At 44.8% G+C, this 112,366-nt stretch overlaps 10 protein-coding genes and 1 non-coding gene across 27 annotated transcripts; 7 read left to right on the top strand and 4 right to left on the bottom strand.

The window, feature by feature from the left end:
* The first annotated feature begins 1,924 nt into the window (after positions 1-1,924).
* Positions 1,925-34,576, top strand: myo10l1 (myosin X, like 1). Its single transcript, XM_067243252.1, has 44 exons — positions 1,925-2,044; positions 10,640-10,738; positions 18,266-18,424; positions 20,305-20,492; positions 21,133-21,267; positions 21,383-21,507; positions 21,756-21,769; positions 21,917-22,001; positions 22,234-22,340; positions 22,486-22,615; positions 22,760-22,878; positions 23,020-23,166; positions 23,346-23,446; positions 23,582-23,648; positions 23,767-23,859; positions 23,964-24,032; positions 24,145-24,227; positions 24,355-24,463; positions 24,843-24,923; positions 25,132-25,256; positions 25,403-25,523; positions 25,674-25,780; positions 25,914-26,211; positions 26,468-26,737; positions 27,007-27,591; positions 27,673-27,796; positions 27,984-28,122; positions 28,262-28,366; positions 28,633-28,728; positions 29,163-29,256; positions 29,348-29,403; positions 29,531-29,673; positions 29,917-30,111; positions 30,411-30,568; positions 30,693-30,813; positions 30,990-31,136; positions 31,655-31,805; positions 32,088-32,295; positions 32,564-32,700; positions 32,802-32,925; positions 33,107-33,463; positions 33,780-33,956; positions 34,155-34,346; positions 34,472-34,576. Exons 1-44 carry the CDS (start codon positions 2,024-2,026, stop codon positions 34,574-34,576), a joined length of 6,267 nt encoding a protein of 2,088 aa, XP_067099353.1. The 5' UTR covers positions 1,925-2,023.
* Positions 34,577-37,557: 2,981 nt separating this feature from the next.
* Positions 37,558-42,361, top strand: pttg1ipa (PTTG1 interacting protein a). The gene is made up of 7 exons (XM_067243443.1): positions 37,558-37,782; positions 38,733-38,785; positions 39,244-39,352; positions 39,457-39,559; positions 40,073-40,138; positions 41,151-41,197; positions 41,432-42,361. Exons 1-7 carry the CDS (start codon positions 37,698-37,700, stop codon positions 41,467-41,469), a joined length of 501 nt encoding a protein of 166 aa, XP_067099544.1. The 5' UTR covers positions 37,558-37,697; the 3' UTR covers positions 41,470-42,361.
* A 411-nt stretch (positions 42,362-42,772) lies between these two features.
* sumo3a (small ubiquitin like modifier 3a) lies at positions 42,773-45,765 on the top strand. Its single transcript, XM_067242851.1, has 4 exons — positions 42,773-42,909; positions 43,883-44,011; positions 44,228-44,299; positions 44,548-45,765. Exons 1-4 carry the CDS (start codon positions 42,889-42,891, stop codon positions 44,608-44,610), a joined length of 285 nt encoding a protein of 94 aa, XP_067098952.1. The 5' UTR covers positions 42,773-42,888; the 3' UTR covers positions 44,611-45,765.
* A 2,839-nt stretch (positions 45,766-48,604) lies between these two features.
* Positions 48,605-54,148, top strand: LOC136949393 (thrombospondin-type laminin G domain and EAR repeat-containing protein-like). The gene is made up of 14 exons (XM_067243665.1): positions 48,605-48,745; positions 49,593-49,816; positions 49,935-49,977; positions 50,143-50,329; positions 50,481-50,571; positions 50,867-51,023; positions 51,183-51,314; positions 51,446-51,516; positions 51,643-51,804; positions 52,171-52,390; positions 52,589-52,821; positions 53,501-53,679; positions 53,784-53,885; positions 53,995-54,148. Exons 1-14 carry the CDS (start codon positions 48,664-48,666, stop codon positions 54,146-54,148), a joined length of 2,037 nt encoding a protein of 678 aa, XP_067099766.1. The 5' UTR covers positions 48,605-48,663.
* Positions 54,149-54,999: 851 nt separating this feature from the next.
* On the top strand, positions 55,000-65,372 carry usp40 (ubiquitin specific peptidase 40). Its single transcript, XM_067243747.1, has 32 exons — positions 55,000-55,355; positions 55,501-55,568; positions 55,654-55,767; positions 55,900-56,064; positions 56,157-56,303; positions 56,629-56,772; positions 57,083-57,211; positions 57,373-57,480; positions 57,589-57,696; positions 57,906-58,082; positions 58,210-58,345; positions 58,477-58,558; positions 58,768-58,939; positions 59,027-59,111; positions 59,249-59,319; positions 59,459-59,877; positions 59,979-60,141; positions 60,406-60,466; positions 60,592-60,645; positions 60,882-60,970; positions 61,106-61,192; positions 61,305-61,341; positions 61,432-61,496; positions 61,578-61,652; positions 61,834-61,963; positions 62,055-62,137; positions 62,376-62,494; positions 62,673-62,738; positions 62,983-63,193; positions 63,456-63,551; positions 63,695-63,789; positions 63,948-65,372. The coding sequence occupies exons 1-32, from the start codon at positions 55,160-55,162 to the stop codon at positions 64,060-64,062; spliced, it is 3,867 nt and encodes a 1,288-aa protein (XP_067099848.1). The 5' UTR covers positions 55,000-55,159; the 3' UTR covers positions 64,063-65,372.
* Positions 65,373-65,809: 437 nt separating this feature from the next.
* On the bottom strand, positions 65,810-65,952 carry LOC136949657 (U4 spliceosomal RNA). The gene has a single exon (XR_010877458.1). It is a non-coding gene; the product is annotated as a U4 spliceosomal RNA (small nuclear RNA).
* A 682-nt stretch (positions 65,953-66,634) lies between these two features.
* LOC136949380 (uncharacterized) lies at positions 66,635-67,831 on the top strand. The gene has a single exon (XM_067243650.1). It carries the CDS (start codon positions 66,744-66,746, stop codon positions 67,551-67,553), a length of 810 nt encoding a protein of 269 aa, XP_067099751.1. The 5' UTR covers positions 66,635-66,743; the 3' UTR covers positions 67,554-67,831.
* Positions 67,832-68,324: 493 nt separating this feature from the next.
* Positions 68,325-69,747, top strand: fabp7a (fatty acid binding protein 7, brain, a). Its single transcript, XM_067242583.1, has 4 exons — positions 68,325-68,487; positions 68,714-68,886; positions 69,174-69,275; positions 69,432-69,747. The coding sequence occupies exons 1-4, from the start codon at positions 68,415-68,417 to the stop codon at positions 69,480-69,482; spliced, it is 399 nt and encodes a 132-aa protein (XP_067098684.1). The 5' UTR covers positions 68,325-68,414; the 3' UTR covers positions 69,483-69,747.
* Positions 69,748-71,157: 1,410 nt separating this feature from the next.
* On the bottom strand, positions 71,158-97,542 carry si:ch211-266g18.10 (axoneme-associated protein mst101(2)). 17 transcript variants are annotated; one of them, XM_067243979.1, is made up of 45 exons: positions 97,206-97,542; positions 95,417-95,593; positions 95,142-95,225; positions 94,955-95,056; positions 94,144-94,287; positions 93,371-93,514; positions 93,045-93,143; positions 92,718-92,834; positions 92,412-92,531; positions 92,093-92,134; positions 91,935-91,961; positions 88,421-88,477; positions 88,126-88,311; positions 87,710-87,802; positions 83,933-87,451; positions 82,780-82,827; positions 82,641-82,685; positions 82,503-82,556; positions 82,115-82,165; positions 81,935-81,982; positions 81,725-81,793; positions 81,437-81,484; positions 81,296-81,343; positions 80,480-80,545; positions 80,312-80,356; positions 80,179-80,223; positions 79,504-79,551; positions 79,380-79,415; positions 79,224-79,271; positions 79,053-79,100; positions 78,845-78,901; positions 78,683-78,733; positions 78,383-78,451; positions 77,448-77,504; positions 77,033-77,080; positions 76,863-76,928; positions 76,692-76,736; positions 76,480-76,524; positions 76,234-76,281; positions 76,039-76,083; positions 75,595-75,636; positions 75,156-75,200; positions 74,827-74,895; positions 74,601-74,636; positions 71,158-74,431 (listed from the first exon to the last, which is right to left on the bottom strand). In XM_067243979.1, exons 1-45 carry the CDS (start codon positions 97,225-97,227, stop codon positions 74,346-74,348), a joined length of 6,489 nt encoding a protein of 2,162 aa, XP_067100080.1. In that variant the 5' UTR covers positions 97,228-97,542; the 3' UTR covers positions 71,158-74,345. The 17 variants fall into 17 exon arrangements, with proteins under 17 accessions (XP_067100080.1, XP_067100085.1, XP_067100083.1 ...); XM_067243984.1 differs by having other exon boundaries at positions 74,842-74,895; XM_067243982.1 differs by having other exon boundaries at positions 78,683-78,727.
* A 1,188-nt stretch (positions 97,543-98,730) lies between these two features.
* Positions 98,731-100,921, bottom strand: LOC136949453 (E3 ubiquitin ligase TRAF3IP2-like). Its single transcript, XM_067243745.1, has 7 exons — positions 100,852-100,921; positions 100,435-100,655; positions 99,990-100,078; positions 99,806-99,874; positions 99,525-99,629; positions 99,324-99,398; positions 98,731-99,133 (listed from the first exon to the last, which is right to left on the bottom strand). Exons 2-7 carry the CDS (start codon positions 100,484-100,486, stop codon positions 98,963-98,965), a joined length of 561 nt encoding a protein of 186 aa, XP_067099846.1. The 5' UTR covers positions 100,487-100,655; positions 100,852-100,921; the 3' UTR covers positions 98,731-98,962.
* A 2,732-nt stretch (positions 100,922-103,653) lies between these two features.
* Positions 103,654-111,783, bottom strand: fyna (FYN proto-oncogene, Src family tyrosine kinase a). Its single transcript, XM_067242716.1, has 11 exons — positions 111,537-111,783; positions 110,457-110,553; positions 110,051-110,149; positions 109,820-109,923; positions 109,534-109,683; positions 109,065-109,229; positions 108,355-108,534; positions 107,850-107,926; positions 107,527-107,680; positions 105,512-105,643; positions 103,654-105,348 (listed from the first exon to the last, which is right to left on the bottom strand). The coding sequence occupies exons 1-11, from the start codon at positions 111,781-111,783 to the stop codon at positions 105,140-105,142; spliced, it is 1,614 nt and encodes a 537-aa protein (XP_067098817.1). The 3' UTR covers positions 103,654-105,139.
* Between the last annotated feature and the right edge of the window lie 583 nt (positions 111,784-112,366).

The raw sequence follows: 112,366 nt of genomic DNA, 5'->3' as shown, positions 1-112,366 counted from the left end.
GTACGCTCATGAATATTCCAAATGAACCTGGAGAGGGAGGTCTGAGTTACAGAGTTCTGTTTGTGTTTTCTGGATATTTTAACTGAATCCCAGATAGCAGAAGGCTACTGGGACTACTGTTGGGCATTAGTGCTTCAGTCTTGTGGCCCTTTCCAGTTTCTTTTGAGGGGGAGTTTTCAAGTCTCTGATCCTTTGTGCTTGTGTGTGTTTGTGTGTGTGTATGTCAGCCCTATCATCTTCCTACCAAGGCCCCTGAGCGACCAGAGGGGGCTTTTTAGGAATGATCACACAGAAATATTAAGTATGTGCGTGTCGTCATGCACTGAAATGAAGCAGTCAGTTGATCTTAAAGGGGATTTAGGATGATATGGTGACAGCTCCACCCACTCAGCTAATGTAGACATCATGATGTCATGATGTGAGTGTGTGTATACACAGTTCAGTGTGAATGTGTGTCAAAGGGAATGCTCCTTTCTGTATTGTTAGGAATTCTGCCCAGGCACAAAATCTATTGCATATGCAGGAATAAATTGAAGACAATAATTTCCATATTTCTTACTGTAAGGAAAAAAACGGAATCTGTAGACTCCATCTGTTCAGGTTCAATCCTTGTATAATTGTTTAGACTATTATTTTACAACTGAGACTGACTGGATCAACATGAGGTGATGATGGTTACAGTAATGATGCCCTGAAGTGTGTAACTAGATTCTGATGTCTCCCTGTAAAAGTTGACTGGTAGCGTATGTGTAGCTTTGGTGAACCATCCTGATCTTGTGAGCTCACGTTTTAATTCAATTGAGGACACATTAATTAGCTGCGTTAGCGCAGCGATTAGCCTATTTTACCAGGCCATTATGGCCATCTCAGTCATTGAATTTGACATCAAACATTTTTTTACGTAACTCGAGGAGGTTGGTGGTATGAGGGGGAGGGGGGGGGGGGGAGCTGGGTGTGACAGTTGACAGAGATGGGGGGTGGAGGGGGTGGGGGGGGGGGGGGGAGCTGGGTGTGACAGTTGACAGAGATGGGGGGTGGAGGGGGTGGCACTAAGGAGGACAGATGGGATGACACTCTCTTTCATCTGATCTGAAACCAGAGCGATGTCAGTCTCTTCTTCACCTAATGTAGATGATGTCTTCAACCACAGATGAGGGGTTGGGTTACCTGACCTCTTAGCTCGAAACAAACAACTGTATTAATGTTTGGCTGTTTATAATGCTTGTTTCTGAAGTATGTTTGATAGCTTATGGGAACCCCTTTGTCAATATCTCTTCCAAAGCAGGTTCTGGTCAATGCTTGTTGAGTTTTGAGTTTCACAAGAATGTCTTTCTCATTGTCTGTCTGCCTATCTTGTATGTTTATTTCCTCTGCTTACTAAATTTATCAGAGGAATTTGACACTGATCTCTTTATTCAGTCTGTGTGTGTATATTAGAAAGAGAGAGAGAGAGACTGGAGGAGAGAGGGATAAGGAGAGAGAGAGAAAAACTATAGGGAGGCAAGGCTTCTTCACAGTGTATGGCGCCGCCCCACCGCCCGTCCCTGTGTAGACAAGCTCATTCAGCCCCTGCATGGACCGCTAGTCGCACACACACCCACACACACACACACACACACACACACACACGCACACACCACCTCCACACACGTCTATACACATGCCCGGCGCTGCGGTGCGGGTGAACTGAATGTCGAACTGGCACCTGCAGCAATCGAGGGAATTACCGTTTTTTAGGCTATGTACCAGCTGCTGGCGTGGAATTTAACTTGTAGTATAGCCCATCACACGGACACACTAACGGAAAGAGTGTGCGTAACCTCTCCCTCTTGCTGTGCAGGAGCCTATACGGTTAGAAAGACAGGGGCTGGTGAATGGAACACATCAACGGACGGTGCTATCACCTCTGTCCCATTCCAAGAAATACGTAGACCCGGTGATTGCAGTGATTTAGCCAACCGGTGTACCGAGTGAGCGTCGGCCCATTCGCGGACTGCACGCGCGCTCGGTAGGAAAAGGGAGGATGGAGGCGTTTTTCACGGAGGTAAGCCAGATAAATGTGTGTCACCGGCTAGGGCTGGACGGTAAAACGGGATTAGGCTACCACATATTTCTAGGCTGTTGATGTTTATGCTGCACTGTTCGTGTGTTCTAACCAAATCATTTTGAATTCTCTGCACGTCTGTGTTTTTAATCACACCTTTTTGGTAGGTGCTATTAGGTGGTATGCCTGGCATGCCGAAAGCCCTCGCTTAAATAAGCATATTGCCTTGTGAAAAGTAGTCTATTAGAAAACGGTTTTAGCACCGATAGCATTTAATGGCACCATGATAACATATCGATATTTTGTTGTAGATGTGACAATAATCTGTCACCATGTCTCAGGTAGGCTGTGGGCCCACCGACATTAATATCAACACGGGCTTCCAGATTTTATGGTCTTGCATTGAAGCCTCGAGCCGTGTAGTTTAAACTGCCCTCTCTATTTATTCACACTCGGGGGAGAGTAATTGGCTAAAGGGGGCTATCGGAGTTTAAGGCTTTGGCTCTTCATAACAACTTGGATTAATCCCAATCTGGTGAGGGGGAAAGCCCTTGCTGTGTTTCTGTTATACAGGGCAGGTTAGGTTATGAGAATAGTGCGAGACCGAGCGGTAAACCCTTGCCGGTCTTCTTCGCCATTGGACGGTCGTTATTGGCTCTGAGGACGGGAAGGGGTTGGTAATATGATGGCGGGGTTTGAGGAAGGGGTGGTTCTGTGGAAGAAGAGAATGGGATGGGGGTGCATGATGAGAGCTTGTTTTGAGCGCCCCTCCATGGAAAGTGGGCAGCAGGTGAGATAAAATCAAGGGTACCGCAATGGTTGTTATCAATCGAATGCATCATCACACCCTCTCGCGCGTGTCCCTTACTGAATGATTTATGGGGCATTTACGACGTCCCGGCACGTTGCTTGCCAATACCATCCTGTCGGATTGAGAGAGGGGGAGACAGAAAGCGAGAAAAGCGTTCTTGTATTTTGGTGTTGAAATCGCGTTGTTACCGTCTCTTTAAAAATCAATAAGCTAATTTACTGCTCTCTCCCACCGCTCACATGCAGTCACCTTTCTTGACTGACCGTGAGTCTTCCCGTAAACTGGTCTGAGATAACCACACAAATTATTCCACTACATAGTGTTTTAGACGACAAGGCTTCTTGTCTCCATTCACCACTGAAAGATACAGTAGTGAAAGTGTTGCCCTCTCAAAGCCGCCTCTCTCCATTTTCTTCTTCTTTCTCCCCTCCTTCCCTCCTCCACTCCATCCATCATCTTGGGAGAGTAACTTGCAATACAGTTTTGGTCCTCCTTCCTAAACACACAAACACGCAGTGATGTCAGTGTGTGTGCGGCAAGACCTCGACCCCTATGTCATATCGCAGGTTGTCATTCTCACTAGAGGGTGTGTGTGTCTGTGTGTGCGCACCTTTCCCTAACTGTCTGTGTTATAGCGGACACTAGGACCCAGAAACCAATTTGTCCGGGTCTACCTTTTTCTGTTGGAATGGGATACCGAGGTGTGATGTGTTGAGTCATGAGGGGTACGATCTGACAGTTGCAGCGAACACCTGCATGTACATGAGTCCATGTGTGTGTGAGGGATAGAAAAGACACACGGTACCTTTGGGATACCATGGCAGCGAAGTCAGGATTGTGACAGCGCACACAGAGAGGATTCTGGTCAGAGCTAGTACAGAGATCCGTCTCCTGTGTATTGGACCCTATTCCTGTAAGGTAATTCCTTTAGGCTCTCTGCCTCTTTGAAGTATTGATCCCACCTCATTGATCCAGAAACCTCAGCGACCCCCCCCCCCCCCCCCCCCCCCCCCCCCCCCACCAAGCCTTTTTCGACCCCCAGCCGAGAGAAAGAGAGAGAGGAGGAGAGAGGGGAGGAAAACCACTCCTTTCAGGCCGAGAACCAACTGTATGAGAGCGAGGAGTAATTACAATGAAGTGGGCTGTAAATTATTACCATGACAGTTATGAGTCATGGACCGACAGACCCTCAGCTCTTCGGCACTCATTCAGGTTATTTCTTTCCCTATCCCTCTGTCATATATCCATATGTTCCTTCTTTCTAAATATTTTTATTAATATTATTCTCTTTATGTCCCCCACCCACTCACTCTCTCTCTCTCTCTCTCTCTCTCTCTCTCTCTCTCTCTCTCTCTCTCTCTCTCTCTCTCTCTCTCTCTCTCTCTCAGTCAACCCAAACATGAAATGTCAGGTGACATCACATTGTACATCACAACGTATCTTGCCCAAGTTCTATCTTTGAGAACAAGTATGTATGTGTGTATGGAAGTGTGTTTGTGTGTGTTTCTGGTAGGTTTACAGTGGCAGGTGTGACTCAGGCACAGACAGGTGTGAATATGCATGTACTGTAACAGCTTTGAACATGGATCCTTCTAGGTCAGCTGCTACTGTGTCAGCATTTTCTCTCTATTTAGTTCACGCTTACTTTCTCCATCCTTCCATCTCTTCCTCTTTCCACCCTTCTCTCTTCTCCCTCCCCCCCTCTCTCTCTCTCTCTCTCTCTCTCTCTCTCTCTCTCTCTCTCTCTCTCTCTCTGATGTCCATCCAATCCTCATCTATCTTGCTGTGCTGTCTGTATCTCTCTCCTCCATGACTTTCTCTCTCTCTGCTCTCCATCCTTCTGTCATCACTCTTATTTTTTATCTGACTCTAACCCATGTCAGATGAATCCCCCTATCACTTTTGACCTCTCCACCTCGGGATTTTAATGAATTCAAATGGGATTTAATGGCACGATAAGCCACTTCTGCAGTATGCTGCATACGTAGTGTAAAGTGTTCAGTGTGGGGCCTATAGCATGTAGTGTATAGTGTGTAGGATGTGGCCTATAGCATGTCGTATAGGCTGCTGGTTGAGCAGAGAGAGCATTCACTGGAGATGTGTGACCTATTTTCAGCAGAACCAAACACATTTGTTCTGCTCAGAAGCTGCATCAGCTCTCTCTCTCTTTCTCTCTCTCTCCCTCTCGCTCTTTCTCCTCTATCCCTTTGCTCAATCTCTCACTCCCTCTGTCCTCTATTCCCTTGCCGTCTCTCCATCTTTCCTCTATCTGTTCTCTCTCTCTTCATCCTTCTCTCCTCTAACCCCGTACAATCCCACTGTTCCTATTCTTGGTGCCTCTCCAGCTCTCTTTCGCCCCCCAACCCCCCCCCCCCCCCCTCTCTCTCTCTCTCTCTCTCTCTCGCGCTCTCTCTTTCTCTCTCTCTTTTATGCGTGGGAGCAGTTCTCTGCTTATGAATACCATTACAGCCATTTCACATCCTTATTCCTAAGAAGTTCATTCCTTCTTCCTCACAGGATGCTATCTACCACTTTACTAAACACCAATACACCTTCTCTCTAGCAGTCAGAACTTCATTTCCCAGAACCCCTCTCTCTTAACACATCAACTCCCAGCATCAACCCTCAAGCCAGGGGATGAGGGGTTAAGCACAAAGAGCCTGTTTCCATGGCACCCTGTTTCCATGACATTGCCGAGGAGTCCTGTTGCTGGGACGAGGGTGTGACTGTAGTTTAATCCAAGATGAGAGAGAATGTGATAATTAGCCAACTGTTCATGATCGACCTCTCAGAGAGGATTAGAACCAGTATGTGTTTTTTTTGTGCGTGTGCACGTGTGTGTCCATACTGCCAGGTGTTTTACACCTACAAGACAGACTAATCCCTTTCACGGACAGGTGTGACCATAGCACAGGTGACACACAGAAACACAGCGTGACCATTCCGAGCTGAAACACACACACACACAATGACCTTTCTGATATTGAACACACACACACAGATACACACACAATCACCAGCTTTCTCCTGCCCAACACCATAATCTGCTAAGAGCATCATCTTGCTGTTAGTATTATCACCTCTAATGGACAATTCTGACACAGTTTGGCCCCTCCTCCATCTGACAGGTGGGGGAGGGGGGGGGGAGGGGGGGGTGACCTGGAGCCAACAACGTCTCTTTCCACTCTGACGGTTACTGGTGGCTGCCATGTCACTGTTACAGACGATCATTACATTGCACAGCGCCGTGGTCTAGAAAAATGTACAAGCTAAGTTGAATATAATGTCATTAGGGACCCGTTAAAAGGCCAGTGCTCTCATATTCACCGCTTGAACAGCCCTATCCCAAAAACGGACGCAAAGCAAATGTGACTGCAGTGGCAACAGACATATTTCAGACGGGCTGTTGACCTCCTGAGTGTCTGTCTGACCCCAGCTAATGGAGGAGGGTTATTGTGAGAAACTCCGCCCATCAGTTACACCCACCCCTCCCCCAGGAAACGCATGCTCCCCCCCCCATCCAACCTCCTCTCATAGGTACAGCTGATGGATAGACGGACAGTAAAAGAGAGAGAGATGAGGGGCCGCGGAGATGAGGGAGGACACGGGAGGAATAGGTTGCAAAAGGTGAAAGAATTGCGGGAAACCAGAGGAAGAGAAAAGAGGAAGACCTGGAGGTCTATTTAGGTGGTTCTACTCAATAGATGTAATGGGACTGTTGGGGCGTTCAGGGAGGTTGTAAATCCCAACCCCCTCCCTCCCTACACACACACATACACACACGTGGCTTGTTCACCCTTGACTCCCCTGTCTCTGGAGTCCAGCCCCCGCCCCCACCCCCCCCCTTCCTGGTTTTCTGTTTCCTGTCTGTACTCTGACTCTGGTTCACCATTACCTTCTGTCTGATCAGCTGTTTCTGTCATCATTTATTCATGCATGATTCTCTCGTTTTACTCCCGCCATCGCCCCTCGACCCAGACCCCCAATCTCTACCCTAGCTCTCTCTCTCTCCCACCCTCTTGTTGTTCTCTCTCTCTCTCTCTCTCTCTCTCTCTCTCTCTTCTCTCTCTCTCTCTCTCTCTCTCTCTCTCTCTCTCTCTCTCTCTCTCTCTCTCTCTCTCTCTCTCTCTCTCTCTCTCTCTCTCTCTCTCTCTCTCTCTCTCTCTCTCTCTCTCTCTCTGTCTCTCTCCCTGAAAGGCTGTCAGATCTGCAAGTGCTTCTGTGATGGTGTGATTACATCATTGTCTTCTTTCCTCCCCCCCTCATTCATCATCCCTATGTCTTTCGTTCTCTATCGCTCATCTTCTTCAGCTCTCTTGTTCCCCCTCTCTCTTCCCTTCATTGCTGTCTCAGGGAGGTTACACTGAAGAGTTGACCTGCAATCAGGACACGGATATGTCATGTTTGTGTGTGTTTGTGTGTGTTAGTTGTTCGTGCCATTAATGGTATTCTCAGTCAGAGCTGAATGTCACCCTGACGTGACTTCATGCAGGAACTTCATCACGTAAGACACTATTAGTCATCGCCTCTGACTGAACCAGCTCTCCTTGACTCAGCAAGTGTGTGTGCATGTGTGTGTGTGTCTGGTTAAATTGCATGTATGCAGGGGTCGACTGTGAGTGTGTCTTTTCTGGTGCTAAGTGTGTGTGCATGTGTGGCGAGAAGTTGATCACATTTAGGCCTGCTTTGTGAGTGTTTGCTGTAGCATGAGGGGTCCTGAGAGGGAGGGGTCCTACATCAGAGGCTGTCTGCGGGGCAGTGCCTCACTCAAAGGGCACGGGGCGTCTATGTGATCGCCTGAATGGAAACATGACCCTTATAATTTACGTCTAGCACACACATTGCCATTCCCTGCTCTGAGCCGAGTGCACAGGGTCGGGTTTGTTTGCGCGTGTGTCTGTGTGTGTGTGGAGAGGCAGATGTTAGGGGCCTATACCTACACCTAATCACTGGTTGTTCAAACTATCTGCAATTTGAGTCCAGGTTGTCCAGGTAGTGCTAGCATCCTGGCCTGGTTTGGGGGAGGTCAGAGGTCAGGGGTAACGTGGTGATTGAGGTTGATTGAAAAGGAATGGAGAGTAAAGAGTGTTGGCTGTCCAGTTTGGCTCGAAGTGTGTATGTGTGTGCGTGTGTGCAAGTATACATGTTTGTGAGTGAGTGTGTGTGTGAGAGAGCAATTGAGTGTGTGTGAGTGTATGTGCGTGTGTGTGTGCGTGAGTATTTGTTTGAGTGGGGATGTGTGAGTGTGTCGTGTTGATGGATACAGGAGGGAGATGCTGCAGGGATATAGAGAGATAGAAGATAAAGTGGAAGGGAGGGCCAGGTGTGAGGTGAGTGTCAATCACTCTTCACAAGACCTGCTGAATGTGTTTGTGTGCGGGGCGGGGGGAGGGGAGGGGGGGGGCATGTTGTCATGCACAGCCGACCCTGTCTGTCTGGACTGGTAACAGACAGGGGGAGGAGTGAGAGAGGATGACGCAGTCTGGAAGGAGCAAGTGGGTTTTAAAGCTGGCAGGTCATTTACAACCCCCCCCCCCTCCCCCCAAGAGAATGCATCCCTCAGACACAGCAGATCGATCTTCAGCTGGAGAGCAATTTATCGAGAGAGGACAGAAAGAGAGATACAGAGAGGACAGGAAGAGAAAGAAATAGAGGAGGGACAGACAAAGAGAGGAGAGAGATGTGGGAGGAGACAGAGCCGGAGAGAGAGGGAGGGGGACATGGAGAGTTATGGGAGGGGGTGAGGATTGAGTGATTGATAGTGTATGCATGCTTTGTGGCAAAGGTCAGACTAGGGGTTAGGGGTGAGGCATTCAGTCATAAGTTGGGTCAAGGGTCATTGTTTAAGTAAAACAGGAAGTACTGAATAGGAAGGTCAGGAAAAACAGGAAGGTCAAGAGGTCAGTGTATTGTCATGGTGATGGCTGTGTGTGTTGGAATCTGCCAAAGAGATGTAGGGCCTGAGAGAGAGAGCTAGACAGTGAGACAGAGGGAGAGAGAGAGAGAGAGAGAGAGAGAGAGGGGGAGAGGGAGAGAGAGAGAGAGAGAGAGAGAAGAGAGAGAGAGAGAGCGAGAGGAGGATAGACTGAGAGATTTAGAGAGGCACAGTTGTGAAGAGCGGAAAAGGCAGAAAGGGAGAGAGAAAGAGAGATAAAAAGTTTGACACAGCAAGAAACTTGCTCCTTGTAGAAAAAAGTGGGATATCAACATTCAACAAGCCGTGTTCCTTATTTTTTACCCTTTGTCTCTCTTAAAAGTATGTATGTGTAGTTGCGCACCGTGTAGTGTTTGTGTGTGTGTAGGAGTGTGAGACTGTATATTTGGCACGACTGATGGTGCTAAGGGCTCTTTCTACAGGAGTCATTTAAGCATTGTTCAACCTCTTGCTCTATCCTGATTCACTCAGCTGGGACATCTGAGTGTGTGTTCTGTGTGTGTAAGTGTACGTGTGTGTCATGTGTAGTTTATGCCTGGTTAACTAGACTGAAGCAATGCTGGCTTCCTTTGTCTGCACAGTGTGTGTGTGTGTGTGTGTGTGTGTGTGTGTGTGTGTGTTAAGTGGCTGTAAGGGGTTGCCTGGGGGTGTGAGCCATCTGTTGCTAAAACAATTCTTCTCCTCTTTCTCCACCCCTCTTTCTCTGTCTTTCAGATGCAAACATCTGGTCTTGCATATAGTGCTGGTCTGCCTCCTCCTACTCACCATCCACTCCTCACCTCCACCTACCACTCCTCACCTATAACTACCACTCCTCACCCCTACCTCACCTTTACCAACCACTCCTCACCTATAACTACCACTCCTCACCCCTACCTCACCTTTACCAACCACTCATTACCTATAACTACCACTCCTCACCCCTACCTCACCTCTACCAACCACTCCTCACCCATAACTACCACTCCTCACCCCTACCTCACCTCTACCAACCACTCCTCACCCATATTTACAGCTCCTCACCTCCACCTACCACTCCTCACTCCAATCTCACTTTGACCTCATCCCTTATCATCTAAACACTTTAGTGTGTGAAGGTCAAAACTCAGTTTTGTTCTCTATGGCTGTGGAATCTTCTTACCTTAGATTCAGGATGAATTTGAGGTTCTCTCCACTTGCCTCTCCTCACCCCGCAGTGACACTCATTCCATCTCTTCCCCTCCTCCCCTCCTCCGCCCTGCCTGACAGTGCCTGGTTAGGGTCTAGAGGTCAGAGGTCACCAGCTCTGTGTGAAAGAGCTCTTTGTCTATGAGGGTCCGACCGAACAGAACACACTTCCTCTGACCCTCTGGATCTGTCTCAGTGTACACACACACACACACACAGACACACACATGCACACAGACACACACACAGACACACACACAGACACACACACATACACACACACACATGCACAGACACACACACACAGACACACACACAGACACACACAGACACGCACAAATACAAACACACACACCACACACATGCAATCACACACACTTCATGCAGACACACACACCTACACACTTCTGGGGCTGTTGCTCTGTAGTCCAGCTGTTTCGCTCTTCACTTCCCCTGAAGCACATCTGCACCGTCTGTCTGTGAACACACACATTCACACACACATCAGTGAACACAAAAAAACACATATTCCGGTCACACTTGATGAACCATTTCCCTAAGCCCCTGCTAAAACTTGTAACTGTAAACTAGAATTGGTGTTATGTTAGGGATAGATGCACTGTGAATAGTGTGTGTGTCTGTACCGCATCAACAACTCTCTCTGTGTGTGTGTGTGTTGCAGGGGACCCGTGTGTGGGTCAGGGAGAAGGAGCAGCTGGTCCCCTCGACCATCAACTCCTGTGCTGATGGAACCCTCGTCCTCACCACAGACTACGGAGAGGTAAGACACACACACACCTACTCACTCACTCACTCATTCACTCACGCAAGCACATACACACACGTACAGGCACACCTACACACTCTCTTTCACACATAAGCACACGCATACACACACAATATCAGTGGCTGGCCTTTCATAAACAATGACATGACCTATATTAGTCATAGGGAGGGGTACGTTTGTATTGTAACTGAAAGGTCTGTAAAACAACCTGTGTGTCATGCAACTGTTTCAGGACTGGGCACGGCTTGTGTGAAAGTACCCAGTTCTCATCAACGGTTGAGTTTCAACATGAAGCAGATTTTGTTTACAGGACTGGTTTGTTTAAGGTTAGAAGCTATGAGGTAAAGGGGTTTGGGTTATGGGATTGAGGGATCACGTGAGAGGTGAGAGGCTGGAGGTAAATGAGGGTTAAAGATGATGAGAGGGTTAGAGTTGATGGCTTCAAAGCACTGAAGTCTAGTCCTCTCCACCACTGCCAACTATACCTCCCTAGTGCTCCAGTTTCTTGTCCCACTTTCATCCCCTCCTCCTCCTCCTCCTCCTCCTCCTGCTCCTCCTCCTCCTCCTCCTCTTTCTCTTCCTCCTCCTCCTCTTCCTCCTCCTCCTCCTCCTCCTCTTTCTCTTCCTCCTTCTTCACCTCCTCCTGCCTATTAAATATGTAAATTCATATTTGACATACATTCTCTCGCCAGAGAGACCAGAGGAAGACTGGGTAGAGATTGGATGGATCGAGAGAGTCTCACAAACAACACAAACACAAGCACACGCACACCCTAAATCCACTCTCTCACTCAAGCCCTCGCCAGCACCGACCACAGAAATGGTATTGAATGTTGCTGTCAATCTCATTAGTAGCGTGTGCATGTGCGTAATCCGTATTTGTCTGAACACACCGACACACACGAACACAGCTTCTGACTGGGTGGATGGAATGGTCTTCTGATGGCTGTTGCGGCGTGTTTGGCACACACACGTCCGCTCCAGTTGGCAGAGTTTAGGCGGAGCTAATAATATAACGGTCTCTGCTGCACCCAATTCAGGGCTCTCTCGCACGCCCTCGCTCTGAGAGTCACTCCCAGGTGCGGATTCAAATAGTTCACATTCTCATTACCTTTACCATTCCTTAAGGATTCAAGTACAGATTTCAATTGGTGTTGAGATTCAGGTTATAGGTTTGAACAGCAACTTTTGGATGAGAGTTGCAGCTGAATCAGTTGTGGGAATTTGACCTTCCCCTATCACTCCCTCTCCTCCCCTCCTCCACCATCCCCGCTCCACCAACCCCTGCTGTTTAAGCACCAGCTCTGCTGGAGGTAGTGAATAGTTAATAGAGAACCTGCAGGGTGGGGAGGGGGTTGCACACTTACACTGTAATAAAGGATCTGAACCCTTCCCCCCCCCCCCTCCCATGCACAAGCACACACACACACAATGCTAGACTCGAGGACAGGTGTGGACTTGTTTGTGTCCCATTCAGGGGACGAGACAGCTTATCTGCAGCCTTATGATAGTGAGGAGAGTTTTGTATGTGATCCAGACCGGAGGTCAGCTGTGTTTGTACATCGACATTATCGATGGAGGATGAAGAATGCTGTGGCGGTGGGGTGGGGTGGGGGGGAATTCCTACTAGAAGAGTTACCATGGAGATGGTCCAGTGCCAGGATTTGCTTACATGATAGGCTGCTGGTGTGTCTTCACATGCATACCTACACACACACACACACACACACACACACACACACACACACACACAGAGTCATGTGACCTGGATTTCAGTAGCTGGCGTGAAAGCTGTAGTGAGAGCTCACATGAGCAGAGAGCATGCTCTAGGGACTTCTTGTTCTACATATACACACACACACACACACATCCACATGCAAAAATGCAAACTCCCAATGGCAAATATCTGCTTTGAATTCACATATTTTCATTCCATTCCATTCCACACACACACACACCCACATGCACACACACACACACACACCTGCAACTCATCAGTTAATGTGTCTCCTGTTTATTCTCCCATTGTATGTCCCAGACAGTCAGTAGGTACTGTACTGTACTACTGCAGCATGTATGTATGTATGAATGCTCTCCTAACCCACTTATCTGAGACCCCACCCCCCCCATCCTGAGTCTGACAAGGTTAGACTTAGTTACTCTGCTGCACATCACACATACGTAACGGGATTAACTCTCTCACACACAAGCACACACAAACACACATGCACACATACAGCACATACAATTCCCTCCCTCCCTCTCTCTCAGTCTCTCCCCCCCCCCCCACCCATCTCAGTGCCCGCTGGAGGGAGATGATCATGGATGTAGGATGATGACACATTAGTGCATTACAGTCTCCATCACTCTATCGACCTGGGCTGTAGTAACAGTCTACCCCCCCTCCCCCCTCCAGAACCACCTCTCTCTCTCTCTCTCTCTCTCTCTCTCTCATGAACCTCCATGTTCATGTGTTTACTGGGGTCTGTACATTCTGCTGTTGGGCCTTTTGTAAAACATGTGGATGTACTCAAACTCTAGAAAGAGGATAATGGGTGCCAACAGCTGTTGAGTAGGCTGATTCCACATGCTTTTGCTGTAAGCCTGTTGACGTATAACTGGGGGTCATTGTGTGTGTGTGTGTGTGTGTGTGGGATGGAGTGGGGGGGGAACCCTCTCAGCTGTGCGATGGCCAGCCACAGAGTATCCTGGTAGCCAGATCCAGATGCTTAGCGGTGTCATCAGATAGAAATCGAATTAGCCCTCTGTGCCGGCCTGCCTGTTTGCCAGGTTGGTGGTACATGCTGCCGGTTGCCTAAGACAGAATCAACCTCCCCCGCCCATGTCCCCCACCCTCCTGTCCCTGACCAGCAGGGGGGCCCTCCTGACTGAGTGTGGGGTTAGAGAGGCCAGGTACTGGAGATAAAGACCCTGAGCCCTGGTGAATGTAACACGGCACATCCTCCTCCTCCTCCACTCTGGAGCGAATATAGGTCACTGTGCCCACAGCTCTCTCTCTTCTTCTCTCACTCTCTTTCCTCCCTCCCTCCCTCTTTCTCTGTCCTCTCGCTCTCTGTCTCTTTTCACCCCTACTCGCTCCTCCTGTCCCTCTCTCTGCTTTTTATCTCTTTCTCTCCCTGACATGTGAAGTCAGATGAAGAGGCTGTCTCCCTTGGCTCTCCTCCTGAATCATGCAAAGAGGCTTCAGACATCAGAGAGCTTTACAGGAAAACCAGTGCATGTGTGTGTGTGTGTGTGTGCCAATGTGCCTGTGTGTATGTGTGTGTCCAAGCAGCAGTGCTACTGGCCCTCTCTACCACCCTCCGTGTCCCAGAACAGGATCTACAACCATAGAAACAAATTAGACTTACTTAACCATGCTCCACTTCACCCCCCCCTCCCTTTTCTGCTCTCTCTCTTTACCCTTCCCTCGCTAACTCTTTTTTCCCCTCCAATGCTCATCGTAAATTATTAAACATGAGCTATCCGAGTTTAGAAAGTGTGGGTTGCTGCTGCTGTGTGTGTTGGTCCGTGTGTGTGTGTTGTTCTATGTGTGTGTTGTTCTGTGTATGTGTGTGTGTGTGTTTAGTATAAGCTGAATCAACATTCACACACCAAATCCGCTCTGAAGCAACCGGAGGGCAACTGAACAGAAGGGAGGCGTTAGAGAAAACCTTTCTCTTTCCAGTTTCCTTGCCTCCCTCTAACCTGGGGTGCATCTTAATAGTTTCTGGTGACACCCTCCCCATGTCTGCTTTAGTGCAGATGAAGGAAAGAATGCGAATTCTTGCATTCTCATTGGCGTGTCAGTCATCCACCAGTGAGCATGTTGTGTATTTGTGTGTGTGCATGTGTGAGTGTGAGGCCTTATCTTTAGCTCCACTGTAATTTGGTTGGAAGGGTAAAGAGACACTTGCCTTGTGATTGAAACGGCTCTCAGTCCCAAATTACGGGGCTGGTGGCTTAGATAGAGCTGGCCATTAACTAAGTGTGTGTGTGTGTGTGTTTGAATCCCAGACAGCATGAGATAAAGATGGAGAAAGAGGGAGAGAATTTATTTGTCTAAGATTGAACTGGTAAATGTACGTCTTTGCTGGAGATGAAAAGGGAGAGTGAAGACAGTGGATATTTGGAGTGGGGGACGGGGATAGGGGAGGGGGAGGAGGAACATGAAATGTGAGAGGAAGATGTGAACGAGAGTGGGGAAGACATTAATGAGATGAAAGAGAGAAAGAGTGGAACAGTGAGCACCCAAGGAAGTTAGAAAATGAAAAAAATCTGAGAGGAGTGAGAAAGGGATTGTTTTGAGAGGAGGGGAGTGAAATTTGATCAAAGAGAAAGATGGGGACTTTCAGAGAAGAAAGAGGAGGAGGATAGAGGAACACAGATAGAGAAAGAGAGAGAGAGCGAGAGAGAAAGAGAGAGAGAGAGAGAGAGAGAGAGAGAGAGAGAGAGAGAGAGAGAGAGAGAGAGAGAGAGAGAGAGAGAGAGAGAGGGGAAATAAAGTAGAATAGAGAGAAAAGAGAGGAGCTTTAGACTAATGGACTTGAAAATAATCTGAGAGCTGCTCTCATTGTGTGTACGTGTGTATGTGTGCGCGTGTGTGTGTGACGCCCTTTACAACAACTTGCTGGTGCTTTGCTCCAGAGTGATTCCAGAGTCCTGCTGGAGACTGAGACTGTGGTCTCGTAGAAGTGGGTCTCTGGTCCAGCGCACAGCTGTGTGGGGCGTGACCAACATGCATGTTAATTATCATACTACACGGACCGGCATGTTTCTCCCACCATCAACACACACACACACAAATGCACACCACGCGCGTGTGAACGCAGACACACAGTCACACACAGTGGCATTTCTCCCACGCTCGGGGGAGAGCAAAGCGAGGTCGGAAGGATCTCCAGCACGACGGCCTCTTTTTGCATGCCTTGTTAAAGAAACATACTTGTCATTGCTTCTTGGGTGGAGAGAGGGATGTGAGACAGCAGAGAGAGGAGAGGGTGAGATACAGGATAGAGGAGAGGAGAGGAGAAGAGAAGAGAGGAGAGGGGAGGGGAGAGGGGAGAGGGGAGAGGAGAAAATCAGATACAGGATGGGGAAAGGAGTGGAGGAGCGAGAGGAGTGAGCGAGATACTGGATGTAGAGAGATTTCAAGGATAGGAGGGTTGAAAAGGAGTGATTTAGAGAGAGAGTTGAAGGAGGGAGCATTCTGACTTGATGAGATGCTTAAACATAACCTCTGGGTTAACAGCCACACGCTTTAGATAATGACCCTCCATCAACAGAAACCGTAATGTGTGTGTCATTGTGTAAGTGCGAGAGAGAGTGTGTCTGGTGACCTTCATGAAGGATACACCATAAGGAGAAGAGAGAGTTTCAAAGTAGAGGCAGAGAGGACCTCCACAAGACCTCTGTCAGTGACCTCCGTCTGAACCAGGCCTTCTGAGGATCCTGATTGGAGGGTTTATCATTGTGAAGAGGACGAGAGAATTAGGGTGGATTTAGACCAAGGGTGGGTAATGTGTTCTGGAGGATTTGGAGCGCGAGTGTGCTCTCACTGTCTCAGAGACAACAGGCTGATAGGAGAAGACATTGGATGAGAGGGAGGCTGAGAGGGAGGCTGAGATGGAGGCTGAGAGGGAGGCTGAGGTAGAGGCTGAGAGGGAGGCTGAGGTGGAGGCTGAGAGGGAGGCTGAGAGGGAGGCTGAGGTAGAGGCTGAGAGGGAGGCTGAGGTGGAGGCTGAGAGGGAGGCTGAGGTGGGGGCTGAGGAGGGGCATGAAAAGGAGACATGAACTTGGAGAGAAAGATGACTAGACAAGAGGACAGGAAGGGGAAAGAGGTAACGCGATGGGTGGAAGAGACGGAGAAAGGAGAGGAGATGGATGGGTGATGGAGGGCGCACATACTGTTCATGGGCAGTACTTGCATACTGTACACACACACATACAGATACACACACAGACACACACCTACACATGAAGTGAAACGGATTCATTTAAGAACATGACATGTCAACGCCCTCAGCCTGCCTCTCTGCCCGGCCTCACAGCCTGCCTCTCTGCCCGGCCTCACAGCCTGCCTCTCTGCCCGGCCTCACAGCCTGCCTCTCTGCCCGGCCTCACAGCCTGCCTCTCTGCCCGGCCTCACAGCCTGCCTCTCTGCCCGGCCTCACAGCCTGCCTCTCTGCCCGGCCTCACAGCCTGCCTCTCTGCCTGGCCTCACAGCCTGCCTCTCTGCCCGGCCTCACAGCCTGCCTCTCTGCCCGGCCTCACAGCCTGCCTCTCTGCCCGGCCTCACAGCCTGCCTCTCTGCCTGGCCTCACAGCCTGCCTCTCTGCCCGGCCTCACAGGCTCACACCACAGCTGCTGTAGTTACACCCACACACACACACTCTCGCACACACACACTCTTTTTCTCTCTCTGTCACACACATGTGCGTCCAGACACACAACAGATGAAGCTAGCTGTAAGACTGAGCTGACATATTAACATCCAGCTGTGCTAAAGGGGCTCAGCTTCTATTCTTAGACCACGTCACATCAATGGAGCCATCGAAGTGACCTTTACTTTGAAATAACATGACATTCATCTGCCATTAGAGATTGAAGGTTTGTAGGTGCTCATTACGCATACGGCAGGGAAACACGCCCACGACGATGGCTGCAGTGTGAGGGGTTGAGCGGAGGGATTCTAGTGTTTTCTGTGCAGTAGTTAGTACTGTTAGGTTAGAGGACTGCGTAGATATCCTCCATGTTCACCTGTTATGTGCTACCAAGTGATTCACAGAGCCGGCCGATCCCTCACTTCCTCTCTCTTCCTCTCTCTCTCGTTTCCCCCCTCTCACTCCCTCCACTGGGCTTCCCTCCGCTCTTGTCCCCTACTCTCCAGTTGCCATGGTAACGGACGACATAGGATGGCGGGCAGGGGAAAGGGAGCGAAAGGGAGATAGACAGAGATAGAGAGCGAGAACGAGAGAGAAGATGAATCCCTTATTCTATTCATGGGCATTTGCGTCATGTTGCATCACACTCACGCTCCCTCCGCTCAGAAAGGCTGACTGTCCCTCCACTCTGTACGGGCCTGATGTTCTGCATGTTGAACATGAGCTTTCTTCATCTCCTACCTGAAGCCTGTTGGCCTACATATGCTGTTTATTTTCTGCTAGTGTCCACTAGCAGCTAACCCTGCATTGTGTACGTGAACACCTGTATCTGCCAAATACGCAAACTTCTTATCCAGTGACAGGGAATGAGGCGTGTCGTTTTATAACATGCATTCTCTCTTCCTCCCTCCTCTTTCTTCATCCATCTTCTGCCCTCCCTTTTCTTTCTTTCTTTCTTTCTTTCTTTCTTTCTTCGTTCTTCCTCTCTCTTCCATCTTCCATCTTCTATGTCTTCCTCCCTTTTCGTCTCCCTCTCTTCCTCCCTCTTCTCTCTCTCATCCTCCCTCTCTCGCTGTCTCCCATCTTCCCTTTTCTCTCTATCTTCCTCCTCTCCTCCTGCCCCCCCCCCCTCCCCCAGGTGCTGTACCTGCCCCAGGCTGAGGTGAACCGGGAGCGAGTGTGTGCCATGCACCCGTCCAGCATCGATGGAGTGGAGGACATGTCGAAGCTGGCTGAGCTCCACGAAGCTGCCATCATGCACAACCTCTACCAGCGCTACCAGAAGGACAGCATCTATGTGAGTGTGTGTGTGCGCGCGTGTGTCTATATGTGTCTGCGCGTGTGTGCCCATGTGTGTGTGTTTCTACGTGTCTATGTGTGTCTGCTACTGTTAGTCACACACTACACATCTCAATCCTCTGCTTCAGAAGTTTCTTCAGGGATTGGTCTGAAATCATTGTTATGTGACAAATCTGTCACATGTGATTTGTGTCAGAGAGAATGAGGCGTCACGGCTACCTACTCTACATTTACATTTACATTTACATTTATTCATTTAGCAGACGCTTTTATCTGATTATCTGAGTAGGCTACCTACTCTAATGATGTCTGATGTCTTAGTTATCGGTTATGTCATGTCTGGCTGTGTAGGTATGTGTGTGTGTCGGGGGTATGTTTGTGTGTCTGATCCAATACCGTATAAGGCAGCCCCCTCCTCTACCCTTCTTGTAATCTCAAATCTTGAGGCTTTTAGTGGCAAACACAAATCTTATCACCTTCATCTTATGTGTGTGTATGTATGTGTGTGTGTGTGTGTGTGTGTGTATGGGAGAGAGAGATAGTGAGAATAAACCACACACCCATAAACATACACAGAGGCATTCCCACACATGCACAGACAAACGCACACACGTACGTGCACAAGTACACAAATCGTCCTCTCTTTGCAGAAGTCCTCTAAGTGAATCACATACCAGAGTTTTGATGAATGGTCGTAGTACTTTGTCTGTGTGTAACAGCAGAATGCATTACCCAGAAAACTCCATTACCTATGCTGCCCTAGGGTCCACTTTCATCCAGAATGACTCGACCCTCGATTAGGACAAGCCCAGTCTGCAGTTCTTAAATTCACTAACCCTGCTCAGAAAGTTCAGTCAGATTTACAAAGGGAAGATGTTCTGAATGGATACATTCAGCCCCAAAACTTTTAAAAGCTAATATTCATCTCTCTCTTTCATCTCTCTTTCACACTCTCTCCTCTCTCTCTCTTTCTGTAACAATAAAACTGCTGATAACAGATTGTCTGGAGGGTATAGAGTATATCATGGAATTCACATGTGATAAACAATTATACAGTATTTTACTAACTAGACTATGCAGTAGAATAGATACAAATGACTGATAAACAGACTCAAACGGAAACCCCTGGAACCCAGCAGGCTTACTGCAGAGCACAGGGAGCCAGGGACAGAGGAGGCACTGTGTGACCTAATCTAGATGATGAAATATTGTCCTTACATGGATTTCCCTTAAGCTGATCATAAGAATGTCCCCTCTGTGGCCCAGGTTTCTGTGTCAGAGAGGAGTGTGTGGGGCCGTGGTTATGTGTGTGTGTGTGTGCTTATGTGTGTGGGTTTGTGTGTGAGAAAGTGTGTGTCTGCCTGTGTGTGTGTGTGTTTGTGTCTTCTTGCCCGAGACACAATATGCACAGACGGCAGAATTTGATATGATGGGAGGATCGCTGACCTGATCTTTTTCTTTTTTCCGTTGCCATGGCGAGGGCAGTAAGCAAGGGCATTTCAAACTGAACACAACACCACGAAATCCTCTCTTCCTGGTGGATCTTTAAGAATACTTCACAATCCGGTCTTAATCCTTCATCAATCTTTTATTGGGCCAACCACTTATGTAACATCATTTGATTGGTTAATGGCATTTTGTGCAAGACTTCCTTTAGTCCATCCAGATCAATAGGAATTGGAGAAGGGAGGGAGGATGTTAAAACCATCAGTCAGCTAATATCTCCGACACCATTGTTTCCTCCTTTCCTCTAATCTCTCCCATTCTTCCTCATCCTCCCGTTTTTCACTAAGCCTGTTCGTTTCAACTCACCCACAGTGTAGACAGTGACTCAATGATGTGAATGTGTGTGTCTGCATGTGTGTGTGTGTGTTCCAGACCAACATCGGCAGCATCCTGGCAGCAGTGAACCCCTATAAGCAGATCCCAGGGCTGTACGACCCGGAGAGAGTGGAGCTCTACTCCAAACACCACCTGGGCGAGCTCCCGCCCCACATCTTTGCCATAGCCAATGAGTGCTACCGCTGCATCTGGAAACGCCACGACAGCCAGTGTGTCCTTATCAGGTGAGCTTCCCCTTGGATGAACAGGCGTTGGTTGGATCAATAGGTGATCACATAGGGGACCACTGAAAACAATGACCTCAATGGCTGAATGACTATGAGTATGAGTATATATGGTAAGATAATCATGGATTCTGCAGGGTAGCTGACGGTTGTTTTCCAGCCCTTCTCCATTAGAGAAGAGCTGTCTGTGATAGACAGACCCCTGACCAGAGATCCAATCAAGTTCAATGAAGCTTCACTTGATAACCTATTTAGACCCTGGACTTCCTCATCTATTAACCAATCACAACTCACTCTCAAGTCAGATGCCATTTAGATCAGAATATCAGACAAAGGTCATTGTGTGTAACCTTGTGTCTGTGTGTGTGTGTGCGTGTGTGCATAATTATGTGGGTGTGATTGTATCTGTGTGTGCTTACTCGTGTATGTGTGTGTGTGTACCTCTTTGTGTTTGTGTGTGTGTGGTTGTGTACCTTCGTGTGTGCTTATATATGTGTGTGTGTGTGCGTGTATGTATGTGTGTATCCTTATATGTGTGCCTGTATGTGTGTGTGTGCCTGTGTGTGTGCTTATATGTGTGCCTGTGTGTGCGTGTGTGTGTATGTGTGTGTGTGCCTGTGTGTGTGTGTGTGTGTCCCAGTGGGGAGTCAGGAGCTGGGAAGACTGAGAGTACCAAGCTGCTGCTCCAGTTCCTGTCAGTGATGAGTCAGAACTCTGCTGGGACGCCCCCTTCAGAGAAGACCACACGCGTGGAGCAGGCCATCGTACAGAGCAGGTAGACACACACACTCATACCCATACATGCACACAAACACACCGAGCGCTCTCACGTGTGCACACGCACAGGCACACACGCTCACCTCTGTACTGGTGTGGCTCTGTCTGTGCAGCCCCATCATGGAGGCGTTTGGTAACGCCAAGACCGTGTACAACAACAACTCCAGTCGCTTTGGGAAGTTCATCCAGCTGCACTTCTCTGAGAGCGGGAACATCCAGGGAGGCTGCATCATCGACTGTATCCTCCTTTATACCTCCACAGTCCTTTCATTCTCCTGTATTCCTTCACCACGCGTCTCTCTTCTCTCCTCCTCCTCTCCTCTCCTCCTCCTCCTCTCCTCCTCCTCTCCTCTCCTCCTCGTCCTCTTCTCCTCCTCTCCTCCTCCTCTCATCTCATGTTTTGAATCCCTTGAATGCACATTAAAGGGGAGGGATCTTGGGAATGCTGGATTCAATTTTATGTTTACTTGACTCTTTCTCTCTCAGATTTACTTGAAAAGGTATAATCATCATGGCTGGTGCTGAAAACATCACGTCTCAAATGAAATCAAACCCTTATTAACCATACATAAAAAGAAAAAGAAGCTAACTTTAACCACACAGTACAAAGATGTACTGAACTGATGTTCTCCTTGCATGTGTCATAGAACCGGGTGGTGAGGCAGAACCCAGGAGAAAGGAATTATCACATCTTCTACGCTCTGCTGGCTGGGTCTGTCAAGGAGCATAAGGGTGAGGAGGGTCCTGCCAGCGTTTCACACGGTTTGGTAGATGGATGAATAGATGGATGGATGAACAATGGATAAAGAATGGGCGGATAATGGATGGATGGTTAGGCAGATGGATTCATGCATGGATGGATAATGGATGGATTGGTGGTTAGATAGATGAATGGATGGATGTATTGTGTGGATTAATGAGTGAGTTTGTGCTCATGTTGTTTCCTCTCCACTTCCTGTATCAGAGCTGTACTTCCTGGGCGACCCTGCTGAGTCGTTCCACTACCTCAACCAATCAGGTTGCCTCAAGGATAAGAGCCTCGATGACAAACAACTCTTTAACAGCGTCATGGTCAGTGTGTGTGTGTGTGTGTGTGAGTGAGTGTGTGTTAGTCTCCCTTTCCAGGCATAAGCATGAGGAGAATGTATGTGCCTTGGAAGTTTCCCACCTTTCCTGTCTCCCATTCTGTGTCTCTCTCCCTCTCTCCTCTCTGCAGGAGGCGCTGAAGGTGATGGAGTTCACCGAGGAGGAGATCCGGGACATGTTCAAGCTGCTGTCTGGAGTCTTACAGATGGGCAACATGGAGTTCATGACTGCAGGAGGAGCACAGATAACCTCCAAGCAAGGTCAGTGTGTGTGTGTGCGGGTGGGTGAGAGTATTGCGTGTGTGTGTGTTTACATATGAACGTATACTGTACACATGTTGGAGTGTGTGTGTGTGTGTTCATGAATGCATATGTGTGTGTGTGACCCCTCTCTCTCTCCTCCAGTGCTCAGTAATGTCAGTGAACTGCTGGGCCTGGATTCCTTCCAGCTGTCTGAAGTCCTGACTCAGCGTTCCATGATCCTCCGAGGAGAGGAGATCTGCTCCCCTCTCACCATAGAACAGGTACACCCACACACACACACACGTGCACACGTGCACACACATTCATGCAGATGCCCTTTCATCACAACACACACTCCAACAAAACAATCACAAACACATGCTTGACACATAGTCTTGACACTATCATCTCTCCTCCAATAGGCTGTGGATTCCCGAGACTCTGTTGCCATGGCGCTATATTCCCAGTGTTTCTCCTGGATCATTCTTCGGATCAACCAGAAGATCAAAGGGAAGGACAACTTCAAATCCATCGGGATCCTCGACATATTTGGCTTTGAGAACTTTGAGGTGAGGGCCCCCTCACGTCTCAGAGACACATAGACGTGTCCATTCTTATTCAAGTACCAACACAACACAATTGTTCCCCTTAAGGGTCAAGTTACCCTCTGACACAGCATCTGGTGTACCTTTTCACATAACAATTGGAGTAAAGTCTCTCTCTCACCTGTTCCTTTTTGTCCTTTCAGGTGAATCGGTTTGAGCAGTTCAACATCAACTATGCCAACGAGAAACTGCAAGAGTACTTCAACAAGCACATATTCTCCCTGGAGCAACTGGAGTATAACAGGTACACACACACACCTACACACACACACAGACACACAGACAGAGAGAACCTGGCACCGGCAACGCGGACAGGGAGTGTGTGACACACAGACACACCAGCATAAGTTGAGTTGTGTGTGTGTGTGCATTCTCATAGGGAGGGCGTCCAGTGGGATGCTATTGACTGGATGGATAACGCAGAGTGCCTGGATCTCATAGAGAAGGTTTGAGCTCTTCTGACTTGCTAACCGGCTCCAGGTGTCATATTGGGGTCGTTATGCCCGTGACGTTGATTGGGTCATGTATGGGTGACGGTAATTCCATCATGGTTCTCTCACATAGAAACTGGGCATGTTGGCGCTGGTCAACGAGGAGAGCCGCTTCCCCAAAGGAACAGACTTCACCCTGCTGGAGAAGCTACACAGCAGGCACTCGGTGAGTGGTCGACACACGGGCCAACTTGAAGGACATGGAATAGGGTGTCCCGAAAAATGAATTGTATTCCAACCTGTGTCCTCTCTTCACTTTGTTTTGTGCAGACAAACCCTTACTACGTGAAGCCCAGACTGGCTGACCATCAGTTTGGAATCAAGCACTACGCTGGAGAGGTGACTGGACTCGTTTGTGAGCTGGAGTGTGTTGGTGTGTGTTGGTGTGTGCCTGTGCTTGTGTGTGTGTACACGTCACGTTGTCTGACGGTGAACTCCCTCGCTCTGTCAGGTTCTATATGATGTCCGAGGGATCCTGGAGAAGAACCGAGACACCTTCAGGGACGACATCCTAAACATGCTCAAGGACAGCAGGTAGGACGCAATCATCGGCCGGGTCGACTGCTTACTACATGTCTTTCTTGCTAGATCTGAAGACAATATGGATTGTCTGAGCTGTCATTCAAACCTTCAATATTCCACCTATCCACGTGCGCTCCAGGCTGGACTTCATCTACGACCTGTTTGAGAAGGTGGGCAGCAGGAACAACGAGGAGACTCTGAAGATGGGCACGGCCAGACGCAAGCCCACCGTCAGCTCGCAGTTCAGGGTAGGAGCCCAGAGACACACGCTTATCTTCTTTGAAGATGTTTTGGTTTGTATTCCTGGATATCGATAGAGGCAGTGTGAGCTAGACAGGAATGCAGGGTGGAAAGACATGCAGGAAACGACGAGAGCCGGAATCGAGCACGCACAGCCTTAAGCCACCCGAGACACACATTTCTAAGCTTCCCATGCTCTCTCGCTCTCTCGCTCTCTCTCTCTCTCTCTCTCTCTCTCTCTCTCTCTCTCTCTCTCTCTCTCTCTCTCTCTCTCTCTCTCTTTTTCCACAATGTACCCAAATATATTCTCTTGAGGATTCAAAGAGTCCTTACAATAGACAGTCTGAATGAGAGAGTGTTGGCTGATACGGTGTCTCTTTGTCTCAGGACTCTCTCCACGCTCTCATGGCTACCCTGAGTGTGTCCAACCCCTTTTTCATACGCTGCATCAAACCCAACATGGACAAGGTTAGTAGAATTAATTCAAGTCAAATCTTTATTTGCATGGCCGTTTAGTTTTTTAAGTCGCAAAAAGCTTCTTATGTGTCCTACTGTATTTGTACACACAACTTCTGTATCTCCAACTTTTACATCGTAGCCTATTCAGTGGGGCAAACGATGACTGCAAACCTTTGACATTTCACTGCAGTTCTCATTCCTTTTCTGACCTCTGTAGAATCCCAGCAAGTTTGATCCGGAAGTTGTTCTGAACCAGCTGAGGTATTCTGGGATGCTGGAGACCGTCAAGATCCGTCGGGCAGGCTTCCCTGTCCGCAGAACCTTCAAGGACTTCTTCTGTCGGTAAGTTCTGTGTGCGAGCGTGTGTTCGTTGCTTAGTGCGTGTGTGTGTTGGTGTGTGTACGTGTCTGCTTAGTGGTGGATTCACATCGATTCGTCAGTTGAACTGGTTATCGATGGACGTGTGTGTATGTCTCTCTCTGTCTCAGGTACAAGATCATTGTGAAGGGGAAGGAGAAGACAGCTGCAGGAGATGATAAGAAGAAGAGCACAGACCTGCTGGTCAAATACGACAAGACCAAGAAGGAGTGGCAGCTTGGGAAGACCAAGGTAAAGCCCCGCCCAGCACACTCCAGACGGAAACACATCCTCTCACAGTGGCCTTCAATAGATCTGCAATGATCTGTTGATGTAGTGTAGCTATACCCGTTGAGATCGATGTCATCTGACGGTCACATGACCGTTGACCTTTTCCTGCAGGTGTTCATGAAGGAGTCTCTGGAGCAATGTCTGGAGAAGGACCGGGACGAAGTGCGTCGGCAGGCAGCCATGATCATCAGAGCTCACCTGCTCACCTTCTCAGCCAGGTAAGACCTGAGGAGATAGCGGGAGTCTGTTTTTCTATGTATCTGCAGGTAAGAGATCCATGGGACCCCACTCGTTTAGGTCCCATTTCCTATTCACCTCCATTCAATCCTCTTCCACTTCTCCTGTCGACAGGAAGCACTTCAAGCGCGTGCGCGTCAGTGTCGTCACCCTCCAGAAGCACTTCCGCAGCCACCTCCTGCGCAGGCGGTTCCTGCGGAAGCGCAAAGCGGCGCTGGTGCTGCAGAAACATCGGCGGGGTCAGGTGGCTCGGACGCGGGTCCGGAAACTCCGGGAGGAGAGGAGGAAGAGGGAGGAGGCGGAGGGGAAGACGGGCGAGGAGGGGAAGAAGGACCAGGCGGAGAGAGGGGAGGGGGAGTCGGACGAGGAGATGGAGGGAGGAGCGGAGGGGAAGGAGGTCAAGGCCTCAGAGGTAAACTGTTCTTTCTCTGTGGGTCGCTCTGTTGAGCATCATAAAGGCCACACACTACTAGTCATCTTGTAGTAAAAAAAATTATGAATGAAAAAGGATGTCAAACTGTGTCATTGTTCTCTTTCATAGCCATTTGTATTCCTATTTATCTGGGGTGTCGATTGAGTTCATGTTATGACATGACATGGCAGAATGGACCCATGTGTTTTGAATTCTTTCTTCAGTCGTTGATCTCGTTTCTCTTCGACCTCCTCAGAGGGTGTCTCCTGGTGGGACCGAGGAGGAGGCCCGTCAGATGGAGGAGATCCTGAACCTGGAGCGAGAGATCGAGCGCCTGCAGAAGAAGAGAGAGGACGGCGTGTCCCAGCTGTGCGAGTCCTCCAAACAGGAGCTCCGGCTACGCAGGGACGCCGAGATCAAGCGGCTGAAGAAGGAGGCTTCACGCAAGGCCACGGAACTCATCGACCTCCTGGACTTTGGGGGCCTGGAGCCCGGCCTAGCGGCTCCCTCTGGTGCTACGGCGGAGGTGAGTGAAGTTCAGGGGGTGCCCTCTAGATGGGGCTAAAGGCATTACACTGATAAAGCTTCCTTATAAAACAACTGTAAATATGATCATGGTGTTAAATATATATTTTTTTATTTCTACAGGATGAATATATTATATATTATACATTATTTTATTCAGTAAAGTTATACATTATATATACATTATAATACTTTCTGTCTTTTGAAACTTCGGAAGAAGTTTGACCGCAACTCTAATTGAACTCCTCTGACTCTCTGTCTCCACTCTAGGCCAAACCCAAGCCCAAGCCCCAGGAGGGGGCAGCAGGAGCCACAGCAGCACCCAAAGAGGAGGAGGTGGACGAGGGCTTCCATGCGGAAGAGGAAGGGTGCATCCCCCTGCCGGACTTCCCCCCTCCGGCCGAGACGGACACCCCCCTGGACCAGGACATCTTCGCCCACCTGCCCCCTCCTCCTCCGGCCTTCGCCGAGGGGACCGTGTCGGCGGCGCCCCCTCCTCCCTTGCCCGGAGACGGCTCGGCCCCGCCTCCCCCTCCTCCCCCTCCTCCCCCGCCCCCCTGCCTGCCTGGCATGGAAGGACCAGGGGGAGAGAACCAAGAGAAGGAGGGTGACCTGGGGAGGAAGACGAGCATGGCGGAGAGCCTGGGAGACGGGGAGGAGCCCATCTACAGCATGCCGGCCGACACCGAATCCGACTACGACCAGGAGGAGGAGGAGGGCTCTGTCACCGCGGGAGACGACGGGTCCGGTACCGGGAGCAACCGTGGCAGCGCGGCCATGACGGAGGACGAGAAGTTGAGGAAGTCCACCTGCACCAACGCCAGCCTCGAGTCCTACAGAGGCAGCTCAAGCTCTGTGAGCACACGCACACACGCACACACACACACGCTAACACACACACACAGACGCACTTTAACGTCACTGTCGTTGTTGCAGTACGTGGAGAGCGACGATGAGCATGACGGCCTGCTGGACACCGACGAGGAGGTGACCAATGGGAGAGTGAGCGTGCTCAATGGGAACGGACCAGCGTACTTCCACAGCTACCTGTACATGAAGGGTATGTACACACACACACACTACAGGTATACACACACAGACACACTACAGGTGCATAGACACACACAGTTCCTCCTCAAGAGCTGTCCTACCACCTCTGGATTGGCACAGTTCTCCTGCAGGCCGTCCACACACACGCCCTTGCTACCCGTGCCTTCCCCTTCCCCACCTCTCTCCTCCCTCCCCAGCTGGTCTGATGATCCCGTGGAGGAGGCGTTGGTGTGTGTTGAAGGACGAGACCTTCATGTGGTTCCGCTCCAAACAGGAGTCGCTCAAGTCTGGCTGGCTCTACAAGAAGGGTGGCGGCCTCTCAACTCTCTCCCGCAGGTGTGTGTGTGTGTGTGTGTGTGTGTCATCAAGGAAGCTGAAACCTGAAACCTGACCCTAACCCTGTCCCGGACCCTAACTCTGCTCCTTTTTCGATCACTCATTCTCATTCTAGAATTGTCTCAACCCTACCCCACAGGAACTGGAAGATGCGCTGGTTTGTTCTGAGGGACAATAAGCTCATGTACTTTGAGAACGACAGCGAGGAGAAACTGAAGGGAACCATTGACATACGTGCGGCCAAGTAAGCCTCAGAGAGAGAGAGTGCTCGGTCCTGACGTCGTGAAGCTTCTCTCGCTCTCTCGTGCTCTCTTTCTCTCTCTCTCTCTCCATTTCCCTCTCTCTCTCCATTTCCCTCTTTCTTTGCTCTTTGTTTCCCCCTCTCTGTCTCTTTAACTCTCTCTCTCCATCTGTTTCTTTCTATGTCTTGGTCTATCCCTTGCCCTCTCTTTTTCTCCGTCCCCCCCGTCCCCCCGTCTCTCTCCCACTCTTACGATCTTGTTATTTCAGAGAGATAGTGGACAATCACGAGAAGGAGAATGCACTGAACATTGTGACAGATGAGAGGACCTATCAGGTGTTTGCCGAGTCACCAGAGGATGCCAGGTACGCAGGACCCTGTCTCACCCTCCAACCCAGGCTACCAACACCACCACTGCACTGGATTTGATTAAATGAATTGCCCACAGCCATTTGAGTTGAAGAACCGGATTAATTGAGCCAAATGGCTCTAGGCAATTCATTTCATCATATCATTTGAGTCAACTTCATTGATCAGGTTTTACAGTTTGATAGACAGAGTAAGAGTATGGAGGGACACAATGCTAACGTCTCCTCAATCTCTTTTCCTGCCTCTTCCTCCCCCACTGTCTCTGTGTCTACCCCCCTCTCTCCATCTCTGTGTCTGTCCTTCTCTCTCTCTCTCTCTCTCTCTCTCTCTCTCTCTCTCTCTCTCTCTCTCTCTCTCTCTCTCTCTCTCTCTCTCTCTCTCCCTCTCTCTCTATCTCTATGTCCATCCCTCTTTCTTCCTCCCATTCCAGTGGGTGGTTCAACGTGCTCAGTAAGGTGCATGTGTGTACCCCCGAGCAGCTCATGGATATGTCTCACGAGCAGGCCAACCCCAAGAACGCTGTGGTGAGTTCCTCCACCTGCCTGGCTCTGCTTACATCTACACTAACATGTGCTTTGTTCCATGTTTAAACATCATCTCCCTGTCCCACCTCAGGGCACGCTGGATGTGGGGCTCATAGACTCTGTGTGTGCCTCAGACAACCCTGACAGGTGAGACGGCCATTTTGAGCCTTTGCACACAAACACAAAGACTTACGGACAAACAAAGTCACACACACACAGACGCACACATCCGTACTCTTCCCAGCTGTAATCACAACCTCATGTGTCTCCGCAGGCCCAACTCGTTTGTGATCATCACAGCCAACCGGGTGATCCACTGTAACACAGACAGCCCAGAGGAGATGCACCACTGGATCAGCCTGCTGCAGAAGCCCAAGGGAGACTCCAGGATAGACGGGCAAGAGTTCCTGGTCAGGGGTGGGTAACGCACACACACACACACTGCACGCTGTCACACAATACACATTCATATACTGGGCACACACTCCGATCCGCTCAATAAGTCAGAGAGTCATTCAATCACTCACCCAACCACTCACCGACTCACAGACAGTGTTACCTTTCTTGGTATAGTTGTACTTTCTCAGGATATATAGAATAAGTAACATTCTGCTTACACCTCACCTCACCTCACCCCTCCCCTCTCCCACACACCACCAGGCTGGCTCCACAAGGAGATTAAGACGGGGGCCAAGAGCTCGTGCCTGAAGCTGAAGAAGCGCTGGTTCGTGTTAACCCACAACTCCCTGGACTACTACAAGAGCTCTGAACGCAACTCCTCCAAGATGGGAACTCTCCTCCTCAACTCCCTCTGTTCCGTCGTTCAGCCCGACGAACGGGTGCACCGGGAGACAGGTGAGAGAGGGAGGGAGGGAGGGAGGGGGAGGGAGGGAGAGAGGGAGAGAGGGGGGGGGAGGGAGGGAGGGAGGGAGGGAGAGAGGGAGAGAGGGAGAGAGGGAGAGAGGGAGGGGAGGGAGGGAGGGACTTGAGAGATTGGAGGGTTCGGGAACAGAGAATTGACAGAGGGGTAGAAAAGTAATCTTTTATAGGCTTAAAGACTCCGATCCTGCCATGAAGGATTACTGCGGAGGGTTTAGGATAGAGGGTAAAGTGTGTGGGGTGCATACTGGAATACTCTCCTCGTTGTTTTTCAGGCCACTGGAACATCATAGTGCATGGGAGAAAACACTCGTACCGCCTGAACACTAAGATGCTAAACGAGGCCATGAGGTGGACAGCTGCCATACAGGGGGTCATTGACAGCAAGACCCCCATAGAGACCCCCACCCTGCAGCTCATTCGAGACATCAAGGTGGGGCACACGCACACACGCACAGGCATGACATATGACCCTGGCTAAACAGGTGCCAAGTTTTTTGGGGTTGAAAGCATCCTATCAAAGTCTGTTGAATTCCATCCCTTGACTGTGTGTGCAGGAGAACAGTGTGAACCCAGACCTGGTGGAGCAGACCTACAGGAGGAACCCCATCCTCAGATACACCCAGCACCCTCTCCACTCTCCTCTCCTCCCCTTGCCCTACGGAGAGGTGTCCAGGCGTACGTATACACCCTACAACCTACACCCTGCCTACTACACCCTACATACATACAAACTACGGTATACTGTATACCACTGCTCGACCCGGCACCCTCTCCACCTTCCTCTCCTGTGGTCTATACGATTCTCACTACCCTGCTAGTCATGTCAGGCTGTGCTTCCCATCCCCGTGCAGTCCAGAGGGAGCAGGGCTACGCCAGCCTGCAGGACGAGGCCGTCAGGGTGTTCAACTCCCTGCAGGAGATGGAGACGCTGGCCGACACGGTGCCCATCATCCAGGGCATCCTGCAGACCTGCCAGGACCTGAGGCCTCTCCGGGGACGAGGTACGCACAGCAGCACACACACACACACGCTCGGTCAGTCTCAAACACACACACGCTCGGTCAGTCTCAAACACACACACACACGCTCTGTCAGTCTCAAACACACACACACACGCTCGGTCAGTCTCAAACACACACACACACACGCTCGGTCAGTCTCAAACACACACACACACGCTCGGTCAGTCTCAAACACACACACACACGCTCTGTCAGTCTCAAACACACACACACACGCTCGGTCAGTCTCAAACACACACGCTCGGTCAGTCTCAAACACACACACACACGCTCGGTCAGTCTCAAACACACACACACACATACACTCTGTCAGTCTCAAACAAACATACACACACACGCTCTGTCAATCTGAAGCACGCACACAAACATTCTTTCTGTTTCAAATGCTCGCACACAGATTCTGGCACAGTCTTGAATTGATGTGACTGTGTACATGTGTTAAAGAGTTTGACATCTGGAGGAAGTGACTTTGGCCTTTTTCTCTTTCTGTCTATAGGTATATTGTCAGGTGATCAAGCAGACCAATCACGTGCCTCAGCCTAACAGCCCAGCCAATCGGGCACATTGGCACCTGCTCACCTGCATGAGCTGCACCTTCTTGCCCGGCCGAGCCATCCTCAGATACCTGAGATTCCATCTAAAGAGGTGTGTGTGAGAGAATAACGGGAGAGAGTAGAGAGGGAGAGAGGGAGAGAGGGAGAGAGAGAGAGAGAGGGAGGAGAGAGAGAGAGAGAGGGAGAGAGAGGAGAGAGGAGAGAGAGAGAGGAGAGAGAGAGAGAGAGAGAGAGAGAGAGAGAGAGAGAGAGAGAGAGAGAGAGAGAGAGAGAGAGAGAGAGAGAGAGAGAGAGAGAGAGAAAAAAAGACATGTTCAGCCTGTACGTCATCATCAATGTGTGGCAATCACTTCATTACAACGTTATTGTCTAGGGTGCGAGAGCGCTTCCCGGCAACAGAGATAGAGCGCTATGCTGGCTTCATCGGGGAGTCCCTGAAGAAGACCAAATCCAGGGAGTACGTGCCCTCCCAGGAGGAAATCGCCGCCCTGCTGGTCAGACAGGAGATGAGCACCACCGTATACTGCCATGGTGGAGGCTCCTGCAAGATCTCCATCAACTCACACACCACTGCCGGAGAGGTAAACATGCAGACACATGCTCACCACACACACAAACACACAGACACTTAACCACCAGTAAACAAATACAGACACACATAAACCTCAGTAATTTATTAACAAAGAAAGAAACGTGTGTTGCTCTAGCTGGAATGTTCCAGTAAGCTTTCTGTGACAATCCCGTGATCTGGCAGTAACTCTGCTGTAATGTGTCACATTTCACATAGCATTGCTGTAACGTTCCTGTGGCCTCGCTGAAACATTGTTCCGCCGTTCTCCCTGGTTGCAGGTGGTGGAGAAGCTGATCCGAGGCCTGGCCATGGAGGAGAGCAGGAACCTATTCTCCCTGTTTGAACACAACAAGGTGACCGACCGAGCACTGGAGAGCAGGGTCATCGTGGCCGACGTCCTAGCCAAGTTCGAGAGGTAAGGGAAGTGTGTGGGAGCGTTTCTGTCTGTGTGCATATGTCTGTGTGTGTGTGTGTGCTTATGGTGTGTGTACTCACCCTATGTGTGTGTGTTTCCAGACTGGCGGGTAGTGAGGAAGAGGAGGAGGAGGGAGGGTGGAGGCTCTACTTCAAGCTCTACTGTTTCCTGGACATGGAGAGCATGCCCAAAGAGGGAGTGGAGTTTGCCTTCATGTTTGAGCAGGTGGGCTCATCAACTCACAACGAGAGCCAGTGAATGGGCTGTTGCAGTTGGCTACCAATGCATGAAAAAAAGTATTCGCATATTGCACACTAGAAATGGGGTTTAAGAATATATAAATACTTATCTCACCACGTCGCCCCATCCTCTCTCTCTCCCTGCTTTTCCTTCCTCTCTCTCTCAGGCTCACGAGTCTCTGATCAGTGGTCACTTCCCCGCGCCAGAGGAGACTTTGCAGCACCTGGCCGCTTTACGGCTGCAGTATCTCCACGGTGATGGTGCAGGCCGGGCCGGGTGGAGCCTGGGGAGCGTCTATCCAATAGGACGTCTCCGCAACCGGATCATCCACTCCACCAAGCAGGGCGCGGCCTCGGCGGGAGGAGGAGCCGGAGGGGCGGGGGAAAGGTCCAGCGGGGGGCAGGGAGCAGGTGGGGGGCAGGGAGGAGGGGCGGGGGCGGGGCAGGAGAAGCGACGCACCCCCAGCTTCCTGGACGGAACGCTGCGACGGAGCTTCAAGACGGGCTCTCTTAAGAAACAGAAAGTGAGTAGCAGACCACACACACACAAACACACACACACATGCAATCTAACAGACAGAACAGTATGGAGAGCCGCTTTGTATAATACATTACAAAATCGTCTTTGCAATAAATTGTATGACTGTAGTTCTTATACCCTCCACGTGGTGGCGCTATCCAGCTGCAGTAAATTACAACTATTACTTTGTGAATGACTCGGTCCATTAAACATTCATACTTTTACTTACAGCATGAAGAATTCTATAAGCCCAAGAGTTATTATCATGGTTGATTGATGAATTGATTGACTGCCTTGTCTTGTCTGTGTGACTCTCCCAGGTGGAGGAGGAACAGATGCTGGAGATGTGGGTGAAGGAGGAGACGTCAGCCACCCGGGCCAGCGTTCTGGAGAAGTGGACCCGTCTCCAGGGCATGCCCCAGCACCAGGCCCTGCTCAAGTACATGAGTATCGTCAAGGAGTGGCCCGGATATGGGTCAACGCTGTTCGACGTGGAGGTGAGAGGGAGGGGGGAGAGAGAGGGGGGGAAGGGGGGGGAGAGAGGGAGAGACAACTGAGACTTTTGATTGTTCAGCCTTCTTTGTGGCATCCAGTCCAGTCAACAAAGTTGCATTGAAAATGAAAAGCACCACAAATGTAGTACCAATTTAACCACTTCCCCGCCTTTTTTGAACCCCTGTCTTTCTATCGAACAGTGCAAAGAGGGAGGGTTCCCCCACGACCTGTGGCTGGGTGTGAGTGCTGATAACCTGTCTGTATACAAGAGAGGAGAGCCCAAGCCCCTGGAGACCTTCCAGTACGAACACATCACCTTCTTCGGAGCTCCCCAGCCCTGCACCTACAAAATCACTGTGGACGAGAGGGAGATGTATTTCGAGACGCCCCTGGTGAGTACACATGCTCACACACACAATGTACAAACCCATGTACTGGTACCCATGCGCTGAGCATAACGACCAGACTGCTCTGCACTAATACAAACCCCAATGTCCCGTCATGTGTGTGTGTGTAGGTGGGTGAGCTCACCAAGATCATGAAGGCCTACATCAACATGATAGTGAAGAAACGCTGCAGCATCATGTCCGTCTCCAGCGTCGCCAGTGCCTGGATCAGGTGATCGCCAGCAGCCAATAGCAGCCCTCGAATCAGCAGCACGGGGCTTGTCAGAGAGAGAGAGAGACAATGGGATGTCCAGTCCAGAGCTCTGGCTAGCTGGTTTTCACGAAGGAGACCATCTTACCCATCAGCAGATCTTCATAACGGAATCCAAAATGGAGTCTTTTCTCGTCAATAAGTGTGAAGACGGACATAGACACCAACTGTTCTTTTTTCCTGGGAACGAGGGTTAAAATGGGGGGGGTGAGTGAACAACTACGGTGGCTCTACAGACAAAAAGGGGACATATTTAATGTGGACATGCAAAAGATGTCTACTGAAAAAAAAGCATGGAAAAAAAAAACAAGCAGTATTTTTGGACACTTCTTCCTTACCTTCTAACTCTTAACAGTTTTAGTCCTGCATGTAGATGTTCAAGCACACTCACACTCTCTCTCCGTTCACTCCGGACCAAACGGACCAATGACAACAAGCACAACAACCCCACGTGACCCTTAACCCCCGCCCCTCCCGCCTGTCCCCCACCCTCCCAGAGCACTGCCAACAGAAGAAGTCCATTGCCTCTTGGTCTTCCCCTATGTCTCTCTCTATGTCCCTTGCTTGCTTTATCACTCTATCTTTATCTTGTTCTTGTTCTCTCTCTCTCCTTCTCTCGCTATCTTTCTCACTGAGTCTGGTTTCTCTTCGGGGGCCAAATGGGAAGTCGGTTCCCCTGTTCGTCAGACTGTGTGGTGATCACTTCCTGTGTGGTGGTCACTTCCTGTGTGGTTCTCACTTCCTGTGGACCAGTTGAGTCCTGTGACCTCACACATCCAACCTTACAGTACCGTAGGATGCAAACATAGCCATAGGAAGTGACTTCAAACAACTTGAACAATTTCACAGAAACCTTTTCTGATAACCGGGATGGCAGGTTTCTAAAGGGACCTTTTGGTCACAATCACCCTGAGTCTGAGCCTCTGTCTTGGGACGGCTGTCTTCTCAAGCCTGGGTATGGAAGCGTTTGTAGAGAGAGGAAGGCTCAGAGTGACCATAAACTATCCCAGGAGGGTGTGAGACTATACATTCTCCTATTTCATGACCTCTTAATACACATTGCATAATTCTATATGAACATGTAACCGACATACACATATACACACGTACACACGTACACGTATCATTTTGTATACTGCACCCATATTGTAGAAACTATAGTGCATTTGAGTGGTCACTGTAATTGTACAGTAAATAGATGCCATTTTAAAGACCATGTGAGTCCTTCTGTGTAAAGTACAGGCAAATGAACAGTCATTAACTCCTGTGTATCTAAGATGCCATTGGAACCCTCACAAGCTGTGCCATCCGCCTACTAGGTTTTCACAGAATTGAAATGTGCAGAACCGTCATGGCGACCATATTGGTTACGGCCTCTTGGAATATTGGCCCACGTGTGTCTCTCTCTCTGTATTCTTGTGACCTTTTAGCCTTGTTTTGCAATACATTCATATTGGTTGAAGCTGCAGTGTATGACCTCTGTGGGCTTCTCTATACATTCTATATCTACCTTTGGTTGATTTTTCCTTTTCAAAGACTGTAGAGTGACTGCAACAAGTACTGTGCCCAAAGGGGAGGGACTCTTGTCTGTGTATGCATACAACCTGTCTGTGGTCATGTGACTAATATATGTCCCTCTCCTCCTCCTCCTCCTCCTCCTCCCCACACACTGTCCCCCTTCTGAAGTGCTGTGTTTGGAATGCTACTGTGAGCGTGTGTATTATTGGTGTATATTGGGTTGGTGGTGGGGAGGGGGGGCGGGGATTACGAAATGAGTAAAAAAGAAAATGATTATTGAGTGTGCACATGAGCTATAAGTATATTTACATGACTAACCTTTTTACAAGAGAATGATGTTGTGATCGTGAAGGGGAGATGGGGGCTGGGTGGGAGGGAAAGTGGGGGTAAAGGGTATTTATTTCATATTGTATGTATTGAAGAGCGACAGAAAGTATTTGTGGTTTGTTGAGAAGTAAACCAACTGGAGAGTGTTGAAAATGACACGGTAATTATGGGAATTGTTGGCATGGGAGTATGGGTTGAAATATATCAATTGGTGAATGGCATCACTTGTCACTGGTCAAAGGATGCGTGTTTGAGATTGTGTGTGAATTGTGGAAAGTGGCCCTAGAGGCGGATGATGTACCTCTCAAAGGGTTCGAAGTCTGTCTACATCTGGATCACCAACTGCACTGTCTCTGAACTCGCTAGTTGGGCAGTATCAACAGACTCCCACTGAGTAAGTCATGTGTCTGCGTGTGTTTTGTCTTGAATCTCACACATTCTCACACACATGGCCCCCAGGATCCTGTCCATAGAATTAGAATGACTAGAACACTGGACATTACAGTTTCAACTAGTATGTGCACCAGTGGCTGCAACGAGATGCAACATTTGGAATGCCTGGGTAATCCATAAGCCATATTCATGTGGAAACAAGAACTGTTTTGTTCTGTTCTTCCATTCTATCTCTATAGGTCAGAGCATAGACATATATGTCTATGGGTCAGAGTCTAACGACTGCAACACAGAATTGTGAAGCTGCCCCTAGACACAGATCTCTGGTTAGTGTTTCAGGTAGTACTAATGTTAAGGTGAGCAGTTGATAAAGGTAAACTGATGCTAGGTCTGTGTTTACAGGTCGCTGTTTCAACAGGGTCCTGTTCCTGCCGCAGGCGGTCAGAGTGGGGCCTATGTGGGATTTATGTAATTATCATGATATTGTAAAACGTGCTTGTTTGGGGGGGAAAGAGAAAGAGAGAGGAATTCGTTTGTGTTTTTTTTTGTTTGTAACTGGCTTTACAAAATTATGCTTTAATAAATTATTTGAAATTGTCCTCAATTTTTGTGTTTTTAAATTGGAGACAAGAATCACTCGCACACAGACACGATCCTGCGGACTGATTTGCATAAGGGTGGAACAGGGAGCGTAAAGTCATAGATTTGCGTACACAAGGAGGATTGGGAATTTCTGGCCAATCGCTCTCATCTCAGAGAGGTAGAACAGTAAACAAAGTATTCAGCGTTTTGCGCCGTGGAAGACGAGACACGCTGTAAAGTTGGAGTACTAATTATTAATCTTAAACATGAATATGCGGAGTATTGTTCCCATTGTCCTACTTTTCTTCGGCTTGGCGACGGTATTCGCGCAGACTTCCGCACCTGGCAACGGTAGGCTAAATCTGGGATGTTATTTGATAAGTCTGTTGACACATTAGTGTATACACAATCTCGACATTATTGATCACAACCCTGAATGCCTCTTTAATTGTCAAACTAACTTAATTTAGCCTACTTAAAATAGCGGTTGCTTAGCTTTTTTCTCCTAAACACACATTACATCACATTCAATTCTTTCATAATGAATGTCATCACTGACTCACAGAGGGAAGTGTCACTGGACAACACTAGTCAAAAATAGGTTAATAGAGGAAATAATTCCTCTTTGAGTTTATAAAAACGAGATGATATTGTCTCCATGGACCATGACTTAACCTGACCTGGAGATCAAAAACTATGATATAAACTGAAGCAACATAAAACAGGCGTTATGAAAAACATGATCATTGTAAACATTAGCATGAGGGACTTTTACTACCAAGAATTATGTTTTATGTTACATGTCTAGTTCAACCAAATCTCTGTAGGCTGAGACATTAGATCCCTGGGTAACTGAAACCTCTCATAGGGAACAATGGCTCAGTCTTACTTGTTTCTCAGCCTGTCCAAGGCCTTACCAAGTTGAAGAAAGATTAACTTTGATGCTATAAACCTCACAGAGCTCAATAGCACAACTTCCATAACTCTGTAAAGTATCTAGCCGGATGTGGAGGGTGGTGAGGATTGTAAAGTTTAGTTCATGTGTGAGTGTGTTTGTGTTTCCATGGTAGACTTCTGTAGGGATTAACTGTTGTTTAGATCTTGTGATCTATTGTAGCAGGAGTAACAGAGGCTGACCTTGTCCTCTGTTCCATTGCTCCAGGGTTGTTTGTGATAAAGACTCATGATTTATTTATCAGAGATCACACATGACACATTTCATTCACTCTCATCTCTCTCTTAATTGCCCTCCACCTTGTCTCCCCTCCTCCCCCACCTCCTCTCTTTTTTCTGTCTCTCAGCATGCGAGACTAAGAATGGAACAAGCTGTGAAGAATGTCTAAGCAATGTGACGGTGAGTCTGGGATAAAGTTCTCATTTTCTGGACCAGTCACAGGGCAAGCAACACACTCTCACTGGCTAGTCTGCTCTCTGACCACATGAGGTCCTTAACTGGGCTAATCCCCTGTGAAATATGTGTGTGTGTGTGTGTGTGTGTGAGAGAGAGAGAATATGCGTACCAGCCTGTATGATTTGTTAGCACCACCCATGCCTGTTAGACTGGTTGGACTAGGAAGGAACCGAATATAGAAGCTCACCTTCTATCTAACTCTCTCATGGGCCACTGCTCATTCTCCTCCCCCCTCCCTCTCTCTTTTCTTTATCCAGGAAAGCTCTCTCATGAGTTGACCACCGACTCTGGACGAAGTCCATCTGAGTCTAGAAAAGTGATTTCTTCTCAAATCAATTGGTGTCTAAATGAAGTCCTCATTGTTAGTCTGTGTGTGTCTGTTTTACCGTGTGTCCTTATAGTGCCTGTGGTGCATTAAAACCAAGATGTGCATAACGTATCCGGTAAACACCATTCTGCCCCCCCATGCTGTCTGCCCCCTCAATGATGCCCGCTGGGGGCTGTGCTGGAGTAAGAGAACACACTACACACCACTGTACAAGCTCCTATGAATCTGATCCGGTGACAACTTGGCACTAATCTTTATTCCCTGTCATTCATTTTCGTCTATGCAGTGAACTTCCAGACACTGATCATAACCTTGTCAGTGGTAGCTGGAGTCATCATCATCGCCTTCTTGGTCTGCCTGTTCTGCTGTTGCAAGTGTGAAAACTTTGGGTAAGACAGCTGGGAAATGGCCCTGTTGCCGGCCAAACCTGTTGTGGTCCCGTGCCTTTTACTGGCTCAAATCCAGCAACATACACCACAGTGAAGATTGGATGACTGGATGATTAGTCTCCATCTAGATCTCAGTCTGACAAACAAACACATTCCTTATCTCTTTATTCTTGAACATCAAGTTCATGAGCCAGTATTGCTGCAACAGTTTTGTGTGCAATACTTCCTTGTTTGTGATGATATTTTGGGATTGTGTGTGAGGTCTTGTGATGTTGGGGGTATGTGTGTTTTAAGTGAAGTACACACTTAGAAGTTTGATCATTTCACGTTGTCCTACTACGCCTTTATATTGGTTTTGGTGTGGTCACCAAAAGTACTTTATGGTACTTCAAACAAACCCTCCATTGGTTAACCAAAATAGTTTTTTTATATATTTAAGTCCAGCTTATTTCAATTAGCTCTGAGCATAATGAACTGTCATCCAATGTGTGTGTCTGTGTTTCTTTGTTGTAGGTCAAAGAGGTTTGAAGATAAGATGGAGAGACAAGCCAACAAGACAAAGGGCAAACAGGAAGAAAGGTGAGTGGATGAACAGAGTTCTATACAACCCGCATGCCTGTGTTTGTAATTGTTGGGGTAAGTCTAATAGGGTTTGCTAGCCCATTTTTGACCAGACTAAGCCTCTTTATATGAGGGTCTAAATGCTTTAGGTCATTCCTCAGACTGGTTTGACCACAGCAAACCCATGCCTAGTTATTAATATTCTGAGGGAGTTTTGGGGAAATGTATCTATCAAGTACATGAGTACTATGTCAAGTATCAAGTACATCAAGGCCTGTTTTGAGACTAGGGGACCTGTTTAGTAAGTGTGAGATGTGTGTGTGTGTTTGGTTTGGTGTGTCAGTGCGCACACATGTAGTGATTGTGATCAGAACCCAACCTATGTCGCTTTGTCATTCCTGCTCTATATAAGTTTCCATTATGGTCCATAGTCATGACAAAATCATATTCACACACAGGGCTGGCCCTGGCCGTGGTGGAGCCCTAGGAAAGATTTTAAACTGCCCCCTTCATCCCCTTTCCTAAATCCCCCAGCTCTAAACAGTAAAACACCACTTCATTTTCTAACTGAAAACTTTTTTTTCTCTTTTGCTAGATTTTAAAGCAATATCAGTAAGAATATGAAAAGTACCAGACATAATAAATAATGGATTAATTATACATAATAATTTGGCATATTCGTCTGCACCAAAAAAGAAAAGCAACACTACTGTTGTTGCCACAAGAGGGCACCCTTCTGAAAAAAACAAACAAAAAACTTTCTCTTGCGCCCACTTAGCATTTTGCGCCCTAGGCAACACCCTATGTTGCCTATGACACGGGGCAGCCCTGACACACACATACACACGTCACAAAACGATTTACCAGCCCAAACAGGTTTGTAACCTGCGTGTGACTATTCATCTAGGCGGAAGGTTTTAGAATCATTCATTCATTTAGTAAGTGTGTGTTCTTAAATGAGCAGACAAGAAAGTATTGTTTGTGTGTGTGTCCTATTTATTTTAACCAAATTCATGTTTTTCCTATGTAGGAGAGCAGAGATGAAACAGAGACATGAGGAAATCAGAACTAAATATGGTAACACATACCCTCACATGCGCACATACACACACACCCTTACCTGCACACGCTCCAACCTCCCTCCATAACATCTTTGTCTATGGCATACACCATTAACCTTTTAAACACTACCACTTTGATCAACTGTTTCTCTTTTTCTCTCTCCCTCTCTGTTTACCCATCACTGTATTTCTCTGTGTATATCTCTCTCTATATATGTTTCTCTCTCTCTATGTCTCTCTCTCTCACTAGGTCTAAGTGGAGCAAATAAATATTCTCGATTTTCGTGAGCTGATATCTGACCTTCATATAATGAATTGGCTAATGAACACTCATGACCCCTGACCTTCACACCCCGTCCCTGGAATCCCTGACGCCAAACCCAGACCTAAGATCTGGGATCACAAAGTGACTCAAGCATTATATCAGTGTGTTGGAGGTTATTTTAAGATCTGCTGTCTACTTAAAACGTAGGTCAGTTAGTAAGTATTTTATGCTAAAAATGATCAAATAGGTTTAGAAGATTGTCTCCCCCGATGAGCTTCAAGCTTGGTGGGTATGACAGTGATATGAAGCATTTTACCTTCTGGTTTCCATTCTCACTTGTCTTTGGTTGAATCCTGTTGAGAGATTAGGATCATAAGTCAAATATCTGAGAAATTCTCCCCTCCGAAACATCAACAGGATCAAATTGTGTAATGCCAGTAATGATCAGAGCTTAAGTTGGTGACATTTATTACTGAAAATTGTTGCTTTATTTTGGTCAACTATTTATATTTTTTATTTTGGTGATTCTCATGGTTCCAAATCAAGGTTGATAATTATGTTCAGAGCTTAAATAACTAGTTCGGTTTAAGAAGTCTGACAAAGAAAGATAGATCAAATGTGCACCACACACTCAATTAACCTGTAAACTGGTCTTATACATATATATACAAGTATATCATACTTTATGATGAGTATGATGAGTTAAGAAAGTTTGTCTACAAACCAAAGCCTCATACAAGCAGGAGACTATGTTCAGAATGTTGTACTACATCAAACAGAAAGGACACTTCAATTTCTTGTTTATCATCCTCTTTGCATGGTCAAATATGTCATCTGTTAAGCAAAAATGTGTAACTTACATTTTTCCTGCTTCTGTTAATTGATCACCTATTTTATTGAAATTAAAGGACATCTCAATAAGATGTGTTTGTATGTTTCTTTTTGTATGAAGATAGCGCTTGATTCCCTCTCCTTGTTCAGAGTGTTTGAGCGTTTGTATTTTTCTATAGGTATAGTTGGTATGATGTAACAACGAGAGGATTGAAGGGCCTTTTGGTGAGTGTTCCAAAGGTTCACTCTTTTCCTGAAATGTACCTTTTCCGACTCTCAGTTAACTTAAACGCATATGACTAGTAAAAGTATGGGATCACACGCCAATCCTATTGCTTGGAAATCTTTGAAAGGAAGTCGCACGACTGCTCTTGGCTGGTGCCGTGGGTTCTCCCCTTCGCGTGCCCGAGTATTTGTATAAATGCGCGCGCCCGAGTCCGCGCTGCCGAAATTTCAAATCATGTGATACTCAGTAAACCAATGGCATTTGTGCAACAGGAGACGGAGCGCGTTCACGACGTTGGAGGAGAAGAGCCGGAGAGAGGTGGAAAGAGAAACGCATCACTTATAACAATTTATCTCGTTAATCCCGTATTTTTTTTTAAACAAAAATGTCAGAGGAAAAGCCTAAGGTAAGACGGATTGTCTATGGAAGAGTTATTCTTGATTATTGTTAAGCGGTGGCTTACACACTAACGCCAAATCGATCCTCAGATGTGCAATCTAAAATGGCCTGGATTGCACGTTTTTGTAAATCGGCGCAATGTTTGTTTCGCAAATGAATGAGAGCCAGCGTCACAAACGTATATATGTGAACCCAAGCATGTTAGAATAATTTGTTTAAAAAAAATGATGATAATGGGACATGGGAAGGATGTGGTTTTCACTTCGGTAACGGGATGGTATTTCGAAAGCATATTCACTGTTCTCGTTAGCGGGTTTTTCTTTGTGGAAGCGGGACCACGCTACGTCCGCAACGCAGGTAGCTAGCAAATGCCGCAAGAATAGCGGCGAAAATGGACTAGGGCTAGGCACACAAAGGTGACGCCATGATTTGGAAGCTCACATCCACAGCCATTCCATGTTTGTTTTCTATACTTTGACAATGGGGATATTTTCACAAATGTGATGCAGAACAGCTATTAAGATAGCAGGTTAGCACGCGTTTATTATTAGTAATATAGCATGCTATAGCCTGTGGTAATCAACTACACTACAGCTTTTTTAAACGATGCAGCATCCTCGGAGTGCGCACCCATTTAACGTTATCTAACTAGTTAGCAATCTTAGATACTTGCTCCTGTAGAAAACTATCCAGTTTGTCCGATGGTTGTACCGGCAGCAGTGCATCGCCAAGCAGCGGCAGTTTGCTTTAAAAGAAGTGGTCAACCAGCTCGCAGGGATTTTTCTTAAAACGAGGATATGATTAGTGTTGTGTGTAAATTAAGGGCAAACGATACCAATACACATGTAAACTTTAGTACAGTGCTGCTCAGTTGTCACATCCACTCTTAGGTCATATACTGCTGCTACAGGCTTGGCCTAAGTTTCAGAAATCATCTCTAATGACTGGTTAACTAACTACTTCACTGCTCTGTTCATCAGGAGGGAGTGAAGACGGAGAACGACCACATCAACTTGAAGGTTGCGGGGCAGGACGGTTCGGTGGTCCAGTTCAAAATAAAGAGACACACCCCCCTCAGCAAACTCATGAAGGCTTACTGCGAACGACAGGTGAGCTAACGAGGCGCCGCCGCCACCCCCACAGGTCGCATGCCCCAATCCCGCAGTCAACACGGTTGCAAGAAGTCCCGTTGCGAGGCTTCCGCCCTGCCACGTCAACCGTATGCCCTCACCTGCCTGCCCCTTTTTCCGTTGGTGACCGACAGACGTTGTGTGCTAGCCAGGACGATGGTGTGTTGGTTCTAACGTGCTGCACTCTTCCCCCAGGGTCTCTCAATAAGGCAGATCAGGTTCAGGTTCGATGGCCAGCCCATCAACGAGACGGACACACCTGCACAGGTACAGTCCACTAGCCTTGGAGAAGACTTCCTGTCTGTTCAACTCAGTTGGTCTCCCGCTAAACACCCACCCCTCAGTATATGTTTCTGCATGTTGCGTGAAGATGCTCCGAGAGACTTTTTTTTGTTTGTTTTTTCTGTACTTAAATCTCAAGACTTGCCTGATGTTGTTCCCCTCTGATAATATCGCTCCCTTTCCCCACCTCGTCTCTCCCCCTCTCTACCTTCATCTCTCTCCCTCTCACACAGCTTGAGATGGAGGATGAAGACACCATAGATGTGTTCCAGCAGCAGACGGGTGGGCTCTGTTAAGCTCCTCCCCCCACCTCAGTGATGGCCACATTCAGACCACACCCTCAGCCACTTCTACAGTTCCTCTCCTCCCATCTCTTCCCTCAGCTTTTTGTGTGTTATTACTTTGTTCTTGTAAAGACATCTATCGCGTTTTTTTGCCAGTTTGGGTGAGTGGGAGGGGGGGTTCTCTGTTGTTAACATACAATCTTAACCCGGCGTGAACTCTTTGTGTTTGTCTGTGGATTGCATCCAACGTTTTCCACTGGCCAATGGGGGAATTCCTTATTGATCTTGGGTCGCAATTGGGTAATGAGATCGCAAGGTTGCCCCCGGTTTGTCTGTGTATGTCCGTCTCTGTTATCAGAGACACCGTGGAGGCATGTGTCATGTCATCGACTGCCTGCCACGCTGTCCAGGGTCACCACCAGTTGTCCCCAACATGCTCTGCAAGAGAAGCAATATTGAAACCTGTTAATAGAAATGGTCCTCTTCCCCATCAATTAACTTTCCTCACCCATCACCCTTATTCTATGGCCCTGGCTTGTGTCTCGTGAATTTTAAAATCTGTTTCCGTCTTAGGTGCTTTTGTTAAAGAGCAATTTTCAGCTGTTTTTTTTCTTTTCATTTTCTCCTTTATAAAATGAGACGTATAACCCAGGAGGCGTATTGCCTTGTGTACAGAAGAAGAATCAAAATGGACGCTAGATAAAGTGATGTGGGGTCTGGACCAAAACTCCAAAGACTGAACTCTCATTTCATGTCTGTGAAGCAGGCCAAGGTCAGACCTGGACTGTCATGTTTAGGGGCGTGTCTCAATAGTCTCAGAATTGCATCCTCCTCTTGCTTTACCTCCTTATGTGCACTGAGACAAAGCACTGGCCTGCTTGGGTGACTGGTATGTGGTAGATGCCTACCAGAAACCTCACTGGTCTGATCTTTTCTCTTGGGGAGTGGAGGAGATGAGGGAAGGACACGCCTCAAGACTATTGATGTGCATGCTCAGTTTGGAGGAGGGACAGTAAAAAGGGAATCTTCCCTAATACCGGCACGGGACTTGATCATTATTATTTTCTCTTTTTTTCTGTTGAAGTGGGCCAGTGGCCAGTCCCTACAGCTTTCTTTTCAGCAAATCTGCTTCTTTTGGTTTTTACATCGGGAGGTAATTAACTTTTGGGGGGGTGGGGGGGGGCGGGGACTAGGTGGAAGTTGCCCTCATGTTTAAATATCTGTTCACGCCTCCCACAAATGTTTTTATAACAGATTGGAAGGTATGAAACTGATCTGCGGTGGAGGGGCGACTTCCAGTTCAAGCATGACATGGGGGGGGGGGGGGGGGGGAGGGGTTAGTGTTCTGTACCCACAGGTCTTGTCATGTTATTAGTTTGTTTCTCTACTGATTTGTACATTATTTGTCTTTTACTACTGTATACAATAAATATAGTTTGGTACTCAGGTTCTCTGTCCCTGTGCTTTTCCTTCAGTCTGTTTCTATTGTACACATTTCACCTCGAGTGGAATGACCTGCTCGCGTCAAGTGTCACTTGGTATTTTGCGATGATTCATCTGAATTTGTTGCCAACACCTGAAAGACCTCACACTGCTTCATTCAGACAGGTGGCGCTGTGGAACCATGGCCCTACACATCCTTTCGTCCCCATCACTGACACAACCGCTTTTTGAGTGCCGCAGATTAGGTAAATCAAGGTTCTCGTGTTTAGGCTTCTAAGCACAGCTGTGTCATGTGGATCTCCCACCTAACCACACTCAGTGTCCATCTACGATAGCTCAGCTGATGCTGAGAGATCCTGCATGTGATAGGCTTATGAGAGGATCCTATTGAGCCATGGATGGATAAAAAGGCATGATAAGCCATCTGTTGTAGTCAAAACGCGTAGAGATATCTGACCTGTCAACTTTTGGTGCTGTGAGTTTGACAACTTTTCAGATGAGCCCCAGTTGTCCCCGGAGGGAATAAAGATGGCAGCACTGATAGAGCACAGCTGATTGACGGGAGGAACGTGGAAAAGATCAGAATCAGTTTGCACAGACAAGGAATTTGCTTTGGCAGGAAGGTGCATACATTAAACATATAGGAATCTTAAAAATGTAAATATGAGATCTAACTATACTTAAGGTATATAGACTAGCAAATTGGTCCTGATGGATCGCAGCCTTCTGTCGGAGGGGAGTGACTGAAACAGAGTGTGACCAGGGTGGGAGGAGTTGGCCACAATCTTCCTTGCTCGCCTCAGGGTCCTCAAGGTGTGCAGGTCCTCGAGGGTAGGCAGATTTCAGCCAATCACCTTCTCAGCAGCGCAGATGATACGCTGCAGTCTGCTCTTGTCCTTGGCAGTGGCAGCAGCGTACCAGATGGTGATGGAAGAGGTGATGATGGACTCAATGATGGCTGTGTAGAAGTGCACCATCATAGTTAAGGACAGTCCAATTGTCTTTCAAATCGACAGTAGAACTCATTCAGGTCGTTGGCCAGGTGAGAGTCGTTAATGGAGTCTCTGGGCTTGAAGTTGTTAATCTGCCTGAGCCCTCTCCAGACAGAAGCAGAGTCGTTTGCAGAGAATTGGTGTTTTAGTCTCTCTGAGTACAGTCATTTAGCCTCCCTCACCGCCTTGCTAAACCTGTTCTTCGACTCCTTGAATTTGTCCCTGTCCCCACTCCTAAACGCGGCCTCTTTGTCCAGTCTCAGCCTTCTGAGTTTAGCTAACCAGGGGTTGTCGCTGTTGTAGCTCACCCTGGTGCGTGTTGGTATACAGCAGTCCTCACAGAAGCTGATATATGATGTCACAGCCTCTGTGAGTTCATACAGACTATTGGTAGCAGATAAGCGATATCTGAGGGAGAGTTAAAGGGGGTGGTGGGGGGGAACAGAAGGTAGCGGGTGGTGGGGTAGTCAGCCGCATTGTAAATGAGCCTGCACAGGGACACACCCAGAACAGTGTTCGGTTGTGAAGTTTGCTACTGACTGATGAAATCTCTTTTATGGTTCAGATTCCCTCAAGTGCCCTTCTCTCTCCATTGCCCTTCCCCTCTTTCCACCTCTCCTGTCTAATTCCACCCAATGGATTTCATTACATATTTAGGATGTAATATTGGAAAATCTTTTATGAAAACATGCCGGGTTGTCTTATGTTCATTGGTGCCAGATGCTAAATTCATAAAAACCTGTAAAAGACATACACACACATACACACACCTTAGCCTCGCCAACAATAAAGTAGGGATACCAGGTAGGATGGTAATAGCTTAGCTCATATCCAGCTGTGTAATGACGGGCCAGAGGTCACAGGTGCTATGACTGCTTTTAAAATTGGTCTTTGTCTCTTTTAGGTTCCTGTAATTAAAAAGGACATTTCCTTGAACCCTGATGGTTAGTGTACAGCATGAGTTCTGCTCTGTGCCAACACCCTCATAAAAACTGTCTGTCTCTCTCTTTCTCTCTTTCTCTCTTTCTCTCTTTCTCTCTTTCTCTCTTTCTCTCTCTCTCTCTCTCTCTCTCTCTCTCTCTCTCTCTCTCTCTCTCTCTCTCTCTCTCTCTCCCTCTCTCGCTCTCTCTCGCTCTCTCGTACTCTCTACCACACACATTCCCTCTCTCAGGAGGAGCTCCATCCTAGCCCCTCTGGCAGAAGGTATCAGGCCAGCTACCCCCGGAAAAGAAGGTAGAGGGAGGAATGATTGACAGGCCGCGTAGTTATTTGCATGGCTCTGGTATTTAAAGGAAGGGCGCTTCAAGAGACAACAGAGCAAACAGAATCTCCTCTGAGCACTGATGCTCTGGAACTCAGCTCAGCTTTGTTTTGGTGCAGTTCCACGGGGACACATATTCATGTAGTCAGGACCAGTCCTAGATGTTGTTTACTTAGACCTTTGTTGTACTTTGTGGTCTGGATCTTTTGCTTCTTCTGAAGGATTTTTTTCGTGGCTGGGGTCTGTCCTGTCTGAGGGCTGTTTCCCAGACACGCGTGCCGTCTGAAGGGACCCATGTTGACAGGGCGAGACATGAGGTTCAGCTGGCAGTGGGAACATACAGACTGTTAGTGATTGGAACGAGTTGATATGTCGTTTTTTACGCTACTGCTGTTGTATTTGGTCCCAAGGACCATCACCATGCACCATGGAACAAGAACACCATGCACAGGTACTCCAAATATTCAGAACTAAAGAATGCATTTCTGAACTAAAATAAAATGCATTTCTGAACTTAACTTTATTTGTTTTAGAATGTATGCACTGAATACCTGTCCATACATCACACACACCAAAATGCATAAATGATTTGAATAACATTTTCATGTGTAACATTTGGATATGCCCTCAGGGCAAAATTCCTAAGTGGATGCGTTTGTGGGTGTCATTTACTACAGTGAGTGTTGCCGTGGGCCAGATCAACAGATTCATAAAGACTCATTTGTTTTGGCTGAACGCTCAGCTGTTCTAATGTACAGATTTAGAGCTCACAACTTTACATAGAGCTTCGATCTATCTCAAGGCTTTTGCCCATGGAAAAAAACACAGTAACCGCCCCTTGTTTGAGACCCTTATCTTAATGACACACACACCCAAAAAAGACACCACCTGAGGCAGTCTCTCGTACAGTAAGGTGGTCCAGGCACACCCACATGCTTGGTGATTGGCTGATTTATTTACAGCATAATACAGGGTTAAGGAGAATGCAGATGTCTACCTAGACTACCCCACTGCCTCTCACTCTCTCTCTCTCTCCTCTCTCTCTCTCTCTCTCTCTCTCTCTCTCTCTCTCTCTCTCTCTCTCTCTCTCTCTCTCTCTCTCTCTCTCCGTCTGCCTCTCTCTCTGTCTGCCTCTCTCTCTGTCTCTCTCTCTTTGTCTGCCTCTCTCTCTCTCACTTTCTCACACTCTTCGTCTCTCTCTCTCTCTCTCTCTCTCTCTCTCTCTCTCTCTCTCTCTCTCTCTCTCTCTCTCTATCTCTCTGTCTCTCTCTCTTGTCTCTTTCCGTCTCTCTCCACAGACCAGCTCCCCTTAGACCTCTTGTCACGTGTCCTCCCAGTGGGGGCACCTGTGCCCCCGTCAGGTTTGCACATGATCCAGACGGGGGGGGTGAGGGGCCTCCGGTTTTCTCACCCTCACCCTTCCCTCAGCTTCCCTTCCTCCCAGCTCTTGATGAACTGTGACCTGTTTCCCAGAGAGTTCTCCATCGTAGTGACTCTGAAGATCACCCGCATGGCACCCAAGGTAAGGGAGTCACGGTGTGTGTTAGTGTCCAAAACACTTCTTCTCTTGTTCACGATCGCACCTGGACACAGTATATTTTGCCTTTAACTTTATCAATCTATTCCTTCCTGTCTTGCAGAAGAATGAGTACATATTTTCTGTGGTGGAGGAAAAAGACGAAGAGAATAAAAATGGCAAAGGAGACAAAGGTGAAAGAAGTGATGAAGAACAAAATCGAGGGAGTAAAGTAAAGGATAAGGACAAAGGGAGGACACAGGAGAAGGATGGCACGACCGAGGAAGATAAGAAGAGAGATCGGAGAAGAGAGAGGGTTGGGGATCGAGGGAGGCTGCTCCTGGGTCTGCGATTGTCCAGGGATCGTTTCCACTTTCTGTTTCAGGGTCATGGGGGGGTCATGGAACGCTGGGTGTTCCGGGGTGTGCGATTGGCTGATAACCGCTGGCACACACTGGTGCTGGCCGCCACTGGTCGCTATGCAAGGCTCTCAGCAGACTGTAACACACCTCTGGAACTGTGAGTTCACTGAGTCTCTCTGTCTCTCTTGCTTGTTGACCTGTTGGTTTTCTAATTGTTTATTTTTGTTGTCTTCTCTATCTCATTGTCTCTGGGAGTTTATGTGAAACACGGCAGATGTTTGAAACTGTTTTATGATTCTGTTCAGCAGTGTTCACTCCAGGTCCTTCCCCTCTGATATGAGGACTCAGGGATCAAGGTTCCACATTGGCAGCCAGGGGAGGAGAAAAGGCCTTTTCTCAGTAAGAACATTTGAATAAATGAACCCTTTCTCAATCAGAAACACCAGGCCTAAAGATGTTTAGACAATCCCAATTACACACAGTGTCAACCTCAATCATGCATGGAGAATGGATTTAATCCAAAATAATCATTTTTTTGCGGTCCCTCCCAATCGTATCAGTAGAGCTGATTGTTATGACGTTATCTCCACTCACTCGCATGCACACAAACTCACATTTCGCTCGGCCATTTTGTAGAATAAAAGGCGTCACCGTGGTAATCACGCAGGCAAACACGGCCGTGTCTCCCTCTCAGGGTCTGGTCCGACAGCTGGTTCTGGTGCCAGGTTGGGATGCCACCACTGACGTCTGCCCTTCCTCCAACCCCAGACTGGCAGAGCTGGCTGTGCCCGCTGTGCTGTTAGACCTGCCTTTCAAACAGACAGAGATCAGCCTCGCTCTTCCTAGATATGGTACCATAGAACTAATCCTGTGAATTATTGACATCTTTTGTTTCCTGTCCATAAAAAAGACAACCTATATTTATCTCGTTTTAAAACGTTGCATCTTTCTCTTTCTACCTTTCTTTCTCTCTCTCTCTCTTTCCTTGTTCTCGTTCTTCTCTCCCGCAGAGGCGGAGGTGCACGTCTCTGTGGGGCTTGAGCGTAAGTGTTCGGTGTCAGTTCGTGGTCAGCTTTGGTTCAACCCCCAGAGGAAGGGCCTCTACCTCTGTGATGGAGCCGTTTGGGTCCCTATGCTGAAAGGTAACACCTGGTCGAAAAACAGACTCTTCATTGTTTTTCACGAACCCCTATAACTGGCAAATCTGTACTTAGTGAACAGTGACTTTTACAAGTCATCATCACCTTCATGTTGATTCACCTCAACTTCTCAGAAAGCGAACGGCTGGACTACGTTGAAGAACATCAGATCCTGCCCACCAGTTCGGAAACATACGACATTGAGGTATCAATCTGAAAAATAGATGAACACATTAACCAGAGAGATGTAGGCTGGTTATTACATGTTGTGTTGAATTCTTCATGGTTATGTTATATTGTAAGCAATGATTGAACACCACGCTGTATTAAGGTGTTCCATGTGGCTGGCGTGGGTCTGATGGCAGCCATGGCGCACAGCTCCTCTGGCCTGGGCTCGGCTGTTTACCTCTGGAAACATGGTGGCTTCCAGCTGTACCAGAACATCAGCACCTACGGAGCTCTCGCCTGGAGACACTTCACCATGGGCAAGAAGGTAGGGAGTCAGGTGGCTGAGCGGTTAGGGAATCGGGCTAGTAATCAGAAGGTTGCCGGTTCGATTCCTGGCTGTGAAAAATGATGTTGTTTTCTTGGGCAAGGCACTTCACCCTACTTCCCTCGGGGAAATGTCCCAATACTTACTGTAATTCGCTCTGGATAAGAGCGTCTGCTAAATTACTAAATGTAAGGTTGAGGAGGACGAGAAGACCATGCATGCATGCACACACACACATACATACAAAACATACACATACGCACACACATGCACACACAACCCGCATTCAGGCACACATTCACAGACACACACAGACACACTTTAGAATTTTCTTGAGAATTCTGTTGTGCTATTGTTTCATCGAAGGTGTTTCTGGTGGTGTCTAACTCGGCCGGGGGGCCAGGCGAAGAGGAGGAGAAAGCTCCAGAACAGGAGGAGGGGGTGGAGATGTCCGTTATTTACAGATGGAGTGACAGGAAGAGGAGGTTTGTGCGTTTCCAGAGCCTGCAGACGCACTGTGCTCGAGACTGGGAGGCTTTCCATATCCACAAACACACCTACCTCACTGTGGCCAATCACAGACAAGGTAGGAATTTATGTGAATATGATTTGAATGTGATGACAATCCCAAGCTAGGTCAAAAACATTTTTTTGAGGAGGGTTGGTTTTTAATAGTTAAAACTACTAAACTGTATTCTTTCTTTTGAAATGCATCAACTTGAATGTACTGGTCATCCCATAGAATGACATGAACTCACCAGTTCCCTCTCCATCCCTCTCCCAGGTGATAACAACCACACCATTGACAGTGTGGTCTACAGGTGGAACCCAGGTACAAAGTCTTTCCAGGTGCACCAGATGCTGCGGACCTCAGGGGCCTATGACTGGGAGTTTTTCACCGTGGGACCCTATCACTTCCTCGTTGTTGCAAACGCCTTTGACGGCGTGACCACCCACGTTGACTCTGTCATTTATGTTTGGCTCAATGGCAACTTCCGGGTGTTTCAGACCATTAAGGTGAACATTTACATGTATTTATGTAGCTGATGCTTTTATCTAAACTGTGCATAGAACATGCAGTGGGTGCGGGACTGAACACCCATGATACAATGTACTCACAGGAAAAGGTTTGAACCATTTGCATGATATTCCTACATGAGTCAAACCGCCATTTCCATGTCATATCTTTATCAAAGTAATTGTTATGAACAACATGCTTGTCTGGGCAGGAGAGAAAAAGGGATGAACTGATAAAAGGGTTAGAGAGAGACAGAGAGGAGGATACACCCTCTATGAGTAGCTAAGAATAGAGTACGTGGCTGAGCTAAATTTGCTTGTGAGATGAAAATGCTGACAGCTAACTGATAGTGATTCATCCATTTAAATGTAACCACACATGAGGTGTGCCTGTTTGCATATTCACTGTTTCACATAAAACCACAGAAGGAGACAGCCATTTGGGGGAATTCCACTGTTCTATGTCAGACTTACATCAACTCTGAGGTTTGACTGGGAATGTATTCCTTTGTTGAACATACATCCAGCAATCCTCTAAATTTGTGTCTTTCAGACACTTGCCCCCTACACCTTCTTGATGTCCCTTGTCCTTCTCTCTCACATACTCACCCACTTATTTGTATCCATGTTTCTATCAACCTTTCTCTCCGCTGCCTTTTGTCTCGGCTTCCTCATGTAGACATTTTGTGCCACAGACTGGGAGATGTTCCAGATTGGCAGCAGAGTCTTCCTGGTTGTTGCTAATGGACACAGACTCCATGGTAACGGGCCTAGTCGCTATGCCATCAACTCCACCATCTACGAACTTGACGTAAACGCTCAGTTGTTTATTCGCTTTCAGGATATTGTAACTTACAGGTAAACACACACACACACACACAAATAACCCACAGCCTGTTTTTTCACCAACTCCCTTCATCTGTCATCACCTCCCATCATAAATTCCTCCTCTCACCCCACAGTGCTGTGGACTGGGAGTTCTTCACTCTAGGGGAGGAGAGTTTCCTGGTTGTTGCTAACTCCTTTGATGGACAGTCATATTCTTTAAATAGCGTGCTCTACAGGTACTAAGGGGTTGGGTTGATGGTTGAATTCAACTCTAGTTTCATGCTGGACCATATAGGAACGAAGATGGTGATTTATTTTTGTCTGACCCTGATACTTTATTTGCAGGTGGCAGGGATATGAAGGGTTTGTCCCTGTTCACCGGCTCCCAACCATTGGATGTAGCGACTGGGAATTCTTCAATTTCGAAGGGGAATCATATCTAATTTACTCCAGCGCTAAAGCACCACTTTCCAAAGTGTTCAAATTGAAAACACACTAAGGATATGTGTGTGCCTCAGTTTGTCTCTCTGTGTATAACTCTATAAAGTCTCTGAGAATATTTCAGTAGTTTACAGTAGATGGAAACTTCATTATTTTGTTCTTCAGTTAACTGAACTGTTTAGTTCACATTAGTAAATATTTTGTCTAAATTATTTTTACAATAATAACTTATGCAGTAATAAATAAAAAAAGTATTAAAAGTAGTAAAGTATTATGTGAAAAGTCTATTTGTCATATTTTAGTTTCTGTCTTGTAAATCCCGTGTTTGCCCTCTCATAGTTTTCAATTCGAGATTATATAAATGTTTTAATGTTTTTTTAATTATTATTTTTACATTTTTTATTATAAAACAACAATAAACTGCCAAGTTGCTCTCATTAAAAGGCGACTTAACGGAAATGTAGTTTTATTATGTCTAGATATCAAACGTTGATTACAGTAAATCACTACACTACCCATAATTCCTCGCTCTTTTCTTTTCCTAGAGGAAACATGGCTGCCCACTGCTCATCAATGGTGTTTTTATTTTGGACTCGTGTTCTTTCAATTTCGCAACAAAGGAAAGTTGATAGAGTTTGTTTTCGAGTCTGATTTACTAAAGGCCACAAGGCGGTGTGTGAAGCGTAAGTAGAATTCTGTTCTGGACCGTTAGAACCACGTTACCGAAAGCATCAGATCAGTACAGTAACAGCACGGATTCGCTGTCTACACCAAATTAATTTGTAAAAGCCGCAGTTGAATTGCTGGCTTGCCAGTATACCAGCCTACGCTACATTTTGTGCTTCTGCAAAAGCACTGAAGGTGAACTTATATCTTGTCATCGCTATGTTTAGCCCTGTGAAGTCTTCTTATTTCAGAGTTAGTCCAACCACTGTCAACCGAGAGCTCGGCAAGACCAAGATGAGATAGCAAGAGGCATTGACAGCTGGCTACACAACAGAAAATATTTGATTTATTCTGTTCCCTAATAAACAGATCTAAACGCATAGCTAGCTATAAAAACCCAATCATGTTTGGAAATCTTTTTGAAGAAGATGAGGACGAGGGAGTCCCTCCTAGAGTTTCTGGGGGGAGGGTTGGAAAGGGGGGAGACGAGCTGACACCTCCACGAGGAAGAAATAATCTTTGCGGCATAAAAAATCAGGGAGGGACGTGCTACCTCAACTCCCTGCTACAGACTCTGCTGTTCACCCCAGAGTTCAGAGGTAAGAGTCTAACCCAGATCCATCTGTCAGTGGCTTCACTGAGTAAGTTTGCTAGCTGGCCGTAGTGGATAGTACATCTGGTCAGTATCTGTTGGGATGTCAGGCTATTGTGTGTGTCAACATGTGTCTTTCCATATGTATGCAGAGGAGCTGTTCAATCTTGGTCCGGAACAACTGGGTTACCTGGAAGACAAACACAGCCCAGAGGCAAAGGTGGGTCCGATAAATGTCAATGTGTATGTGCATGTGTGACAGGTATGTAACACACGTGTTTTGTAACTATGCACTCTTCTCTCAGGTCAGAGTGATTCCTTTGGAGCTACAGAGGCTGTTTGCCCGTTTGCTCTTAGTGGACCAGCAGACTGCGTCTACAGCTGACCTCACTGAAAGCTTTGGCTGGAGCAACAGCGAGGTTTGTTCGTGCTCCTCTGACGGGTAGAAGCAAGCGAGAGAGTGAGAGAGAACTGACTGTTTACATTACATTACATATCTCCTCTTCTGTTTTCTGCCTTGCCTCTGCTTCTTCTCTCCCCCCCGTATTCAGGAGAGCAGGCAGCATGACGTTCAGGAGCTGAACAGGATTCTCTTTAGTGCTCTGGAGCACTCTCTAGTGGGCACCAGCGGTAGTACGCTCATCCACCGACTATACCATGGAACCACGGTCAACAGCATCGAGTGTAAGGAGTGTGGCAACGTCAGCCAGAGACAGGTGTGTGATTTTGTCTGTTTGTGACTGTGTTTGTGTGTTAAAGAGCGAGTGTGTATCCGTGTGTTGCCAAACCCCTCTCTGTTCTTCTCCAGGAGGACTTTCTGGACCTGACTGTGTGTGTACGTGGTGTATGCAGCCTGGAGGGGGCGCTGTGGGACATGTTTGTGGAGGAGGAGATGTTCCAGGGCAGTAACCTTTACCGCTGTGCCCAGTGTGACAAACTAGTTACAGCTGTCAAGGTCAGTCACAGTACATTGCAATGAAGTCCTATAAACAAACCCCCAGCAAGAACAATTTATGCTGTTAATCTGATTGAATCGCCTGCTCCAGTGTATACATAACTAACCCATGACATACAATTAGTATTTGGTTTATTATATGTCCAAATATGTTAAATAAATCTTACTTGCATGTATAGGAATGAGAAATTCATCATCTTTCCCTCTGTTGCTCATCTGTTCCACTGTTTCTCCTCTCTTCAAACCTGCTCTCCCTCTCTCTTTCCCTCTCTCCATCCCTCCCTCCCTCCTTCCCTCCCTCCCTCCTTCCCTCCCTCCATCCCAGTCTGCCAAGCTGAGGAAGCTGCCTCCGTTCCTCACCATGTCCCTGCTGAGATTCAACTTTGACTTTGCCAAGTGTGAGCGCTACAAGGAGACGGGCCGCTACACCTTCCCCCTCAACATCAACCTGAAGCCCTTCTGTGAACAGGTGCTGGAGAGGGGTGCACCTTCAATCTTTACCATCACTATGTTGCGTTTCCACCTCTTATATGTAACTGCTAGATTATCTAGTCAAAGTATTTTGGCACCCAATCATTTTTCACCACCCCCACCCTTAGGAGGACATATACATTGTTTTTATTTACATGTTAATTACACAATTTACACATGGCAAATGTTAAACTTGAATGTTTTGTTCCTGCGGTATGTGTTTCTACACGTGTAGCTACACACAAACCTACGCACACTGCTTTCTGATCTTGCTTTTTAAACCCTTATGTATTGTGACCGTCTCCCAGGTGGAGGGAGAGGACTCGGATTACTCCTACGAGCTCTTCTCGGTCATCATCCACAAGGGAGGCTGCTATGGCGGCCATTACCACGTCTACATCAAAGACATAGACCATCTTGGCCATTGGGAGCCACTGGTGAGGAAGGGGTGGGCTGGAAGGAAATGGTGGGAGGAGATAGGGAGGCGAGGGAAAGGGACTTATCGCTGATCGGAACAGAAGAATGAAAGGAGCGAGAACCGTCGTGTCGGTGCTAGTCTTTTCTCAACAGTCTTCACGCCGGTGTGTTGTCATTTTAGGAGGACGAGGTCCAACTGAAAGGCCAGACGAAAAAGGAGGTCAAGGTGTGCGAGCCTGAGCTGGAGAGGGACGACCCCCTGTCTGTGGTCACCGCCATCTTAGTCCAGGTGCAACACCATCCCCTACACGTACACTGCTGCCTACACTTTGGGATTCACAGCCATTGCATTGACATGACTACGTAACCAATCTCTGGAATCCCTCCCGACCATAAGGAGCCGTCCAAGAGTGTGCTCCTGGACCAGCTGGGACAAAAACTGATGGACAAGATTGGTTCTTCCTGGAACAAGAAGTATAGGAAACATCATGGTCCCATAGGAAAGGTAGAGCTAAGAGACTTGTACTCTTACTACGAGTCACTCCTTGACTCCAATATTGATGATTCTACTACTACTCTACTCTCTTTTGATCCTCCTCACCCCTCTAATCTTTTCCTCACTAACTTTTCCTCTCCCTCGGCCCCATATTCTTCCTCGCTCTCCATCCCTTTCTCTCTCCATCCCCTCCTCCCTCCTCCTGTCTGCCTGTGCAGTTTCTTCAGTCACATGGAGATGTGTTTGTCTTGGTGTCGAGCGGCACTCGAGTGACTCTGAAGGCCAGCCCCCCCAGCCCAGGCACGGAGCCGGCCAGCCCGGCCAATGGAAGCCCTGCCCTCGACCCTCACCTGGACCACAGCAGCACCAATAGCCAACCAGAACCAGGACCAGAGGTACACTGGTGCTGTTGGAGCTCTCTTTATGAAAATGATCTCTCCCTGGAGAGTTTGTAATTGGAATAGACCGGTTCTCATCCATCCATCCAGTCATATACATATACATCGTCTCTGGTCTCCTCAGGGTCCACACTGGTTCGACCTGAATGACTCCTCAGTGACATGCATCAGGGAAGAGGACATCCACAAGCAGTTCCAGGGCAAAGAGAGCGCCTACATGCTGTTCTACAGGAAGACCCTGCTGCACAGGCCTGCAGAGGGTATGGGCTGAGTGTGTTTGGGGAGAGCAAGAGGAAAGAAGGGGGGGATGGAAGGTTAGGGTTAGTACACAAACACACACACACACTGTGTGATTAGATGTCACTGACTCACACTGTTTGTTCCCTGGTAGCCCTGAGGAATCCTGGGTACAAAGTTCCCTCTCATCTGCTGGAAATGACCCGGGAAGAGAACCACAAGCTGCAGCAGATCCGGTACACGCACACGCACACACTCCTCCTCAGACACGCGCACACACTCCTACTCAGACACATGCACACACACACACACTCACATTCCTACTCAGACACATGCATATGCACATTCTCACACACACTCATGCACTCAAAAAAACACATTAATAAACGGATGGCAATTCTGATTTGTGTGTGTGTGTGTGTGCGGGTGCTGTGTCTCATATTAGAGAGGAGTTTGAGTCCAGCAGTAACAGCGTGGAGTTACGCCTGCACCTAGCGCCATCCTACAGACTGGAGAACGGAGCCCTTCAGCCAATAAACGCAGAGAAAGGAAAAGCTGTCAACCTTACCTTTGACCGGCGCAAGACTGTTGGGGATCTACGATTGTCTATATACCAGGTGACCTCATTCATCATGAGCCTAATTTGAGAGGGCCTACCTGCTTGAGTAGATTTATAATGTGGGTGTATGTTTGCTTGTGTGCAGATGCAGGAACTGTGGGACGGCGATATGGCTCTGACTGTGGCCAAAAGTCTGCCTGCGGGCTTACACCTCTATAACACTCTCCAAGGTACAATCCTGACAGTTAAAACACTCATGGTGAGGCACTTCCGTGGATGTGAGAAGTGCTTGGTTCTTTTAGTGTATGCATGTGTACCTTTCATGTCACGATCCGTTTCATTTTCTAAATTGAGTGCGTGTTTTCAGATGACAACATGTTGCTGTTCAGCGCAGGCATATACAGCAACTCTGACCTGTTTGTATGGAATGGCAGAGAGGTGAGGAGAGACGCCCCTTTTTTTTGTATGCTGCTCTGTTTCGTAAGCATAGATCCAAAGTGTCTGACACAGTACCAGCCCTGTCCTCCATTTAGACCCAAAATGTCCGACATGCCATTGTCCCTTCCGGTTTTGTCAGGTGTGTGGTGCGACTGTCCAGACTGGAGCCGAGTGGGAGCCTGTGCTGCTGACTGTTGTGCGGCCCTCCCTTGGGGAGGACATGGAGGGGGAGGATGGAGGAGAGGGTGCACGTGGGGGAGGTGGGGGTGAGGGTGAGGATGCCGGCTCCGGGCTCAAAAGGGAAGCGAGGGGCTTTGCCGGGGGGGCGACTCTAGGCCAGGTGAGGGAAGCTCTGGGGGGGCCCCTGGAGAGCCTGTTGTGTCAGGAACAAGAAAAGGGGGTTGGAAAACGAGGGAAGGGGGGAGGGGGAGGAGAGGGCGGGGGGGCGAGTGGGTGGAGGGTGTTTCCCCCTGAAGACATGCAGAAGACCCTCAGAGAGCTGGCCCTCAAGGACGGCGATGCTCTGCTGGTGCTGGAGCCACACTCATTCGACAGCAGGTGTGTTAGCGTGTGTGTGTGTGTGAGTACCTTTGTGTGTGTGTGTGTGTGTGTCGTGAGGTATCTCTGGATGTGTGTAACGCCTCCTCTTCTTCTCTCAGTGTTTTCAATCTGAGCGGGGATTTGGTTACCGTGACAACACCATCAGACTGCCGCTGGCTGCAAGTGAAGTACCGACCCAATCGAGGAGGAGGAGAAGAAGAGAAAGTAGAGGGGGAGAAGGAGGAGGAGAGAACGGCTAAAGTCCCAGCTTCTGGAATCATGGTAAAGCAACATAATTCACCCAGCGATGTGTGTGTGTGTGTGTGTGTGCGGGGGCTGATTTACATTTAGCAGACGCTCTTATCCAGAGCGACTTACAGTAAGTACAGGGACATTCCCCCGAGGCAAGTAGGGTGAAGTGTCTTGCCCAAGGACACTACGTCAGTTGGCATGACCGGGAATCGAACTGGCAACCTTCGGATTAGTAGCCCGATTCCCTCACCGCTCAGCCACCTGACTCCCTGATTTGTGCTCTCCTCCCTCCAGCTGCTGTGTGAGGTGAAACAGAGAGCCATCGAGGAGCTCCAGCTGCAGGAAGAGCTAATAGGTCAGATACCCTCACCTAAAACACTGTCCACTAACCACCACCACTACTACTACTGCTAGGGCTGTTTCTAGTGCTCCTGTTCACTGTGTGGTTTGGATTGTATGGTGGTGTCTCTGTCTCCACAGGTGTAGAGTGCTGTCTGAGGCAGATGGACCGCAGAGGCAGGCTACTGCCCCCAGGTACCGTAACACAAGCATGACCTCTGAATGACCTTTGACTCATTAGCATTGCTATCTCACCTGAAAGCCAGACACCTTGGATGTGTTTGAACGCTGTGGTTCAGAATAGCCGTCTAGAATGATTTAGAATTGTACTTTAAGTGTTATAATTATTTTATACATGTTTGTGGTTTGATATAAACACATATACTGTATATGTGTGTGTGTGTGTGTGTGCTCTTGTGTTCTCTTCCCAGTGTGTGAGGACCTGAGTGTCCGGGAAGCCGGGGTTAGGCTCATGACCTCTCTGACCCTGTGCCCTGGAACCGCCCCCAAAGCCACACAGGTGAGTCTCCCCTGGAGGGTCACAGCCAGCTGCAGTACCACGGTTTAGTTTAGGCGACTTATTATGCTACATTCTATGTGCCTCTTACTCATTTTCTTCACAGATTATAGATGTTTTTCCATTTTTCTTTCGCAGCTGTTCCTTTACTTCTCTGTGGGAACAGCACCCTCCTCTGGCAAGGACAGAGACATCATCGTGGAGGAGAGCAGCTCAGTGAAGGAGGTGAGGGCTGTGTGTGTGTGTGTGTGTGCGTGTGCGCGCGTGTGTGTTTGGCAGAATGTCTTTCTGTGTGGGTTAATTCCTGCCTGAAATGTATTGTGATGTTTTCTGTCAGTGTCTGAAGAGAATGCTGGAAGAAGCTGGTCTTGAAGGTATTTATAGTTTGTATTCATTTCGTAGACTGCTATAAAAGTCCAACTGTAGTGCCAACATTTATTTATGAACATGTCTGTTGCATACAGGCGACTGTTGGCACTTGAGGAAGCTGGACTGGTGTGAAGAGGTTGGAGAGGCGCTGATGGATGAGGTGAGCAGCCATATATTTCTCATTTCCTGCCCTTTCAGTAAAAGCTTGATTTGACTTCATATCTCTTTTCCCCCCCCCCAGGATGCCTCTCTCTCCGAGTTGAAAATCAGTCATGGCGACACATTGGTTGTCACTGAGGGACATCTACCTCCCAAGGTACTCCATCTTTTTGGTTCTCTCTTGGGTCACTGGCTGTGTTCCAGTGGCCCTGTAGTAGATGTGGTGAATTGAACATTTCTGTTGAGCGTTGGAATCACTAAGTCATTGTTATAGTCTTTTTTTTCTGTCTTTTACTCTTGTTTTTCCCGCTCTCATCCCATATCCCTCTTTTTATCAGGGTTTTATCAAGCTTTCTGTTTGGCTCTACGTGAATCAGACTGACGAGGCAACAGTCTCCATGGAAACAGAAGTCAGTCACACTGCTGAGAGACCAGGAGATCAGCAGCGGCTGGAGGTTATGACTGCAGGTGACACACACACACACACACAAAGACACACACACACATTTAATGCCGATTTAATGGTATAGTGGTTTTGAAATGCTTTGTGTGTGTTTAGTGGGAGGGGCCATGACAGAGCTGAGGATTGTGGGACAGGTAGAGATCACAGAGGAGGCCACACTGGAGAACCTGAAGACTCAGGTAAAGTGTGTGTGTGTGACTGAATGTTTGTTTGACTGAGTGTTTGTGTGTCATTAGTCTAGCACAGTGGTAGGATGCCCGCAGGCCAGATTTGCCCTATACATTTGCGCAATACATTTTCTAATTTCGCCATAGTCTGCCATTAAACGGCTTGAAAATCAACTGCTCCAAGGCCAGATTCACTTGGCTTTCTTTTCCAATGTTCTTTGTCAACGATCTTTGTGTATCTGTGTGTCAGATGCTGACACTGCCAGCCCTGCAGTGTGTGTGTGCGCCCACACCTGCCTTCCTGCGTCTGTGGCACCTGGAGGGCCAGAGACTGAGCCGCGTCCTCAGGGGACACCAGCTCACCCTCCGGTACTGTCTGGTCCTCACTACCTCCCTCTCACCATCTCTCCCCTTCTCCATTAGGATATTAGTTCTTGTTTTGTCCTTTGTGTAGACAGGGCACTTTCAAGCCTCGCTCTAGCCCTTTTGAAACCCTGTTTTTTGATTTTCTTCCTTGTTTTACTTCCTCCACCTTTGCCTCTTTCAGGAAGTTGAAGCTGGCCAGTGGTGCGGATATCTGTGTGCAGCAGCTCCTCAAAGAGGAGGATCTAGGGTAGGGGCCTGAGTCCTGGATAGTGACAGAGAGGGGCTAGTGCCACTAGGTGGCACCTCATTCTGTTTCATTGGAAGTCTCCAGAACGTTTTCATTACACCACTAAATTTTCATTTGTTAATTTATATTCCTCTCCCTCTCTCTGTTCCTTCCATTCCTTCATTTTTCTCCTCATCCCCTCTATCCTATACCTCCTTTTCTCCTCCCTTCTCCCTTTCTTTCTCTCCTGATCTCTACCCCTCAGACCTAAGGAGTTGCTGCTGCATGTTCAGATGGGCGTGCCGGGGGAGAGGGGGTACTACCCTCCAGAGGAGCTGGTCTGGGACGCCTCCCGGGACTCTGCCCCGCGCTGCCTGCGCTCGGCCCTGGCCGCCCACTCCGGCCTCTCCCCTGACTCCCTGCTGCTGGCCAAACACCAGGCAGACAAGCACACCTGGGACACCATATCCAGCTGGGTGAGAGAGAGGAGGAGGCTGAGTGGGGGGTGGGGGTTGGAGGAGAAGGTTGCCAAGGGATTTGAGGGGAGACTGTCATGGGGCAATAAGAGTATGATTGGAACTGAACCGGGGCGTGGATGGGCGTCGAATTTGTGATCACCGCTAACTTTCCACTCGAGACAAACGAAAGATGGTTGCTTCTGTGAGGATTCTATGTGTTGCCTTTTTTCTTTCTTGTTTCCTGTCTGACATCCTACCGTCTCTGTGATGGGGTGAACAGAGCCAGCAGGTGTCAAAACGGAAAAAGAAGAAAAAGGGAGAGTCTCTGCTGGGTGCCCCATTTCATCTCAAAGACGGTGACATCATCGGTGTCAAGGTAGGCTAATACTCTTATTAGCCCCTCCCTCTTGGACTGGTGGTCAATTAAGATTTAGTCCAATAAGAGTGCTGCTACTCTGTCACACTCAACATTCCACTCCTCTTATTTAACTGGAATCCTTCTGTCTCCTGATTGGACAGAATCTGCTGATTGACAGCAACCGGGACTTCAGCACCCTACAAGATGAACAGGGTCAGCAGAGGCTGAGGGAGGAAGCCGAGCACCGCAGGAAAGGGTGGGGCTTATAGACACCAACATCCACTTCTGTTAGCATACCTGAACTACAATAAAGTTGCTGTAGTTTCAGTTTGGCTCGTAATCAAATCATTTGGAGTAATACTAGTAGAATTGTTTTCTTTCTTTGCAAATTGTGATTCTCATTCTCTCCACTAGAGGGCAACCTGCAACTGGGACCATCCAGAGGGCTGGACTTGACAAGAAGCCAGAGTCCACCAAAGCCAGGAAGCCAGAGGTGGCCCTGTCAATCAATGTGGGGGTTTTCAGATAGGCACGCATCCAGACGGAACTTGTCACTGTGGTGTCAATCAACCAGACAATCTGCGACTGAGGGTGGTTTGTGTGCCAAATAACGCATGGACACAGCAAAACATTATGATACAAGTAGGAGGGAAGAGAGAAGAACTGAGACATACAATAACTGGACTGGGAATATGTACATAAACACCAGACCTGTGATCTCTACTGTCAGTGTTTACTCTGGAGTGAGATGATGTTCAAAATACTCTTACTTTGGGAATCTCCAACCCCCCATCTCCTGTATCTCTCTCTCTCTCTCTCTCTCTCTCTCTCTCTCTCTCTCTCTCTCTCTCTCTCTCTCTCTCTCTCTCTCTCTCTCTCTCTGTATCTTTCTCTCTCTCTCTCTGTATCTTTCTCTCTCTCTGTATCTTTCTCTCTCTCTGGCATGCCTTAATAATATGGACAAGAGCCAATGCTACTTTGTCCCTCCTACCTCACTCTCTCAATTCTTTCTTCACAGTATTCAAAAGTGCTGTCACTCCTTTGATCTCCGAGACCTTACATCCAGATTGTATTACCAATGAATCATGTTTTACTAGTGTGCGCAATGATCTGGGTTTGTGGATTTCAGGGATTTAAAATAGCAACGATGAAACAAAACAGGTGAAACGTCAAACATACTGTAACGGTTGTCAAGTACAGTACAGCTCTACTATGCATTCAGCTTTCATGGTTGTATTTGAGTTGGTATTTAAATATTCAAGATTGATTTGTGTGTTATTCAAAATGGATCCCCCTCCTTTGTCAACCTGTAATATGATCACTTGTTGTAAGGAGGGAGGGGGAAGACATGGCAACACATTGGGATTTTCACAGAAGCCTACTTGCTGCAGTTTGTTGCAATAATGTCTCCTTAGTAAGAAGGCTTTAGTACATAGTCAAGTAAATTAAGAGTTTTTCATCATACATTTTGGGAAAATACCGGGCAACTATTGTTTTCTATGATGCTGTATCATTTGCCAAAAGAGTAACACAGAAATGTAATTGGGGTTGATCTACAATATATATATGGTAATCTTTTTTGTGTCAAATAATGTATATAAACTAAGCATTGATTAAAGTGAACACACTCTTACGTTCAGTTGACTGGGAACGATGCATTTTACAGATCTCTGATCAAGTCGGAATTGTCATAAAGTCACCAAGTGAATCATAATAAATAAGGCCACACCCTGCAATGGAAGGACACTTCCTGTTATGCTAAGAAAGGTCTTGTGATTCCTTTGGCAAGGATGTTTGGATGGTTGTACATTGCTTCCTCCATTGTTAGCGACTCAAGAAATACAGACAACACGTACTTGGAGGGGTTTGGGGTCTGTGAAAAGTTGAACATGGCTTGAAATATGCCAGGCTTATGTCAGTTAGTTTGACTCATTTCCAGTTGATTCGGTTCTATAAGACCAGTTCAATTTAGTTCAAGTTCAGTTGCTAATGGCAACTTATGCTGCAGAACTAAACTGGTCTGGAGCACTTGTCTAACGATTTTGTAAGACCTCTTTCATTTGCACTCATGGCAAATGAGTGCATGGGCCAATTTGGTGTCTATTCTGCTTGCATGTTTACAAGCTCATCTATTTCAGTCTTTGTTTTTAGACACATCATAGCCTACTGTTTAGAAACAACTCAGTGAGTGCCAGCCAGCACAGAGGCTGAAGCAAATGAATACAGTGACATATCATGTATTCAACTATCCATTATTGTTTGAACACTAACATCAGCCTCTATTAGAGGCTTCCAAAAATTGTCAAGGCTGACTATATTTCAAGTCAACCTTGACGGGGTATTTGGTTAAGTTTTCAACCAGCAATAATCCCGTCTCAGTTGCACTTCATTGACTATGATATTGCCCCTGCGAAAGGATGAAGAATCCGTAAACCCAGGGGGGCGCGGCTTCAGCCAAACTTCAGCCAAAAATGTTACATATAAAGGTATGACAAAGTCCGTCAGGGCTTTCAGTAATATGCATTTGATGATTCCCCAGTAATTTTCTGGTTGATAATGGGCAACATAGGTTAGAGCTCCGCCTCCACGTTTACCAATAAAAGTGAAATCAAACTCGAAACTTTTGTCACTCCCTTGTTTTCGAAGTTTGAACTTTGGGAAGGGCTTATGACGCATAGTAAAGTGTAGCATTGGTGTTTAATATTAAAACCTGCAATTTCATACTTCTGTTTCAGTTTTAATCTTTATTTGTTTCCATAGAAGATAGCCTACACGGGTTAGTAAGACGTTAAACTAAAGTAGGCTACAGTAGTCTTTTAGCTTGTTAGTCACCGGTTGTTCTTTGCGTGCGTGTGTACAAAGAAAAACCTTTAATCATGCATCGGTTTCTGATCCCCAAACCATCTAGCCTACTACTGCCCTAAAAACTCCTAGGGCAGAAAAAGTCAGAAGGGGCGCGACAGAAATCTGGGGGTGGGGCTTAGCCCACCCCTGCACCCCCCTGACACACACACTAAAGGGTTTCCTATTTCATAAACATTTCCTGCTGACAATAAAAGAAAGTGAAAGTATCCTAGCCAAGTATACATGGGTGTAACCAAGAGTTCAACAGTCCTCAGTGTTTTGTTCACTGACTAGCTACATTTGCCAACAGTACAAAACCTAACTGTATGACCAGCGTCTGTGGTGTCAACTGCCCTCAGTCCAGCGATGCTTGACGAAGACGTCCGATATGAGGCCATTTCAGCAGCCCTGGGTTCAAGCGTCAGGCCCCTGGCAGAGTTTCAGAGGGCAAACCAGGGGAAGACACCTGACAACCTGCTAACTGTGGACGGCTTTCTGATAGGTGCAGCTCTGGGAGTGGGGTCCCTGCTTGACTGGCTCAACCCTGTGTCATGGGTGGACTGGATGTTCTCATTTATCTCTGTCAGCGAGATCCGAAAACAGACAGCCTCAGCAACAGAGTTCTACATTGATGAAGATAAATTCTTTGACCGGCAGTTTGATCATGACTTCACCCAAACATCGGACACCCAGGATTTTAAAAGAGGTGGAGAGAAGTACACTCGTCCTTGTGGATGGTATCGGATTGCATTAAAGGTACTGGACAAATATGGTGATAACACCTGGCTTGGTCCAAATGGGATTCGAACCCAGTCTTCTGCAGGTGAATGGCCAGTGTCCTATCACGGCTCGAGCAAGGATGGAGCTGAGGGCATCATCGTATCCCATTACAAGGCAGGGAACAACAGCAAAAGGCAGGTGTATGGCAGAGGCATCTACTCCACACCAGACCTGGAACAAGCTAGAGGCTATGCTAATGTGTTTGTGTCAAAGAAGAATGGAAAGACCTACAAGATCATCCTCCAGAACCGGGTGAACCCTGACTACAGGGAGAAACACAGGAGAACTGAAGACTACTGGCTGGTTCCGGTTCCGGAGGGTTCATCTGAGACAGAGGAGAGGAAGATTGTGGAGCGGGCTATCCGGCCTTACGGCATTCTGATAAAGGAGGTGTGAAGGAGGATGCACACCATGAAGTGTCGTCGAGAGAAAGACGAGTGAAGGAATGAGGCATGAGTTGAAGTAATGTAGTGATACTTTTATGTGTGTTTTGCAAGACTTAAAAGTAGGGAATACCTGGAAATAAGTGACAAGTGTGCAGCTGTGCACTAAAAAGAAAAGAACCAAAAGTTTTTAAGATATCATGTAATCTTTTTTAGCTTACCTTATAAGTTGTTGTTTGCTAAACATTTGTATATTATTGACTGTTGTTGTATGAAAAAATATTGCATTAACATTTTTATTCTTTGCATACATCACTTATTAAAGTCAAAAAGCCTGTGGTTAGTTACATTAAGTCATTTACATTTTACATTTACATTTAGTCATTTAGCAGACGCTCTTATCCAGAGCGACTTACAGTAAGTACCGGGACATTCCCCCGAGGCAAGCAGGGTGAAGTGCCTTGCCCAAGGACACAACGTCATTTTGCACGGCCGGGAATCGAACCAGCGACCTTTTGATTACTAGAGTAATTACTTTGATTACTACTTGTAATACACATCAATAAAAAGATATGAGTATAAATCTGACGTTCGAATTCATAATTTAATTCATGTATTCACAATACCACAGTTTGCATTAACGTTGTACAAAACCGTTCTCAACATCTCGGTTGACCAATCAGAGTTTAGGTAGTGTTGCAAATCCCCCAATGGGATGACAGAAAGCTCGTACTCGAGAGAAACCCGCCTTTCTTTGCAGTATTAATTTGGTAGACATGCAGCTCGTGAAGTTACTGGACACAGACCAGAGGCGATCTGTAAACATTAACTTATAATCTCAGTTCTGCAGGGATAGGGCTAGCGCACTGTCAAAATGGTCGATGCATTCTGCGCCACATGGAAGCTGATTGACAGTCAGAACTTCGATGAATACATGAAGGCACTTGGTGAGATTTATGTGTAGGTGACTGATGAATGAATGCCACTGATCTTCTGCTGTACTTACTATATGGACTATTTGTACGTTGCCTTGGATAAAAGTAACTGTTAAATGAATTAAATGAAAATAATTGAAGAAACAAATTAAAGATAGTGAGACCTTGTAAGTAAGTCATCAATTTTAATCAATCCAACTTTTTACATTATTATTATTTTATATTATATTCTACACAGGTGTTGGTTTTGCTACAAGGCAAGTGGGCAATGTCACCAAACCCACCATTGTCGTAAGTCAAGAAGGAGGCAAAGTGGTGGTGAAGACGCTGAGTACTTTCAAGAACACTGAGATTTCCTTCAAACTGGGAGAGGAGTTTGACGAAACGACTGCAGACGACCGTAATGTCAAAGTATGTATCAAACATCATCTGCACCTCAAACTTTAGTAGTAAACAAATATTCCAATGGAAGGATACTACTCTTTAAAACACAGCTCTCTGGAACAATATTGGATGTTCTTTGCAAGTTTCATGATTTCAGATGAACCTGAATTAGTACAAGCAATAATTATTCAAGAATATCATTATTTAGTTAATAATATCAACAACATCTAAAGTGTTCGCCCCGTCGCTTGCAATGGTTGGACTTGATATTCATACTGTAGTTGTAACAGAACTGCTCTGTACTCCTCTTGCAGTCCACTGTTACCATGGAAGGAGACAAGCTGGTGCACGTACAGAAGTGGGGTGGCAAGGAGACAAAGTTTGTCCGTGAGATCAAGGATGGGAAACTGGTCATGGTGAGTTGTCAAGAGTAACAAGGTTTATGTGCCTGTGGTTTATTCAGTGACATAACTATGGCATATTGATATTTAGTTAAAAAAAAGAGATGGTGTGTGCATGTGTGTGTATCATCAGATGAGTCACTTGATCCCAAACCTCTTTTTCCCACACAGACCTTAACCTTTGAAGGAGTCCAGGCTGTACGTACATATGAGAAGGCATAACTCTGTCAGTGACCAAGCAACACTTCACAGCACTGACCACCACTGTCGTCTTGTTTTTATTACATGCACAAATTTGCACTTGATCCCTTATTTTAACATTAGCTAAATGTTTGAGAAAAATGCTTTTATGTAAAAAAAAGATAACACAAAAAAGCAACAAATATATTTTGTATGAAATACAGAAATTGTTATTGAATGACCTAATTGTTTGAGTTTGTTTCAAAATGTGCTACTTTCAAAAAGGGAAAAATAAATTACTTGACTTAAAGACCTTGTATATTGTCTCGTATTTTCTGTGTACAAAATCCCAAAGCACGTTCAGCAGCATTTCTTAATGAATCAAATGGGCCTCCATGTTTTACAAGTATACAGTTTCAGGGTTATTATAGTTTGAATAAAATGCTGTCAGCATGCATCAATCTGATTCAAAACATTAAAACATTAACAAAGAGTATCTTAATATGCTTGAGTCCCCAGTAGCAGCTGAGTGACTGGCCAGTACACTGTTGTGTTGCTAAGGTTTAGTCCTGTATGGTGTGATGCATGTAAACCTGTGAAAGAGAACGACCTGTATTAACCTAAGGCAGGGCATGAGCAGGAGGAGGAGGGGCAGCTGCAGAAGGCTCTTCCTCCCTGGACGCAGAGATAATCAGATTTAAGTTATGTGGTCATTACGTAAGAGCATCATTCGATAGTCTGAACCAACCATGTGTGGCCGAGATGCTGTCCATGGCATGACACAGCAACCTGAGCACAAAGGACAGGGCAGTCTGGGTACAAATGTACTCATGCCATACTAAACAGTGACCTACTTACTATACAGTGCCGTATGACCAGATTTTGTAGCACATGGTTGCAAAACCTCATAATCTCCTTCTGTTAATATTCAAATTGACATGTTTGACAATGCAGATTAACAGGTCACAGTGAGTGACATTTTGAACATTTGAGTAGTTCTGTTGTGGTTATTTATATGTTTTATATCACTCTCAATACAGTTAGTCTTTATGCAGGTCTTTAGCTTTCAACACCATAATTGTCCTCAGCTCCCCCACCTGCTTCAAGAATCAGCCAAAGCTTTCCAGCTAGCCTTGTGTGCGGTCCAGCCTACTGAATACTAGTGCTACAAGTGGCCATTCTTCTCATTTTAACATTCTGGCTGCCAAGTTCTTGGCTGCCTTTGAATGTATTGAGCTGCACAAAACCATGGTAACTGGAGTGGAACTTATTTGGCCATTGTCAACAACATTAATATCACACAAGATTGGTTTGCACGCTCTACTTGAAATATCCTCAGAAATTACAACTCAAGGAGTGCACAGTATTATGTATACTGACATTGAGATAGTGTTCCAGTACATTTGAATGTCATTATTATTAGTGAATGCCTATTATGTTAATGGTAGTGTTTAATTATAATATAAATTATTTTGACGGTATGGCTTCGGTCTCCCGCTCTATCTATCTCTCTCTCTCTCTCTCTCTCTCTCTCTCTCTCTCTCTCTCTCTCTCTCTCTCTCTCTCTCTCTCTCTTATTCTCTTTAAGATATAAAGAAAGAAAGAGAATGAGAGACAAAGACAAAGAATGAGAAAGAGACCGAGAGAGAGAGAAAGAAAGAAGAGAAATTGAGACAAAAAAATGACTAATCTACCCACACAACAAATCTACACAACGAACCAGTGTTCAACTTTATTTACATTAGTTGAAATACCTTAAAATGACACAACACACCTTTAAAACTGCTTAAAACATGGGCTTGTTCCCCACACAATGCTTACATTTACAGTAGTTCTTATGAACCCCATGCTTTCTGACAATTGCAGCCGAGAATTTGAATTGTTTTACTAAACATTGCCCTCATCTGACAAAATGGATGTACTACAACACATACACCACAACAACAACATGCAAAGGTTATTTTAAATTCCTCATATTCTTACTCTCTGCCCTAGACCTTCTTTTACAAGTGTTTGAGAAACTAAAGACAAAAGATAAATTACACAGATTTGGATAATAAACAAGTAACTTAATTCTTAGGCATAAGAGTAAACTCTGATTAAAGTCTGACTTACTTTTAGGAAAAAAAAAAAATGGACAACCAAATGGACATTTAATTGCTAAATTGATAAGCAATCATGTACAGCTAATGGCACACAAATAACTTCAACTGGTTTGGTGTTGAACTGGGTCTTTGAGAATTTATTTTTTCACCAAACTTTTGTAATTGTTTTTCATAAGTCGTGTAGGTGACAGACAGATCATTCAAAAGACCGAAACCATGAAGGGAAAGAAAACTGAACACACTTCATGCACAAACATGGATACGTACCACGTATGTAAGTACGTGACTGTATACAGACCAATGTACTGACTGTATATACATGCAGACCAATATTCTGACTATATACATACAGACCAATACACAGGCTGTATATACGAGGACCAATCAGAAAATCTGTCTCAATTCAATACTGCACATAGATACAATGTTTATGGGTAGAATATACAGTCATCCATTTCATAAATAATTCAAAACAAACAATTTGAAGAAAAACACTTGGATGAAAAATAAAAATGTAATATAGGAAACCAATCAGTTTGTAATACTTTAAGGAGGAATAAAGGGGTAAGTTCCCTTTCCTAAGTTCAGTCAAACCATTTAAAACAAAGATTGGTGGATTTATTTCATTAGTGAACACAGCATAAAAGACAATACCACAACCTGTGATATGCCTCCACTAAATAGCATGTTCAGCACTATGTAAAGAGCCATATGTAAACAACTTTTGGTGCAGGCAAAGTGAGACATGAGCACACATCCACACAAGGTTTCAACAATTGTGGTGTATACAGCTGCTAAGCCTTGAAATGCTTTTTCAACATTAGACATTTAACTTCAGTAAAATTCCAATTATCAAGTTAAAATAAATAAGGCAGTGGAGAACTGTGAGTAAACCAGGTACGCTCATACATGCAAACTTACCACCCATTACTTGTCATGGATGTTGAAGAACTACAGAGCAAGAGTCCATAGATTCATGACACAATCACATAACGAATGCAGTATTTACAATCACTCTTAATAAATACAAATATCCTCGTGCAATATTACTATTGTATGTTAGAAACTTGACAGTGACAGTTATATTTATTATCATCTTTTTGTCATTATGACCATATATTTATTATATCATTATCACTAGCGATATGTTCTGTACTGTGCATTTATATATCAATATATGACAAACTTAAATAACATAACTCTGGGATACCAGGGTTTGATCTAAAATATTGAGAATCAACACACATACTGTAGTTAGCAAGTCAGCTAGATTTGTAACAGGCTATTTTGGTCTATCAAATAATAGATGTGGGCTTTGACAAGCAAGAGTGCTATGCGATATTATGTGCCCTTTCAATCATTTCCACACCGTCCCGCTAATGTTCCAGTTAGTTTCATGTCACGGATTATAATACATTAACCCTGTGCAATAAAAAATGTGATTTTAGTCACAAAGACACAAAATGGGTAAGGAGAGTACTGATGTCTTCAGTACCAAACAAAATGGAACCTTCCAGAACCTTTTTTGCCACACCAGCATTTAGACTATTCCATAGTCATCTGATGCTGAACAATACCCATTCTAAATGTAAAGCTTCCTCCCTAACCTCCTTCTGAGAGATCAGACAATGGAATGCTTAGAATAAGCACCCTGAAAGGAAGGAGTACGATCATGTGTTGCACCATCATAGATGTAAAGATGGTTCATATGGGTAAGACTTCATCATGTGACCACACCTGACTCACCACTCTCAACCTTCTGAGAAGTGGCAGGCAGGGGGCGTTCACGTCACACCTCACTGCGAGGTCTTGACTTTGACGTTGGTCTGTCTCTGGGGGAGCTCCGAGACAGGCAGTGCTTGGTCATTCCTTTCCAGAGTTCTTCAAAATACAAATAAATTACATTACTGACATGTACTGTAAGGAGAAACTACATTTTGACTGAAAATAAGAAGAGTTCCCTGTAGACTTGAATGAGTGCTCATTTTCTACTTGTCAGACATCACAAAAAAGTAAGTGAGATGAATAGACAGAAAAACAAGTCAGACAAAGTTGTCAGAAAATCTCAGAAATAGCATACTCAGCTATATAGGAATCATGATCTCTTCCGGCCATAAAAAAGCAGCACGTGAAAGAGAGTGAAAGAGTAATGTAAGCAGACACTGATGTGTCAGCTTTAATAATCAAAGGTAGTAGTAATGTTGTAAAACCTTTCTCAATCAGTTTTTGGTTCCTGGTTTATGGATGGTTTGGTGGTTGAAAGGCATTGATTGTATGTTGTAGGACAATCCTTGGTGTGGCAAGAAAAACTTCAAGTGTAGATATATGCCCACTCATCAAGTATATTTAAATGGTAAATCCTACATTTAGCTCAAATATTTAATCCAAAAACTAAGAATATTTGTCAAAAAATGAAACAACTGATAAATCTGTAAAAACATCAAAAGTGTACTGTTTCGTAACAAATCATGAAATTCATGTAATATCCTCAGAAAAAAAAGAACCCTTCAAAAAACCCAAATATATTGGAAAGGAATGACACTGGCTGCCTGGTCTCGCTATTGGAGCTCAACCAATCCAGGAAATGTAAGAACTGTCCGTCATCCTGCATCCTCCATTCTCCTCCATCGTCTGAGGCTTTCTGCCGTGGACCAGCATCGGACGCCAGGCTGCGTTGCATCAGCGGAGGTCGTAATCTTTGTCGTAGTTCTCTTTGGTAAATTGACTCAACACTAAAGGTGGTTCCCCCAACACGTCCATTGGTTTGTTCAGACTCGGTGCTCCGCAGTGGGCAGGAGCCTCACATCTGGAGCGGTGAGAAGGGGTAGAAGGGATACTGCACGTCGTCCTCATCCACAAAGAAGCACTGGAAGTAAGGCATCTCATCTGTGGAGCATTCAGAGAACAGGTCATGCAAAGAAGTGCAGCAGCAACTTGCCTTGAGTCATATGGAAACCTGATGCAAGCCAGATGTTGCCCTCTCAGGCCATGTTTGCCTAAAACAATACATTGACACGGTATGACATTGATGAGGTGTGTGTGTGTGTAGGGTCACCTTCTGTTGATAAGTTGTCTGATTCTACAGGATCAGCTGGTGAAGAAACGAGACATGATGTTGTTGTCAGAATAATCAAAACATTGACCTGACCCGTTTACTTTGAATAGATGTATCTAAAATAATAAAGTAAGGTAAAAATAAGGTCATAAACTATAGAAGTCATGTGTTTAAATAAATACTACTCTGTAATCAGATGGTGTCACTCTACTGTCTGTGCGTTTACCTATGTGTGAGATACCTTTCTTTGCAGGCTCCAAACGCTGTTTCTCTTTCAGAACTCTATCTTCTGTAACTAATAGAAACAAAATGACTGAATGAAATATCCAATAAGTCTACCTCAGAAGACTAGAGAAAATGACCTACATGTCTTGCAGATTGTTGCTAATGTACTGTGCAGTAACAACATTTTAGTAATATAAACACTTATGGATGAAAGATATGTCTACGTATTTGCCTTTGCATTTTCAGATAACTGTTACTCTGTAATAAAGTTGATGTTTTATCTCTTTTTGTCCAATCAGTGCAGTACCAACTATTTCGGTCTTTACTTACCTTTCTTCACTGTGTTTGTTTTGGCCTTCTCCGGAACATCACGTTCTGTCATTACACAGAATTTATGTAAGTAAAGGAAAAAAAAGATGAGACTTGCTTAAACTTGCTTAGTTTGCTGCAAGTTTAAGCAAGTCTCATCTTTTTTTCAGGCTCGTACTTGAGTGATATATCAAGTACTAGCCTATATATGTTTTGATATAAGACTTGATATATGTTTTGAGGTTTTATGCAAAAGACATAAGACGCCTGGACATGTTGGGAATGGAAATGAAAACATTTGAAACTAACTCCTAACTTTTTGTTGAAGCTTGTTTGACGTTTGCTTTGGCAGGTTCAGGTTCTATTACATAATTAAACACTTTATAATGATGGTGATGATTGGTTAGTGATGGTTGGTAAAGCACATTAAAAAGAGATTGAAATGTGGCCTGGAACTCACCTGTCACAGTAGATGTTGGTTTGACATTCTCTTTTGTGTCCCCTGTAGTAAAGTAAAGGATGATTTACAGCTTAAATTTTTCAAGAATGGAGTTTCAGTATGAGATAATACCTGATAATAAATCGAGTACATAAAAAATGACAAATGTAATAAATTATTCATATGGCTGTCACTTTTACGATCGAAAATATATTGGAATGTGGAATATAGTATCAATAAATCAACTTCTTCCACACAACCACATGAGACATATTTATTTTAAATACAGACAAAGCTCTCAACCAATACAAATAACACATTTGTAAAAGCATGCAAACAGCACATTTACTTAATTAGTAAAAAGAAATACATTTATGTTTACATTTATTCATTAAGCAAACACTTTTATCCAAGTTAGTTGGTGCATGTAACAAGTGAAGTAAATAAAGTCTTCCATTGCTTTACCTTTCTTAATGTTTGCTGCTTTGAGTTCTTTCATTGTCACAGGTTCTGGGAGACAAGAAACCAAGTTCATTAAACAATACTTAGATTGTTCACATCTTATAGGTTCTTATTTTATATTCTAATTGAGGAAAAAAGTATGTAGATGTCTCATTATGTAAAAGGATGAGGAAAGTAAAATAGATAACTAATTCAAACCTTTCTTGGTTGCAGTTGATTTGGACTTCTCTTTCTGAGCCTCTGGTTCTAAGATTAAAAAGATTCATGTTATTGAAATCCCAGTCATCACCATCATCTCACAGATACAGCATGTGGGCAGATCAAGCTTGTCAGTTACTGTCTGCAGAATGCCATAAATCTCAATGAAGCATTAGCAGCTCTACAGCGCAGCTACTAGACACTCGGAGCTCTATGGCAGGAAGAGCTAATGTCATTATTCAATACCTTTCTTACGGGCTACTGATTTGACCTTTTGTCTGGAGATATCTGCTAAAGAAATTGTTGTAGTCAAACACCAAACATTGATATTGTGATGCGTGATATGTTTTTAATAAATGTACTATGTGATATGGTATGATAGATGATAGATTTTATGATCAACAAAACGTCTGTATGTTATAATACAGCAATTTGATCATGATTCAGTTCCTATTTACCTTTCCTCAAAACAGGTGGTACAACCCTCTCTTTAGGCTTTATAGCTTGAGTTTGAAAGCAAATAAAGTGATTGAAGCACAAATTGTTAATTTATGACAGATATATGACAGATATTGACAAATATCATATTTAAGTAAGATAGTTTTCAGAAATGCAAGATATCCATGTACCTGCTAAATGACTAAATGTACCCTTCTCTGCAGGTGCTGACTTGACCACTTTTGTAGCCTCAGGATCTACTTGCCAGAAAAAGCAATAGAATATCAGTGTTCCATGACCCTGAAGACATAAGACTGAAAGCTAAATCCTGCTGTGTACAGAGATCCACTAAATAACATACCTTTCTTCACAAACACAGATTTTGCCTTTTCTTTTTTAGCGGTGGGCTCTGCATAAACAATTTGTATTAACACAAATAAACCAAGGAAGGCCAGCATTATGTTAAGGTAGGTGTTGGTAGGGAAATGGGTTCTAAAACAATTGTCATTATTACAAATAATAAATACAAAATACAGTTTTAAAGGTTAATTCAATGTTTAAAGTCAACAAGGGGAAGAACTCCATCGCTAGGTCTTCATTGTGAGACCTCTACACACATAGCACAAGATACATTTCTTGTTGCATAACCTGACTTGTGCTTATCTATGACAGAATTTGGTACAATAGACAAACATTTCTGAAATAAATAAGCACTGACTCACATACAGTAAAATTGCAAGTATACATAGATACAAAATATAAACTTCCTACTGTACCTTTCTTCAGAGCAGTCGGTTTAGCTTTGTCTTTAGTAGCCTCCGGCTCTAAAACAACTGGATTAAAAGAAACACGTGATCTTGTAAGAGTAAAATATTTGTATACAAGTGGCATACAGGAACTGAGAAGATCTTCTAACTTTGTGTAGAACAGGTTATTGGAGTTATAAAGCAACACTCAAACCAAAGGTGTTAGTCAGAAAGACAACAATGGGGCATACTCAGTTCATTATCTTTCATCACAGCTGCTGATTTTGCCTTTACTTTAGGGGAACAGGAAGCAAATGCAGATATATGGTATACAATATGATACCAACTAACCAAAACGATTAGTTCAGTCAAGACAGTCACGTATTAGATTTGAGCATTTATTGTTACATGACATGGACATGTAGGTTTGACTTTGGCGGAGTGGATGATCTAAGGAAAGCATTCCCTGCCTCCTCGATGCAACACATACATACACAACATATGAGGCAGGGAGCAATAGAGATATAATCCCCCCTGATGGATAGAACATACAGACAGCATGGGGGAGAAGGGGATGGTGGAGGGCAGCAGCAGCACTGATCATACAATAACCATTGTGAGTGTGTGCGTGTGTGTGCGTATCCGCTCGGCTTTCTAATGCTGTCTTATCAGACGTGGCCTTGTGGGGGCTTGTGCTAGTTAACACAGGTGTGGTAATGAGTGGATAACGCGCGCTGCCCTGCCTGAACTAGCTGCGCTTATTAAATCTGACCTTTCTTTGCAGTTGCTGCAAAGAAAGGTCTTTCTTTGCAGCAACTGCTGCAAAGAAAGACTTTCTCCTTAAGAGTCTCTTGTTCTGAAACCACCCATTAGAGATTGTTATTAGACATCATTGCATTACTGTACATTATGTTAAGTTCTTTATATTTTTTTATATCTGGACCTGCATATTGCATAACTAATACCTTTTTTCAAAGCCACAACCTTGACCCTCTCCTTGGTAAGCGAGATATTTCTGTGAGAAAATTCAGCCTCTGTAAGAAAAAATACAGTTTATCAAAAGGTGATGCTTGTGGAATCTATAGAAGCAATTAATCAAGTTAGGAGATCATTATTAACACAAACTCCTCATCGACAATGTAATTATACACAGAGAAAAATGGACCACTAAACTACCAAGCACTAAATCAACACCAAGACTACTCAAAGCATGGAACACTACAGAAACTAAACAATCGCCTCTACTCAAACAACACAGCAGATACCTTTCTTCATAGGAACTCTGGTCTTTGATCTGGTCTTTGTTTTAGCTGTATCTGGCCCACGAGGGGAGAATACAATTGATACAGATACAAACAAGCTCACTTGTTTTTACATGTAGCTGTACATAGAAGTGTTGTTTATCAATAGGAGAACACAACTGTTACCTTTCTTAATAGCTGTCTTGGCTTTCTCTTTCTCTTCTCTTCTTAGAGTTTCAGACTCTGAATTGAAATGAACAAATGTTCCCATACTTCAGTTACATATTAAAACAATATGTTTTAATAGAAGGTCACTCAGCACTGGGTAAATCTTATCTAGCTATTGTTTATGAACATATGAACATTGACAGAAATCAAGGATCCCATATTTCACCTTTTTTCACTGATTCTTGCTTGGTCTTGGACTTTGGTGCATCAGGCTCTGTTACAAATAATATACATAATTTACCACATGTATAACAAATCAAATGCGGGTACCAGGTAAATAATAAAATAAAGAGAAAATAAAAGGGACTAAAATGTGCACAGTAAATCTCAGTGGCACCTTTCTTTGCAGGAGCTGGTTTTGCCTTTTCTTTTGCAACATCTTGCTCTGCATCCAACACAGAGTGCATGTGAATCAGGAGCAACACATTCACATTTCATCCCAGCACTCCTGAGGCTTCCCCGGGTCCCCATTGATCCATGTTTCTATACATACCTTCCTTCACAGCCTTTTCTTTCAAGACCTCAGGTTCTGGAACAAGCAAGATGAGAAATATATTGTAGAATCAGTCATAAACTGAAAGATACAGAAAACATGCATTTTAGAACACCAGCCCTACCTTTCTTAACAGGTGCTGTTTTGACCTTCTCCTTGGGAACCTCTAGAACTAAAACAAAGAGTGTATTATAAAGCAAGACTTTACATAACAACACGCACAATGTTTTGAACCATAATGTGTAAAATGTTGCTATAAGGAATTCATATATAAAGCTGAACTAGAACCAGATGACAGTAATGGGGTTGCTTAAAAATGCTTAGGATTCTATGGTAAACAAATACCAGTGGAAAGTAAGGAAAATAGATGAGCAAATTTTTTTGACAGCACTGGTTTAACATTCTCTGTAGCTACCACAGGCTCTATAACCAGAAATATATGCATCAAGATGCATCAGACATGAGTCTGCAGTATACTAGTACTATAAATTAAATGTCGGTTTCAACAATGAACAAAAGCATGATCATGTCTTTGACTATTTAACTTTAGATGTGGGTTTGGTCTTCTCTTCAGCTTCTAAAAAAGGTTTTCATTAAGAGACAGTCAACAGTTGAGAGAGGGTAGGAGGGCGCTTCTCATCCCATCAGTAGATGGCACATGTGTAATGTTGTGTAAAGTGCAGGGAAAGGTTGCTGGGACATTGGTATATATGGGATGTTGGGGAAATGGGATACGTAACACTTGTGGATAAGGCGATTGATCAAATGAATGTTTTGCATGGCCATGTATAAGATGTACCTTTCTTTGAAGAGGATGTCTTTGTCTTTTCTTTCAGAAGAGTTTCTGAATTAAATGAACACAGAAGCCAATGTTACTCACAGACACCAATTGACATCAGTAATATCAGAGGGACAAAAATGTATAGTGTAACCTTTCTCAGGAGCTGCAGGCTTGGTCTTCTGTTTAGGAGCTTCTGCTTGTAAATCAAACAGTATAACAAAAAGTAATCACCTTCTGACTGTAAACGGACTGACACTGCATGAAGGGGAACTGGGAACACACACGAAGAACTACTAGTAGGACAGAAACAAGTTCACACCTTCTCGGGGCACAACCTTCACCCTCTCCTTTGTAAGGGACACATTTCGGTGGGAAACTCCAGCCTCTGTGTAAGAAAGACACGTTCGTTTCTCATGGCATAGTACTGTGGCGACCCTGCACTGTATGAAGTTGTCTGGGGGTTGGATTACGATAAATGGACATTACATTATTGGTTGATTCCGGGGGGTCACCTTGAAGTTCCGGGTGACAACAGGTGTTAAGGGTGACAACAGGTGTTAAGGGTGACAACAGGTGTTAAGGGGAGGTTTTCGGGGGATTGGGTCTCTCTTGAGTTGTAACTGTGAACCTGTGTTCCACTGTTATTAGCAACTGTTGTGTTAACCTGTTACATTTAGTCATTTAGCAGACGCTTTTATCCAGAGCGACTTACAGTAAGTACAGGGCATGTACAGGGTAAGGACATTTCCCCGAGGCGAGTAGGGTGAAGTGCCTTGCCCAAGGACACAACGTCATTTCGCACGGCCAAGAATCGAACCGGCAACCTTCTGATTAATAACCCATTTCCCTAACCGCTCAGCTATCTGACTCCCTGTTCCCAGTGAGTTCTGACGAGTGTGGAGTGGGATTAGTTTAGGGCGTTGGCTGTAGCCTATAGCTGCCTGAGTTGACAATAAAGCCTAATTGTGGGAATATCACGTTTGGGCCTCCGGTTAATACAATCTCTCGTCGGGTTACAATGAAATGTTGTAATGACTCACTTGCAATCATAGGGGTCCACACGTAACCTTGACTTTCTCTTTGTTATGAGAAACAGATGACAAGCTAATTGGTACCTGTAAACATTTGATCATACCTTTGATTGATGCGGCCGATCTTAATTTTTCCTTTGATGTGACAGCTTCTACAAGGATATACAGTACAGTATGCTTTAATGCCTCCTTCAGCAAAAATAAACATACAAATATTTAAATGTAAACAGTATACTCTACTATACCTGTCTTCATTGTAGTTGGTTTTGGCCTCTCTTTAGTAACTTCAAGATCTAAGACGGATAAATGTTACAATGTTTCTTCAGCCAAAAACATGTTCAGTGAAATTGTTCAAGTTTGCCAATGTAGAGATACAAAGCAATGGCTACCATAGCAACTGCTCTAGTACGTCTGCCTACTTTACTCTAGTCTACATTGTATATGTATTCTACAGCAATTAATAGTAACTTTTAACAGTAACTGACATCACTTTCAACATGTTAGGTATTATGAGCGGGAAGAAAAAGGAATACCTTTATTCATTGGCACTACTTTCACCCTCTCCTTGGTAAGAGAAGCATTCTTGTGGGTGCCCTCTTGCTCTGTCAAAATAACATACAAATGTGTAAGCTCAACCATTACCACTGGACTAATGGTAGATGCACGTTGAATAGTAGATTTGATGTGATGCACTGAGATTGCAAAATGATTAATCGATACATGTGAAATTTAAAAGGTCTTACCTTTCTTTTCAACAACTGTCTTGGTCTTCTCTTTAGAAGCAGCAGTCTCTGCAACACCAAACATTCATGTTACCAAAGGCAGTATATTTCGATATTGAATAGGATCAAGGGTTGTTTGTTTGCTGTTTGAAAGCCTACATTGGTTAAATTGAAGGACTAAATAAATGTGTGAATGTGTACCTTTTATAGAAGGACCTGCCTTCTTGGCCTTCTCTTTTGGAGGTTCTGCTTCTAGTTCATAAAATAAAATGATAAAAGTGTTACATCTTCTGTCACATATTATAGCCAACTTGAATGTTATTAATCTCACAGCTTTAACCTCTAAATAAAATTATGACTGTAAGTGAAACAAGATTTGAAATACATAAATGTGTACAGCAGAATGGAATTGTGAATTTCTTTTTTAAAGTTTATAAAGTCTTTTCTTTGATAATTTCAGTTTCTGGATGAGACAAATTTGGTTTTACATCAGACTATTCTTTACACAATAAATAACTTTTTTGCTGTGTCATCACCATTCACATCCATAAAATTAAAATCGTATATTGTCTAAATAAATCCTTCTTACCCTTCTTTGGAGGAGTTGGTTTGGGAACTTTAGTTGGTTCTGCAGGTTCCGTATCTAAACAAAATGATCATTTGAATTTGATTTCAAATTAAATTAATTTACATTTAAATCACATAAAAAAGTAAAACAGTTGTATACCTTTCTTAGCTAGAGAAGGTTTGGCCTTTTTGTCAACTTCAACTTCTATTATAAGTAAAAGAAAATACCACAAATACTGCATAAGTGACAAGTGACATAACATTACAAGGAATACAGGAAAATTGTAGGAATTTGATACCTTTCTTTGCAGGAGAAGCTTTGGTCCTTTCTTTAACGATTTCTGCTTCTAAACAGTAACAGTAAAAGTAAAATTTTAAAACATTGGAATCCATATTTTCCACTCAAAATATCTATTTTTTCAGAGGAATCTAAAGTAGGGTTTGTAGCCTTAGCTTATAGGAAAATAGACATACATTTACATGCATATCATATATAATAATATTTTTAACGGGTTAATAGTCAAATCAACAATCCACAATTTTTTGGGATTAATGTTTTTTGCAATCTGTCTTTTTTTCCTTCGCCTCTTTCACTACTGCCATTTTAGTTGCACCTATTTAATATTAATAGTATTATTTCAGCAATTAAGGAAATTTCAGTTTGTCAAATTGAAATCACTTGCATTTAAAAGGCAAATTATTTTCAAGTGTAAAGCTCAAAAAAAAATTACGCAGATTATGATACAGAAAAACTAACGTTGTTAATTAGGCCTGGTTGTTAATTTCAGTATCATCAGAAGATTGAGTGAAATAACAGAAGAGGCACTGTCAGAGTACATAGTAGATGTTGATTGCAGGTTTCTATGCTAAAAACATCAAATGGACATCAAAAAGCCAACGTTCAAGGCACTGCTTATACTTTACAATATAAACTGCTTTATAGTAAAGTACGGCATAGGCCTATGGTATGTTGGGTATGATTTATATAGTTTTTTAAAAGCTTTTTTAATACTGGTTTTTATTTTTTGATTATGTCTCAGACGGTGCTAGTCATCAAGCAAGCTAAGTCGTTAAAACATACTTGTTTCGCATACTGTACTATGTTCAATAGTAAGGCCATTTTGTTTTACGAGAAACCAGCAATATACTCAAAAATGTGGCAAACTATACCTTCTTTCTTAACAACATAAGGTGCCTTCTCTTTTGGAAGTTTGATCTCTTTGTCTTCCTTTGTCTGGACAAGTATTGTTCTAGGTGGATCGTCTAGAAGCCCAAAAAAGTTGTGACGATGCAGAGGATCAGGCTAATAATTAATTCTACATAACTTCAACATAATATTTTGTATGATAAGCATGGGAGCCTTGTGAAACCTACTTTAACTACAAGAATATGTTTATGATTTATTTGACACATTTAAGTATCAGTGTTCATAGATGTGTAGAGGGATCTAACCTGTTTCTTTGACATCAAGATCGGCCTTTTTCAAAGTAGGCTTTATGTCGGCCTTCGACCCTTTTGGGACTTTCCCCTCCTTCTCGGCCCTCACCTCCTTCATCTCAACCTTCACCTCTTTTTGGTCAGCTTGTTTTTTCTTGGGCATCACCTCCTTTTCAGCCTTCACCGGCTTCTTGTCGGCCTTCACCTCTCTTTTGTCACCCTCTTTTTTCTCTGCTGTCACTTTGGGCTTAACTACCTTAATGGATTTTGACTCCTTGATGGCCTCAACCTCCTTTTCGGCTTTTACCTCTTTTTTGTCAACCACTTTTTTCTCTGCCTTCACCTCCTTATCAGTCTTGATGGCTTCCTTCTCAGGCTTCACTTCTTTCTTGTCAGCCTTGGTCTCTTTTTTGTGAGCCTCTATTTTCTCTGATGTCACCTTGGCCTCAACCTCCTTTTCGGCCTTTACCACTTTTTTGCCAAACACCTTTTTCTCTGGCTTCACCTCCTCATCAGTCTTGATGGCTTCCTTCTCGGGCTTCACCTCTTTCTTGTCAGCCTTGGTCTCTTTTTTGTGAGCCTCTATTTTCTCTGATGTCACCTTGGCCTCAACCTCCTTTTCGGCCTTTACCTCTTTTTTGTCAACCACTTTTTTCTCTGCCTTCAAATCCTTATCAGTCTTGATGGCTTCCTTCTCGGGCTTCACTTCTTTCTTGTCAGCCTTGATCTCTTTTTTGTGAGCCTCTATTTTCTCTGATGTCACCTTGGCCTCAACCTCCTTTTCGGCCTTTACCACTTTTTTGCCAAACACCTTTTTCTCTGGCTTCACCTCCTCATCAGTCTTGATGGCTTCCTTCTCGGGCTTCACCTCTTTCTTGTCAGCCTTGGTCTCTTTTTTGTGAGCCTCTATTTTCTCTGATGTCACCTTGGCCTCAACCTCCTTTTCGGCCTTTACCTCTTTTTTGTCAACCACTTTTTTCTCTGCCTTCAAATCCTTATCAGTCTTGATGGCTTCCTTCTCGGGCTTCACTTCTTTCTTGTCAGCCTTGGTCTCTTTTTTGTGAGCCTCTATTTTCTCTGATGTCACCTTGGCCTCAACCTCCTTTTCGGCCTTTACCACTTTTTTGTCAACCACTTTTTTCTCTGCCTTCACCTCCTTATCAGTCTTGATGGCTTCCTTCTCGGGCTTCACCTCTTTCTTGTCAGCCTTGGTCTCTTTTTTGTCAGCCTCTATTTTCTCTGATGTCACCTTGGCCTCAGCCTCCTTTTCGGCCTTTACCACTTTTTTGCCAAACACCTTTTTCTCTGGCTTCACCTCCTCATCAGTCTTGATGGCTTCCTTCTCGGGCTTCACCTCTTTCTTGTCAGCCTTGGTCTCTTTTTTGTGAGCCTCTATTTTCTCTGATGTCACCTTGGCCTCAACCTCCTTTTCGGCCTTTACCACTTTTTTGCCAAACACCTTTTTCTCTGGCTTCACCTCCTCATCAGTCTTGATGGCTTCCTTCTCGGGTTTCACCTCTTTCTTGTCAGCCATGGTCTCTTTTTTGTGAGCCTCTATTTTCTCTGATGTCACCTTGGCCTCAACCTCCTTTTCGGCCTTTACCACTTTTTTGCCAAACACTTTTTTCTCTGCCTTCACCTCCTCATCAGTCTTGATGGCTTCCGTCTCGGACTTCACCTCTTTCTTGTCAGCCATGGTCTCTTTTTTGTGAGCCTCTATTTTCTCTGATGTCACCTTGGCCTCAACCTCCTTTTCGGCCTTTACCTCTTTTTTGTCAACCACTTTTTTCTCTGCCTTCACCTCCTTATCAGTCTTGATGGCTTCCTTCTCGTGCTTCACCTCTTTCTTATCAGCCTTGGTCTCTTTTTTGTGAGCCTCTATTTTCTCTGATGTCACCTTGGCCTCAACCTCCTTTTCGGCCTTTACCTCTTTTTTGTCAACCACTTTTTTCTCTGGATTCACCTCCTCCTCAGTCTTGATGGCTTCCTTCTCGGGCTTCACCTCTTTCTTGTCAGCCTTGGTCTCTTTTTTGTGAGCCTCTATTTTCTCTGATGTCACCTTGGCCTCAACCTCCTTTTCGGCCTTTACCACTTTTTTGCCAAAAACCTTTTTCTCTGGCTTCACCTCCTCATCAGTCTTGATGGCTTCCTTCTCGGGTTTCACCTCTTTCTTGTCAGCCATGGTCTCTTTTTTGTGAGCCTCTATTTTCTCTGATGTCACCTTGGCCTCAACCTCCTTTTCGGCCTTTACCACTTTTTTGTCAACCACTTTTTTCTCTGCCTTCACCTCGTCCTCAGTCTTGATGGCTTCCTTCTCAGGCTTCATTTCTTTCTTTTCAGCCTCAATCTCTTTTTTGTGAGCCTCTTTTTTCTCTGATGTCACCTTGGCCTCAACCTCCTTTTCGGCCTTTACCACTTTTTTGCCAAACACTTTTTTCTCTGCCTTCACCTCCTTATCAGTCTTGATGGCTTCCGTCTCGGACTTCACCTCTTTCTTGTCAGCCTTGGTCTCTTTTTTGTGAGCCTCTATTTTCTCTGATGTCACCTTGGCCTCAACCTCCTTTTCGGCCTTTACCTCTTTTTTGTCAACCACTTTTTTCTCTGGCTTCACCTCCTCCTCAGTCTTGATGGCTTCCTTCTCGGGCTTCACCTCTTTCTTGTCAGCCTTGGTCTCTTTTTTGTGAGCCTCTATTTTCTCTGATGTCACCTTGGCCTCAACCTCCTTTTCGGCCTTTACCACTTTTTTGCCAAACACCTTTTTCTCTGGCTTCACCTCCTCATCAGTCTTGATGGCTTCCTTCTCGGGTTTCACCTCTTTCTTGTCAGCCATGGTCTCTTTTTTGTGAGCCTCTATTTTCTCTGATGTCACCTTGGCCTCAACCTTCTTTTCGGCCTTTACCACTTTTTTGCCAAACACTTTTTTCTCTGCCTTCACCTCCTTATCAGTCTTGATGGCTTCCGTCTCGGACTTCACCTCTTTCTTGTCAGCCTTGGTCTCTTTTTTGTGAGCCTCTATTTTCTCTGATGTCACCTTGGCCTCAACCTCCTTTTCGGCCTTTACCACTTTTTTGCCAAACACCTTTTTCTCTGGCTTCACCTCCTCATCAGTCTTGATGGCTTCCTTCTCGGGCTTCACTTCTTTCTTGTCAGCCTTGGTCTCTTTTTTGTGAGCCTCTATTTTCTCTGATGTCACCTTGGCCTCAACCTCCTTTTCGGCCTTTACCTCTTTTTTGTCAACCATTTCTTTCTCTGCCTTCACCTCCTTATCAGTCTTGATGGCTTCCTTCTCGGGCTTCACCTCTTTCTTGTCAGCCTTGGTCTCTTTTTTGTGAGCCTCTATTTTCTCTGATGTCACTTTGGCCTCAACCTCCTTTTTGGCCTTTACCACTTTTTTGCCAAACACTTTTTTCTCTGGCTTCACCTCCTCATCAATCTTGATGGCTTCCATCTCGGACTTCACCTCTTTCTTGTCAGACTCTGTTTTGTAGGCCTTCACATCCTTCAACTCCTTGACTGTCATCTTGGGTTCAGTGGCTGTAGTTTAAGCAGAGGACAGTAATGAATTGACACGCATGAAAATAACAATACATAGATAAAATGTGATGGAATAGATATGCAAAAAGTTGTCCAACAACATCCTCCATCTCCTTTTCAGTTTTTGATTTTATTTTAACTTTAAATAACAATTAAGTACATTTATTGACATGATGTACCGTACGTAGGCCTACTCAATTTCAGTCCTAGCTCACGTCAAACATGATTGTATTTCCACACAGTGTCTTGACGGCCCACCTGTAATTTTAGTCTGGTGAGCAAATCTCCTCCTCAGAGGCCCAGTCTCGTTCACTGCTTTTATTTCTTCGGCAGACTTCTTCAGAAGTTCATCTGTTTTATGAAATAACAAACATTGTTTAAAAATAAATTATGTGCCAGTGTATTTGTGTGTGTACATGTGTTTGTATGTGTCTGTGTGTGTGTGTGTCATGTGATTCATAATGTTAAAAATGGAAGTGGACTGGAAGTGCATGCAGCAGCACATCCTGTATAAGCAAAGCAACGGACAAGTCATTAAATTAAGTGTAATATGACACTTGGATTACTTGTCCACAGTGCTGCACAACATCATGTATAGCATATGCAGCAGAAATCTCATAGCATCCTGAAAGACACTTTAATACAGTAGAAAATGCCAAGGTACAGCATATTACCTTTAGGCTGTAGCTTTTCTGCCTTTTTCACACTGGTCTTAGCCTCTTCAATCTTTTCCTCAGAAAGCTCTTCCTCCTTCTCTTTCTCAGACTTTCTCTCGAGTTTCACAGGTTTCTCTTTTTTCTCTTCATTCTCTTTCCTCCTTTGCACTCTCTCCAATTTTCTGACCTGTGCAGCCCTGAGATCTATAAGCAACAACAAACACCATAAGATAATACATGTGTTTGGTATCAGATGAAAAATATTTTGGCACTGCAGCTTTTGTCATGAAATGGGGAAACTAGTCTTTCTTACCTTTAAGAACCTCCTCTACCTCTTGTTTTGCTCGTCTTTCTGTTGATTCCCTGAGAACTACATAACATACATGTACGTTTATTCAGCAGAAGAACTCTGCTGATTCTAACCATAGGCAGGGTTAGGTGATATAATAACCATGTAGTTCTGGGAATCATTCGAAGTACATGCATACAAAGTTAAAGGATACTTAAGGCATCAACTATTATAGTTAAATTCCATAGTAATCACATCAATGTTACTGTAGTATATGAATACACATAAAATATGACAAGGAACTGTGATAAAAAATAAAATAAATTGATTTGAAGTTCATAAATCATATTGCAGCTATTGGATTGGATGCTGCTGTATTTGGCACAGTAGTGTTGCAAAGTGGGGTTGTTCTGAGTGATAAAACATTTTTTTTTGCAGTGTGTCAAGACACTGGATGAACACAACACTGTAGCTTTTGAAAGGCTATGTGTGTACTTCAAGGTTTCATCCAAGATGTTGTTTCCCTTCTGTTATTCACACCACAGGTAAAATAATATTTTGTTTAAAAAAACGACCTAGGTAATCAAAGTCACTATACGACTCTCAATCAAAACAATTCTGTAATGATTTAGTCAAATTTACAGTATACTTTATTAATTGTCTGAGAAAACTATGTCATGAACCATTAAAGGTTGGACAGTAAGCTCATGGATTTTCGTGGAAAGATTCCAACTCAGAACTCATATTTAACTAATGTTCTATTTATAGGTCATATTAGAATGTCATGTCCCAAACATGAAAATGGCTAACACTGATATTAAATATATCATGTTGAGCCTTTTTACACTTTAATCTTTGAAATAAACATTTGTAAGTGTATGCACTAAAACGTCAAGTCCAAAATGTTAGTTGCGCAAACTCAACAGTCAAAACAAATATTTATTTTAACTAACTTGTCACCAAAACTAGCATAGCTATGCTACTGACAGCCATTTAAGATTAACAACTTTCCTTGGAAACAAATGTTACAGATGGGTAACAAAAATGCATGCTTTCATTTGTTCACACACTCACCATTTGTACTACTGCACAATCTTTGACAATCTTTGATCATCTTTGCTCATTCAATTATCAATTTTTTATATAAAATCTATATACCTTTGTCATCCTTTGTGTCTTTGCCTTGGTAATCTTCCACCTTGGGGGCCTCTTCATCAAGTTTGAGATGGGCCCTTGATCCGATACTCCTTATTCGCTCATAAGGAATATGGACATTCCTCTTCCGTTTGGGTTCTGTTTTCTTGCTTTCGCTGTTGTTGTTGTTTTCATCATCATCAATGATGTCAGAGTAATCTTCATCATCAGTAACAGGAGGTGTTGTTTCCTTTTCTTCCTCCTCCTCTTCAGATGCAATACCAGTCATGATGTCAACAGCATCAAGCTTTTCAGTTGTCAGGACGACGTGATCATCCTCTTCATTCACTGGCTCATGTTTCTCTTCTTCCTCTATCTCCTTATCCTTCTCTTCCTTCTCCCTCTTCACCTCCACCTTTTCTTCCTCCTCCTTTGAGACCTCTTCCTTCATTGGATCCTCCTCCTCCATCATCACCTCTTCCTTTGCAGGCTCTTCTTCTTTCTTCTCCTTCTTCAGCTCCTCCTTCTCCACCACTTCTTCTATGGCAGCCTTGTCTTCCTTCACTGGTTGCTCTTCCTTCTCCTCCTCTTTCACCTCTTCATTTGCTGGTTCCTCCTCCTCCTTTGCCTCTTCCTTCCCAGGCTTTTCCTCTTTCTTCTGCTCCTTTGCCTCCTTCTCCTCTTCTGCCTCTTCTACGACAGCCTGCTCTCCTTCCTTATCTTGTTCAATGCCTGTCATGTCCTGTTCCTGGTCACCACCAGCTTCTAATACCACCTGGTGTTTGAAATGAAGATCCCCAGTCTTCTCTTTCTCCTCCTCCTGTTTCTTAGTTTCTTCTCTTCCTTCATCCTGATGGTCATCTTCTGCCTCAACAGCCTTCTCTAAGGGTTGGGCCTCCTCCTGTGGTTCCTTCTCTTCTTCCACCACCTCTCCTTCTATCTTCTCTTCCTCTACCTTGACTTGATGATCTGTCTCTTCTGGTTGCTCTTTATCCTTTTTCAAGTGGGCCTTTGAGCCTATTCTTCGTACCCTCTCGTAGGTTATGCGGACATTCCTCTTCTGCTTATGTTCCGTGTTCTTGGTCTCGTCGGCATCCTCTTCCTGCAACTCTGCCTCCATGCCGCCACCATCAGAGACTTCTTCATCCAGTGGTTCTCCATGATCTCTATTTCCTTCATCATCTTTGTCTACATCAGTGACGTAATAGGAAAACATTGAGTGTCTTACTCAAGCATGTTCTATATCTTGTCAGAAGCTGATTCTCGTCGATACAAGCCAAATTAGTATATCAAGTAAACATATATTTTTTAAATACCATGGTCCTCCTCTGCCTCTTTCACATCCTCCATGGATGCTGCATCGTATTTCTCCTTCTCCGTCTCTGAAGGAACACTGATCTTGTCCTCTTCTTTGGTGTGTGTCAGTTCTGCAACTGTGTCATCAAGTCATTTTATCTGTCACTGGTTTCTATCACTCCCCACACAACACCATTAGCATTCGTCACAGGTGAGAGGTTGCAGATGCAAACACAGGGTTTAGGACACTGAATTTATGGAGGGAGGTGAATATGGTAACCGTGGACACCTATGTACACGATCCTTTGTAAAGTTAGTCGTAGAGAACGTACTGTATGCATACCACATGTGGCAGTATTGCGGGAACAAATGAAAGATTCCAAGGAAAAGATATATAAGAAATACATTCCATCCAACACAACAGGTGTCACTCATCAGTAAGTTAAAGAGAAGTTGCTGGAAAAATGCTGGAGTGGGAACAGCGATGTGAAGACATGAGGAGAAATGCAATTCCAGGTTCACATTTCACAAAGACCTTTCATGCAGTACACTCTAATACTGATATGCACACCAATGTCAGTGCAAATGAGTGCAGAAATCATGGAATGCCAGAAGATTATCACAAAACCGTTTTTTAATGAACAAACTGCGACAGAAATGAAACATAACATATGCAGTCAACAAGTCAAAAACCACACAGTCATGTGTTTATTATATTGTTTGTACCACGGCATTAACATAAAATAATGACCATGCCTTGACGTATTTATGATTTCACACTAAATTAAACAGAAAGGGATTAATTGACTTGGTTCACAGATGTTTGCCCATGCAGTCATGTGTAGTGATGAATGAAAATAGAATTTGATCAGTAATGTACGGTATATGCAAGTTCAGTCTTAAATAGATAAAAATATGTTTGACAGCAAATGTGATGGCAAACACAACTCTTCATTCATTGTGATGTAACTGCCACAAACAGGACAACCAAACCAATCTAACCAAACCAACTATAAGAAATAACTTCTATTGATCGATTCCAAATTATCTATGGCAAATGCAAGTTTTGTAAAACTTTGTCATAAACTGGGCAAATAACAGTGCTTACCTTTTTCCAAAGGTGGTAGAAACTCTCCTTGGATTGGATAAAGAGACAATAATCAGTGGATATATGCAGAATCAAGAAAACATTTTACGAGGATATGTGTCTAGATCAAATACTAATACCAAAACAAGGCTAGAAAAAAAGCAATTAATACTACTGACCTTTCCTCCTAATAAGATGTATCTCAGATGGTGTAGATTCACCTACAGTAAGTGAACAGACATTGGCAACACTCTACATTAAGGTTACATTAACTACCACGTAACTAATATAGGTCAATATTGTTAAAACATTACGACTCACATTACTAACAGGAATTGCTTTGTAACTGAATGGTGTCATGTGGCACGGGGGAAGGGGTTTCGAGGTAAGTGGATGTTTTAAGAAGCAGTTGAATTAATTAACAACATCCACTAACCCCCAGAAAAGACATACCAACATTCAATTATCAATAATATTGTAATCTGGTGAAGAATATACCTTTGTCATCCATGATCATGTTTGACAGATAAGCCAGAAATGTGTTCCTCTTGTCTGTGATCTCCACCATGGCATCTGTGACCACTTGCATCGGGTCAAAGGATATGTCTGGAATGACCCCTTGGAAATATCAGCAGGTTAGCTTCTGCCCTCATGAAAAGTCATCCCATAGCAAGTATAAATCTCCTTCTAAACAAGCTCTAAATTCGGTAAAGCTTTCCATTCTTTGCTTGTACAGTATACAATATAGATTTACACACAGACACACTGTTGTTCGTTGAAGGAAAGTCAAAGGCAAAACAATACCTTGGTCTCCCATTAGCAAGTGGGAGAGGTAGTCCACAAGAATGTTCTTCTGCTCAATGATTATGTCCACTGTTCTAGTGAGAACCGTCATGGGACTGAACTTCACATCTAGGATGCCTGAAAAACCCAGGATGGAATTCAAACCGAAAGTTATGTGCCGGTGGAACAAAACACCTTAAACACTTTAATTGTAGTCAAAGTAAACTGACGCAAATTGTGTTTTTGAAGGTTATAGAAAGTTTTGAAGGTTACAAAAATATAGTGGAAGGAGAAAACTTTTTTTAAACTAAATTTAAGAAAGTTACACTAAGTTCTACTGCATTTTACCTTGCAGTAGGTTCCATAAGTATGCCCAAAGTGGGCTCATCCATTCAGAGACAGTCTCCACGATTATCATGGGGTTAAAGCCCACCCATTGAAGAGCAGCTGTTTAGAAGTACCATTAACACATAGTTTTAGTCATTTAGCAGACTATCTCATACTAAATACTACGATTTTAAAGGAAGTGCATTCCAGTCAAGGTTTAGTCTGTTACTGTGTCATTTTTGGTACTGTTTAAATGAAACAACAAATTTTTTGCTCCTGACTTTACATGACGCAGTCCAACCACAACATCACAGAGACATTCTTGCCCAAACATGACGGATATATACCTTTCACAGTATCCAAAAAAGTGTCCAAAACACTACAAAGAATGTCTTGTATGGCGTCCGTCACTTTACACATGAAGCCATTGATAACCTCAAAGACACCTCTGCCTATGACTACAGGGTCAATGTAGCTCAAGTCGTATTTTCCTGTGGAAAAACAAAGACATCATGTAGTTCAGCCAATGTCTTCATTACACCCCTAAAAGAAACACCCAAAATGTAATCTACTCAGTGAGTGTGTTCAGCCAATTAGAGACACCACTGTCTCTGGGTAAAAACTCAGCCAGGTCAGCCAGTATATTTGGATGATGATACATGACATAATGGCATTTCTAAAAGGCAAGGTACCCTTTTGAAGATCCAATATAGTAATGAAAACATATTGTACAATGCCAACCACTTCACTCATGAGACATTTGGTAAACTTGAAGACACCTCTGCCATTGACCACAGGGTCAGTGTAGCTACAATTATATTCTCCTGTGGGAAACAAGAATTTCATGTAGGTCTGCAAACAATTGTATCCTTAAAGCAAAAAAACTAAACAAAAAACATGTAGAATCTGGTCTGTGAGTCAGCTTAGCCATGTTAAGACACCCTAATTATTGGATTAAAGCTCATTGGGTTAATTCAATTTATGTCAGGTAGACAGATAATGTATTCCATCATCATGTAGTCATTAGTACTGTACATATTTTGTCATTACATATTTGTCAAATATGTGACACTATATTGTGTATGACAGAATCTAAACACATTTAAAAAAATCAAAGTACCTTTGAGAAGATCCAGGATAGTATCAAATACAGCACAAAGCGTGTCTTGTATGGCACTCCCAGCTTCACACATGAGATCATTGGTAGCCTCGAAGGCACCTCTGCCTATGATCACTGGGTCAATGTAGCTTAAATAAAAGTTTCCTGTGCAAAAACAAGGATATGTTAACAACTGTTAACAAATTCATTTAAAAAGTTCCCAATATATAAATTGACAGTATTGTAGACACCTCGAGGGGGGTGTGGAAGAAATTGGGATTTCCTGTGTGCTTACATTATTCACTAATCAATAGAACTAGTCATTGGATACTAGTTAGTACGTTCTCATGTAAGCTTGCTATTAATAAGAGTAGATTGTGTCTATGTGTCAGGGTTAATAGATGTTCGGGGTCAGGAGAAAGTACTGGCTAAACGTTCCTTGTCATGACTACAAGGAGAGCTCCAACTATGAACTCTCTAGTCTGAGAGTTGTCATGTCATGTGTTGGGAGCAGTGAATCTCTTTCTCTGAGACTGGTGAAACGTCATTACTGCCTGACTGTCACAATCTATGTTTACATTCTTGTGCCCTATAAAAGATGGTCCTCCGGCTTTCGGAGCTGAGAGAGACCTGGTTGAGACCTAAGCTTGGTGTTGTGTTGTCATTTATGGTCAGAAGACTGGTTTTCTCTCCCAATCTGCAGATTGATAAATACGTATTAAAATCCAGAACTTAACTGAACTTAGTCACTCCGTTTATGAAGAGACGGACAAAACACTTTCTTCATCAGGGGGGGGGGGGGGGTTCAACACTGCGTAAAGCATTCAAATACCTTCTTCATCGGAAAGGTAGCTCACAAATTCTTCTTTCGCATCTGTTATTTCCTCAGTTGCAAAGTTAATGGCAGTCATGGGGTCCAGTTCAGGAACAAGCTCTGAAGAATACAAAATGTAAAATGTCTCAATGTCTCATATCCATTGTTTTACATACAAAGATCCTCTATAGAATGTCTTCTGTACCTTGCGCTCCATTGAACAAGTTGGATATGTCATCTACAGCCTCATTTATAGCTTTCATGGGATCCATGACAATTTCTTGAATATCTAAACAGAGTATTAAATACAAAAATATTTAATATTTAATATTATAGAAAATATTTAAATATACGTATATAATTTGGGAAGGAAACAAAACGGGGACAAATCATTCAACAAGCTATCCACCATGTCAAAATTCACTATGACAAACCAAGCAAAGAGTCAACAGTTTCCTCAGAAAAATGATGACAACGAACCAGTAACCCCTTTGTATTCCACAATCTCGAACATCATGACGCCTGCCCCGATCCAGCAGAGGAGGAAAGCCAGGGCCACCAGCAACTCCACAGAGAAGCTCAGCGTCCGCAACAGCCAGAAGCCCGGGGCCTTCGGAGGAGACGACATATGCTCCGTTTCTCTGGTGTGCCCGTCGGCTACGTTGGGGGAAAGGGAGGAAAGGGGGGGGGGGTGATTTCCAAATCTTAGCGCATTATGACCGTTCTAAAAACATATTTCATGGTAAAACGCTGTGGCACATTGTTAAAATGGACAATCCCCCTCCTTTTACACACATAAATGGTTTGGCTTACTGTGTTACTGGTTTACTGTGTTATTTAAAGCCAACAAAACTGGTAAACCCTCTTTAAATGTACACATGCAGTATTTTTATTTCATTATACCAGCCGTAGGAAGACAACACTGTTGACACATTCTCTCATGACACATTATCTTGTGAAACGTTATACTGTAAATGGACAGTATTGTAAGACTGTAAAGGGTTGGTACTACTATACTGTACTGTACTACACGGCACTGTACCTAACAAGACAAACAGCTGCATCATGCACTAGACATGCAGCTAACCACTAAGGACAGCTGAGAGAGATTTTCCTCAGGAGTTTCGAGATATGATCACGGGATGTGGATCTCTGCCTTGCGTCAAGCTATTGTGTTCTGTTTTTACTGCATGGGTTATTATTGAAGTCATCATTTCTACACCTCATCCCTAACGAGAGGTCTGGATTTGCTTGATGGCTCAGATCAATGATGATCCATCATAATTCTCCTTCCGAAGCACAGAAAGGGCCATTACTTTCTTCAGCAACATTGACATCACTCAGGTGGTGGACTTTTAGGTTTATTTGATCAATAATTAAAACCCAAGTCAACACTTTGGTTGAGTTTGAGTTGAGTTTAGAGTATGGATAGTACTTTCTGGATAGTATGGCTAGTACTTTCTGGATAGTATGGATAGTACTTTCTGGATAGTATGGATAGTACTTTCTGGATAGTATGGATAGTACTTTCTGGATAGTATGGATAGTACAATCTGTCCCTGTATGGAGTCATGTGTAAAAGGCTGTTGATTATATGGAATAATGTGGGAGAGGATGTTCATGGTAAGCTGATATTTATGTCCTTGGCTGTTATGTACTACTGGCGGTGTCAGGTAGGTTTTAAACACTGCCAAAATCATCACACCTCCTTCCCTTCCTTCAAGTGCTGCTTCAACATAAGCGTAACTTCCATGATCCACTCCTCCAATCACAAACACATGAAGAATCACTAACAAACAAGCATTTTAAAGCTCCTATAACTCAATAAAACTGCTTCTACAGCAAGTGGTAGTACCAGAATGTCAGTTGTTGTCATTTTCAGGCAATGTTACTCGTTATCAAGTCTTGCCAATAAGACTTTTTTCTGTCATTGTTTGTGAAAAGTTTTTTACGTTTGTATCAGTTTAACTGTGTTACATACAGTCAGCTACAGAGACAGATTCAGAGCATTGCAGTGAAGAGAGTTCCAACAGCCAGTGGCCACCGCAGCACTGTCATGTTCCAAGGTGGTGCTACTCAATCTCAGGCTACATGATATGTGGTATTTATAGCAACCAACATTCACCAGATTTTCCAAACAGGAGATGTCATAGAAACATGAAAGGCCTCCTGATAACATACATTGTTTGTATTGTGGCAGAAACGTACGATGAAGCAATAGATTATTGTAGTTATAATTTAAGGAACCCGAAAGGTGTGCCAGCTTTACCTTGAGGAGCAGCTGCCTCCATGATGATTATGAAGACTTAATATCAGGCACAAACCCTCAGCGGAGAAGCAAAGCTTCTACGTAGGAACTAAGCAGAGTCTTTGAAATCCAAACAGTTACTTAGATTCCAACCAAATCTAAAAAGAAAAACAAAATTCCATTCATTAAAGTTCCAGCTCAGTTAACCCAGTGAACTCCTTGGTTTTCAGACTCTCTACACGTAATCCAAAGGCTGAAATCTTCTGGAGAAAAAGGAAAAGTTTAAAAAGGTTTACAGTTGCAGAGCTGCCGGTGTCACAGCATTGCAGAGGGGGGTCTGGGAAAGACAGCTAAAAGGGGGGGAAGAGCGCCAAACCAGGGGCAGAGTAGGGAAAGGGGACAGCAGACCCCAGATGAGAAGCCCAGCATGTGTTGTTGGTGCCTCACATGGGTATAGGTCAGAACACGGCACAGACGGCTGGAGGGGTGGGGGCCGCAAGGTAACCTTACCCCCTGTAGCCTGGGTTTATTCTTAGCCAGGACTTTCAGTGCTCCAGCACAGCTCCGCCAGGCCTTTTTAGGCGGTTGGGGGTTGTACGGAGCCAGGGAGGTCCCAGAGAGGTCTGTCACGACACTAGAACTCTGAAGACTCTGAAGGTGTCACAGGTCAGATGACACAGTGCTCCTAACAGGGACCACAACTACAATGTGGCATAAACTGATGTTGGTCTTCTTAAGTATGATTTATGTTCAAGAAAACATAGAACATACTTTATGTTTTAGTGGACTAATATGGTCAGAGGTTATCGTGCTGTACAGTCTGCTACATATTTAGCCTACTACTCAGTTGCCAATTTGTCCTTTCTCAGGTTGACGTCAAACCAATCGTCACTCTTTAATTAAATCTGTGAAGATGTGTACTAATCTGTGGTTTCGAATGACTGCTTCAAAATAAACATTCTTTTCCAGCTATAAATACCTTAAGCAATGAGCAAAGTGAGCATTTGCCACTGTCTGTAAGGGCTTGACACAGAACAAGCCCTTAAACAGTGCCCTCTGGTGCTCTCTCTTGAGCCTTCATGTTACACAAACACCAAATCAACATGTCAGAGTGTATTGAGTGAGCACACAAGACATTAAAACTTCAGAAGGCTGCCTGGTAGTGAGTCAACTGTTTGAAGTATAGTAGACCAACATTAAAAAACTTTCACCCAAATTTAAACACTGTCGGTGGTGAGCTTGTAAGACTTGCATTTACAAATCTCTGCTTCGATGCCTACTGTATGATGTAGTTGGATCCAGATCTTGGCAGGGTGGGGACTAACCTTCAGATAAATAGACTACATTACGCTGTAAATACTACCTGTCTTGACATGCTAGGAACAATGTGCCAGACCGCAGGGAACTGGTGGACCAGTCTCAAATAAAATGAAGAGACCATGAGCACTGTGTTGCCGAACGAAAAGGGCATGAACTGAAAAATCACAGAACACAGCCGTATTAGAAAGAACAAACATCTTTTGAATCTTTATATATCAAACAACAATGGAAAAAGTAGAAAAAATGTATTTCAGAACGATTCAAATAGCAGGTAAGTAAATGGAAGCATTAACCTGTGAATGTAACAGACGTGGGTGATTGATTCTTACCACATGGGTGATTGATTCTAGCAGACAGAATCAATCAAGCATGTCACAATACTCTCCAATGACCTCTGTATGATTTATAGCCATTCAAACACACACACACGTGTTCACAGTGGTTTGAGCTCCAGATGTTTAGAGGGTGACGTGGCTGCCAGAGACCACAGGCCTGATGATGAGGGTGAGTTCCATGGGGACCGGAGGGGCGACGTAGCGCTCCTCTCGTAGCAGGCGCAGCAGGAGGTCCTCAGTGTCCTGGGGCCAGCGGTACACATGCGTGTTCTGAAGCCAGCCTGGGACATGCTTCTGAAAGAGTGTGTGTGTGTGTGTGTGTGTGTGTGTGTGTGTGTGTGAGAGAGAGAGAGAAAGAGAACAAGTAAGACAGAGATAAAAGAGAGTAAGGCATAAGTAATGAAAGAAAGAAAGACAGACAGAAAAGTAACACTTGCTATTTGATCATTTATCAATTATAAAGTCAACTTTTGATTTTTCCTACCAGAGTTGCATTGAGAAAGAGGACAGGGACAAATCTGTAATTCAGGCTTCCTTGTTGAATAAACTCATTCTGCATCTATGTGACAAACACAACAATGATACCTTGAGACAACAACAAAACACATTTAAAAATGTTGTTTCTCAGCACCATAAAGTGTTCAGTATATTTAGATTGAACACAAACACAATTTTTTAATCTCACCATAGAGTAAATGTACTTGGTGTGTAGTCCATGTCTGTCCACACCAGAGCCCTCAGTATCGGCCTTGTACTTGGGACTAATGGCAATAATAATAATCACTGATTGCTGTAATAAAAAGCATAGATACATATTTCTTACATGACCACTTCATAGTGCATATATCTGTGTCAGACCCCTTTAGAGCCACATAACTCCTACCTAATAAAGTAACAGGAATAGGATTCAAAACTACAAAATACTTACAATATACCTAATTAATCAACTGCATCCTGTTAACTTACATCTTTTAGGTAAATGTCCATCCACTTGTTGATGTCCATACGTCTGATGGGGTTATCAAATATGTCAATCTGTGAAAATCAGATAAAGAATTTTGGATGGAACATTATGAAAATAGAACAGAATGACACTTCTTCTGAATTGATTGTCAAAAGAAAACTCTTGACTGAGAAAAAAAACCCTCACCGCTGATCGGAAGCCTTGCCTGGTTAGGTATTCTACAAAAGGAACCATTTCTGCCGATGCATCCTCAGAATATGTCACAAAAATGTTTCCTGGGCAAAAAAGTCAGATGGGGGTCAGATGGCTAAGCGGTTAGGGAATCGGGCTAGTAATCAGAAGGTTGCCGGTTCGATTCCTGGCCATTTAAAAAAGACATTGTGTCCTTAGGCAAGGCACTTCACCCTACATCGGGGAATGTCCCTGTACTTACTGTAAGTCGCTCTGGATAAGAGCGTCTGCTAAATGACAATGTAAATGTAAAAAAGTAAAATGTAAAAAATGACATAACAAGTATTTTAACAAAGAAGTCATTCAAGGTATGAGTTTCAAATAAAATCAAACTTAATCTTATCTCCATGACAACAGGGGAAACGGTGATACAGGTATGCATTCTTATGTGGTGACTCACGACATTCGTCAGGCAGACTGATTGTCCTCCTCTTTTCCAGAGGATCAGACATGCCCCCTGCAGCCCCCCCTGAAGGGCTAGACTCTTCCTGTGCCACCAGGTTCTTGACGCTGACCTGAAACACGCCCTCTACAGGGGGAGTGGAGTACTGTGGAATGTTGATTGAGTAACTGGATCTCAGAAGGCCATAACTCTCAAAGTTGCCCTGAAGCTGTGGAACCCTTAAAGGTAAAGTAAACATATGGTGACCTTAAAGGAATGGGATGTGAGGATAAGATAAGAAGGATAAGAATGTGTACACATTTGCATACTATTTCTACATGACATTCTGAGCTGGAAAATATGCAAATATCTTGACAGGGGCAGTCCTCCTGCCTCCTCCTCCTTCCTGTCTCTCACCCCCACGGCTCAACTTACCAGGCTTGCGGCCCAGGCTGGGCTCTATTGTGTGGATAGGGAGTTGGCCAGTGACAGTGGTGGGATGGATAGTTATAAACCTGCTCCTCAGCTTCCCTCCACCCACCCTCAGCAGGGGGATACAACCTAGCATCAATGGTATGGCGGCCTATGGGCAAACATTATTTAAGCTGATAACATTTGTCATTCATATGTGTCAACCATTCAACATTTGTCTGTTTCTAGACAGCTGTCGTCCAGTAGGTTTTTTCATCTTAATGTAATAAAGCACACTTAATTATTCATAGAAGCTGTTTGACAAGCTGATTCACTGGAGTTGCCACGTACTGGGCTGACGTTCTCCAGAAACAGGATTGGGGAGCCCCAGTATACTTTACCAAACACGTGATATTTTACATGCAAAACAACAAAAAAACTAGAAAAAAACCACACTGTTAACTGTCATAAAATTAATATATTATTCCACATATGTGACAGGTCCTTACCGTAGGGGTATGGAGTAGAACAGTAGGGTTGCAGGTGATACTGATAGCCAACATCAGACCTGAGTGGTAAGGGAGGATCCAGATCCTCCTCCATGTCTCCATGTTGTTGGCCCACAGACTCTGTGTCCTGCCTGGGCTGTCCTGAGGGCTCAGCCTGACCAAGAGCACCAACCACGCAGTTCTCGCATGACCTTCCTTGTTGTACCTGTCTGTTCTTGCCACCAGCTCCAGTAACATGATCTTCTGGGTGTTTTCTGTGAAGGTGAGGGATATTATCATGACTCGTCACTCTCCTTTGTGCTTCAGTCTGTTTCAGTTGCTGTGGAGGGGGAGCTGTCCTGGTATCGGGGGATCTGTGTGAGCGCATGGACCCATGCATACTGTTTTGTTTGTGTGTATAGATGGATGGTGATGTTCCCAAGCCCTACAACAGCCCGTAACAGCAAAAGCACAGGTCCGGAGTGTTTGGTTTGTTGGCACAGCCGAGGTTATATGGTGTCCACCAACTTCTGCACATTTGTTTGAATTACAAAAAACGTTTAACTTGAGTTGAAATAGCACTTCTCCATCTTGATGTCAATGTTTCGATGGGAACAGAAACCTGTAAAAGGGACCAGTAAATGGAGAGATGTAAAAATCCTGGATAATTATTTTGGGACATGGTAAAAAGGTTCTAACAATAAAACAATGATAGTGTGACAGGTATGTAACAGACGTGGCCACGCTCCGTCACCAAGGTCTACGGACCGATGTTCACCACTCTCTGGGCTCGAACATGCCACCTCTGACTTGCCAAGCGCGACCACAACCAGCCAGGCCAACGAAAAGCTAGCTCTTCATTGACGCGGGTGGCCTGCTATATACTTGAGGAGTGAGTTTCACGGATTCACACCCGTTACAATAGCAAGCAAGATAGTTCTTCATATTCACAATTATAAAAGTCTAGTGTAGTCACACCTAAACAGGGTGTGGATGTTCTTGCCTGGATCACCAAGAAAAAAGTTTACCTATACTATCAAGGCAAGTTCATTTGTATAGCACATTTCAACAACAAGGCAATTCAAAGTGCTTCACATAAAACCATTAAAAGCATCAAAACATATTGCAAAAGAAAACAAGATTAAAAACAGTTAAGAACATCAATAAAACATAAAAAACAGTCAAAACAGTTGTTGAGTAAAATACCATACTATATGATTAATCAATCAAATGCTGCAACAACTGTCAGTAGGAGTGAGCCTCCATTGTTCTGACTCAGTGTCCTTTTAAACATAGTTATTTTAATGACTATTAAGCAGGCAAACTTTAGTTGTTAAACTATGTTAAGTTAGTTATGTTAAGTCCGATAAACACCCAAACAGTCCTAAAACACCCTTACCTTTCGAGAAATACCTTTCGGGTTAGAATAGGGTGTCATTATATGCTGTGTTTGTATGCAAATACTTGAATCGTGTATCATCCAATGAGGCGAAGGAGATCGGAGTTCAACTATACACTGGAAGTTTATGTAGGCTACCGTGCGGCGTCCGCTGCCATCACCAGTGTCACATGGGGTAAAAGAGGAAAAACAAGTTGCAGGCTTTTTTGTGTGTTTCGTATCAGTCGACACAACACACAGAAAGTAAAGAATGCTTAGAATGTAACTTACTATAAAACTATATGCTCTTAAACATATGATACGTATAGAAAAGAGATTCCTCGCTGTTACCTAGGTTATCATTACCTATGGAATGTGGATCGAACATGCAACACAACCTGCAGATGTAGAACTTGATCAGAATAGACTGCGGCCACGGCCACTCTGCTGTGAATGCTCAGCCACCTGTGCCATTTTATGCAGAACACATTAACAAAATCGATGAGTAAAAGTGTTTTATTACAACATCCTAGTTACAATAGTGTATCGTGTATGCTACCTGTAGGCTAGTATTTTATGTACCGCAAAACCATTGTATGCAGTAATATGTAAACCTGTTGTCAAATTCCAGAGAGCTGTTAGGGTGTCTAGGGGGGGGGGGGGGGGGGGGGGGGGGGGGGTGCCGCCCCCCCAACCACAACACGGACATATGACGTGGCGTGGTTGGCGCCCTTTGCTGGTAGTGCGGGACGGTTAACAAACTAGTATATATTGAGTAATATGACTGAAATTGTCAGGTGTCTGAATACCTTTTCTGTATCAGAAACCTGACCAATATATTTTACTGCTCATATTACTAAATTGTGCAATGGTACATTGAAATCAGTCATTCAGTCTCTGAAACTGTGTGCAAAGCTGGTACAAAGAAGAACAAATACAAAAGAGCCAGTTGCCATGGAAGTTATGGTAGGTTGTTTATTTCAAAGCCAGTTGTGTATAACTGAGACAAAGACAATAAATAACATAGGGACCAAAACATATCCCAAATATCTACTGGGCGGTGTTAAATAAATTATGCAAAAACTATGGATTCTCTGACCAGTTTCTTCCCACAAAACAATAATAACAAACCTGTAAATACTCAAAAAGAGATGGCATCAAATTCTACGTTGTCTTGTCATTCAGAGCATGATCCATTATGAGTGTTACTTGGGACTGTGTTAAGAACCTATGGCTAGGCATCTGAGGTTAAAGACAGTATCAGTTACATTAACTTAACTTGTTTGGTCTCACATACACAACATGTTATTTCCAAATACACATGATTGAGAAACAAATATTTATCCTTCATTCCAGTCATTAAAATGGCAGTTTATGTTGGTTTGGCCTTATAAGCAAAGGACATACTGTATGTTCAAAGCATAATTCTTACACAGCCTGCTGCCATTACAATATGCAACAAACATACACTATTTAAAATATTATTGTTATAAGCAATCGGTCTAACAATCTGTCACTGTGTGTAAAGGGCTGCAATCCCTCCTCACAACAGCAAGACGCTATTATGAACTAAGGTTACTCTAAGCTGGTTCAAAATCATTGGCTGAAGCACAAATACAGATGGAGGCACTGACAGTGCAGGTGCCATACAAGTCTGGTGTGGAAAGAGGTTCATGATGCAATATAGGCATTTTGTGTTCAGAAAGCATGAAGGCATTCCCTTACATTTTAGGAGTATTACTAAACATAAAAAGGCAAGAACGGGTGCTATAATACATCTAGTTCCTTGAGAAGACAATAAGAGTCATCATTATTAACCTCGTAAAAAAGGTTGGTTGACTCCCAGAGAGCGGTTTCTGGGATATTCCAATGCACAATTTCAAACGAGAATCATTCCTACACTTAAAATCACCATTTTCGTTTTCAACTGTGACTAGTACACTTCGCTACAAACCATAATTCTCACTAATCTTGGTCTGGATTGAAAAAAAATCCACACATTTCCAAAATATAAAAAGTAATAAAAGTAAACAGAACAAAAAAAAACTGGGATAAGTAAACAAGCATTTTATATTTACACTAAATACAAGTACACAACATGTCTCATCCCTTCCACCACACCCATTCAAACCTAGTATCATCCAGGCTTCCTCGAACAGCACTTTTTGATGGGTCTTAGTCTGGTCAGTACTGCATATCCCTCTCAATGGAAGATGGTGCGGGTCAGGTCAGAAAGCAGGAACGAATCTCAGAGAGGGAACTGGAAGTTGGAAAGTGATACTAAGTTGTCTTTGCATTGCAGTGGTGGCTAGGGTCCCTGTATCGGACATAGGTTGTCAGTCTGTCAAGTCATTCATCTCACTGCAGACAGATTAAGTGGTGATGGTGGAGGTGGTGGAGATGGCGCCCTCTGCTGGTCGAGACAGGGCAGGTAGGGATGGGTCACTCAGAGGTTGTCCCCTGGCTGGTACTGTGGCTCCGTGGCTGTGAAGTAGTCCTCCAGGAAGGCCTGCAGGTACTCGAACGTGGGCCTCTCCTCTGGGTCCTTCTTCCAGCACTGCACCATGAGCTCATGCAGGGAGATGGGGCAGTCCTGGGGGCAGGGCATCCTGTAGCCTCGCTCCACCTGCTCCAGCACCTCACGGTTGTTCATACCTAGATTGATACAGCACATCATTAGGGTTGGTTAGATACAGAAAGACAGGCTGGACACACATTGTTAGGTTGATTACAGTGTGATATTGAAGTATCTTTAGTCTTGAAACACGATGCACACACACACACACACACACCCCCTTACACACGGAAACACACACACCTGGATAGGGCACTCTGCCCTTGGTGACCAGCTCTGTGAGCAGGATGCCGAACGACCACACGTCTGACTTGATTGTGAACTTCCCATAGAGAGCAGCCTCCGGTGCTGTCCATTTAATGGGAAACTTAGCACCTGGAAACAATCAGTAATCAGTAAACCATCCTGTAGGAGTCCATTAGAAAGGGCAGTAGTACAGTACTTGTGTCTAGTGGGTGTTTTGAATGAAAGTGAGCAATAAGTAGGCCAATGTACAGTTTGGTTTTCCTCATCCACCACCATTTCAACAGTCTACACAATCCATATAACACTCGTTTATGGGGGAAAGAATTTATTATTTAAATTCCTATTACTCCCATTCAGTTTTTGTATTATTCTTTTTCCAGTATTTTCTTCCTGTGCCTAATCCTAACCAGTTTCAAACAAACAGGAGTCTTATCATGTTCACAGGGAGACTAGGGCAGTGCATCTCCATCACTGAGGACGATGCGATACACATCTCGATGCACTGCCAACGATCCGATACATTAAAGATACATAAAAGCAACTACTAATGCGATACGATTCACCCCTATTGCGATGCTGTGCGATTTGACACGATGCGATTCAATGAGATGCGATGCTAAAGAATATGATGCTATGGAATTTAATATGGTACATTATGATTTATTTGTCAGACAACAAATCATCAATTAACTAAACAAGTGAAAGGTTTACTTCACATATTAAACAGTCTCTGACAAAAGATAAAATAACATCAGGCCTGGACCTTGCCTTAAACCAGTCCTTCTTTCCTGTTGTGTTTTCTGAATGTAAAAAAGGGTAAACTATTACTGGCAGTCACAAGCTGCTGTAAACAGTCATAACACCACACACTAAATTGAACTCATACGTCCTACTTTAAGGTTTTTCTCAATGACTCAGCTATCCCTCGTCTTATTTTGTTGTACACAACAAGGATTTGTTTCTTGGAGAATAGCTTCCTATTCTTGCTAGGGGTACCGGTGGAGCTAGCCACTGACTGTAGCCATAGCTGAATCCGAGGGGGAGGCAGACGTCTCCACACAAATACCATGTAGCCTCTTCAGGTGACTACCTAAATTAGCCGTGCTCCCTGTGTACTTTATAGCAGCACGACATATCTTGCCAATTGCATGGGTATTGTCAAATTGCCCATCTTTCTTGTAAAATCCGAAGTGTTGCCAAACCTTGGATTTATTGCAATTCGTAGGAACGTGTAATTCGCCATGATAACACTCGACCGAACACGCCTCCAACTTGCGCGAAACTTGGCCGAGAGACTTGACGAGAATCGGCCACTGACAGCAGTGGAGATGAGAGCACGATTAAGAAACAGTTAGAGAGGAGGATTCTATCTAAATATAAAATTAATGGTCACAAATCATTGGTCACATTTCTAAATACTAAATGGTGTTCGCCTACACACGATTCTATATAAATACATCGGATTATACCGATGCAAAAACGTTAGAAACGATGCATCGCCATTCATCCCACATCCGGTGCACACTTTTTTGATCCGGGCCATCGCATCGTCAGCTTTTATGCCGATGCATCGATGCGAACCGGTGAATCTTCCCACCCCTAAAGGAGACAGTTGATGTGGAGGTTTGCCTGGTATGCTCTTAGTCAGCTACCTCCGGGAATAGAGTTCATTTGGGTCAGGGTGTGCCTTCAATGTGACTGACTGATATAAAGAGACCTGCCCTCTTGCCTTCCTCCACATCCTGTAATGTGTAGTCTGGTTCTTCACAGAGCATGAAAGATTACATGGCCTACTATTACAATCATGCAATGGAACCGGATTCATTCGACATTAACATTATCTTGTTTAGGTGAGAGTGAGTGCAAAGGTTTCTCAAATGTCTCCTACACACAGCAACCCCACTGTTGCTTACAAAATTGTTGCTCAGGTAAGCTCATTGTCATCATCATTGTTGTAATCATCATAATCATCATCATTCATTAATCCAGACTACCGTAGAAGGGATTTATACCTTGTCGTGCTGTGTACTCATTGTCCTCTATGAGTCTGGCCAGACCAAAGTCAGCGATCTTACACACCAAACTGTCTCCAACCAGGATGTTAGCAGAGCGCAGATCTCTGTGGATGTAGTTCATCCTCTCAATGTACGCCATGCCCGCTGCCACCTGGGAAATCATGTTAGATCGTCGATCATTTCAGTCAAGTCCATGTGATGTTTTTTTCAAGATGGCTGAGGTAGTAATCATAATGAGATCTAGGAGAATATCTTTGCTAGCAATTGGGCGTTAAGTGCTATGTATCAAACCAGTCTGTTTCTGGGAGGAGGTGAGATACCTGAGCAGCCATGTCTACCAGGTTGGGAAGCTTCAGTCCTCGTCCTTCTCCGTCCTTCAGGAAGTCAAGCAAACTCCCTGGTGTCCACAGACAGAGAGACAGAGAGACAGAGAGAGAGAGAGACAGAGAGAGAGAGAGAGCGCGAGATAAAGTAGGAGAGAGAGAGATATGAGTAGACTCATAGTCACAGATGGTCACCTGCTCGGCAAACGCAAAACTCTTGATTTGAGTCAAAATTGAAAGCAGCCGATGCTCATGCTAGGAATTGATCGGAGCACTTTGAGAACGATTACTGTGGGAACTGACAAAAGCAATGCAAAACTGAACGACGTCTGTCAGGCCTAAACGATGACGACATGGGCGTGAGAATATCTCCCTGACTCGCTATGACGTGCCAAACGTGACACTAACACACCCCGCAAGGAGTGACAGATGAGGGAAAGAGACAAATGGAGCGAGCGATCGATAGCGCTCGAGGGGTCAGTAGCCGTATCTCTGTCCCCACCTTTGTTCATGTACTCGGTGACGATGTAGATGGGCTCCTCCGACACCACGGCGTACAGCTGCACCAGCTTGTCGTGCCGCAGCTTCTTCATGATCTGGGCCTCCTCCAGGAAGGACTCAGGAGACATGGTGCCCGGCTTCAGGGTCTTCACCGCCACCTTGGTGGTGCCATTCCACGTGCCTGCAAGCAGGGGGGAGAGTGCGTGTGTGGAGGGGGGGGGAGGAGGATAGAGACACGCGCAGGCTTTATTTTAAATCAGTAGTGACATGAAAAACGTTACCTTTAACACGACTGGAAACGCTTCCGGATTGATCGTCTAATGGAACGATTTTAAAAACACTCTAGGACACACAGTCAGTGCCTTATTTCACGTTTAATCTCAACGACGCTTGGAATTGAATTTAATCCAAAACTCCTAATCTAATGTTCCACCTTCCAATCCAATAAATACAAATTACATCTGGAATCCAATTTTACCCATGATCAAGATACCCGTGGCTTAGAACAGAGAAGACCAAGAAAGTGAACCAGATACAGACCTGTACACTAGTAAACATACATGTTGTCCTGTTTACATTAAATATTTTCTACTCATAGTCTTCGTGGTGTTGTTCATAGTCCAGGCAGTCTGCTTTAGTCACTACTAGCCTATATCAGTCATGGTGGTCGGCTTAATCCTATGGTAGCCTAGCATGGCCAGTGACACATACCCATCCAGACCTCTCCAAACTGCCCGTTGCCCAGACGTTTGATGAGCTGCAGCGACTCCCGCGGGATCTCCCACACGTCTTTGGTTTTGACGGACAGGTCGGCAAGGCGGGGCATGCCCTTGTGGCAGGGCACGATCAGGCGGCAGCACAGCCCTGCTGCTCTGGCTGGAACACATTCACTTTATTGACAATTCTGGAGCGCAGAGAACAAGTACACATTTCAAATTCTTCTTCTATAGTTTTGTCCTTGTGGTTTTGTTACTGGTGCTACTGTAGCCTTAGAAACATCAACATACTGTTATTCTTCCTGACTATAGTTAGATACGGTGAGGAACTATAGTTCTCTTGGGCAGCAGAAAACCCAGATTACTGATGCTTTCAACTCCACAATGCATTGGGTGTGCTGGACTGTCTGGTTATGTCTGGTGGTGTACTGTTCTCCAGGTCCACAGTGGCTGCAGAGTCTCACCAGAGTAGTGAAGCACCAGTTGCTGCAGAGTGTCAAACTGGGCCCTGGTGGTGATGTAGTAGCCGCCACTGTCCAGCTTGCGGATCTTGTAGTGTTTCACATGGTCTCCTTTGATGTCATCCCAGTCCTGGATGGACAGTGAGAAGGCCCCTGACCCAGACACATGGTCCCACAGTTACATCAGAGCATGTGCGTGTGTGTGTGTGTGTGTGTGTGTGGGGGGGGGACTTATCATACAGGAGGAAAGTAGTAGTCGATCTGTATTCCTCATGTATATGTGCAGTACCTTTAGTGGTTTCACTCTCTCGGATGAGGAAGGTTCCTCTGGGGTTGCCGTTGGACAGCAGTTGCCTCTCTGCATCCTTGCGGCCCAGTTTACCAAAGTACCAGCTGTAGTGGAAAATACGGAGTTAGTATTTTAGATACATAACGGCATTTTCCAAATGTACTGCAAGATGTTTTGCTTGTTGTGCATGTCTGTGAGTATGTTTTAGGGCTGAAAACATTAAAAACTCACTCCTCGGCCTGGATGGAGTCCACTGGAGCCACGTAATTACTGGGAATGTAACCAGTCCCACCCGTAGTGAGAGAACGAGCCTCCCACCAATCCCCCTCACTGCCAGAAAGGAAGGGAAGAGGGTTAGAGAGATGAAAAGAGAGTGATAAAGAAAAAAGAAGAATGTTTTTTCAAACCTCACAATGATCCACACATTCTAATAAGCCTATCCTATCTTATCAACCACACAATGGTCCCGTACAATCATGATTTCAGAAGATTAATAGAAAAAAAAGCATATGGAACAAAACACACAAAAATACAGATGTGAAAACAACCCCCGCCACACACACACACACACACAGACACACGCACACCCACATCCCCGCCCGAGATCTTGTCATCACTGGGATGCTTTCACACTTACGTGCTGTTTAGAATCTGGAACTTCTCTCCTTTCCTGAAGCTGAGGTCATCCTCTGTCCTTGCCTCATAGTCGTACAGAGCCACAAACAGAGTGACCCCTGCAGGACACAAAGACAGATGGATGACACGTGTAAAAAACAGAAAGACTTTCATAAGCTTGAGTTACTGAGTAGAGTTTCCTGTGGGGTCAGTATATTCCCATAGCATATCACCTACATAACATCATCTCATAGCTGATGAAAGTCCTGAGAATAATTGCTGCTTTTGAGTGCTGTCCCCAAGAGTAATTTGAGTCTGATCACAAAACAGCTTTTAAAAAGTAAACTAGTTTCCTGTTCAGTCAACCATGAACAGTTTATGGTTATGGTAAGTCTCACATGTGATTTGATATTTCCCCCGTGTCTCGATATATCCCCCAATAGATCGGGAACTGGAAGAGTGATTTAATTTCCTGATTTGCTAAGAAGAATCCCAATGCAGTCATGCTAGTTCCACTGCTCCACTGACCCTTCAACCGCACCTGATGATGTCACATCTTATATGTCTCCCCTACTAGTGAGCTAAAGTCAGATGCGATTTGTAACCTCTCTAACCTTTGGAAAAGTCTACTTGCAACATTTCCTTCAGATGGATAAATTCCCTTCTGAACGATAAATAGTAATGTTAGAATCTTCAAAATGCTGATTTGCTAAGACTTCCCTGGAGAAGATTTGTTTTCACACAAACAATCTCAAGAGTTGGAAGTGCTGACTCTGCACCGCAGAGATTTGTGTCAGATTTCACCCCAAGTAGTTTTCATCAAAGCAGGGGGGAGTTGATCATTTATGCACATATCAGATCAGATTTTCCAATCTACAAAGTCTGTGAGAGAGACTGCAAACCTGTTACTCTACCCTTCATCAGATTTACACAATTCAGCACAATGTCTGAAGTTAGGGCTTCCAAAATTTGTCTTTTGATGAGAGCCTGAAAGCCTCTGGCCATTGCCTTTCCCATGAATTCCCAGCCAATGGACACTCATCCTAGTTAATACAGCATGAAATGAAACACAGGAAATCCCAACCACACCCCGACCTCTCACCTGTCCCTCCACGGGATCGAAGTGTCCCGGACTGTGAGGATGTGTGCACCCCTCCGAAGACGGTCACCCCCTGTGTGCTTGCGGCGTGGAAGTTGTTGTAGTTGGGGATGGTGGTGACCCCAAAGCTGGGGTAGTGCTGCGGCGTGGGGTCGGCTCCATAGCGGTACCCCGAGCTCTGGGTGAGACTGGTCTCTCTGTCGTCTGTGAGTTTGGCTGCTTCTTTATCCTTACATTGGACACAGCCCATTCTCTACTGTCTGCAAGTCAGGAGAGGAAAGAGGACAAGAAAGCAAACGAAGGGGAAGGAAAGTGGAGGAGAGACAAGAAAATTAGAAAGGAGCCAAAAGGAAAACGGTCTCAAGGCATTCCACTGGGTATTACGATTCAAAATTCCATTATGGTGAATTTTCCTTGGGGAGACACCAGGGCCAACCAGAAAATTGTACCAATTAGAATGAAATGAAACACATCACGTCAAATCCCATTACTGATTATACAGAAGACTCTGATATGAATTGGTAATGTATACAGTATTACACCCTAGCATGACAAGTCAAGCAGCTGTGCTGGACTAATTTGATTATGTTAACTACAGCAGGACTATATTTTTGTATTAAGAATGTTATGGGTATTCTTTAAAGTATGTAATCCAGGTTTAACAACCTTAATCATCTTGTTAGGCAATATTAGTCTAAGAAAAAAATGTATGCTCAGTAGTTGCGTTTATGAGATGACAGAAATACTTTATTGTTGACTGTTTCATGAGGTCCACACCCTACTATAAATAAACCATATGAAGCTTGTATAGTTATCTCTCTCACACACAGAAA

The sequence above is a fragment of the Osmerus mordax genome, chromosome 9 (assembly GCF_038355195.1).
Source record: "Osmerus mordax isolate fOsmMor3 chromosome 9, fOsmMor3.pri, whole genome shotgun sequence".
In the NCBI taxonomy this organism is placed as follows: Eukaryota; Metazoa; Chordata; class Actinopteri; order Osmeriformes; family Osmeridae; genus Osmerus; species Osmerus mordax.
The sequence above is the reverse complement of the archived record's forward strand: the minus strand, read 5'-3'. Positions and strand labels throughout refer to the sequence as shown.

What these genes read in the sequence shown, in the direction of transcription:
- myo10l1 (XM_067243252.1), top strand. Translation starts at nt 2,024, where the DNA reads ATGGAGGCGTTTTTCACGGAG. An exon ending in ATTGACATACGTGCGGCCAA is followed by an intron (nt 28,367 to 28,632) that starts GTAAGCCTCAGA and finishes TTGTTATTTCAG; the next exon opens with AGAGATAGTGGACAATCACG. An exon ending in CTACGGAGAGGTGTCCAGGC is followed by an intron (nt 30,814 to 30,989) that starts GTACGTATACAC and finishes ATCCCCGTGCAG; the next exon opens with TCCAGAGGGAGCAGGGCTAC.
- pttg1ipa (XM_067243443.1), top strand. Translation starts at nt 37,698, where the DNA reads ATGAATATGCGGAGTATTGTTCCCATTGTCCTACTTTTCTTCGGCTTG. An exon ending in GACTTCCGCACCTGGCAACG is followed by an intron (nt 37,783 to 38,732) that starts GTAGGCTAAATC and finishes TCTGTCTCTCAG; the next exon opens with CATGCGAGACTAAGAATGGA. An exon ending in TGCAAGTGTGAAAACTTTGG is followed by an intron (nt 39,560 to 40,072) that starts GTAAGACAGCTG and finishes TCTTTGTTGTAG; the next exon opens with GTCAAAGAGGTTTGAAGATA.
- sumo3a (XM_067242851.1), top strand. Translation starts at nt 42,889, where the DNA reads ATGTCAGAGGAAAAGCCTAAG. An exon ending in AGGCTTACTGCGAACGACAG is followed by an intron (nt 44,012 to 44,227) that starts GTGAGCTAACGA and finishes CTCTTCCCCCAG; the next exon opens with GGTCTCTCAATAAGGCAGAT. An exon ending in AGACGGACACACCTGCACAG is followed by an intron (nt 44,300 to 44,547) that starts GTACAGTCCACT and finishes CCTCTCACACAG; the next exon opens with CTTGAGATGGAGGATGAAGA.
- LOC136949393 (XM_067243665.1), top strand. Translation starts at nt 48,664, where the DNA reads ATGTCGTTTTTTACGCTACTGCTGTTGTATTTGGTCCCAAGGACCATC. An exon ending in CCTCGCTCTTCCTAGATATG is followed by an intron (nt 51,024 to 51,182) that starts GTACCATAGAAC and finishes TCTCTCCCGCAG; the next exon opens with AGGCGGAGGTGCACGTCTCT. An exon ending in TTGGGTCCCTATGCTGAAAG is followed by an intron (nt 51,315 to 51,445) that starts GTAACACCTGGT and finishes TCAACTTCTCAG; the next exon opens with AAAGCGAACGGCTGGACTAC.
- usp40 (XM_067243747.1), top strand. Translation starts at nt 55,160, where the DNA reads ATGTTTGGAAATCTTTTTGAAGAAGATGAGGACGAGGGAGTCCCTCCT. An exon ending in TTGGCCATTGGGAGCCACTG is followed by an intron (nt 57,212 to 57,372) that starts GTGAGGAAGGGG and finishes TTGTCATTTTAG; the next exon opens with GAGGACGAGGTCCAACTGAA. An exon ending in AGGGACATCTACCTCCCAAG is followed by an intron (nt 61,653 to 61,833) that starts GTACTCCATCTT and finishes TCTTTTTATCAG; the next exon opens with GGTTTTATCAAGCTTTCTGT.
- LOC136949380 (XM_067243650.1), top strand. Translation starts at nt 66,744, where the DNA reads ATGCTTGACGAAGACGTCCGATATGAGGCCATTTCAGCAGCCCTGGGT.
- fabp7a (XM_067242583.1), top strand. Translation starts at nt 68,415, where the DNA reads ATGGTCGATGCATTCTGCGCCACATGGAAGCTGATTGACAGTCAGAAC. An exon ending in TGAATACATGAAGGCACTTG is followed by an intron (nt 68,488 to 68,713) that starts GTGAGATTTATG and finishes TATTCTACACAG; the next exon opens with GTGTTGGTTTTGCTACAAGG. An exon ending in CAGACGACCGTAATGTCAAA is followed by an intron (nt 68,887 to 69,173) that starts GTATGTATCAAA and finishes CTCCTCTTGCAG; the next exon opens with TCCACTGTTACCATGGAAGG.
- si:ch211-266g18.10 (XM_067243979.1), bottom strand. Translation starts at nt 97,227, where the DNA reads ATGGAGGCAGCTGCTCCTCAAG. An exon ending in AGAAAAGCTACAGCCTAAAG is followed by an intron (nt 87,803 to 88,125) that starts GTAATATGCTGT and finishes TTCATAAAACAG; the next exon opens with ATGAACTTCTGAAGAAGTCT. An exon ending in AGCAGCAAACATTAAGAAAG is followed by an intron (nt 75,637 to 76,038) that starts GTAAAGCAATGG and finishes ACTTTACTACAG; the next exon opens with GGGACACAAAAGAGAATGTC.
- LOC136949453 (XM_067243745.1), bottom strand. Translation starts at nt 100,486, where the DNA reads ATGTCTGATCCTCTGGAAAAGAGGAGGACAATCAGTCTGCCTGACGAA. An exon ending in CAGTCTGCCTGACGAATGTC is followed by an intron (nt 100,079 to 100,434) that starts GTGAGTCACCAC and finishes TTTTTTGCCCAG; the next exon opens with GAAACATTTTTGTGACATAT. An exon ending in GGCAAGGCTTCCGATCAGCG is followed by an intron (nt 99,875 to 99,989) that starts GTGAGGGTTTTT and finishes TGATTTTCACAG; the next exon opens with ATTGACATATTTGATAACCC.
- fyna (XM_067242716.1), bottom strand. Translation starts at nt 111,783, where the DNA reads ATGGGCTGTGTCCAATGTAAGGATAAAGAAGCAGCCAAACTCACAGAC. An exon ending in TCGATCCCGTGGAGGGACAG is followed by an intron (nt 110,554 to 111,536) that starts GTGAGAGGTCGG and finishes TGTGTCCTGCAG; the next exon opens with GGGTCACTCTGTTTGTGGCT. An exon ending in TGAGTACACAGCACGACAAG is followed by an intron (nt 105,644 to 107,526) that starts GTATAAATCCCT and finishes GATTGTTTCCAG; the next exon opens with GTGCTAAGTTTCCCATTAAA.